General features: G+C 41.0%; 7 protein-coding genes across 9 annotated transcripts; 2 read left to right on the forward strand and 5 right to left on the reverse strand.

The window, feature by feature from the left end:
* Positions 1-2741: 2741 nt before the first annotated feature.
* adam28 (ADAM metallopeptidase domain 28) lies at positions 2742-20059 on the forward strand. Its single transcript, XM_084552393.1, has 22 exons — positions 2742-2839; positions 4540-4628; positions 4748-4824; positions 5211-5289; positions 5396-5472; positions 6322-6505; positions 6697-6759; positions 6994-7065; positions 7262-7431; positions 8193-8274; positions 8913-9046; positions 10262-10439; positions 12404-12493; positions 13621-13816; positions 13916-14021; positions 14151-14307; positions 14393-14473; positions 15367-15460; positions 15547-15652; positions 15752-15833; positions 15921-16016; positions 16560-20059. The coding sequence occupies exons 1-22, from the start codon at positions 2782-2784 to the stop codon at positions 16590-16592; spliced, it is 2304 nt and encodes a 767-aa protein (XP_084408519.1). The 5' UTR covers positions 2742-2781; the 3' UTR covers positions 16593-20059.
* Positions 20060-21512: 1453 nt separating this feature from the next.
* Positions 21513-52541, reverse strand: ppp3cca (protein phosphatase 3, catalytic subunit, gamma isozyme, a). Of its 2 annotated transcripts, XM_084552208.1 has the most exons (14): positions 50701-52541; positions 45892-46089; positions 44751-44875; positions 37056-37167; positions 34422-34567; positions 34027-34166; positions 32229-32306; positions 32053-32147; positions 31828-31953; positions 31169-31246; positions 29869-29953; positions 28847-28944; positions 26623-26649; positions 21513-25094 (listed from the first exon to the last, which is right to left on the reverse strand). In XM_084552208.1, exons 1-14 carry the CDS (start codon positions 50759-50761, stop codon positions 24934-24936), a joined length of 1530 nt encoding a protein of 509 aa, XP_084408334.1. In that variant the 5' UTR covers positions 50762-52541; the 3' UTR covers positions 21513-24933. The 2 variants fall into 2 exon arrangements, with proteins under 2 accessions (XP_084408334.1, XP_084408335.1); XM_084552209.1 differs by lacking the exon at positions 26623-26649.
* A 491-nt stretch (positions 52542-53032) lies between these two features.
* vps37ba (VPS37B subunit of ESCRT-I a) lies at positions 53033-69749 on the reverse strand. The gene is made up of 4 exons (XM_084550665.1): positions 69489-69749; positions 62891-63062; positions 57906-57988; positions 53033-56055 (listed from the first exon to the last, which is right to left on the reverse strand). Exons 1-4 carry the CDS (start codon positions 69591-69593, stop codon positions 55570-55572), a joined length of 846 nt encoding a protein of 281 aa, XP_084406791.1. The 5' UTR covers positions 69594-69749; the 3' UTR covers positions 53033-55569.
* Positions 69750-70096: 347 nt separating this feature from the next.
* On the reverse strand, positions 70097-80104 carry abcb9 (ATP-binding cassette, sub-family B (MDR/TAP), member 9). The gene is made up of 11 exons (XM_084550852.1): positions 78600-80104; positions 77294-77408; positions 74497-74627; positions 74195-74400; positions 73259-73456; positions 73016-73144; positions 72741-72929; positions 72372-72545; positions 71823-71982; positions 71298-71434; positions 70097-71150 (listed from the first exon to the last, which is right to left on the reverse strand). The coding sequence occupies exons 1-11, from the start codon at positions 79285-79287 to the stop codon at positions 70824-70826; spliced, it is 2454 nt and encodes an 817-aa protein (XP_084406978.1). The 5' UTR covers positions 79288-80104; the 3' UTR covers positions 70097-70823.
* Positions 80105-82100: 1996 nt separating this feature from the next.
* Positions 82101-86652, reverse strand: LOC311493641 (gypsy retrotransposon integrase-like protein 1). Of its 2 annotated transcripts, none has more exons than XM_084552376.1 (8): positions 86323-86652; positions 85600-85793; positions 85402-85513; positions 85196-85310; positions 85003-85057; positions 84681-84938; positions 84504-84602; positions 82101-82799 (listed from the first exon to the last, which is right to left on the reverse strand). In XM_084552376.1, the coding sequence occupies exons 1-8, from the start codon at positions 86489-86491 to the stop codon at positions 82542-82544; spliced, it is 1260 nt and encodes a 419-aa protein (XP_084408502.1). In that variant the 5' UTR covers positions 86492-86652; the 3' UTR covers positions 82101-82541. The 2 variants fall into 2 exon arrangements, with proteins under 2 accessions (XP_084408502.1, XP_084408501.1); XM_084552375.1 differs by having other exon boundaries at positions 82104-82799; positions 85172-85310.
* Positions 86653-88128: 1476 nt separating this feature from the next.
* On the forward strand, positions 88129-93498 carry ogfod2 (2-oxoglutarate and iron-dependent oxygenase domain containing 2). The gene is made up of 7 exons (XM_084551416.1): positions 88129-88345; positions 88442-88498; positions 89696-89806; positions 89899-89998; positions 91884-92008; positions 92440-92697; positions 92788-93498. The coding sequence occupies exons 1-7, from the start codon at positions 88211-88213 to the stop codon at positions 93052-93054; spliced, it is 1053 nt and encodes a 350-aa protein (XP_084407542.1). The 5' UTR covers positions 88129-88210; the 3' UTR covers positions 93055-93498.
* Positions 93499-94107: 609 nt separating this feature from the next.
* Positions 94108-120558, reverse strand: slc4a5a (solute carrier family 4 member 5a; the record flags this gene model as incomplete). Its single annotated transcript, XM_084551596.1, has 25 exons — positions 119933-120558; positions 118894-119106; positions 117249-117378; positions 116277-116437; positions 113340-113492; positions 112681-112803; positions 111874-111929; positions 110304-110461; positions 110119-110206; positions 108277-108431; positions 107835-107963; positions 106746-106920; positions 104603-104736; positions 103562-103833; positions 101974-102035; positions 101447-101638; positions 100865-100978; positions 100238-100399; positions 99848-100026; positions 99610-99682; positions 99150-99218; positions 98476-98649; positions 97833-98006; positions 97673-97731; positions 94108-94273 (listed from the first exon to the last, which is right to left on the reverse strand). The coding sequence occupies exons 1-25, from the start codon at positions 119988-119990 to the stop codon at positions 94108-94110; spliced, it is 3429 nt and encodes a 1142-aa protein (XP_084407722.1). The 5' UTR covers positions 119991-120558.
* Between the last annotated feature and the right edge of the window lie 10119 nt (positions 120559-130677).

A 130677-nucleotide genomic window follows, 5' to 3' on the forward strand; every position in this document is an offset into this window, starting at 1 on the left:
CTCTGCCGAGTGAGATATAAGATGTTTGAATGGTGCCGTTTATTGATTATATATCAATCAAATGTGGTAGGACTCAACTGAGCCGGTCAAATAGATGCCTAGACGTCTATTGAACCGGCCACCAAAGAAGACTCAAAAATCATGAATCTAGACGGTCTAGATTCATGATTCTTGAGTCTTCTTTCATGGCCAAATCTTTTTTCCACTGCTAGTAACTATGGAGGCTAGCTATGTTAACTAAAGCTAGCACTAACATTTTGCAACTTTTGTTTCAATGGCATAGGAAATAACTACAATGGCATTTCAGAAAAGACTAGCATACTCTGAGACACAGCATGGCTTTAGCCCCCCAAACATCAGGCACACCCGTGTCAATAGTTAAAACTAACATACATGAGTCACGCCTAATAACCCAAGCAGCTCATGCTCATTATTAACATTCGGGCAACATTTATCTGTAACTCAGCGTGAATAAAGGTTCTGCGCACTAGCTAACTTTGTTTCTACCTGTCAAACCATTATTCAAAACATTACAACTTGTTTCAATCCAACTCTCTCTCAAAAACAACTATTCTCATTTACGTTTAAGATTATGTATGAAAATCGAGTTGTGTAACATGTGCCAACAAGTTGCTTCTAGAATCGACTATATTAAGGAAGTTGAGAGATTTCTGAGATGCTGGTTTCGGAGTGGAAGTTATAGTGTCTGTTTTCATTTAGCACACTTTCACATCAGTTCATCCTGATCTGACATTTAGATCAGACAGAAACCATCAAACATAATATCCTGTATGCTTTATGTAGTGTGGATGCCTATGTTTTTTTTTTTTTTACTATCTCATTATAGTTTCAATACTGCATGCTTGATTGCTTTTGTTTATTTTTTTGTTCCAGTAAATCATTTAAGCTCAGACGCGTCATGGACAGGTGGATTCATCAAGCGTGACACTGCTCTGTGCTGTTACAGAACATACAGCACGCTGGTAGAATCGGTCTACCTGTCAATGGTGAGCAAAAGGACAGATCGATTGAAAGTATGTTGTCGTACCACAGTCAATTGAACTACAGCTTCATAAAAAAGTTCACATTTTCAAAGAGGTCCAAGTAATCCAGCACCCAATGGCTGCTTCAGTATACAACTGTCTTGCCATAAAATACTCACAGGTCATTTTAATATGATCAGTAGTTGCATGATCTATTCTACATGCAGATGCATCTACACAAAGTCCCCACAGGGAGGAGGCTGGGGGTGGCTGTATAGGTCAAGAGATCATTAGTCTCTAACTTGAGTTTTAAGCCAAACCCTCATCTCGACCCAAACCTAACCGAGTTGCCAGGGAGGAAATGGTTAAATGGTTTGAATTTAATGGATGAGGACCACTGACCTACAGTGCATGCACAGATGTTGAAGGACTTGTTCTAATACACATATGTATATGAATGTTGTTTTAGTACAGGAGCATTCATTAAAGGGGAACTGCCGACTGTAGCGGGTGCGCGGCCCGCTCAGAGACGACATCATCCAGGTCAGAAGACATCATCCGGGGTCTGTGGGTCAATCTACAGACCCCGGATGATGATAACACGTAGCACTAGCGTATCATAACAAAATGTTGGCGAAATAAACGAGTTTCGAGGCAGATAATGCCTTATTTAGAAGCTCCATCTCGGTGTCCTGAGCACTTCCCGCTACATGGATATACGCTGATCTAATTATCTCCTGAACAAGTGCAAATGAAATAAAAGTGATACTGGTGAGTAAACGATGGTATTTTATGCTAGAAATAAGGTCCAGGTTGTAAAAAAACATTAGTTCCCCTTTAAGAACCTGTATCAGTGGAATATTTTATTTGTTGCTAGTTGTGTTACCTCACATCCTCTGTAAACTGTGTTTTGCAGAATAAATGTTAATCATAAAATTGCAAAAGCACATGTCATGACCTACATGAATCAGATTGCTTTGTTTGCTGACTCCTGTGAGCTGTCACTGCTGATGGTGCAGGTCTTACCACAAGACTAAGTCTCAAGGAGTGTAAAGAATAAGACAGAGCTTGCTTTGGCTTATCACTTAAACAACTGTTGTCTTATGCCAAAAATATAGTAAGCGAAACTGACAGATTGTATCAGACAAGGTTGCTTTAACTCCACTATGCTCCACCTACTGAGCCACAGACACTGTCCCTGTGTGTCCCTGTGACGAGGGAGCATGCACATTGGTCTTATTGTCTTCAGGCTCTTTGTGAATGCACTCCAAGCATGTGTTAGGTGGGTGCAGACAGAGGGGCAGGGAAAGAAGAATCTAAGCTGCTGCACATGGATCACACTGTTAATGTCTATATTTGGCAAATATTGTGAGTCTTTATGACGTGGTGACGGTAGTGTGACAAGTGATGAGAGCGGAAATTACCATATGTCTCAAGTGTCCTTACTTACACAAGACACACAATGAGTCAAACTGCAGACTTGTTGTTTAAAAAGAAAAAAGAGGAAGCAGGTAAGCGATCTAAAACTACTAGTAGAAAATGGTCGAATCTGTTGCTGTTAAATCCTGACACGTTTTTGCTGCTTCTGCATTTCTTCCTGCATTCCTTTGGAGAAGCAGGGGCGTGTTTGGGCCACGTTGGGAGCGTGGTTTCTCATTGAGGAAGAAGCTGTAACAGGTCCAGGAGGGCCAGAGAAGGAGGGGCCTCGCAAGAACCCAACACAGCGTGCAGGTAGTCAGCATAAAGCCTGATCGGCGCACTGATCTGCTCTATTACAGTGACTGTCTGCACCTGGACAATGATACGGACACTCCTATTGTGGTTCTTCATCCTAAATGCCTCGTTCAAGCCCTCAGGTAAGTCACTGGATACTCCTACCTCCACCACAGTGGTTAATTAATAACTAAAGCCTAGCTTTATCCTATCCTATTTACGCAAAGCACTTTGAATTGTAGGGTTCTGTTCCTGAGAATCAAGTACTGTTTTCAGATATGACCAAGCATGAAATAAGTTGTTGTAAAAAAAGTGAAGTTCGTTTTTTTTTTTACAAGACTTAAAGGCAAATGCAGCTTCAGAGTTTAATTTCATTTCCTTAAAGTCACTGGACCTCATTTGCCCGTCCAACATAGCAAGGATTGCTCAAGCTCAGTGAGTGTGTGCCATTATTAAGATTTAATAATGTATCATAAAAACAAAACAAGCCGAAATTGCTTTAAACACTGGAAACTGTCAGAGCTACACTTTGGATCACAACAAAGCCACCACCCTCTCAGGTGTCACTGCAGTATACGGTCGGCAGGTAGCCGTGACTCAGAAGAACTTAGTCACTTCCTCTCAAGCCACTTACGTTGACCGGGAATTACTGTCTTTTATCAGCAGTTTCTTTACTGTGGTGAGACAACATCCGGTCAAGTTGAGACAAAAGATGCCATGGAACAAATTTCGAAAGGACCCAGAAACGGTTGATACCGCAGAGACAGTTTCGGGACAATGTCAAATAAAACTACCGAGAACTAATGAAATGTCAATAGACCACAAAAAAACTGAAGTAGGATTTATTAGGGAAAATATGAGATAGCTGGGTTTCTCTTGTTTTATGTTAAGGACAGTGTATCAGGAGTGAAACATTGAAATAATTGATATAATAACTGTACAGGTTGTTATACAGCAACAATTGTACACTCATCTGTCCTGATCATCCCTGTTATCTGGTGGAAAGTGTGATATCCTTTTCATGTTGTGTAAAGTATCCAGTCTGTGAAGCTGGACTCTTTTTCCTAGCCGTAGATTGAGTTTTAAGTTTGCAAAGCACTGGGGATGTAATGGATGTAATGTATGTCATTGTTTTTCCGTCTCTGGAATGAAGACCTGGGTGAGCCAGGGGCTAGAGCAGAGTTTCTCAATTTAAGGGTTGTTTTTATGCTCCAGTGATTGTACGAATTAAAGATATAAGATATTAGGTAAGGAGTGTTGGGACAAGTCAAGCAAGCCGAGTCCTCCTGTTTCCAGTGAAAGCTGGATTGATGCTTCTCGTGCTTGTTGGACGCTGGCGTCCTTTATATTAGAACTGAAAAGATGTCGGATTATCCTATCAGCAGGGTTGATGTGTTTCAGCCTCCTCTGAATAGGTTTATATCCCGACAGATGCACAATTCCGCCTTAAATCCGAGTACATTTACGGAAACACAAAGCAATTGCTTTAACAAAGGCATTTGAAGGCAATCATAAATGTCTACTGGGAACTTAATTGTCTCATTTGACATTTTCTAAGTCAAATGATATCAGTTACATCTCTTTGTGCTCCGTACAAAGAGATGTAACTTACTGTTTTTCAGGCGCCCATAGTGACACAGCCTATGGTTACGTTTACCTCCCAATGACCTCGAGTTGCAGCAGTATTGAGTGATACACTTCTGCCAAGGGATTCATCTTTTTAATTGTTATTTAGCGCAACTACACACCTATAGCCTTAACTTCTTTTGGGATACACTATAACTTAAGAAAAGCATATTCCTTGTTATTAAAAAAAGTGATATAATGTCTGTTATCTCCACAGAAAGTCACGGTCCTGAGTTTGAGGAAGCCAAGGACTATGAGGTGGTTCGACCTATCAGAATTCACGCTGTCAGAAAAAGACATGCAGAGGTACATTTTATTCTGTTTCAAATTTAATGAGAGCTGTACTGAGAACTAAATACTCTGTACACCACTGTATCAGAGCTACACTGGGCTGCAATCTAAATTTCCCTTGTGTTTTTCCACAGCACGTCAGACCACAGACTATTAAGTACGCAATGACCGTGGGAGGAAAAGACATTGAAATGCAACTAGAAAAAAATAAGTAGGTCACTTCCTTAGGCATGCCTCCATGAACTATCAGGGACAAACAATTACATACTTAAGATAAAACAATGTGATTTCAAGATTTCAAGCTTCTAAAATAATGATCCATTTTGACTATAAACAGTTAATCAGTTAGAGACTAAAGTGTTAAACTGTAGCTGATTAACTTTATCTTGAGTAATGAGACAAGAAAGGTCTGCAAATAATAATAAGTCTAGTCAATGTTTAATACTTCCTGGTTCCACTTCTCTCTTCAACAAAATTTGCGGTGTTCCTTTTCCAGAGTACAGAATGCATCACATATATGTCAAATAAATGCTGTGTTTTCTGGAAAATCAGCAGGGTAAAACCGATCCATTTATTTTTATATCTCTCAACCACCAGCGAATTACTCACCAGTGACTACACCGAGACATACTATCAAGACGACGGCACTGAAGTCACCACAACGCCGACAGACATTGTAAGTGTCTGCCGGCCAGTTTCAGTTCCACACTGAAAAAATGAATGAGCAGATTAAAAGATTTTGTTATTTTAAAACCCGGTCGTCAACTGTATCTCTTTGCCAGGATCACTGCTACTATCAGGGGAGGATTGTGAACGACAGCCAATCATCTGTCAGTATCAGCACTTGCGATGGACTCAGGTGAGCGCTCAGACTGTTACAGAAACTGTTATTAAATCATCCAAAATCATGCCACTTCCATAACGTGAGCATCTCATTTACATTTCAAGCAGAATAGATGGAGATAAGCTCACGCTGGCTTCACTTGTTGGCTCAATCCGCAGAAATAAAAGCAGAACCAGTTTTCACTTCGTATTAAAGATTAAGTTAATCACTGGGGAATTGGAGTATTTAACATGTGCTTAAAGCTGGATTAATAGATTTATTTGGCCATATGGAGCGGCAAAAACAAGCTGTAAATGCGACTTGTACATAACGCATCACTGATTGCTTTTGTGGGCCAGTTTCAGTTCCTATATAAAGTTCCTTCACAGTAAAAAACTTATTAAAACCTACTCAACAATAGCTTTTTCTGTCTCTACCCAGCTGGCCTTAGGCAGATGGGTCCCTCCATATGAGCTGGGTTCTGTCAAGGTTTCTTCCTGTTAAAAGGGAGTTTTGCCACCGTTGCCTTCAGGCTTGCTCTGGGGGTTTCAGGCCGGGTTTCAGACCAGATGTTGTAAAGCGTCTTGAGACAATTTGTATTGTTATTGACGCTAAATAAAATTGAATTGAATTACAGAGGTGGCAAATGCAAGTCCAAAATTCACTCTCCTTTTTGCTCTGTTTTGGTTTCCACCACTTTCTAAAGAAAATGTTTTTCTCTTTAGATACAAATTGCACTCAGTTTATTGTTGAAAAACAGAGTGTAGAGCTGAGAGGGCTTCAAGGTTACCTAGTTAACTTTGCAGACATTGAAATTTCATACATCCCGTACTAACACATCATATTGTTTGAGAAACTAAACAATCTGTCGTGAACTTTAATTAGGGGTTACTTCAGAACGTCTGCCCAGAGGTACCTGATCGAGCCTCTGTCTGGTGACGATGAGGGGGACCACGCAGTGACTACTTTCGATTCCAAGAACTCAACACCTGCAGTGTGTGGCGTCACCAACACCAGTTGGAGTGACGACTTCGAACCCCCAACAGGCCGCAGCCGCTCCAGATCAGGGGTAATAAGCCACAACACCATACATTTTTACACTTTACTTCTCATCAGAGATCTGTGGTTAGCTGTGGTTTTAAATAAAGAAAAAATAGATGTCAATGCAAATGCATCATTCAGTCGGGTAAGATCATGCTCTGCGTAGAAAACTTCAAGAATACATGAAAAATGCCTTCACTTGCTTTATTTCTTTTCCAGGTTGTACCTATTGTCCAGCAGCAGAAATACATTGAGCTCTTCCTAGTTGCTGATAACCGTGCGGTAAGAACTGCATTTTCTGGCAAAGTTTGTGTACTTTTTTTTCCAGTAACAGACATGACCAGTCTTGCCTTTGTGAAGCTGTGAATATGTCAGCTATGTGTGCAAGCGGAAACAGATACAAACATATTTGGACTTTTTGACCGTTCTTAGTCAGCGTCAGGTGTTGTTTCTGATGAATTCACTGTTGAGGAACAGGATGTGATCTGGCTCTAACATGATGACATGGTGTTTCAGTATGTGAAGATGAAAAGAGACCGGACTAAGCTGAGAAACAGGATATTTGAAATTGTCAACTTTGTCAACCTGGTGAGTCAGAGCTTTTAAGGGTTTTGGGCAAATTCCACAACACAAATGACACATAGTTAATTTTGGATGGCTAGCAGTTGTGACATGTCTAGTCTGTTTGATTCTGACATATATTGTACTGTCTGTATGCAGCATTAGCCCTAGAAGTCTAGAGATTGTCTGACACATTTGTTTTGTTTTTTTTGATCTCCTGCAGGCGTACAAACCCCTGAAGACCTTCATTGCTCTGGTGGGGCTGGAGATCTGGTCAAGCAACGACTTGATATCTGTGACCCCGCCTGCGGGCGCCAACCTGAATGCGTTCATGAACTGGAGGAACTCTGAGCTGATAAAGAAGAAGAAACACGACAACGCTCATCTCATCAGGTCTGAATCACCTCCATTAAGTAGAACCCAGTCCCAAATGATGTACCACGGTTCTGATAATTAAGCAAAAATGTCTTTTATATTTAGTGAACAGCTTGCAGGACATTGCATGGAGAAACATTTCTTTTTAGACTTTTGTTGCATGCTTAACAACACGCTCTTTCCGATGTTGCTCTTGTGATGAACAGGTTGTACGACATGGCCGTTTCACAACTTTAACCACTGTTACACATCAGATCTTAATGTACTGGAGATTAAAGATTTCCACATATTGCTGGTGTAACGTGTAGTTGCATGTTGGACCTTGGCCAGTTCCACTGTTAGATCAGATGTCACAAAATCTGCTTGGTTGTTCACATCTCACAATACAGGAAAGCACAGAGAAGCCTGGGTGATGAAAAACAAGGAAAGAAACCATTTCGGTTACCAAGACGCACTAACAACCTTTAAACAATGCCCTGTATCACTACAACAATTAGGGAAAGTTTGTGTGTGTGTGTGAATGTGTGAGTGTGCCTTGATAAGCTGAACAAACATGGACATGGTGGTTATGTTTCCATTGCAATGGTTTCAGTTGAGCCACTGTGAAACTCGTCATTGCTTTTATAACCACATCATGTCACATCATTTCAAGTTTCTGGTAAATGCTGAGAAGTTTTTTGTTTGTTTCAAATGGATAATAGATGGTATTGGTATCTGGGCAACAGAATGGCTGAACGAATGGACATCGTTGATATGATCTGTCTTATCTTGTTTTTCAGCGGTATTGACTTTGAAGGAGCAACCGTGGGCCTTGCCTTCATTGGGACTCTCTGCTCCGGTCACTCTGTCGGGGTAGTACAGGTGAGCTGATCCAGAGAGACAGGAAGACTTGTTATCTCCGTTATTTTGGTATCATTGAAAATCTTGTGCATCATACTATACCGTAATATCTATTGTTAGCCTAGTGGCCGAGCTCTAAGAATGGTCAGTCAGTTGGTCTCCCACATTGATATTTATAATGACCACAGATGAATCTCAATATGGACTGCAATACATTTTGGTCTGTTCAATGTGCCCAGAGGCTAATTGTAATGATGATCCAGAAAGGTTTCAAACCTGAGCATTTGTGGTTCTCATAGGATGTATCCTTGTGACTCAAGCAATCCCCTAACTTTTAAAAGACTGGAGACTCATTGTTATCAGGATCAGTTGTCAGTGTTAATGCAACCTGTTCAGGCTGCTAGCATGGCTGTAGACTCCAAGTCCTGTTATGTTATGTGGCAACAGAGAGACAAGATCTCAATAAAATGCAAAAACTAAAGCAGATCTGTATCTGTAGTCAGAGTATTTGACTTTCATTATGTAGAAACAAAAACACCAGCCTCAAAGCAGACTGAGGAGCAAATACTGTTATCATGTTTTCTTTGAACAGATCTAAAATGGTGATTATCATCACTGCGTTTCCACTCATAGAACTGGTGTTTTGTCACCTCTTATAGGATCACAATGACCGCGCCATTGCTGTGGGAGCGACCCTGGCTCATGAGATGGGCCATAACCTGGGCATGGACCACGACGACTCCAGCGCCTGTGTTTGTTCCGGGGATAGCTGCATAATGGCTGCAGCCCTTAGGTAAGAAAAGAGGTTTTGAGGTTTTATAGCCTCAGTCAAAACGTGTGTCAGTGAAAGGTCAGGCACTGATTGTGTCAGTTAAATACTGCTTTATTTAAGAAGTGTGTAAAGTATTATCAGACATTTTACAGAACTTAACTAGACATTGTTTGGTCATGTTGATTTGTCAGTACACCGGCCTATTCATTAAATGTGGGGTTTCCCCACTGCAGCCACAATAGACCAGAATGCAAAGTAGCTTTTCCAGTTCAACAATCTTATTATTTTTCTCCCTGATCCTGTGCTATCAGATACAGTCTGACAAATATCCTCAGTCATTGTCAGCTGGGTCTAAGGACTGCTTCAAAATGAAAGAAATAATAAAAATCTGTCAGCTTGCCAGGTCTTTGTAGCCTGCATCATCTCAGCTGTAGGCTAAAGCCCTCTGGCTAACTACTAGCATAATACGCCAGAATCTGATCTGCTGGCAGTTAGGTTGCACTGGGGGTAGTGTATCCAAAATCTTTGGAATAATCTTTTACTGTGACATGTCACAGAAAATGAAAATTCTTTGCCTGACACATGAGCCAAAAGGTTTCCAGTTTGCTTCCGTGTTGTTTAACCTTGCAGGCTGCACACATGCAGCTTAGCAGGCCTCACCTTTAGGAATGAAACCTGCTTTGTTAAGTTTGACACATATTACACATAAATATTAAATTCAGAAGAAGAAGGCAATCTTGTTTGTAGCTGGGTGCGTCCTGCCAACCGTTGGCAGCTAACCGTCTCTTTGTAAAAGCTGGTCTATCAGTTAAATGTCATTTAGAATTTAAAAAAAAAAAAAAAACATGCACATTCAGGAAAAGTTTGATTCATATCAGTGTTTAGTGATATGTTGTGTTGGAGTTATCAACTCATCCCTGTCATTACCTCTTGTCATGTTTGTGCAATACTTGGTGCAACTCCTATTGGTTTCCATTGTTTTTATTCATGATAATCATGAATGTCATTATGCATATTCAGCCTCCTTACCACCTCAGCCCTAACCAACTATTGGTTAGCTACTTCAACCTTTTTGTATCTTGCGCTGTTGTTGGTCCCTGTGTCCATCATCACCACCTATCTTATCTTATGTTATCTTTAAAGTAAAAAGTAAAGTCAAAGAAAGCATCATTGCATTAAAAACTTTATTTGTCTAGGTGTGGTACCAAGAATGTTAATTGTGTTGTTCTTTCTCAGTTGGAACGTCCCTCGCACCTTCAGCAGCTGCAGCAGCAGCAACTATGAAAAATACCTGACAAACCGCAACCCTAGCTGCCTGCTGGACAAACCAGACTATAGGACTTTAGAGGCCCCTGCAGTCTGTGGCAACGGTTTTAAGGAGGAAGGAGAGCAATGTGACTGCGGTACTGTGGAGGTAAATACACTTTGAACCAGAATTCACTGCTTTTCACTCTCCAGCTACTTTTTCATCATCCAGGTTGGTGAGGTGTTTTCTTCTGACAAACTTTTCCTAGTCTCATTTACCAGTAAATGCTGTTGCCTCGGCACAGCACACAATACATTACATTAAACGATGAGACTACTGTCTGTAGTGTGCCTGTGCATGCTCAGGTCTGCCTCCAAGCCACTACTTTCTGAGGCCAAGCCCTAACTTGGCTAGAGGGATTATGAGAACAAAGCTGTCCAACATGCATCAACACATCTTTGTTCTAAGAAAAGTAATCTCTGGAAATATGAACTGGAATGAAATGTTACCAATGTGTATTGTTTTCTAAGGCTTTCATTCGGTAGACCTAGGGTAACTGCTCAGTGCGTAGTGTTATAGGGTACAGCAGGAAAAAAGTTCTCTTGGAGTCACTGTGTGTTGTATGCCAAATACTTTTTATCATTTTAAAAAGTTGTACCTCTGTGTGCTGTTGTACAAGTTTAAAGACAGTTGCTGTTGCAGCTTCAGTTAACCTGAAGTAAGTATTTAAAACAAACGTGCACACGATGCAAACCTGTTTTTTTAGGTTATGTTTTTGAAAGCATGTGTAGACTGCTGATGATAACATAACTTTGTACATTTTCAGGACATAACAGATAAACAGCATGGAGTTGTCATTTAGAAGAACGTTCCAAACATGTTCAAACCTGTTTCAGGCATTCAGCAAACTCGTGCCCCCTTTTCCCCAAACAAGCTGCTCTGGCATCCCGCAAGCGCGTGTTGTTGGCGGCCGACCATAAATAGGGATTGAGATTTTTGTAAAAAATGTGACATAGATAACAGGAGAAGCTTGTATTTTGTGTATTTCTACGGGCTTTTTGTTGCAATATCACTTGATGTTATCAACACTCTCTCTTATAATAATATATAATAATAATATCAATCAAGTATTAAGGACGTTTTAATGGAAATGTAAACAAGTAATAGCTCTCAGAGACTTCTGCCTTGTCTAGACAGTGTACATTTGCTTTAATAAAGAGATTAGTTGACAGTTAAGAAAGTGACAGGAAACAAGAGAGGGGGGTGGGGTGGAGGTGGTGGGAGGAGGAGGTTCATACACTGCCTGGCCAAAAAAAAGTCACCCATCACTCTGGAACAGGCTACATCTGGACTCATCAGACCACATGGCCTTCTTCCATTGTTCCAGAGTCCAATCTTTATCCTCTCTAGCAAATTGAAACCTTTTTTTCCAGTTAGCCTCACTGGTTAGTGGTTTTCTTAAGGCTACACAGCTGTTCAGTCCCAATCTCTTGAGTTCCCTTCTCATTGTACGTGTGAAAATGCACTTACTTTCACTATTAAACATAGCCCTGAGTTCTACTGTGGTTTTTCTTCCATTTGATTTCACCAAATGTTTAAGTGATTGCCAACACGATCAATCAGAATTTTTTTCCAACCACATTTCTCCCTCAAAGACAATAGTTCCTCACTATCCTTCCAGTTCTTAATAATGCGTTGGACAGTTCTTAACCCAATTTCAGTAGTTTCTTCAATCTCCTTAGATGTTTTCTCTGCTTGATGCATGCCAATGATTTGACCCTTCTCAAACAGACTAACATCTTTTCCACGACCACAGGATGTGTCTTTAGACATGGTTGTTTAAGAAATGAGAAGCTACTCATTGCATCAGTTGGGGTTAAATAACTTGTTGCCAGCTGAAAGATATTCAGGCAGTGTACGTGTAGGCTGTGACACTGTGGTTTGCGGTACATCCACTAGATGCCCACAGCCTACAGTTTTTCATGTAGAAAGTTAAAAAAAGACTAAGCTGAAACTAAACCTTAATACACAGGAAGGAGGGGGGCGGGACAGAAGGAAGTGTAACCCAACATAAAAGACATAGTGTCTTTTGTGAGCCTGTCTGAATCCTGCTTTATGTTTTGTCTTCACAGGAATGCACCAACCCATGTTGCAATGCCACCACCTGCACCCTGACCAAGGATTCACAGTGCGCTGATGGAGAGTGCTGTGAGAAGTGCAAGGTCAGTCCATGTGGGGCAGTCATTGGTCCAGTTGTTTCCTCAGACAGTGCCCTCTAGTGGGCCTTTGGGACAATACAAACATAGGAGGTGTTACTGTCACGTTTCACGTTACGTTCCTCCTCCTCTTTGGTTTTTGTTGATTCATCGTAATGTTTGAGGGTTGCCGTGCAGAAACATCATCACAGATAGCCATGGTTATTCAATAAGTAGAAACTGTTAACAACTTTTTAGATGTTTCAGTTTCAAAGTATGGTAAAACATGTGTCCTAAATGTATCAGCAGATAGGTAAGGTCTGGATTTTTCACTGAGAAAAAGGAGTAGATATAATTTTTATCATTTTTAACTAATTATTTTTTGTGTGTGAGAGAAAAACATTATTATATGAAGCAAAGTCTTTGTGTATACAGTATATTTCAAAGCATAAGTGAGGGGGCCATGAAACTAAATGTTTTTTCATTATAATATTATCAGTCCTTTACCAAAGGACATACTTAATAAAGTATGTAACTTATGACCAGCTGATAATCACCATGAAGCCACTATACAATGTTATTAGGATAAATATGGAGTATGGAGTGGAAACAAAACAATGTGAAATGGTGTCACTCATTAACCAGCATTAGCGCCTGCTCTCAGGTTACAGTTTATTAGTCTCTACAGTTTTTTTTTTTTTTTTTTTTTATAATCCTGTTTACATGGCAGACATTTTGATTTGTCACAGTAGGGACAGGTCACACACAGTTAGTGAGCAGCTAACAGTTAATACTGCTTCATCAGGTTGAGAGAAATGCAGCTCCAAATGTTTGACAACACTTCCAATCCTTTATGTAATTAGAATGTAATACGTATGTGCAATGTAGAATTAATGCATCAATAATTAAAAGTATATATATTATATTAGTTCAGTGTGTAAGCGCCATTATCTTGTAGTAGCGTTTCACAGTAGAGCTAGTTTTAACTACTTTACGTTAAAGTAGGGCAGATCACAACTACGACAGGTTCATACACCAAGGCTATTTCATGGTTGTGTCTGTACAGCACCAGTATTTGTTAAACATCGTTTTGAATACATGAGAGATGTAATCCATGATAGAACTTTTAATCAGACGGAACATACCCCACACAGATCGCGCCTCGCTCCATGGAGTGTCGCAGGAAGCAAGATGACTGCGATCTGGCGGAGTACTGCGACGGGAAGAACCCCACCTGTCCTGAGGACGTGTTCGCTGTGAACGGGCTCCCATGTGACGGGGGCCTGGGGTACTGCTACAACGGCCAGTGTCCACAGAGGGCCGACCAGTGTGTCAAGATGTATGGATATGGTACGCATCCTGTCCAGCGTGGGCTAAATGATATGTCGCTGTCTCAGAGACATTCAGCATCAGTGGTTGTATTCTCATGTAACCTCTCTTTGCCAACAGGTGCTATAGAGGCCGATGAGTCCTGCTATAACCAGAACACCAGAGGAGTCTACTATGGCTTCTGCAGACGTCCCTCGAAAGATCAGTTCATCCCCTGTCAGCGACAGTGAGTCTGAGCAGAATGTGCATTTAGATAGTTACACTGCAATTCATTCTTTTCTTCAGTACTCATCTTAGTTGAATGTGGGTTTAAAAGTGACAGCAAACACAATCAAATGCTGTGTTTCCTTTGCAGAGACAAGCTCTGTGGGAAGCTCTTTTGCCACAACGGCAAAGACAACCCAAACTACGGCCAAATGGTCAGAGTGGGAAACTGTAAGGCGTCTTTCTTTCAAGACTACACCAAAGACTATGGCCAGGTGGACACAGGGACCAAATGTGGAGATGAAAAAGTAATAGACCCTTTTTAAACTTTTTGTTTGTTTGTTTGAGCATGTATGAAAGTGAGTCATGACTGTGTCTCTTGTCTTTTTCAAGGTGTGCAGTCAGAATCAGTGCATGGACCTTGAGACGGCTTACAGAAACGTGAACTGCTCTGCGAAATGCCCGGGCCATGGGGTAAGTGACACAAGCTCTTATCCTAAAATGTTTGGTTGAAGCGGAGCTCTTTTTCGATGGGACTGCAACTCAGGATTTTTTTCATTGGAAACTGATAATTATTTGAATTATTTAATTATTTAAGTTTGAACAACGAAAGGGGCGGAACAGTGGCGAGGTGGTTAGCACTGATGCCTCACAGCAAGAAGGTCACCGGTTCGAATCCATAGGCTGGCTGGCCTTTCTGTGTGGTTTGCATGTTCTCCCTGTGTCTGCGTGGGTTCTCTCCGGGTACTCCGGCTTCCTTCCACCGTCCAAAGAAATGCTCATTAGGTTCATTGGTGATTCTAAATTGGCCGTAGGTGTGCATGTGAGTGTGAATGGTTGTCTGTCTTTCTGTGTTAGCCCTGCGATGGACTGGCGACCTGTCCAGGGTGTACCCCTGCCTCTCGCCCGATGACAGCTGGGATAGGCTCCAGCAGACCCCCGCGACCCTTAACAGGAATAACCGGGTATAGAAAATGAATGAATGAATGAATGAACAATGAAACATTTACTTTTGCATGAAGTGATTTTTTTTTAAAAAGCAGAATGTGTACGTAGATGTCAGCACTTAATGTTTTAGCATTAAGTATAGCATCATATTTTATGAGCACTTCATGTGATTTGTTTTCAAAATGAACTGAATCACATCTGAACTAAAATCACAAAACAAAGGTATTTCCCTCGGAAATGAGTAGAAGAACTCGAATAAATCCACTTGGTTAGATGGTTACTGAAGAAATGAATGTAGGGCTGAGTGTTTGATCTGTCTACTAAATGTTGCAGGTCTGGTAAATCTTTTTTTGCAAAGTAATGAATTTGACGTGTTAACCAAACACCCTGACAACATCCCATCCCCTTTGTGCTCTCAGGTGTGCAATCACAGAAGTGAGTGTCAGTGTGAGCCAGGCTGGGTGCCTCCCAACTGTGATTCAATGGATGAGTCGTTCAGTTCCCTTTCTACTGGTAAGGTCATCTACAAACGTTGAATTTAAACACGCCATTGTGCTGGTGCTCCATCAGCTAAACTGATTTCTATTTAATTTCTGCAGGAGCACGCATTGCCATCGCGCTGATTGTTACACTAGTGGTCGCAGGTGCTGTGTCCATTGCATTAGCCATTTTCTTTAAAAAGCGACAAGGCACCTTGTTGCCAACGTAAGTAACCCAGTTGTGCGTCTTGGTGCGAATCTGTTGTTGTAAAATCACCTTTACAAGTGTTGGGTGCCAGAAACTTAAATCTTTTTTTTGTTACAGTGTGCACACACACAGGAAGCAGCCAGATATGCGCACTGTCCCTGAGAGGCCAGCGCCTAGTCTACCCGTGCCAGTCAGACAGGTAATGTGCTGCGGGGCATTTTGTAGAGTCGGAATGTGTCTTCCAAACATTCAACGCATTTCCTGACAAACCTATCTGAAATTTTAGGCTGGAATGCCAAAGCCCAAAGGACGTCCACCTCCACCACCTCCTGCAGGCAACAGACCAAAACCTTCAACGCAGAACTACACTGCTGCACGTCAGGTAACTGTTTCTAGAAATCTTCATGTGCAAAGAACCACTGCATGTCATTCAAACTGTGAGCCGTAGTGTGAAAACAGCTGCTAAATGCAAACTGCAGCTATATGCTGCTACACAAATGATATGTTTCGTATTTCTCTTTCTCTGGTGAAAGCTTTGATTCGATTAGATGATAGGAAACCACTTGCAACTGACCAGTAAAATCCATTTTTCAGACACCAAACTGAAAACTGAAAACTATGTCCTTTTTCTGATGCAGTTTGCTCTAAATGAGATAATGTGCGTGTTTGGCTGAGACTGTTCAAATGATCAGACATGTGAACTCTAATTTTGTTCACCTACCTGCCTCTTTCCTTCTTCTTCTGTTGCCTCCTGAATCACACATTCTGGGACATGGACATAAATTAGTTAATAGTTACTAAAACACACCTTGGAGTTGATGATAAACCTTTTTAACACACTCATTTCACCCAAAGCTAGTAATATACTGTAGATTTGTGCAGCCTGAAGGTTTGTGAATTAATCCATTTTTTTTTTGTCCACCAGGCTCTGAGGCCAGTACCTCCACCGAAGGTCTGATGTCTGACACAGTGCCAACTATTAATAAACCTTGGGAGACTCGCCCTTATTCACGGCTCTCAGCGAGAGGCTACTGGTGATCCAGAGAACAGAGATGGAATTATTTATGAATGGTGTCCTGTCACCACTTCGCTCTGCGGTTTTTGCTTTTACTGGCCTATAGCCTGCAAGTGGGACACGCTGGGCTCTTTTATTTTAATTGTTGCAGTGCGCTGAGGACTTCAGCACAGGGACTCATGTTTTATGATGCACTTTTTGTACAATGAGGTTAGTGCAGCTCGAAACTGCTCTGGCCTTGAATGTGAGCCATAGTTTTTTTTATGTCACAGAATTTGCCTTTGTGGGTATGAGAGAATTTAATCTGCATAATACACTGCGTGGTCGCCACCTGGATTTAACTAAGCAAATAGGTATGAGCCTCCTACTGGATAATTACTGCATGGGTCATTATCAAACAACCGTGTCTAAAGACACATCCCGTGGTCGTGGAAAAGATGTTTATCTGTTTGAGAAAGGTCACATCATTGGGTCAAAAACTGTCCAACGCATTATTAAAAACTGGAATTATAGTGGGGAACTATCCCATCAGGGTAAGAAGAGAGGCAGATGAAGTGATGCACCCATCATGCCAAGTGTCTACTGTACAAGCCTGCGGGGGCAGTGCTATTATCTGGGGTTGCTGCAGTTGCTCAGGTCTAGGTTCAGCAACATTATGTGCCCAAAGAATGAGGTCAGCTGACTACCTGAATATACTGAATGACCAGGTTATTCCATCAATGGATTTTTTTCTTCCCTGATGGCACGGACATATTCCAAGATGACAATGGCAGGATTCATTGGGCTCAAATTGTGAAAGAGGCAGTGTATTTTATGTTATTTTTTTGGCACTTTTATCCTGAACCCTAAAATATTCTCATGAAACTGTGATGAGATGACAAAAAGGCAGGATAGTTCACACTCAAATGTTCTGTAACACCACACGTCAGCTTTTTTTTTGTTAAATCTCAAGGCTTCTTTGAAAATACTATTAGCAAATATCCCTATTTTGCAGCAACTACAGCTGTGGTTCGGTAGTAGAGTAGCGCGGGTTGTCCAAGAACCAGAGGGTTGGCAGTTTGATCCCCGGTACGTGGACCACACACCTCGAGGAAGACACTGGACCCAAAGCTACCCCCAGTGTTTGTAATGGCTAGATTTGTCATTGTGATGACTGTAAAGCACTTTGAGTACCAACAGATGGAAAAGCACTATAGAAGCACTTATTCGCTTTTAGATAAATGTACATTTAGGTCTAGCAGTTTCCGCTCACAGTTCATTATGAGTAACGAATAGGATACCTTCTCCGCTGCGTTTATATAAATATAAATGCTGCATGGTCATGATCATTTTCAAGATCGTCAATGAGGCTGAGGCTTTGAGATTTAACCAAAACTTCTGACAGTCACACCTCATTACTGTAGCTGAGCTACACCACAGAGCAGCCATACTGTTGCTTGTCAATTGAGTTCACTATGTGAACATACGCATAATGTAAAAAAAAAAAAAAAAAAAAAAACTATATGTCTGTGAAGATTAAGAACAACTAGAAAATTCCCGCAGGAAATTTTGAGAGTGCCGAGTGGGCTGTTGCCGGGGTTCTGTATTGAAAAAGCACACCTCAAATAGTAATTTTTAACATGTATATTTACACACATGAGCCACTAATGTTAGCAATTAGCATGTCTTTACATGCAGTCAAGCATTAGCCGCTAATGTTAGCAATTAGCATGTCTTTACTACCACGAGCGGCTAGCACGCTAGCTACTCATGGCAGTAAAGCATTAACCACAAATGTTAGCAATTAGCATGATGCGCTAGCCACTAATTTTAGCATTGGTTTAGTGTGGTATAGCTTCACAATACCCTCAAATAGTAATTTTTAACATGTATATTTACACACATGAGCCACTAATTCTAGCATTAGCCACAAATGTTAGCAATTAGCATGTCTTTACATGCAGTCAACCATTAGCCGCTAATGTTAGCAATTAGCATGTCTTTACTACCACGAGCGGCTAGCACGCTAGCTACTCATGGCAGTAAAGCATTAACCCCAAACGTTAGCAATTAGCATGATGCGCTAGCCACTAATTTTAGCATTGGCTTAGTGTGGTATAGCTTCACAATACCCTCAAATAGTAATTTTTAACATGTATATTTACACACATGAGCCACTAATTCTAGCATTAGCCGCTAATGTTAGCAATTAGCATGTCTTTACATGCAGTCAAGCATTAGCCGCTAATGTTAGCAATTAGCATGTCTTTACTACCACGAGCGGCTAGCACGCTAGCTACTCATGGCAGTAAAGCATTAGCCACTAATGTTAGCAATTAGCATGTCTTTACTCCCATGAGCAGCAGCTATAACAAAAAGCACAACTCAAATAGTCATTTAAGGCCTGGTTCCTACTGATTGGATGGGTGTGAGTTTGATGTCATGCATGTTGGAGGGTACAACAAACCAAACAGGATGAGGAGGATGCAGTAGGCCTGGCTGAGAGAGAGAGACACTGAGAAGGGTCGTCCTTTATGCCCTTCTACAAACTGAAGGGCAGGTACAGGCAGCAGACCCCTCCCAGCTCCACCTGAAAGCCAGCATCAAATAAGGAAGAGAGTGGGAGGGATCGTCACACCCCCACCTTTAAGAGGGGCGTCCTCACTAGGATCCCCAGACAAAGAACGAGCAAATCGTAATAATTGATCGTTAATCATAATAATTTTAACAATAAAACTCATTACTCCTACCTGAGCAATAGTTTAACAGTTTATGGCACAGTCTTACAGTTAGAAAAACGTCAATATTAAACTTAACACATCCAGGCTGTAACAAGGAATCAGCGATGAAGTGAAGACCTTCAAATTGTCCTGTTAGTCCAGCTCCTTGTCTCATGTTGGACGTCACTGCAGTCTGTCTGGATCAGCTGGAGGAAAACTATAGGCAGACAAATAGACATGTCAAATAATGTTATGTAACATACTGAATATAACTCTTATGAGTGTTCAACAGCTCATTATTTATTTAATTAAAAATATCATATTATATTAAATTACTCCAATTATTTATATATACTGTCATTAATGTTGTTACAAGCCATAAACGTTTCCTACTTTATGTGGTGGAATAATATATTTTTCAGTTTGACACAGTTTTAGCGGCTAACCCCACTAGCCTCCGCGTTAGCTCGCGGCTAACTCCCGCGGCTAACTCGCGGTTAAGTCCCGCGGGTCCGCAGTTAAATCCCGGTTAGCTCGCGGTTAAGTCCCGGTTAGCTCGCGGTTAAATCCCGGTTAGCTTGCGGTTAGCTCGAGGCTAGCTCGCGGTTAGCTCGAGGCTAACTCCGCGGTTTAGTCCGCGGCGGTTAGCTAGCTGCTAGCTCCGCTAGCTCGCTAACATACATGAGCTATGCTGGAAGGCTAGCCTAAGGCTAAAACATTGGGCGGCTAGTAGTTAACTTCTATTAACAGTTCAGCTATGTTGGGCACAAACACTTAACATATAAATAATTCTAGAAACTCACTTACCTAATAAAGTGATAGCACCAACAGAGGAGGGAGAGAGAGAGAGAGGGAAGGAGGGAGAGGGAGAGGGAGAGAGGGGGGGGGGGGTCATGGAGTGTTCTGTCTCCCCATTGTAACAGTCTGAGAGTCCCTAATGTTTTGTCAGTCTGTGTCTGTAATGCTATAGTGGGAGGGGAGGTGGGGGGGTTGGAGTGGGGGGGTCATAGTGTCAGGTTCTGGCTCCCTACTATAGTCCTGTAATGGGTTTAGGGGGTCATAATGTTTTGGCAGTCTGTGTCTGTAATGCTTAAATGGAGTGGAGGGGGGGGGTCATAGTGTCAGATTCTGGCTCCCTACTATAGTCCTGTAATGGGTTGAGGGGTCATAATGTTTTGGCAGTCTGTGTCTGTAATGCTATAGTGGGAGGGGGGGTGGGGGGGTTGGAGTGGGGGGGTCATAATGTCAGGTTCTGGCCCCCTACAGTACTGCAGTAATGGTTTGGGGGGTTTTAATGTTTTGGCAGATCCTGTTATCCACTCAGAGCTCTTTTCCCGCCACTCGGGTCTGGTTGTCATGGCTACCAGGGTCAACTGCTCCTGTCAGAATGTCAGTTGGAAGACGGGGAGAGAGAGAGAAAATGCTGAAAAAACGCCTCGAACAGGAAGGACTTGTGGCCAAACCGTATTTCCAATCATTGAACCGACTTAACTTTGGGCATCTTGAGGCTTTCCTGAACGTCTACATATGCAATTTGTGGGTAAAATGAAGAAATGTGACCTATAAAGAGCGATTCAAAGAAAGGTTACGTCTGCTTTCCTCCAGAAATTTCCCTGCCTTTTTAACATGGCAGCCTATGGAGCTGTGGATGGGTGTTGCTGGCGCATCTTTGTGTCTGACGCCAAAACTATAAGACTTACAGCTTTAGCAGACGAATTTGAGTGAGAAGACAAATTTTCCTACGTTTCTATGTATAAATTATGTCTGTCGTGTGAAATTTGTGGCCACGGGAGCAGTTTCTGTACAGTTTTTTGACTAATTTTCTTCTCTCCTCCTCACTCTAGCTGATGATGTCATCCACTCTAGCACAAACATTCCGCGCAATACACACCCATTATAAACCCTGAAATTTGAGTAAAAACCTACACAACTCTGAGGCTTCATAGTTTAAAAACGGTAAAAGTTGTCGATAAGTGAAGTGAATCTCTGAAGAGAAGGCAAGAGTACCTACGTTTTAAAGTTCAAATGAAGTCTCTCGGTTAAAGTATGCCAGAGCAGTTCATTGTTGAAAATGTCTGTTGATTTATTTTTTTTTTCGGGCTTCTCCATTCATTTCAATGGGAAATTTATCGCGGTTTTTCGCGAATAAATTCGCGAAAAACTCACGAATCCCTTATAAAAGTAATAGCACGGGATTCGGGATCAAAACACACGTTTTGATATATCATGTGTTGGGGTCCTCTCGCTGGTTCGGGCCGCATTAATCGGCGAAAAAGGGCGGAAAATGAATAATAAGTAAAAAAAATAAAACTGCAAAGAAACACGCAGAAGATCAATAGTGGCCTCGTGCCTATGGCACGAGGCCACTCCTCCCATAGCTTGCTATGGGAGGAGTGGCCTCGTGTCATAGGCACTCGGCACTAATAATAATAGAAAAAACTCACAACGCAGTCTTAACATCTGTCCCAAAAAGTTGGACCCCTGTTCACACATTGACAGTTCCCTCAGAACTAGAGATGCCACTTGGAAGATGCTGGAGAAACAAGTCCAGTCGCCTTGTTTTAGCTTTGTTTTTGGGTTTAAAAAAAAAAAAAAAAAGATGTCAACATCCAGATTTCAGGTCCTGCTCTGAGTGAGGATATGATGCAAACAAAAACCTCGTAAATATTGTGAGGACACCGAGAGGGTTCAGATTACTGTAACTGTTACAAATGAACACATTACTGAAAAACTAAACAGTGTGTTTCGGTCTTGTGCTCATGAGGATGACTGTGGAGGCCTTTGAATGAAGTATGGCTCTTGTGCTTTAACAGCTTGCCCTGGTGCGATATATCAGCCCCTGACTTTCCAAGCGATGAGGGTTGAGGCTGAATGAGTGTTTTTTTGTTTTTGTTTTTTATAGAAATGCTTGTTGTAAATGAATGAGATAAAATAATTTGTGATTTCTTTTTGTACAAATAAATAAAAATAAATGAAATATTCTATACTTTCATGCATTTTTATTTTTTGACTCTGTGGCGGCCAGCAGAACAAACTAAACAAGTCTGACATACAGTACTGTGTAAAATCTATGGAAATCTATGTAAAATTCGGAAGCCTTAAATAGACACAGTCAAGGTGAGTCAAATAAAACACTGTGTTTGAATTTTATTTATTTATTTTCTCCAAGTGTTACATCTACATAAAAGATTTCATGGCCTCGCATGACAAATACGGTACAGCTCTTTCAACCCCCTTTTTTCTTTTTTTTTTTACACCTATTATATGATTTTCAAAAGAACCACATGTTTACATTCTGTGAGATATGTATAGGACCTAACAGGAGGTCAGTATACCGTGTGGCTCACCAAATAAAGCCTTACTCTTAAAACAAATGTCAACATCACAGATATGAATGTAAACCAAAATACCTTAGGAAGCTCTCCCAGAAGCCTACTGAACGGCAAACAACAATGTGATTGAAACTTTGAGGTTGTTACAGAAATTTCATCTTTAGTCTTGTGTAATGTAAAGTCTCGTGGCTCCGTTCACCATCCACGCACACACACATTTTGACATGTGTGGCTAAGGTGGCATGGCACATGTGAGCAACTGCATCAATAAAAAAATAATAATTCAATAAAAGGGGCAAATATTAAAGCTAACTTCCTCCTTCTTTGTTGAGAAGGACAGCACAATTACAGTCAGGTGTGTCAGGTGTGAAGCACCAGTTATCAGTTTTCAATTTCCTAGAAAAAGCACGCCTTAAAGGGTTGGGAGTGGCCGTGGAGAAGAGAGGTGGCGCTCGGACCAGAAGAGAGCTGGATTGCTGAATACGTCAGAGCAGGAAGGGGAAAAGCATATACTGCATGCACCAGCTATTTCAGGGGTGGGGGTGGAGGTGGGGTGTTAATGGTCCCCCATCTTGGTGCGAAAACGAGTTGTAAAAATAATATACTGTATCTGTGAGTCAGCCATGCTTGAGATGATTACAGTACTGTTAGGCCTTGACAGACAGCTGTTAGTGAGGCGGTGGTACCTATTATAGCACCATCCCTGCAGAGGGGGAATGACTCAATCCATTGTGTCTGGGTGCAGCAACATCACCGTGCTCTGTTCCTTCACTTAAAGTCAAATGTTTCCCTTATTCCAAATGATTTTCACAAAAAAAAATGTGCATACTGTGTAATCAACAGTAGGTGGAGACACTGATACAGCTTTAGAAACAAATGAAAACCCCAAAAGTACACCCAGTGTGTTTTTTTTTTTGTTTTTTTTTGTTTTTTGTTTGTAGTGTTTTGCAATGAAACAACAAATCAAACTGCCATAATTCTGTTAATACACTGAAATTTCCTAAGCAGTAATGAACACCAGTCTGTTTTGAGGACTGTATGGCCAGCAGTTCCACTGCTTTGGTAGCCAACCTCAGCAACCTCAGTCCAATAACCCGAGAGAGAGCGTCCTTTTTGCATCAGTTGGTGTCTCGTGCTGTTATCTTCACACTAAACCCCGGGCGAGGTCGGCTTAACCGGAGCTTCAAAAGAAGGAGTGCCTCCAACCAGGATGTGGGAGTGAGTACCGACGGGTCTGTTTGCAGTGACAGAATAAGACATGATGTATACCTCCCCCTTTTTTTTCCTCTTTTGGTTCAGAGGAGTGAGAGCATCCTAGCTGCCAACAAGTGAACACAAGTCGTAACCAGCACGGCACAGCCAGCAACAACAACTATCATTGCACACAAAGAGTTAATCCTTCACTTTAACCGTGTCATTCACAAATTATGATACAGGAAATAGGTTCTCTGGAACAAAATACTGAGCAAAAATCCATTCAGCATCTTTGGGGATTCGTCTGAAATGTATAAATAAGACTATAAGTCTTCAATAAATTTCTGCTGAAAATGTTAATATATGGTCATTAACATTTATCTAACAGACGTGACTTCACTGTTCTCATTTCAGCCTCTCAATACATATATAAGTATACACTGCACTGTATGGAAAAGCTCAAGTGCATAAAGAAGTCCTCCATGATCAAAACGAGGCTGTTGAGGCTACAGTATTTGTACTTTTCCCTTATCAAACACCAGGAGAACAACAATTAAAAAATGAACTTAAAGTGACTAAAACTCTTGGATAACAAGGGCTTCATCTATCTGTACCAACTCAAATTTATAAAATACTCTTCTTTTAAATCACTTTGACATGTATAAGTTCAGTGAACATTTCAACAACTGTAAATGTCTTCAATCAATGATTTTTGCTATTACACAATATATCTAATATATTTAATCTTTAATAAATAGTTTTTTTCCCCCAGATAGTCACATCTTTTTTTTTTTTGTTTTCTTTTTTTTCTGGATAATGTTTTCTCAGCACTGCGGCCTCCTTTTGTTTTTATCCACTGATGTGTCTGCTTCTGTTCTCAGCCCAAATGTGGGCGAGCAGAAGATGGACAGGCAGTTTTTCAGCGGAGGAGACAGACAGAGACAGAGAGACGGGGTGATACAGAGTGAGAGAGAGTGAGAGAGAGTGAGAGAGAGGTTGGGGGCTATGAGTCAGGTGGTGTGGGTTGTGTGAAGATGGAAGACGGGATGTGTCTGTTGCCTATCCATCAGTGCCGTTTTTGTTGGGGGTGTTGGTGTTGATCGTGGTGCCGTCTGGCTGCTGGCCATCTTTGCGTGGTGGCATCCTCTCGTTTATCCTGTCCAGGCCACGCGCCTCCTCGAAGTTGCGGATCTTCCTTGTGGGGGAGAAGCCTTGAATGGCTAAAGGCGGAACAGACAAGAAAAAAAACGATAAGAAGCTGGAAACAAGAATCTGCTGTAAGCCTTATTGTTTAGCTTTTTATTTTCAGCCCCAGACAAACTGGATTCCTTGTGGAACTTCCTTTAACAAACACGAAACACATTATCGGTGTAGCACAGTACGGATGAGCAGTGAATACAACACATGCACAGGTAAACAATGACTCCTAGTGTTCAAACACCAGTGGGACAAGCTACTACAATAAAACACCTCACACTTTGTAAACTTACGGTGACATCCCGAAACAGCCAGGGAAACCAGACAGAAAACGTGTGCAAATGAAAAGCAAACTTGTAAGGGATTGTCCAGACATACTTTTCAGTCACAGAAATTCAAAAACTTGTGAATGTTCTACAGGTGGATTATTTAGAATCAAGACTTTCAAGGTTACTCTTGCACAACCAGATATCTGTGATGACAAAGCATTGTTTTCATTTAAAAGCTTTAAGTCAGTGATTCATAACCAGGGCTTAAGTAAATATATTTAAAATATTTGCTAAATAGTCAGTAAAACCTAATGCTTAAGTAATTGTTAAAAAAGAATAAGTAAAAGTTAAATGTTGAAATTATTAATTAAACTACTAGTTAAATATTAAAAGTATTAGCTAAAACTAAGCTTGAAAATGTAAAACAGTTACCTAAAAGTAATGGTTAAGATGTTGAAACTTAGCTAAAAGTAACATCAGTTAAAATCCATTGAAAGCAACACATTTGGAACATGAATTGTGGTATTGTGGGGAGTATTTAAATTGATCTGGATGTGGGATACATCTATCTGCAGGGTCATACTGTCAAATTGTTTTTAATAAACTATGTATTGTTAATGGCTGATGCCTGTCAAACCACTGACCATCACTATCAGCTGGCAGACCGTGTAGCAACAGCCAAAGGGTGTAACAGGATTTGTTTCTGAAAATATCCCCTGCAGGGATCTCCCTGGTCTTATCTCAGCCAGGTCTTAGCAGGCTTTTCTCTGTGTAGGGAGCCACCATTGGCAAGAACAGCTGATGTAACCACAGCCACGGGCAAGCCGGGACTTAAACCCAGTCTACATGTTTACACAACCCTGGATATCTTTTTCTACAGTGACAAGTCTGAGTTGACCAACGCTGTTAGAAATAATTCAATTTAAAAGTGCTTTGAATGCATTTCAGAAGACAATCTCCTAACTGTTAAAATAGAAGCAGTAACTATTGGTGTCACACTAGTTTTCTTCTTATGCAAGCTTCTTATCAATCCATGCTCTGTTCATCTTTTCATTTGATTTCCTGTCTGCCCTGTAAATGTAATCTTATAATGCCAGACTCAGTGTGATCAACAGACACTGATAATGCAAGAGCAACCAGGAACAGGGTCATCAGTGATATAAGAACAGCGGGCACACAAAAAACAATAAAAGTACACATCTGAAGAGTTGGGCTGCGTTCAAAGGGTGAATAACATACACAAACACAGACATGAGATGTGGGCCACACAGCCAATGCGTACCTTGTGCTTTGGCTGCTTCAATGGTAGCTATGTTAGTCGGAGTTGAGGAAGGGGGGAAAAAAAGGTAGTCATCAGAGGCAGCCAGAGACAGCAAATGCAACAGAGAAATCAAACTGTAAAGCCCAGCGTGATAAACAGGAGAAACACCCATGGTACAGTCATACGGAGGCATAATTCACAGCATCTGAAAAACGTCCTCAAAACACATTAGTGAGTGGGTGGGAAGGTCAGAATGAAGAGGCCTGCTGCAGATTTAAGATGGTGTTGGTGTTAAAGGGTCATGAGGACTTAGGTGTGGAGAGCTGAGGGGGGATTTGGCTGAGCACTAAGAGTCTAAGACTGGGGCGAGATGCTCATCAATGACCAGGTAGGGCCAAACACATCTATATAGACCAGCTTTTGCTGTACAAATGCAGATATTTATTCTTCTTATTCTTTGGTTAAGTTCATTTTAAGTTACATCATTTTAGTACATCATAAGTTACTACATAACGACATAAATGACAATATTGTATCCAAATTTTATCCAAAATTGTTGTCAAGAGTTACCAAATGACTACTTTTGAGAGAACAAAAGTGAGCGCTGTATAACGCCATCAAAAAGAAGAAGAGGCGAGTGACACTTAGGGTAATGTAGTTTCTGTGCCAGTACAGGAGCAGGAGCAGACTGCTTGTGGGAACGCACCGTACCACGTTAAAGCTCCTGCTACGTCAGAGGATAGAACTGAGGAGTGGTGGTGTTGTGTACCCAACAGTACCAGCTGATCTGATCTCATGAAAGATAGTTGTTGTTTTTTTATAGAGAAATGCCAATAAGCTGCAGCCAACTATTTCCCCTCTTTATTCATTACTATTTCAGGTGCATAACATATCGTTATTGGTGAGAGCTGGTGACACATTTATGTAGTGAGTCTTTGTATCCTAAAAAGGTTAGTTTACAGTCTGTGTGCCTGGATGCAGAAGGAATGGACGAAACTACACAATCACGTGCCCCCCCTTTATTTGAACAGGCCAGGCTGATCTGAAAGCTGCGGCTGGGGGAGCGGACATGGACAGTGACATTCTCTGAAAGGTCACAACATGTGGTTTCTCCTTCGATTGCTCCGCAACTTCTATAAGCCTCCAGTGTGGCAAAGCGTGGCTCCCAGCATGTCCTCTGGCTGGCAAGACCTTTAGATCAGAGGGTCAGTAGCCACTTGCAGGTGACAGGCTGACCTGCCCGGCCAGCCAGCACACAGCTCAGCCCAAAAACTTTACGCAGCATGGGAGGGGGGGGCTTGAGTCAAATTCTAGCCAGTGCTCCCTGCGGTGGGCTTACTGTCATTGATCTAGAACCCTTCAAAGTGACTAGCAGGACAGGAAGGCTATGGAAGTTGCAATAGAAAGCCTGGTTGCACCCTCAGCAATGAGCACATAATAATCACTTGCAACAGTGACAGGTAAAAGTAATCCTTGGATGCTTCTTTGTATTTAGATGCTTTTTAAGTATGAGTATAGCATACCCACTCTAACCATGCTGCCTCATCAACATCAGTTAAATACCTGCCACATGCGTCTCTGTGTACTGTGTAATGGCAGATCAACACATGCACAAGCTGCGGCTGAGCTGCATGGGAATAATGTGATGAAATTTTAATCAAGTCTCTTTTGTTCATTTACTGAAAGACTGTCATTATCTAACACATTTATTTTCAAAGATTTACTGTAACTCACTCCTCATGTGCTACAGCTCTGAGGACAAAATGTTCCTTTGCTGCCTAAAACACCCCACCCACTGACAGGCGCTATGATACGGAGTTAAGTTATTTACTTGAGTAGAGATTATAACCACTTGGTCATAATGTTACAGCTGATCTGTGTATATCATGCCCTTATATTTGCTCTGCAAACATTTTTTGGCGTGGCCATACTCAGTTCTTATCAGAATATGAGTCTGGCTACATGTCATTTGGATTTCAAAAATTCTGTGGGCGGAGGAAGTTGGGCTGACTTCCAGGCTGCAACTGTATGACATTTCATCATTTTATAATGCAGGAAAAATGTTACTAATTTTGTCACTGTACTACATTTACCTAGTAGTGGTGAATTTTTAAAGGATTAACACATAACATCACCTCCATGAAGGAAAAATAGATTTTGCTTAGAACAAATGCAGTGTTGTGTTAAATGGCAGCTAGCAATAGGTAATCAAAGAGCAGGGATATTGAGTATAAAACACACTCACCAGTCTGTAATGTCTGCTTTCCTCCTGACAACACTCCCATTGGAAGAGTTCCAGTTGGGGTCAGGCCTTTGAGTGTTAACACACTCTCACTTTCCTCCCTAGTCCACAGACAAAACAAAGGCACACAGGGTACACACACTGATTACATTTCAGTAAGCAGGGCGGCAGACACCGGGTGGTTACAAGGCGGTTCTGTAACCAAGAGGTCATGTGTTCGATCATGGCTGGATATTTAACCTGTGCCCACTCACTCACGGCTTGATGAGACTGTCAGCTCTAAATGCCTCCAGCCCAACTGCTAGCATGTGTCCTGGTTCCGTAAGTGGGTCACTGTCAATATGTGTCAATTTTAGCATCTGAAGCAACATTTTTAAGGATTTGTTACCACTGTTTTTGTTGCCAGCACACTTTTATTTATTCATTTTTCTGCCCCTATTTTTGATAGTTTTGCCCTCTACCGAGTTAAAAGAAACTGCAGATAACAATTGGAGTGACGACTTGAAGCGTACATCACCTTATTTTCTATTCTGTAGGGAACAGTTGACATATAAGAAAGAAAAAATATCCAAATAGCCAAATCGTGTGTGTTCTCATTTTTTAAAAACTGGATTGTTTGTAGTATCACTGATCCATATGCACTGGTCTGAAAGACAGGCTGCCCACTTGCAGCACTGTGACACGCTAGCAGCAGCAGCAGCATAAATCTGGAATAATGTCTAATGTCATTATACAGTCTAGGTGGATTGTGACTCATCTGGTGCCAGCTCATTAATCCTAGCACGCCAACATTGTGTTTTCAAACACCATTTCATTGTACACTCAACTGACTGCATTCATTTCGCCAGCTCTTGCACATCTTACTTCCCCTGCAGTGACCTGCATTTTATTTCTGGCCCCCTCCACTCACTCTGCACAGAGCTCATTGAAATCCATACATACATGTACAGTGTTTTCCAGTTGGTGTATTACCATGAGAAAGGAAGAAGAGCATCAAAGGGATAGTGTTAATGACAGGATCTGACCTGAGAACTGAGAAGACTCGAGCCATTTTCCCCACAGCACGAATCTTGTTGCGGATTACCTCCTTACGCATCGCTGAGGTGCCACCTGGGAAAAATGCCAGATTGTGAGGTTAAGACACAGTCTACTGCTGTTTCTATCCTGCTACAGAGTTTCTTTGCACCTAATATGAAACAAATATTAAAGACTTGCGGGAAGAAGGAAGGAGGTGATGACACATCTGAGAGGTGAACTAGTGTTTAAGGGTGTACCAGAGCACAGTGTCTGAACTCCCTCATCAACACCAGACCATGTGTGACACAAGTTGAATCATGATGAGGTAGTACACATGGATCACCTGCCAGCTTTCTGTGTCAATTAGATGTGTGCCAGGAATCATTTATAATTCATCCAATTTAAAAAGCAAGTTGATAATGTGATTCATAGAAGCCTACAAATAGCTGTGCACAGACGATTAATATTTTAGCTATTTAATTTTTAGATGAAAACAACTAATAATTCATCTTTAGTTATTATATAAAATTTTGAACAGCAGAGCTATTACTTATTAGTAAGTACTTTATTATTAAATTTTCACACTTAAATCTGTGTGGATGGATGATACTGTATAAAGAACATCTTTTTGACCATCACACCAGGACACTGCACAGAACCCTGTGCATTAATTTTAACTACTTGATTCTGCAAGCTTTGTAGAAGCAAAATGTTAAATTAAAAAAAAAAAAGTAGATTCTCCAGTTGTAGTTGACTGGTGAGGAGTTTAGGTTTGTTATTAGGAATGACTGCGTTATTACAGATCCCAGTCATACGGGTTTCAGGTAGACATCACCCACAGATGTTCCAAATAAAAACCTAAACTCCCACCAGTCATTTAGAACTAAAGAAGCTATGATGGTGAAAGTCTTCAAGAAAATTTCAAGTCTCTGTGTTTTTGAATGTGACAATACATCTCTGTAGTACAGTAGGTACTGCTCACAAAGGCTTTCCTTGTACAGTCATTATCATACAGTCTATGAAAACATGCAAAAAAAACATAAACACAGATGTTTTTGATAAGATAGTTTATGTTAAAATAGATTCATTTATTCTACGTAGTATTTCATATTAATTATACTGGTGCTCCAAAAGCACTTACAGGCAGAATATTGAACAAACTAAATGCATCATGCAGTCTGATTCCTGTATTAGCTGGCTCTTCATTTGTGACGTCAGGTTAACATCAGCCAGTAATGAATACCATCTAACTAAAACAAAACAGCGCCGGGTTCTTCAAGCACTATATCCTTTCTGTTTCTAAGTTACCTTCATATAGGTCGTCTCCCTCTGACATGAGCTCGTCGTCAGAGCAAATGTTCAGTACATTCACCAGCATCTCCGTCACTGTAGAGGAAACATTAAAACTGGTGACAAACCTTAAAATGTGATTCGGTGGAAACAGACTTTCCCTGAAGAATTGTCTAAAAGGGACACATTTATGTAATTTATAATTTTTTATTCTTTTTTTTTAATTCCCTGAGTTCAACAGGCACATAATGTAAAAAATAGCCTTTAGTTGGGAAGAGGGGAAATGTCACATGGGCATAAAGACACAAATAAATATTTTGCTTTATCATTTCAGTTTCTAGCTTTTTAGCTACTGGACTGTTTTTCAGATAGCACTTGAGATTTACATATGGGAGATTCTAAAGAGCACAAAGACAGACAACCTTTTGTAATTTAATATTTCTTTGTGTCATGTGTTCTTCTCTGTAGGTCTTTGTTAAAATGCTGCCACCCGTGTCCTGAACGAACAATGAAGAAATATAATTTACCATAATGGCGCAGTTTCTATTCTACGATTTAATAGAGGAAAAAAAAGGATTCTAGACTGGTTCTACGAAGTAAATGAATTATAGGTAACACAATACATGGTTTATTTTTGGCATCCCATCCACATTTTCCAAATTAAACAACAAACATACCTTTCTCTCCAACAAAAGGCAAAGACCACGTGAAGACATCCATAAAGTTGGGCAACCAGTAGGGGTGGGGGGAGCAGTTGAACTGTCGGATGTTCATCACGTTGTTCTCATATTTTAATACAGCAGCTAGGGTTGACAGAGGGAAAGAGATGAATGGACTAATTCAAGATTCAAGATACAAGAAAAATATGACAGCAACAGGAGTGAGTAATAAAAGACAGAAACCTTTGTTGTTGTAGACGTCTAGGTAATTTGGAGCTGAAAAGATTGTGATTAATGAAGGGAAGCCTGTGGTCTGGCTTTTTCTGTACATCCGATACCTGCACAGCCACAAATAAAAAGTCTCATTAAACATATTGTATATTATAATATCCTAGGAATTCATTTATATGACTACTCACCCTGCATCCTGTGCTTCATGGGCTCTTATTACTGACAGCAAGTTATTATTTACCAAAAAGTCACAGACAGCTGAGTAACTGCAAAGAGACAGAGGAGGAGAGAGAAACAGACAGAGGCCAGACGAGTTAAACTATTGATTGGAGGTCAAAGCTTATACCATTAAAAGGAACAGTATGAGGCCACTTGAGACCATTTAACAACTGATCATTGTTGCCCTAAGGAAATGCTTTCATATTTATTTTCAGCATGCCATGCCCTTTGGCCTGTTGAGCTAGGGATTAACAGATGCTGAATATCCAGAAGAAAGACTCTGGTATTTATGGGCTCTGCTAGCATCTCTAAGGCTTAGAACTACAGCCAGAGGAGAAGCAGACCACCTCAGCTGCTTCAATCAGGAAAGCTCAAGATATAAATTAACATCATGATAAGCTTAACGGTGTGGATGGAAATTTAACACTTTCATGAATTTTAGGGTTAGGGTTTAGTTGATATTTATTTGTGAACAGACAGTCCCAGTTGCTAACCTCCAGCTGGTGTAAAGTATGGATTTACTAAATGTGGTCTTAATATGTAAATCACATGCAGAGGAGGATCTGTGGCCCTGTACAATGAAACTGCATCAGCACTGAAGCACCACAAGCTGTAACATGCTAACATCAAGGAGGACAAATGTCATGTTGAAATTGTGTCTAGATGGTTTATAAATGCAGGACAATGCTCGGATTCATTTATATACTGTATTTAAGAGTTGTTTGTATTCGCAAAGATCTAAGTATACACTGATCAGGGATATCACTATGACCTAATATTGTGTAGGTCTCCCTTGTGCCTCCAAAACAGTTGTGACTTATCAGAGAATGGACAGGGGTCTTCTGAGGGTGTCCTGTGGTGTCTGGTAACAGAATGTTGTTAGTGGGGGCCTTTGGGTCCTCTGGGTTGAGGGGAGGGGCCTCTGTGGATCATCCCACAGATACTTGATCAGTTTGGGATCCAGTGAATCTGGAGGCCAGGTCGACACCTTGTGCTGTTTTTCATGTTTTTTAAGTTGTTCCTAAACCTGTGTCTGGCTGCATCCTGCTGGGGATGGCTGCTACCATCACGGAGTGTCATTGCTATGGGGTGGGGGTACCTGGTCTGGTGTAGGCGAGTGGTGCATGTCTAAGTAACATCCACATGAATACCAGGTCCAAAAGTTTTCCAGCAGAACACTGAATTGTCACAAGAAGGTCAGTGTTATTTACTTCTCCTATCAGTGGTTTTAATGTTGATCAGTGTAAGTTCTGTAAGGTTGTGATGTGAGCTAAATGCTCACTGATGTTAAGCAGGTATAGTGTTTACCGTGTTCTCCAATTTACTTTAACATGTGACACAAGCTAACGTTTACCACAAGAACTAAGTGAAGCTAGGTCTAATGGGAATGCCATTCATTTTCAAGATATATGGTCATCAAACATCCTGAAACCTGATTTTGTGATTTTGCTGCTTTTATCTGTTAACCTGTTTTGAGCCATTTTTGAAAGTGCCTCAATAATGTTTGACCTACAAAACAGTGAAGCTACTTCATCTGACCTGTGTGGTGCACCCTATTTTCTATCGGATGATAACCTGTCATTATTGTTGTATTTGTTGGAGATTGGTCTCCAAAGAGTAGTACACAGAAAGACTGAATCATTTTTTTTTTTGTATTTTAATTAAGTGCAGTATTTGTATCTGTTCTGAGAGTTTGGTAAAAGTAGCAGTATTACTGTAGAGTTAAGCTGCGACAGGAAAGATAAAGGCGGCAGTTTTATACAATACCTGAAAAAGTAAGAGCAGCCTCTGACGGAGTTATGATTGAAGTGTTCAGATGTCTTTTCACTGCCGTAGTCCTCACCAGGGTCAGCCCAAATCAGGTCACACATTGGCCCGAATGCTGGAGGCTCTTTAAACCTGTCTAACTGTTGAGCACAAAATAAAACACACTTCAGAGTCCCTGTATGGTTTATACTGACTTTTTACATACACGAAGCCACTGTGACAGAAGACATTTAATTTAGTAGAAAATGTAGTCTAATATCAATATAACTTACAGTTCATTGTAGTACAAAAATAAAGAAGGACATTTATAGATTTTCAGCTGAGAGTATTTAAAAGATGATGCTATAACAGGAGTATTTTGCCACAGTTTAATGTGTGAATGGTGGATTACTTACTTTCCTTATGTCATCTAGACAGTTGATTTCTGGTGAGAGCCCACCATGTACACACAAGAACTGCTGGTTGAGCAGGGCGGCGAGGGGCAGGCAGTCAAAGGCCTCCATACAGGCGTCATACACCCGCTCAGAGTATTTAATTTTACCTGTAGCAAATTCACAAAGACAAAATACAGTTCAGTTTTGGAGCTCATCTCACAAAAGAACAATTTACAATTCTGGGCAGAAATGTCAAAAAACAAACAAACAGATGTGGTTATTATCAAAGGGGTATCAACAAAGGCTTGTCGGGGATTTTATGGGAAACTAGAACAGCCTATCTGCCAGCAGCAGGACTGATTACTATTTACAGGCAGTATCTGCAGCGCCACTTGCAGAACACTGCAGGTCAGATTAGGTCAGGAGGAAGTCAGCTTCCTTATAGGGAACCAGGACAGTACATTGGGAGTGCTGCATTCAGGTCATATCAAAGTGTGTAGTTTTGGGCTCTCCACTTGAAATGAATATGTATTTATAATTTAGCCTGTGAAGTAAATTTTAAAACTTTTAAAATTGAGACAATTTATTATAAAACTAATTCTGTCTAATCCTTCTTACGTGCAAAAATAAAACAAGCGACACATTCACTCTGAAGTGAGAGGACCGGGATATCACATTTAGGGAGGGATCTTATATAGTATTATATATTGTTTTATAATTAGCTGTCAATTATTTATCACATTTTGAGATTTGTTAATTTGCAGCAAATACAATATATAGTCAATCACAGCGATCTTACTTATCTTCAGACTAGGAGAATATTAGCCTCCCTAGAAATCTGGTTATTGTCTTTTCTGAAACTGGAGAAAACCACATCATAAAGATTTTATACATAATGGCCATTTCATGTCTCTTGTATTGTCTTTTCTAGCTGCCTGTTGTATATTAACATTAAATAAAATAAAAAATTATCAAAGCACAAACTTGATACAACTTGGATTTTTGCCAGATGCAGTTAAATCTTTGACTTTTTATATAGATGGAATGATGGATGAAAGTGAATCAATGGCCCTCAGTTCAGTTTTGCTACTAAGCTGTGCAGGAACTACAGACACCTGTTTCTGAAATACACCACACCCTTCTGTGTGTAATATCTACCAACAGCTCAGTTTAATATGAAAATACTATATTTAGAACTAAGATTACCAACGCCTGCAGGCAAGAAAAAGATGGAGAGGCCATTTGTAAATGAAATTCAAGTTTTTTAATGTCTTCCTTAGCTTCTAAGGATTTTTTAGAATGTTGAACTTCAGTTTCTTCATGTCCAGACCAGCAATGACAACTTAAACTAAAACATTTACAGTGTGAGGACACTGGAGTTTAAGGATTTAGTTAGGCCTAAAATCATGTTACATAACCTGTACTCAGACAAGTCAAGGTCAGGAGGACAGTTACAATCACAGTTGTAATCATTTGCAATTACAATATCTGATCTCTCGACCAAATACATAATAATGGAATAAACGTGACCAGTGTTGCTCGGTGTTTCACATTCAATCAATGAACTCTGCCCTCACTAAATGTGATTTTGCTGCGGTATAGAAAAACAGGTGCCAGACAGAAGTCACTGCAATGTAGAGGGTAGTTGCCTCTAAAGCAGCCCCATATACTCACACTAAAGTGTGTTGTGCATCAGTTATAATCCATCCAAATAGTGATTATTTTCCACATTTAGTTTACACACATGTGCTATTTTTTTCTTTAAAAAAAATTATTTATGCTTAAATTTGTAAGTCTTTCACTCTGCCTCCAACAACCAACACTAACAGGTGGTACAGTGTGTATGTGTGTAGATGAGGTGGTATGTGGGTGGGTGTGAGAAGAGATGTAGTGAGTGAAATCTATTTGCAGCTGGCAAGACTGTCTTTGCAGACTGCCAAAGTGTCTTTGTTTCTCAGTTTGCATACTAATACCCCTACACCTGCTTTAACGCACATGCAAGCACACACACTCAGGTACACATACACACAAACACAGACTCACACACGCAGCTGTCACATATTGAAATCTGTGCGTGTGTTTGCCTGTCTGAAAAACATCAACAGCATGCCTGGCTGCTCTCCATGCTCCAGCAGTTCATCGTCTGCATCATGAAAAGGAAAAGTCTTCATCTCCTCTGTGGAGACTGTAATGTTGATGAACTGCTTCATCTTGTGACAGGAGTTTCCAACTCCACACACACACTCTGTCATAAACACATCTTTCTTGTGGAAGCTGTTTATTACAGAGAATCAGTTGTTAAAGTTGCCTGCATTTCTCAGAAGTTTTTTGGCTTCCTCCCTGCCTCTGGGATGCGAAATTAAATGTAATTTATATTTATTTATATAAAACCGATTTGATGATGTACAGAAACCAGTGCAAGCACAAAAGACAATGGTGGCAAGTCACAGGAAAAAAACAAACAAACAAACAAAAAAAAACATGTCTGTCAAGACAATCATACACTTGCACTGTGAGCACCATATGTTACTATTACACCCAGGCCTCGTCCGAACTCTGAAACCTGAGTGATACGGACCATTCCTAAGTACTACAGACAGTGGTGGGAGCACATTAGATTGGCCTTCATATGGCTGAGAGAGGCCCTGCACTTACATTCTTGTTTGAAGGTGAAGTACTCTGTGAGATGCCGGCACTCGTGGTTCCCACGCAGAAGGAAAAGTGTGGTGGGGTGGTTGATCTTGAGCGACCAGAGGTAGAGAACACACTGGGAGGGGAGACAGTGAAAGAGAGATAAAGGCAGCTCATATTAGCAATATCAAAAAAGGTAATTTGTCATACAACTAATCATCTTAAGTAAATAGGCACACATTCACAACATCATCTCAGCAAATGAAAGGTTAATTAAAGTCACATTTTGCAGGTTAGGTTAAAATAGATTTCAAGTGGCTTACTCCAACACGCTGCTACATTTGTCTCTCTGTCAGTCTGACAGCATCCTTTATCAAGTTAGATTTACTGTCGGTTAAGCTTCGTATTGCAAAAACAATTACAGGAGATTTTAATAAATGTAACTACATAAATCCCTGCCATGGCAGTCCATTCAAACAGTACCATCAGGAGCCATAAACTAGGGCTGCAATGCACATTCCAACCTATGGCAGCTCCTGATGCCAGGTATGCTGGAAAATATCAGAAAAAGTCTGAATCTGGATGTCAAAGGTGTGAGAATTCTTTAAACAGAGACCTACTAAGTCGCATGCGTAGTAGAAATGAAACTGCCCCACCACCCCAGATCAAACGCTAAGCACAAGCATCTAACAACTAACAACTTCCGCCAACTTTCCAACCTCAAAATGTCAAGAAAGCAGCGTCAGTATTTGGAGTATTTGAGCGAGTTTTGTCTGATTCTTGGTTAGTGCTGAGTGCCAGGGAGTTATTCAGACAAGACCTAAACAAAGACTCCCTGGAAGACGTCAACAGCTGCTATGGCAACGTGTTCCAGTGCATTTGAAAGTTGAAGGCAGCTTGTTCCTGAGCATGTAGACCTATAAATTAAACTAGATTTCTGTTCACGTAACCCTCAATGCTAATTATTGGAAGAATACAGTAAACAACATCTTTCATAATTAGGTCCATATGAACAAATCTGAACTTTTGTGATGAATAGTATTATAAGGTAAAATATAAGTTTTAAAAGGGTATTTTTAGATATTGTGTTAAAATATGATAAAATATTTGAAGTGTTGAGGTTTAATGGCAGAAGTCATGGTTATTATTTATTGGTATGTTAAACAAATGAAAATAATCGATAAACCAGTAAAAATAATCAAGATCTTAACTAATTTAAAAAACAAATCAATAGCTTAATGGATTAACAAAGAAGTTGTCTGTGCACATGTACACAAAAGTACAGCATGCCAAAGAACAATATGTCTTTCCTTCAGCAACTCATCTCATATTCGAAGCAAAAGGATGCCTTTCTCAGCTCAAATTAGAATCTCTTAAAAAACATATGAAAAGCAGATGAGCATTTACAATCCAAATGAACTTGCTCTTCAGTGCTCAGACAAGGCACTGTTCAGTGGCTGCTACTTGCCGCTCTCAGCCCACTTATGTCACATATACCAACCATGGCCTGCTATTATGTCTCTAGAACAAGGTGCCAAGGTAACCAGAGCCAGCAGGTGTGTATTCACGTAACTGACAATGTTAAAAAAAATCAAATCAAATCAAAAAAAAAAACGAAGTGGGGGAGCCACGACTACCTTGCCTTATGCACTTTCATTATTGAGAGACATATCAAACTGTGATGTGTAGGTAAATGTGTTGAGGGGGCTGTCGGTGTGACTTGATCTCTTATGTGCGGAGGCGGAGAAGGGGACATGGCTTGTAGTGGCTGGAAGCTGACATGGGTTTTAATGAGAGCCCTCTGCACTCTTTCAGCCAGCCGCTGTGAGTTCGAGCCTGAAGTGGGGGAGGAAGACAAAGGAGACGGCACAATCTTTGTGTGGCAGACATGAGCACTGGCTACTTTCACCGCAAAACCCTGACATGCACGCACATAGATAGATGAACGCACACTCCGGGATGTGCTGTGTCTGGTGCGTGTAAGGGCGGGGCTGGGGCAAGGGGAGTTTGTCCACAAACACACTATGTTGGATCAAAGAGAATTCAAAGAGTAGATAAAGAAGATCACACAGGAAAAAAAACAGATTGCTCACATGCACTGGATTTAGACTTAGGCAAATTGCTGCCCTGCAATGGTAATTCACCACTTCAAGAGGCTACAGTGACTCTTTATGTTACCTAGGTAACCACATCCTGATATCCATTTTCCTATATCTGTCTTATGTGTTACTGTAGTGAGCTCAGTGGCCTTTAAAATGAAGAGATTTTTCAGCCCTGCTAGCGAGGGCAAACTGCTACACTATCTAGACTTCTGTGTTGCTTAGTGGCGACTTCACATCAGCAAAATAGACAACGCTTGATATGTAGAATGAATGACACATTTCATATATGTTTCCACTGCTGATGTTGCTTGGCTACAGTCATTGCTTCAGCCTGAGTGTCTTCATCATTCTAATAGTTATTTTCATCATTGACCATAATCTGACAGTCATGGACTGACAGTCCATTAACTCATTTTAATCTACAAAGTGATGACAAAAGCCTAGCACTAACCCTCCGAGCTCAAGATGCCCAAAATGCAAGCATCAGTCCAACAGCCAAAGAAATGTACCTTACTATGCAAGTAATTAGATGGTTGCATATGATTTTCCGGCTGATACACTAATCGAAAAGGTTTCGCATCCACACCCAACAAAACAACGTAGTGAGTGTGAAAGTGTTAAGTGCTGGGGCTCAAATACATTTAACTATTTTTCATGTGGCGCTGCCATCAGCTACTTTATTTTGACTGGCAGCCTTTCAGAAGTCAATTTTCTGAAGACAAAACTGGAAACACAATTCAACATCTGAGTTCTTCAGTGGACACAAATCCTCATACACCCCCGTCATTACCTATGCCGTTTCAGTCTCCTCTTTTCATCTCTGACATTTAACCCACCTCTATGCACCACCCAGTGACCATCAAAAGGCCCCATATTGTGGTCAAAATGTTAGCATATCGCCTTGTTGACCTTGTGAAGAAATATCTTTGTGTGTCCCTATCACATAAAAGAGTACTCAGCACATTTAGCATTGCACTCTTCTAACAACGTGTAAGTTTACATGGACACCAATGTTGTGTTAATACTCTACAACAGTCAGTGTTGTTTTTTCAAAATATGAATCGAGTTTTAACACTCATTTCTTTCTACCTCCAGATTTCTCTAATTAAACCACATAGTGTACATACCCAGTTGCAAAACTAGTCTCTGTTGTATGAAGAGAAAGTCTGAATTGTAAAATCAGTGATGATCCCCTTTAAACGATCAGTTCTTGACTACACTGTGGTGTACACTAAGCCCTCAGGCTCCACAATGAGTGTTAAAATCGGATAAACTCATTTGGAGCGCTTAGAGGAACAATTTGCAAAGAGTTCTGTATTGTACTTTCATGTGCGACAAGATTCACACTACACCCACAAGGTACCCTCAATTTATTTTTTGAACAAATCCAGTTCAAGACCCTTTCATTGCCATCTGGTGCAATTTCTGCTTATTTGTCTCAGCGCTGATACAGTTATCTAACAAAACATTTCTATGTCTGTATCTTTCATTTTGATTAGACACTTTTAACGATGTGTGTCTTTGTTTAGCACATTTAACAGCGATACGCGACTGTAAAAACTCTTTTTCACATAACTGTCAGAAATCGAAACCAGGAATCTCAGTAACACAACCGCAGTCCATTTTGCGCAGTCACACTCCAGCTCTCTGTTCAAATCCTCTGTCTTATTTATAACTGTTCCAATAAGCATGTATGAACTGTGCCCTTTGGATGTGCCACTGAAATAGAATTTCAGACAGCAAAACCTATTTGGTCAACGAGTGCAACAGTTATTCAAGTATTTCAAGCAGCACTGCAGTAGAGCTTATATTTTCATAGTCATTCTCTCCATAGGCGACCATCGTAACCATTTTAAGAAACAACTATCCAGTCTGTTTTCATTATATCAGCTTCTTTTAATTGGAGTTGCAGCCAGTCTTACTTCACTACTCTAAGAGCAGTGCCAGGAGCAAACAACACACTGACAAGAGGTCAGTTTACATTTTGTTCAGTTTTTACGACGGTTTAACCTGAAGCTAATAAACTGCTTAACACTAGAAGTCCCAGAGAGCAGCCATTTGGCTTTTCTACCTATAAAACCCAGAGGGCAGCCGATCGGCTGGAAGGCTTTTAGCTAATATCCTAAATCACCTGTGAACCCTCCTTTTGTTATGAAAACGAGGCAATCACTGGGGCACCACAGGAGGGGACATGCTGAGCCACTTCAAGGAAACTTGTGGGGAGGGGAGGGGGAGTGGGCCCAGAGAGCTTATGGGGGACGGGGTAAGCACACAGAGCAGTGTTCACTTCTAACCTGGCAACACCTTGGCTGCGTTCAGACTGCCAGCCAAAATCCGATTTTTAGCCCATTCAGATTTGAATCGGATCTCGATTTTGAAGTCTGAACAGTGACAGATCACATGAAATCCGATTTTTGCCAAACGGTTGCAAACCACATCCAGAGGTAGTTTCATATCGCATTCGTATCGGATATGGACAGATGCGTCTCAGTCTAAACAGCTCCCAACACTCAGATGGGTTTTGACTGTCCGTGACGTCACTTACGCGACGCCAGGCCAGAACCAATGCGCCAGACCGCGTGCCTATTTCCGTTGTGGAGGAGCCACGTTACGGCCACGGACAGTGATATTACAGCTATCACAATGGAGGAGGACTTTGAAAACAATTCGCCTTGGACAGAGGAAGAAACTGCATGCCTTATAAATCTTTACACTGACGTGACGTACATCCATCGTGTTGTTTGTTGTTGTTTTGCTTGTCGCTGTCGCAATTATATGACGTCTGACAAATACACGTGCTGAATGACGCTTCCGCTCGTTGCGACAGCGACCTATCAGACCGGTGAAGAATGTGGCCCAGTCTGAACAGAACCATATCCGATTTGGACACTTGCTAAAGGCAGTGTGAACAGTCAGCCCTAAAAATCGGATATGAGAAGGAATCAGATTTGAATCAGATCCGTCTGCAGTCTGAACGCAGCCATAGTTAGCAGCCCGGACAGAGCAAATGAGTTCACAGCCCTCAGGTGTGCCTCCCTCCCCCACACACTCTGGCCTCCAAACCCCCAGCAATCCTGCTCCTCTCCGATTCTCCCCTCCCCCATTTTATGTCAAGGTGTTTTGTCTTTGGGATGAACCAGTTTCTGTCTCAAGGGCTGCGTTCAGACTGCAGACGGATCTGATTCAAATCTGATTCCTTCTCATATCCGATTTTTAGGGCTGACTGTTCACACTGCCTTTAGCAAGTGTCCAAATCGGATATGGTTCTGTTCAGACTGGGCCACATTCTTCACCGGTCTGATAGGTTGCTGTAGCAACGAGCGGAAGCGTCATTCAGCACGTGTATTTGTCAGACGTCATATAATTGCGACAGCGACAAGCAAAACAACAACAAACAACACGATGGATGTACGTCACGTCAGTGTAAAGATTTATAAGGCATGCAGTTTCTTCCTCTGTCCAAGGCGAATTGTTTTCAAAGTCCTCCTCCATTGTGATGGCTGTAATATCACTGTCCGTGGCCGTAACGTGGCTCCTCCACAACGGAAATAGGCACGCAGTCTGGCGCATTGATTCTGGCCTGGCGTCGCGTAAGTGACGTCACGGACAGTCAAAACCCATCTGAGTGTTGGGAGCTGTTCAGACTGAGACGCATCTGTCCATATCCGATACGAATGCGATATGAAACTACCTCTGGATGTGGTTTGCAACTGTTTGGCAAAAATCGGATTTCATGTGATCTGTCACTGTTCAGACTTCAAAATCGAGATCCGATTCAAATCTGAATGGGCTAAAAATCGGATTTTGGCTGGCAGTCTGAACGCAGCCTAACTGTCTGTCTTTCACCAGTTTCACCAGGTGGCAGCCTGGGCAGAACAAATGAGCTGAATCAAAATGTAATATATGTAGAAGGATGTAGAAGTTATCAGGACCCTACAACACTGGGCTTCCAACATCCCCACCAGACACAGGAAAAGTAAAAGAACAGAACCACATCAAAAAAGCACTCAAAATCTGTGGTTATCCCAACTGGGCCTTTGTGATATTTACACATATTTACAAATAATAATAAAAAAAATGCATTATCAGGATACAGTGTTAGAGAGTGGAAGTGAGTGAGACTTAGACTTAGAGACTTAGTTATGAGGCTGATGGAACCATTCCTGGACAAGGGCAGAAATGTTACCACGGACAATTTCTTTACATCGCTGGTGGAGCTTGCTAGAGAGTTGGCTCACTCTCATGTGGGTGCAAAGCAGGCACAAAAGGAACAATTGCTTCGGCAACAACCATGCCACTGTGCGATGTATTGACTGCTACAAATACACGTGGCAAATGCAGAAAGGAGATGGCTTGGCAGTGCCAGCATTGTGCGTGATTATTGAAATGTACTCACCTCACTCACTGTTACTTACTGTTTATTTTTCCCTACTACAGTTTTACTACAGCTTATTTTATTCCCACTCAAAGGAAGTTCACCGTTCATTATTTAATGTTCACCATTTTATTATTCAATCACTTTTTCTATAACTATTTGCAAACCACTGCTGTTGTTTGTCTGCAAACTGCTCTGTGTGCTTGCTGCTGCGGAAAACTCAAATTTCCCTGAGGGAGTCACCCCAAAGGGATCAATAAAGTTTTAAGTCTAAGTTCTAAGTCTAAGTCTCACTCACTTCCACTCTCTAACACTGTATCCTGATAATGCATTTTTTTTATTTATTATTATTTGTAAATATGTGTAAATATCACGAAGGCCCAGTTGGGATAACAACAGATTTTGAGTGCTTTTTTGATGTGGTTCTGTTCTTTTACTTTTCCTATGTGTCTAGTGGGGATGTTGGAAGCCCAGTGTTGTAGGGTCCTGATAACTTCTACATCCTTCTACATATATTACATTTTGATTCAGCTCATTTGTTCTGCCCAGGCTGCCACCTGGTGAAACTGGTGAAAGACAGACAGTCAGTTAGCAGCCCGGACAGAGCAAATGAGTTCACAGCCCTCAGGTGTGCCTCCCTCCCCCACACACTCTGGCCTCCAAACCCCCAGCAATCCTGCTCCTCTCCGATTCTCCCCTCCCCCATTTTATGTCAAGGTGTTTTGTCTTTGGGATGAACCAGTTTCTGTCTCAAGGTGTTGCCAGGTTAGAAGTGAACAGCCACCCTCTCCCCCATAAACTCTCTGGGCCCACTCCCCCTCCCCTCCCCACAAGTTTCCTTGAAGTGGCTCAGCATGTCCCCTCCTGTGGTGCCCCAGTGATTGCCTGGTTTACATAGCAAAAGGAGGGTTCACAGGTGATTAGGATATTAGCTAAAAGCCTTCCAGCCGATCGGCTGCCCTCTGGGTTTTATAGGTAGAGCAAAAAATGCTGGGACTTCTAGTGTTAAGATAAAGACAGCTTTGTTACACGGCAGCGCTGACGTGCTGTAACAAGCGACTGAAACGTATCACACTGTTCACTGTCCAATACTGACACATAGATACGTTTATTATTTTGTAACAGTCCAGTTACTCAAATCACAATTTTAACACAGATACACTTCAGGGTAAATAATGTTAACTCCTACCTTCATATTCAATTCTTTATTAATTATTAAACTGTAATAACACAACCACTTACCTCAATGCTGAAGTATCCCCGATCTACGTAGTCACCGAGGAAGAGATACCGCGTGTTACTGGGTGATCCCCCGACTTCAAACAACTTCATAAGGTCAAAGAACTGTCCATGGACATCACCACATACTGCAAAAGGACAAACAGACTGCTCTTAATTGCTCATACATGTGTAAGAACAACAGTTTTTCATTTTTTATCCTGGACATGAGGTGTGTCGCACATTATTTATTCCCAAAATCAGACACGCTAAAAAGGAAGCCAGTATGTATTGAAATGTATTGATGAATGAATTCATTTTAATCCTGGTAAATATTTTGATATTTTTGCAGCTTTACTCAGATCATACGTGCTGTAACTCCTAGATTCAGATTCATTCTACAACTGGACCTAAGGCTAGTCAACAATTATCACCCTCAAATTATCTCATTAAAATAGCAACTGTGAGAACAAATTATACTGCTCCACCAATCAACCCTATAACCAAGCAAAGACATGTTGTCACACTGGCTCTCCTCAGAGTTTAGCCTTTAGGTAAGTTGTATCTGAAAAAAAAAAAACAAGAAATGGAGGATCATGTCTTCTTGAGAGCTGGCTGCTCTGGATTTTGGTGTCTTGGACTGAAGAAAAGCACAAGTCAGCTAACAAGGAGCAGATATTGTTCAAAAAGAGTGAAAATGCAACAGCTGCCAATCAAACAGAAGCAGCACTGCAATGACATAATGCCAGAGTAGGTTTCTGTGTTTAGTCTTTATTTACACTAGTTTCTATGACGTCTTGATATGACTAATCTATTCTTCATCCAACTCCTTTGCACTACTTAGAAGCGTTGAATGGAAGAATGGAGCTGATCCTCTATTAATGCATCCTGCACAAGAGATCTCTCACAGTATGTCTAAACTTATGTTTCAAATGTCAAAGACCAGGGTCAGCTATAGAAAAGCAGTGCTAATACTTAAAGGGATGTGGTATCTAGGTTAAGGATACTGAACAGGTGGGTGGGCAGTATTATAGGGGGTGTCTACCCTAGAGCCCCAGTTGAAGGATAGTCTCCCTGCTTCGCTATGTTACCCTTGAAACGCAGACCTGAGAATAACAGCATGTCCAGACCTGGCCTTTATATGATCTAGTGGGTGTCAGCCTACCTGTTATAGGTGCCTCCACTTCCAGCATGCACTTCTCTTGACGGAGGATGTTAGCCCCATCGTTGATGATCCTGAGAGCGGCGTCCTCTTCCACCCTGCCCTCCTTGACGAGGTGATTGCGGAGCAGCTCAGCATTGGGTTTGCCATCTTCAAAAAGCTCTTTTATATTCAGTTTATGTTGAGGAGGGTATGGCACAGCTAGAAAAAAAGCACAATCATTTCTTAGAATAAACGGGTCACATGAGAGGTTGAGATGCATGCCACTAATACCTGATTCCTGTAGTCATAACATAGTCAAATCTGAACAGACAGGAGTTGTTTTCCACATGCTACAGTACATTCAGTGTTATTTCCTTTTACTGATATCATTATCTCTCACGAATAAACATCTATTACAAATCTACTTACAAATCATACAATGAAGATAGTTCTTATAGCTTTGGCAGATGCAAGAGAACTGTTGCTAAAAACTAAACAGATACAGCCTACAAACAGAGCGCAAATAGAGAATGCTACTAACCACAGTAACTGTCTCCCTGGCAACACAATACTTCCTGTTTGGATCCACCAATAACTGCCAAAACATGGGAATTTTGAAAGTAAGAGGGCTAGGAATTCCAGCATATCTCTGACATTCCCACTCTGACTGTTTATTGGATATTTGTGTTGGAAACCAGGGCTTCTTGTTACCATTTAGAGGTTCTGCTGGCATGCCAATCAGCTTCTTCTGAGGGCTTGTTTAAACTGAAAATGTCAACATATTCAAGAGAGAGACGAAGTGCCTCTCTGAAGAAAAGCTGTCCAGTAATATATAAGGAGAAATCACCCTGAGAAAGGACCGTGAAGCAGGAGAAATGTTCTGCAATCATGAGAGGTGATATTTGCACTGACTGAGCCAAGATGAAGTTACTGGCACAAGAGGAGGGACGCACGCATACACCTACATGATAATGCCATGTGAGACAAGACAGACAGCAAGAAGCCCCACACCTCACTTGACTCTCCCTCTTTCAGTAAGCTGCTCCACACCACCTACACAATCCTTTTAACGTCATCACAAAAGGTCAGTGTATTTGAGGCTGACACCTGAGAGGGCCATGATAAAAACAAAGGGAAGCGCACAACAAGTAAAACAGCAAAAATTATATCACTAAATCCAGCATTACGGTGGCCATGCAGTTAAGAGATCGGTTTGCTATTTTTAAATAACATGAACATTAAAGCAAGACAACTCCTTTCTACTTAAAAAATAAACAGCTCCTTTTAATACAAATGTGTGATATTTAATCAGAAAATCAATATTCAGTCAATTTATGGGACCTCAATTCAGCGAGTTCTATCAAGTGTTGATGCAATGTTGTGTAACTACTAGTCTTATTTGTCCACTGTGCAGATTAGCGCTCTGTCAGCAGTTCATAAACTCTGGGAGCAGATAGTTTCAGACTAATCTGCACTTGTTCAAAACAATAGTAGAGTGGGATCCAAGCCCTCTCACTCACAGGGCCTGTGAGGTAAAAGGATTACAGTAGGAATGCCTAATAACAAGCCAGGCACACACTAAAAGGAATTATGCCACCAATTAAATATGGTGTAAAGCTAGTCTGTAACACCATCTGTAAGCCACACAGAGTAATTGCATACAAAGTTGCAAGCACAATATGAGTGTTATAAACAAATGGCTTTCTACAGCTTTAAGCGTGAGCATGAACCACAGAAAACCTGACCACACTTGCCACAGAGAACATTTGTACTGATTATGTTATCATGTATTCCTGATATCACCCGACTCCAACTGCAGCTCACTGCACCAACTGCACAGGATACCCTGTGACATCAAACAGGACATAAATGCCAATATCAGCTTGTGGAGATCAGCCGCACTTGAGCGATAAAGCGGTGAGAGTGGCAATGAACAAGAGAAACAGAGAGGAGAGGGAGCGAGAGAGGCATTCTGAGGACGTTGTCACACCCACACTGAGCAAAACAAAGTGCAATATGAAGAAAGCATTAATGAGTTGTTAGTGTGGGTGCTTCACTAATCAGTAATGCGGCGCCCAAGCCCAGAGGAAGCTAGATGCATTTGTCACTCAGGTTGCTGAGAAACCCATTACAGTTTACAAGCTGATCCACTTTTGTTTTATAGTTTCAAGGAAATAGCATTTTCTTTGGTGGAATAAAGTAAAGACTGTGAATTAGCGACTGTAAGCGTTGTTTGACACCGAGCAAGAACCACAAGTAAGTGACCTGCAGTTAAAAAAAGCTGAAGCACAGCTCAAACTTGACTAGCCTGTGCTGAGGACAAGCTGTCATGCGTTGACCAGTGTGGTATAAATAAACAGTAAGTGCTCCCAGGCCTTTGAGGCACGGCCGCGAAGAGAGCTGTAAGCTGAGGTACGAGCTTTAAGAACAGATTAGGTAAAGCCTCTATTAGCAAGGGCTTCCAGATTCAGGGGCTGTTTACTTAAAAGCCTTGTCACACTGAAGGAAGACTCCTGTACGAACAAAGCAGGCTCTGTTAAAAAAAACATGAAGACACAGAATAGGGTCCATTGTGAACATGAGATAACCAGACCGTGAAACATTTCAGGCACTAGCCGGTCTGACCAAATTTACCTGGAGGTTGGCAGTAATTACCCACGATGGACAATAGTAACTGGTCTCAAAGTCAATGCCACGGAATTGAACACTCCGTCCAACTCAACAAGACTGAGCCCTCTGCCCTCCAATAAAAATATAATAATATAATAATAACAATTATAATACATTCTGGGTTGATTTGGCTGTTCAATCAAGGCAGGGCCAGTCTGTTCAAACACAGATACCAATGAATCTGGCCGCCAGTAAACCGCATCACTCCGTTCAAACAGACTGCAATGTGTGGTGAACAAAAAGACGGCGGTGCAGACAAAAGTAAAGTGAGCCATTCATTTTTCCAGCACATTTAACAGTGAAGAAAAATGTTTTGTTAAAAATAATAAGCTAATAATACAATAATAAACTGCCACCGCCCTGAGACTGGCTTCTTATTAGAGACTGCCTGGCCTAATTAGCATTAATGTTTGATGAACTCTTCAAAACCACAGACACACAGCGGGCCACTGCTGCACTGCATCAACACCCACTGTCTGGCATGACAACAAACGACTCAAGAAACAAAGACACGACTATCTACCATCCTGCCCAGCGAGGATAATGTTTTGGACAGTGATATGAGCCAGCGTCTAGAATATGTTCGCTATTGTTTCAAAATCAACACAATAGAGGGGGATTGAATTACAAAGATGCGGCTGGGTAGAGATGAATGGAGCGGACGGTGGCTGGATGAATCGCGAAGTCCACTTCAGATTGCTCTAATTATCAGTGAATGTATTACCCTCGCAAGCTAAATAGCCAGGCCCAGGGTTTATTCGCCATCTCTATCAGTCAATCACGTGGGGTGGTTAGTAGCATACATTCGCTTCTGGCCTCTTTTTGATTTTGTTTCGGGCACACAGGGTCAGATTTAACACTCTGCAACGACCCTGTCTAACCATATCCAACATGGCATGAATCTTCGAGCAAGCATGTGTTCAAAAACCAACTGTAGTCAAGCCAAGTCTAGTCTTCAGAAGGGACATGTGTCATCACACACTGATTAGTCCACAGTTGATTATTCACACATGCAGCCTGGGGCCAAAACATCAGATTTAATGACGAAATGATAGAGCTACAAGGTGGAAGGCAACGCTCAGCAGTGAATAAGCTTAACTGCTGACTTACACAACCAGAGAAGCATTAGTCTTAGGTAGTTCACCAGTTAAGCCCCCTTGCAGACACCAGTTAGATAGAAAACCTAAACTCATACTGATAATATGCAACTTTTACTCCCAAAAGCATGTTTTGCTGGTGTTAAAATTTGACATTTTAACACCAGTGGCAGAAATGCCAGTTTGGGCTAAGCTGCCATTACTCCTGTCTACATTTCTTTCTCTCATCTTGCCTATTCTCTCTCTCTCTCTCTCTCCACTGTGTGGCTGGCCATGTTGGGAACATCACTGGGGAGATTCTTTCCACAATTAACTCACTCTCTCCCCACTGGCTCACACTTGAGCATTCCAGTCCTCTGGCAGGACACTCTCCCAGCGCTCTTGCAGACAGACGAGGATGTGGGCTGCGTTGGCATTAAGTAGTAGCACTGATGGAGGCGGCGGCGGCGGCGGTTTGCAAGAGCAAGGGTGGGGTGGGGTTGGGTTCTCTCTCTCGGGAGCTACCTCAGACTCAGCTGTGACCTAAGCCGTCTCAGGGAGACACAACAAATGGTGACCTGGCTTGTGCGATGAACCACAGCAACCTCAGTGCGAAGGAATCCATATTGTGAAGGTCTGCTGGTAACCTGAGCAGACCCTGGGTATTCCCCTGAGTGAAAAGGGACCTCATGACTTTAGATTTCATTTGTCCTAAATATCAAGGAGACAGAATAGGATGACTTCTTGGCTTTGATTTCTGCAATGCGATGGTTTATTACTACACACAAACACCAGTGGACATCTATGAGAGATAATACCTCTTACAAATCACCAATAAAAAAGTAAAGATGTCCTGATTCATGCACATATCTGATATCTGAGCATCCCATATTGCTGCTGTAGAAAAATATCATTACTATACATGCAACTAATAATGCATTTTGCCATAGACTGATAAGCCATTTTTGTAAGGGGGTGTTTAAAGAAAGTTTCTCCAAAAGCTACAGGTGGTTTTCAATCCATGCATTAGCTACCAGTCAATTTATTTAAGATGCAGTGCTGATATTTTCTAACATTGACTCACCTTTTATCAGCCGTTCCGTTGTGGACTGTTTCTCCTGTTTGTCTTTATCCTTTCCGGACATCTTCGCTTCGTCTGGAGGCTAATTTCGGAGTTCAAATCTTAACAGTGCACTTATCAGCCCAGCTAGCCCGAAGATAAGCTAGCACACAAGTCTGGCCGTCACCTCCGTCTTGACTTTCGGCAGGGGTCAGAGGCACCACTTTTTGGGCTGGCTCTTTCCAACAAAACAGTAGCGAGCGAAGGAGGTCCAGCTCTTGCGGTTTGACTAGCTAATAACGGAGCTAGCTTGCAGCAACATTAATGCTAGCGAGTATTTAAAGCACAGCAGTAATTCTGTCACAATAATAGAAACGTAAAAAAAAATAAAATAAAATAAAATAAAAACAAGGAACCTTTTACTGTGCTGTCAAGTAAAGTAAATAATACCTGGATATTACCCAGAAGCAGGTTGACGTTATCCGCTAATCCGATTTAGTTACTCTTTTTCAGCTAGTTAGCCAGCTAACATTTTAACGTATTGGCAAGTCGGCGGAGAGGCAAAGAAAGCAACGGAAGACAGGCGTTTCATCTTCAACGTGCAGGTCGTTTATTGTCGGAAAAAAAAGAGGTTCAGCAGCGCGTCAGATAGCGTTTATTTAGTATGCATACACCGCAAGTCCTCCCAAAATGCAGACAGCGTCTTGACAGTGTATCCTCCTCCTCGGATTAAACTCTAATCTGACAGTGAGTGAGGGGCAGCGGCGGATTTCCTACAACATGGTGGAGCCGATGTGACGTGACTATGGAAACGTAACACGTGGGTCACGGGTGCATTCAATAACACAAACCTTCCTTCGAGAAGTTTGTTTTGCTGTTGCGCTCATATGACAACTCACGAAAGTGAAACGTGGCGCCTCTAAATATGACTGCTACCGCAGCGCTATAGAGAAAATATCCGCTTCTGAAGCAGGTGTTGAGATAATATTGCCGATAACTGTCTGTCTACTGTCATTGTGCTATTTTCCTAGATGTATTTGAATGTTTCATGTTTCTCTCCAACTCAGTTGATCGAAAATAATTGGCAAACACAAATTGAGTTTAAATGACTGATTAGATTAGAATGAGAAGGGTGAAATGTAATCAATTACAGTAAATGACTCTGATTGTAAATGACTGACTAACAACAAAAATATGTGGCAAGCCCTTTTGAAAAAACAGACCCATTTGAGGTGGGTGTGTCATGGAAGCAGCTGTCCTCTACATACACAGTACATGGTCTCCCCCTTCTTTTTTTTATAATAGCTTATTAAAGTAATGGGGAAGGCGCACACCCTTTAATATTTGTTGTATACTGTAAGTTGTTGCACTTATTGTAGCATTAACCGTGAAGATTTGCCATTGTAAAAAAAAAAAAAAAAAACGTTGTCATCCACCTTTTAAATAGCACATGCATACAAAACATAGACTTCCCATGATAGCTTTCACTGGTGTACCTAATGAACTGGCAACTGGGTGTAAATCATATCATAGAAGACAACATAAAGTGACCGGCATATTGTAAATCATATCTAAAATATATCTCTTAACATCACATCATGGCTGTAAAAAAGAATAACTAAATCTGTGTCAGCAAAGACACCAAATTAATCAGATACTTCAGTGCTTTGCACTATTTTCAGTTTGTAATGTATGTACCATTAAGTACATAAATGAAAACAAATGCATTAAGTCCTGCACTAAATCTTAGCTTCAGGGAGGTTATGATATTCAGCAATTCTATAAAATATCTGAGAGAGCCATTGATTGAACTGATGAACTGTTTTCATCTTGGAGGCCGTAGTTTGCAGTACAATTGAATTGTATTTTGTTGAACCAGCACATTTATGTTATTTTAACAACTCTATTTTAGTCAGTGGATTAAGCTACATACACTTTTGTGTTTAATTCAATCCGGATTAACAGCAACACAAACTACATCCGCCAAAATGATCAATCAGTTTGAATAATGTCCTTTCTGATGCCATTTCAACTTAAATTGAACAGTCTTAAAGGGGGATTTAGTGCGGGACTGTTATATTAGAATGCATTTGTTTTCACTAGTGTATCTAATGAACTGGTACATATGTGTAAATCATATTATAACAGAAAACCAGTAACATAAAGTGACTGACATAAAATCTATTCCCCCACCTCCAAGCACTAGAAAAAATGGCATTCATTAAAAGCATGTAGCACTAGAGGGCAGTCTTGTTTCATTTTCAAAAAATATATGGCTCAATGCAAAAAGTGAACAGACGGAAGAAGCATAAGACGACTGATGTGTATCATAACAAAGTCCCCGGATGAAAATGGATACAAAAAAAAAATTAGATTTATTGAAATTGAAAATAGCATTAAATTCCACTTAAACATTCATTATAAGTAAATACCTACAACATTACACTGAAAATATCACCAACCACATATAAAACCATGGATGCAGAGGATCAGTTCAAATATAATAAGCAGCTCAATAGCTAAAAAAAATAAAAGTAGTAAAGAGGAATCGTCGACTGAACACAAAGAGCAAAGGCCATGCACAAAGAGTTATCCACTATTAATTGTTAGAAATGCTGGTTCATCAAAATCGTGATGCCTTAGCTTCTGTTGTTTTTTTTCCTGGAGCTTTGCCAGCTGACATGGATGTTTTGTTCATTTCTTCACCTTGAGGTGAAGTATTATCACAGAGATATGACACCAACCATTTCAGAGCCCTGTTAATTTTCTGATTTTAAAAAAGAGCAACAACATCACATGCAAAAATGTGTGAATTCACCCCAGGCAATGAAAGAGAAGTACAAGCACCACTAGACGTACAGCCCGGGGGTGTCTCCCTCGTCTCTCTGGCACATGGTAAGTATTGGCTTTCTGTCAGGCTGACAGACAGATGCAACCAAATGCTAGGTCTTTTTTTTTTTTTTTTATCTCCAGAGTTGGAGTGGGGGCTCTAACATCTACAGCTGAGCATAGAAAAACATGGAGTATTCAGCAGGACGTGATCAACGTCACTTCAAGTGTAGGCACTCGTGGCTCTTCAACAGTGCACATCGACAGCAGACGGAAGGAAAAAGGTAAAGTTTTAAATCGCACCAGAAAAAGCCAGGTTGACCTTGCAATTTCCTCTTGAGGTCTTCTGGCCTGCATGTTTCCAAAACATAGACTGTATATAAAAGACGGACGTGGCCACCAGGTCTGAAAAGTGAGGTCAGCGTGATAGACGCCATCTTGGCTCTAAAAAAGCTGTAGCTCAAATAAACTTCAAATTCAAAAACATCATTCTCTCATAAAATATTAAGTCAATACATTGTTCCCTTGAGTTATTTTGATGGCATTAGGTAAGCTCAATGCTTGTGATCAGTGTCTTGGTCATCTATTTCTAAATACTACAGAGAGAGGTACATTTGGGAACATGCCTGATTTGACTGACATGTCTGGTGACTGACATCAGTGATTAACAAGCCATCCTGGTCCTCAGTTATATACACCCTCGCTCCTTTCCAGGTCCTCCCTCTTGTTCAAATATGATCACTTCTGGTCCCCACGAAAACCATGATGGCGACGGCCAAATGCCAAACTCCAGCCTTCAAAACAGTAGCCCACTAATGTGTAGCGTCACTGTGGCTACATCCTTCTTTTATATGCAGTCTTATGTTAAAATAGTGTTTCAGCTCAATATCACAGACAGATATGTTGGGAACAATGGTAGATAACCCTAATAAATGTTTCACATACATTTAAAAAAAAAAAAAAAAACTTGCAAAAAACGCAGACTGGTGTGGGAAGTCTTTGGTGCTCAGTGTGACGGAAAACTGAACGGAACTATACAGAATGTATGAGATCCAAGGAACTGTTGGCATAATTTCCAATCCCAGCAGAGGGTGTTAAAAACAATGGACACACAGGAGTGTTGGATCAGAACAGGAGCCCACAGAAAACAAAACACGTCTGAAGTGTACTGTATGGCTATACATATATCCTTCATTTTGAGAGAGGCTCCACAGGCCTACTCATCTGTCACAACAGTTCAGCTGCTAATCCTCTCCTTCAACTCCCTTTTGCCTTCTGCCCTGACATCCTGGACCAGGCAGGTCTGGACCCTCCATCCACATATTGAAGAAGAAACACCCAAAGCCCTCCTTTACACATGTTAATCAGTCTATCCTGGCTATTATTAACATAAATCCATTAGTACTATATCATAAGATGAAATTCAAATATTCCTATGTACCTTGTGAATTTTCATGTAAAAAAAAAAATCACAGCATAGATGCAGTTTGTGCCTGAATATCTTATGGGAAACGTTATTTTGATCAAAACTGCACAGTAATTAGGGTCTCTCCTTGCTTGCATATACATTACCATAAATTAGTATGCTGCAGATGGACATAACCAATCAAACCCTTTTTTATGACTTTAGTGTTCCATAAAAGTTTAAGGAACATGTGGCTGAGGGCACTGGAGACAGAAAGTGCTGATAAATGACAAGTCCCAGCTCAGCGACCCACACACTGATACTTGTTTCACCACAACCTGCAGCGAGCGGCCTCTTCAGTTAAAGGGACTCCGGCTAAGTGAGAGTCAAGGCCGATCTAGTCACGGTTTGCTTTTTTTTTCTGTTTTGGTGGGAGTGTTGGCGGGAGTGAGAAGTGAACGCGAATCCACAGAGGTTATTGGAGATCTGCTTCAGCTGAACGTGACCAGACCAGTCGGTGCAGGTCTGCCTTCTTGTGCCGTGATTGGTCGTAATCCAAGAAGGCAGACGACGTAGGAAAAAAAAAAGTTCTCAGAGGAGTTCCAGTAGTGAAAAGTCCTCGATACATACCGCATCCTCTGAGTGACAACTTCCTTTATTTACTGCATGATGAAGCCAGGCTGCGGGGCCATACGAGGTGGGGGCCTCTGAGGCAAAGCAGGAGGGTACTGAGAGAGGTAGTGATTGGGGTAGCCAGAGGAGACGTTGGGGAAGGGCTGCCCTGTTCTGGGAGGAATTGGTGGGTATGGTGATGGTGTATAGAAGACAGAAGGCTGTGGGGCAGCAGTTGGAGCTGGATTTAGAACAGGGGCTGCCTGGGAAGGAGGAGGCGGTGGTTTCCTCCTGGGCTGGGCGACAGGGGAAGAGCTGCTGCCGGCCTCAGTGCGGAGGGAGGCCGCTGCTGACACATCCTGAGATCGGGAAGTGGGGACCGATGCCTGGGGAAGCCGCTGGCCGTTCATCACCATCTCCTGCAGCTTCTCGATCTTCACCCGTCTCAAGTGGGCCAGCTTTCTCTTGTTCTGGTAGGCGTCAATGAAGGAGTCCAGCGTCATGTCACCATCCAGGAAAGAATCTGCCATATTCTGACGACAGAAGAAAAGAGAATTGGGACAGCTTTAGAGAGAGAACAGAGAAGTCCTTTCTGACTGATTCCACGCAGAGTTAAGAGCCAATATGAGTCACGGAGATGGAAATAGCACCGATGGAGAATCACAAAGATACAAAGCCAGTCGCTCAGAAAATGCTGTTGAATACACCATCTTAAAAATTAATCTGCACTTACTCATTTACATTATAATGTCAAAAATCATGACAAATGCCAAGTGACCAAATCTATTCAAGCGGTTTACAATGAATCATTTTAGCATTGGAGAAGTATTATTATGTCCATAACTGTCAAAGTAACTTAACAGCCTGCCCTTTGTGGGGCTGAACTCATAAAAGTGACAGAGACTGAGAGCTCATTTATCACTGCAAGTATAGGACAAGATGTGGGCTAAATGCGGGTGTAAGAACTGTACATACATACAAGACGTTTGAAGGAACAATGATAAATCTGATCTATTCTACATCTGTCTACCACAAACAGGTTCATTTATAAACAGCCATACATTAAAAGCACCACAAGAATGGTAGCACTTAAGAAAGAGGAAGATAAAAATAGAGTTGGCCTGTGGAAAACATTCCCACCAAAAACAAAAGCAAAGAGTTAAGGGAAAGTAAGGCTGGGTTTTTAATATATACAATTTCCTGCATCTTCTTGTTAAAACTCCCACTGCAGTCTCACAAGACTTGTTTTACAGGAGTAGTCTCCAAAGACCATGCAAAGAAATTAGCCACCGTGTGAGGTAGATCCAAAACACAAAGGAAGCTCCAAATCTTCAACACCATGAGGCCTGAAAGCTGACTTGTGGAAGGAATTTGGATTTTTAAAAGAGCGAGTAGAGCTGGACTAAAGACATGATGCGTACCTCTAGTTGGTAAGATGTGGTAAAATATTGTGGAAATACCACAACTCTTTAAAGCCATTCTTTATTGAAATATCTGTCTAAGCAAGGTTGCTACTCCTATGTAAGTTAATCATTAATGTTTAAACATTCTGCTATATGTCATTGCCATCGTTGATATTGTTCTTATGGACTTTGACAACCTGAGTGTTATTGTGCAAGCCAGTTTTTCAAGCTTGTTAATAAGTGGTTACTTGAATCCTGGTGCCACCTCATCTAATCAAGGCACACCCACCCAACCAACCATGTGATGTAAAACATCTGTCATATATCAGAACAGGCCACCTTCTGATGTTCAGATGCTGAAGTGCTCATTGTAGGAGCTTTCAGCAGTTGATAGGGATATGCATGAGCACCCTAAAAGGTTTGCAGATACACAGACACATACAAAACAAACTGTGATGTTGTGTGTTCTGCCATGTTTTTATCAGAACCAGCATTAACGTAAGCTTAGCTACAGTAGCTCGTCTCCTGGATCGGACCACACCTGCCAGCCTTTTTTGTGCTTGTAGCATCAACTCTGAGGACAAAATGTTCACTGGCTGCCTGTTACGTCCCGCACACCGGTCGGTGTCGTAATAACCAGTGTAAATCACTTGACCAGCCATTATGACCAAACAGTCATAATGTTATGGATGATCGGTGTATGTATTATATACACACACTACTACATAAATACATATCTATACATAGACGTGTGTACCTATCAATCATATGTTCCGTGGGTTATTTGCAGACACGGGATACTTGTGGTCATTTCAGTCAGGAAAGAAAAACAGACTCTTCAGCCCAAGCCCTGCATTGCCTGCCTCACAAATATGCCTCTATAGGAGAGGATACTGGAAACTGGAAAAGCAGGTATATGAATTACTGGCTTGGGATACTGTACATGAAGTCATCCATGGAGAGAACTACAGAATGCTTACCTCTGTCTCCTCTTCTATTTTGGCTCCCTCCGCCTGGAGCAATGCCAGCAAAGTATCCAGGGATGTGTTTCCTGACTTGTGATCTGTTAAATAACAAGACAACAACAAAAATGTTATTATTCTGCTTGGGCTGGGAAGAAAAGACAAGAATAGTTCAGCATTTAAGCACTCAGACCTTAAGGCTCTTTTAGGGACATAGACGCCGTAACATACGCACATAGCCAGTGTCGGTACGAGCCACTTACACTTTGGCTCGCTCTGTAAAAACACCACCCAAATGCTAGTCGGGGCTGTGTCTTTTTTGTTTCTACTTCCTGCTTCACTATCAACAGTGGTGACTGAAACCTTGGCCAAAATTTTTCCAAAGACTAGTCATACAAATCTTTGTATCTCCGAACCTCCTCAGTTAACATTTCCTCAGTGTGTTCCATCTTTATTGATCCAAAACAATCAATTTAAAAATTGCGGAGATGGAGAAGCAGCCGGAAATACTAAAGCAGAAAGCACGGCATTAGGGTCTGCGTTATTGCCATAGCTTCTGCGTCTTAATGCAGAAGTCTAACCTGCCTATTATCCATGTTTCACAGCAGGACTGGCAGCATATCTAGAACTGTGTGCTAAGTATTTAGTATGTAGACAAAGCTAATAAATACACATAACGCAATGTTACACATTAAACAGCTTCACAACTTAAAACTGACCATAAGTCTCTTTTCATTTCCTGGTATAACTTACAATTCAAAGCTTGTTCCTAGAGATATACAAACATTTAGTTTTTAAAGACATAACTGTAATAAAGCTCATTCACACAAAACATGGCGTTAGTGTTGCAACTTTCACTGTGACAAAATGCCCCTTGTCTGTGAACCACAACACAGATGCATCCTGGATATAGTGTGACCCATGTCAGAATTAACCTTAAAAAATAAATGTGTTATATATAATAATGAGAGTGTTACACAAAGCCAAAGCAGGACATGAGAAATCTGCCACTCATTGTCCTGAGACTCACGCAGCCAAGCAGCCATAACGCCGCTCTGTTTGCTGTGAATTTGCAAAGCCCAACTGAGTCAACTGAAACTGCCTTGGTGTCTCTAAGGAGGAACACAGTTTTGTTTGTGTTCCCAGGAGAGGCTGAAAGTCAACACCAGCTGGAGCTGGGACTGCATACACGGTGGCACCCTGACAATGAGTCCAATGACACAGCACCAAGTTACCGATCTCCACTATAGCTTTGTAAACCAACCAATGCTCCACCAAGACTAGACACAATATAGTGGATCTCTAATTACAGGAGAGACTGCAGTCTAACCTGATATGCTGCTCTGGGCTTTCTGACATGGCAACCAAATGAACAAAGACATAAAAGGATTCATTCATGCACTCAATATTGACGCAAATCAGTGCTTTACAACTGGAGCACCAACATTTCTGCAATCAAACATTCCTTGTTTATGTTGAACATCTTAAGATCTGTAAGAGGACGTGAATATGAACCAGATTTCAGTTACTACATATGCCAACCTATTGATGGTGCTAGAGGAAAAGCCAAGTTTTCACCATCTCTCCAGCGCAGCCTGGCTGCCTCGTTAAAATATTGGCAGCGAAAAAAAAAAACTTTAAAGGACAAACCGTTAACACCGATTAATGCATTTGTCACACAGCATACGTCACATAGTCTTGGTTGTAAGACTACCCAGTTGCATGCAGAGGATTTTTTCCCCCTCTGTATCAGTTAAGACCCGCCCCATAATGAAATCAAAATGGTGTTTCCAGACTCAGAATTGTACAGCCACACCAGGCTTACTATTCAAATACATCAAATATTGTAAAGATACACAAAAAGTCAAGTTCAGCTACCTGACTAACTTCTGTCTGTACAAAAGTGAGCCAAATCCCATCTAAAAGCTGTAGTGTGTCCATGCTGTCACGTATGAATTTCAAACCAGTTCCCCAGTTAAATGAGGGTTGACAAGGGCAAATAGGTGATGATAACTAAGTGTACACAAGCCAAAAGGAAACATGAAGGAAAGAATAACAAGGGGTTTGGGCTGACAAAAGCTAAACTACCTTCTCCTCTGCCCTCCAAAAAGTCTGGTCTAGCGTTCCCTGCAGCACAACCCAAGGTATTTTCCCAGCTATCTGAACATGTGTTTCCTCCCACACAACAGCAACACGTACTCATGAGCCCACCAAGTAAGTATTTCAAAACCACAGGAACAGTTTCATACAGTTGTGTCATGCTAGTGTATCACCTCTCGATGTGGCAGATTACGTTCATTAGTAGGTGAAGATGGAAAATTAGTAAACCTTTGCATTTTTATCTGTATGGATCAAATTTTGCTGAATGGCAAATGGTAAATGATCTCTAAGACGAGTGGAAAGTGTGACAGGTAGTTGAGGCATTATTCAGACACACCTTATAAGTAACCTTGACAAGGCTACTTACAACGATGTCACACACACTGGGAAAGAAAGAGCTAGCACCATTTCCTGTAATGTAATAACAGTAAGGCCCGAAAGTGAATATATATATAGCTGAACTATAAACAGTTTCATTGTTAATACTGAAATGCACCAACACAAAATGTCTGGTTTGCAATAAGGCAAACTTTAAAGTACTAGCTACATAACTAAATGTTTTAACCACATATTAACAAGCTTCAAAGTCCATAAGAACAAGATCAGCAATGACATATACAAGACATATAGCAGAATGTTTAAACATTAATGATTAACTTTACATAGAAGTAGCAACTTCGCTTAGCGTGCAAAGCTAAACAATGAGTGGCCAGATATCTTGACACCATAGGTCCCAAAAACCTGTTAAATTAGTGGGCTCCAATCGCTTACTGTCTCAGCCCCTCTCCCTTAACAAGACGGGCTCTCAGGCATATCAGCAGCAGTCCTTTCACACAAAGCTGTGATTCTCTGGCTGAGTGGAGAGCACAGAGAACACAGTCTGGGCCTGGAGATCATGAGATGGCCATTTAGTTAACAAATCCACGTTGACCATTGCTGCAAATCCGAGGGAGGGGGAGTTTTTTTGGACCGCCTCACCGCCTTTCTCTCTTTCTCCCACCCTTCCAACTTCCCTGCCTGCTTGTCCCATCATCCACCACTCCCTCCCACCCACTGTAGCTGTTATACACCAGCTTGCCTGGCAGCACAATGGGCCACTGAGGCACAGGGGGCTGCCGTTCTCAGAGGCCCTTGCCGTTTGGGCCAACTGGACAGTAAAGGCTAATGTAGAGGCCACACGTTTCTGGGTGAAAAAGGATGAGAAGTGGTGTAACTGTATTCAAATGACAACACAATAAGATACTGTACACTGTATCTCTCATCTGGGTCAAATGGGTACGTTTCTCTCTGTGAATTGCTGTCCTTCCCCAGCTGCTCTTCAGCAAATCCACAACTAGGACGTCTAGTGCATGGGAGGCAGGGGGCGGGGGTAACTGGGTAACCTACATTTGACAAAAGCCATTACTTGCCGACAACAAACAAGACCACAGAGCCACAAATCCGCGCATCAGTTTGTTGACGGTGAAATGCTGAGCACTGAGACCGGGTCTGAACGCTGCTTGAGATAGTAAAGATTGTCATTACTACTTTGACACCAAAAATGAGACGACAACAAGCAAAATATGTCTAAACGCTTCATAACTACTTTGCCAAGCACAAACAATGCAGACTCTGAAATCTCACAATCTCTTTCAGAGTGTGCATGCCTCGCAGGGAAGAAGGCAAAGTCAAACTTTTATCAGTGTAGCAGAGCTGAATTGCTGGCATGCTATTTTGAGAGCGCTGCTTGGCAACCATTGCGTCAACACAGTCATAAGTATCGTCACTCCGTCATCGCCACACACTAGGAAGTGATGTGAAGGTGTATCAGTGGGATATTGAGGATATTGCAGCCGCATAAGCTTTTAAAGATCCTGCAGGAAGTTGCTCAACCTGAACAGAGTTTAATTACAGTAACAGTATCATGGAAAACAGGGCTTCTTGTAAAAGGGCTGTTACGGCTTCCGAACGGTAATAATGACGGAACTGGTCAAACAGGTTCATTCAGTGTGTGTTCTCGCAGAAAGAATAAACAAAGAGAAAGAATGCATTAAAGTCAGTACGAGTACACTGTGTGTTTTGACCTGTGTGGAGCTAAGTTGACTAAATGTAATAACAAGATTTGTACATACACAAAGTGGTCTAAGTCTAACTTAAATAAAATAAAATAATTCGAACCTACTAGTGAAGCATGGATCAGCAAGGATCTGAACCCACATGCATGTACAAATTATTATTATTATTATTATGCGATTATACGCACAGAAATACTGATGAGTTAGTTAATATTTATATACATGGTTATTTATGTACATGTGACAGTGTATTATAATAATAATTACGTTTAAAAGCACGGATGTGCTTGGTAATATAGTAAATATAGCCACTAGACAGTTCACTAGAATATATTCTAATGTGCTGATAAAGCTATATATAGTTTAATTTTGGAGACTGTAGTTTGTAGTACTATTTTATTATTATTTCGACAAACACCTGTTTAGTCAGAGGACTAGGGTAAGTAACAGAAACACTTTTGTGATTAATTCAATCCAGTTTAACTGCACCACAAACTACTTGCTTCAAAATGATCATCCAGTTGAATTAACACCTTTCCTACGCTGTTTCGGCCTAAATTGAACATTATAAGAGTCATGAAGAGGGATTTAGTGCAGGACTGCTATATTAGAATGCATCCGTTTTCACTAGTGCATCTAATGAACCGGCAAGTGAGTGTTGCACCTGCTCTGTTTGAAGCTATTACGACGTGCATTTATTCAAGTATCAGTCCTCAATGACCTCATGGATGAGAAAGTGTTCAAATTTCATGAAGGCTGAGTTACATTAAAAATTCAAGAGTCTGAGATAAACTGATCAATAAAAAATGTCTCCGCCTTGCGATAGTGACCACACTGCTGCTGCTGTACCTAGGGAGGACTTGCGAAGCTGATAGGACTCAAAGCTCTCCTGAAGGCTGCTGTAGCGCTTGGTGAGCTGCTCTTTCTTGTGGTCCAGCTTGGGCTGCAGGGTGAGGTTCTGCTCAGCCAGGGTTCGGTTGTTGACCAGTGTCTTTTCCTTGCTCTGCTGGACCTCCTGCATCTACAAAAGGAAACAAAAACACATCTGTAAATCCTGGCATGATTTTTTTTTTTTTTTAATGAATGGCAGGCTCCTGAGTGGCCTGCTGCATTTTTCCAGTGACTGTCAATGCCGGCATGGTCGCTAATGTTAGCTTTCTTGCCTCCGTGTTACCTGTAGACTCTATAATCTAACATCTAAGAAATTAAAATAATAATAATGAAGTGACTGTAGTGGTTATAAAATATGAATCATTCCACCCAAACTGTTTTCACACAACTCCCACGGAGCTTTTCACATACTTTGAGAAAAATCCTGCTCGCAAATGTGTCATAAAACGGTTCAAATTCTGCACATTTTCTGTGTGACAACAACACTTCATGTCCCGCCATGACAAAAGAGTTGTAAAACAAAAAGGTTAAAACATACAATGCAGTATAAAGACAATTTATACCGCAACTTACACCAAAATCTAATCGGTTATCCATTTTCATATAGAGAGCAGTTTTGTAAAGGCCAGTTCTTGGCTTCTGCTTCCATGTGTGCGAACTCATGCAGACTTCATGCAGAGAAACCAGATTTCAGACCATTTTGATTATCCTTCAATTCAGTGGTTGTGTCAGTTTTATGTAGACAGGTAATTACTGTGTTATTGTAAAGTTCACTGCTCCGGCAAACAAAAGGCGCCTGCAGATGTTCCTGAAAGGCTGGATAGCACTTTGTGCTTTTTAGCTACAAGATGTTAATAGAAAAGTATAGCAACTAGTTGCAAATTGAGTTGTTACACTCTGTAAGTGATTATTTCTGTGGTGTGCCAATGTCTGTGGAATAGCCGGGAGCATTGACTGTATATACCAGGCCTGGAGCAGTAGTGTGTTGCCTTACCACCCTAAGTACAGTGGGCAGACATACAGTCTTTTAATGATGAATTATGAAGGATACCGATTAGGGGTGCACCAAATATTTGGCCACCGAAAAGTTTCGGCCGACACAGGATGCTGTGATGACGCAAGCAACAACGGCAGCCAGCACGGGCATGTCTGCCGTGTGGACGTATTTCAATATATTAAGTATTATATAAATATTATATAAAGACCCACTGATAGCGATTTGCAAAACGTGTAATGCTGAAATTTCAAGAGGCGTGCATCTGCGGGTTTAATTTATCACCTGAAATCCAAACATTCAAGCAAGGAAGTTTCCCGGTGATGGTCCCAGGCAAAAGGGCAGGGGTGCCCAATACGTCGATCGTGATCGACCGGTAGATCGCGAAGGCAGTGCGAGTAGGTAGAAGCAGTGCGAGTAGGTAGAAGCAGTGCGAGTAGGTAGAAGCAGTGCGAGTAGAATTTTCATTTCGGTGCATCCCTAATACCGATGAATCTCCGAAGAATCTCTGCACAGACTGTCCTCAATCTGACAACCCACCTCTGATAATACATGAATGATAAGTTGGAACGACAGGACAGTTTTCTGTTTACAGCTGTGCGCTTCCTGTTCTGGCAAATCAAAATGTCTACGATTGTGCAGGTCTACACAGCTACACACAAACAGCATAGATACATGCTGGCCAACAATAAACTAGAAGAGAATGCAAAACTAATTTCAACCACACCACTGCCTATAACATTATGACTACCTGTCTAATTGTGCTGGTCTGAAGGTGTGCTGTGGTATCTGGCACCAATAGGTTAGCAGCAGATACTTTAAGTCCTGCAGTTTGTGAGGTGGGGCCTCCATGGATCTTGTGATGTTTTTTCATCCCTATTCCACAGATCCTCGATTGGATTGAGAACTTGGGAAATTTGGAGGAAGTGAATATCTTAAACTCACTGCTGTGTTCGTCAAACCACTGCTGAGTCATTTTCTTTGTGGCAGGGCGTGTTATCCTGCTGAAAAAGGCCACTGTCATCAGGGAATACCGTTTCCATGAAACGGTGTACATGCTGACAACAATGCTTTTGTTTGTGGTAGTTTTATATCATTTTTGGCCATCTGTTGGCCCATAAAATAAATTACTCAGAGTTTGCTGTTCGCAATTAACGACGCTGACAGAGACTATTCCAAGTGTTCATACAAAGTAGAAAAAACACATTTACGTATTTAGGTATCAAAGTCCCTCGCTCGATGAGATGGCTATATGATCATAATTTAATTAAACTCTTACTCGAGCAAACGAAGCAGGAATTCAGAAGATGGTCAGTGCTACCAAATTCACAGACAGGCTGCATCAAAATGACAGTTTTACCCAAATCCCTCTATCTTTACCAAACAATCCCTACATTTATACAAAAGACAGCTTTCGTACTACTGGATAGGAAATTTATTCATTTATTTGGAACAACTCAAATCAGAGGATGGAGAAATTATATTTGGAAGACCTTAAAGAGGCAGGGGGGCTGGGCTATTTTATGTATTACTGCAAATATTGGTATGGGTATTTAAATATGAGAATAGGGAGGGTACAGATTGGGCGCAGAGGGAACTCCTATCTAACCCCTTGAAACCGATATCCTGGAGAAGAACTAAAAATGCGAGGGGGGAGGATCCGGGTGTCAAGCTCTCAGAAGAGGCCTGGCAAGACAGTTTAACCCGTATACATACCTCTTCACTGTGCGTGAGACATGGTTTAAGCCAGTTTAAAGTGCTCTGTAGTCTTCAGTACTCAGGGGAAAAGCTGGCTAAAATCCTTCACGTTACACATCCTGGTTATCAAAGATGTATACAGTCATGGCCGTCCACGTGATGCAAAAGAAAACATGATACATCAGACCAGTCCTTCTGAGAGGTACTGATCGCTGAAGACCGGGAACACTCCACAAGAGTGCTTCTTTTGCTTCTAACATCCACTTTGAGGACAAAATCTTTAATTACTGCCTCTCATACAGTACACCTCCCACTGACAGGTGCCATGATAACAAGATAATCAATGTTATTCACTTCACCTGTCATAATGTAATGGCTGATTAGTGTATGTTGGCAAACAATGACCTAAAAGAGGATAAAGATAAACGACAAACAACTATTTATACGTTTTCAAGCATATCACTGCCTATACTGTTACAAAGTAGTTTGGTCCATTCACACTTAAACTTGCACTTCCATAAAGTTGGTGGTCTAACAAGACCAGACAAAAAAAACAATTGAAGCAGCAGAGACTGAGCCATCCTGACTTTTAATTTGCAGTATGCTGCAGCACTGCTTGATCCTACATTTCCAAACCTCAGTGCTTCATAAATGACATAAACTGACATAACACTGACAGACATCATTATGTCCTGTTCTCAAACACAAGAACATCTCTCCAGAACTGCATCTACAGGATGAGAAGAAATCCTCATAAAGAGTAAACTAAACCTTGAATAAAAAAATAAAAAAAATTGGGGGGAACCACTTTAAAGCACATGCCAACTGAAACAAAAACAAGTGGGAAGACCATTATGCCACAGTGCAAAGAGTAGAGGATTAAATAAAGAAAAACTCTCCTGCTACTTCTCAAATGACTCATTTCACACATCCAGCCAACATGCTGAACGACCACGACTGGGCGAGAAGACGCAGGAAAACTAAATATATACTACAGCGTTGGTCATGATTGTGGAATAGCTTCTAAAAGAGACTGCTGTTACGCGGTCGGACTGAATGGGACAAACAACATTTCATGCGGGACAAGCCGCTAAATGTTTCTATTACCACTACACTTAGCACCATCACATCCTGAGGAGAATGGCCTCATTTCTGTAAGCGCCAATTCACTCTTTCATTGCGGCTCCGCTGAAGAAGCAGACCTTTAAATAGCACGTATAACTGCAGGCTTGTTTTGTCAAGCTGAACACATAATTGAACATGTTTGCTATGGGAAAAGTTCTACTGTAAATGATGATATAATGACAGGCAATGTAGGTTCAGAGCTTGCCGTGATGCACCACAAACCTTGATTTTGGAGAGCTGGTGTAAGGAACCACAATTAGTAACAGGTCGCTGCAACGAGCCATTCGCAAACACCTTGATCAACACGCTTTGCATCAGTGAATCTTATGCTCGATAGCGGTTATGTTTCCTCCTTGACTTCCTTTTGTGTAACCCCAGCCACAGCCATAGCAAAGTGTTTTTTGCAGAAGCAGAGTTGTTACACATGTGTGAAAAAAGAATAATGAAGTCTGAAGGAAAAAACAACAACATAAATAAAACAACTTTTAAACTTTAAAATATCAATTGCCAGAAATATAGTACTAGTCGAGTTGATGTCATTAGGGAACGACGCAAAACAGCCTTGATCAAACCACTTCCTGGATTAGTGAGGGGCTCATAAGGATAAAAAGCCAATCTTAAAATGAACTTCAGAATGTACAGTGTATTTGAAAGCTGAAATGAGACGAGGCATTACGCAGTGATATTAGGAAACTGGGTCATCCATCATATGTTAATGGCTTTGAAGGTAACGGATAAAGAGAGAATGAAGCTCTGCAGTTTTAAATATACAGTGTAACTCGGTGCCACAAGCCACAAGCAGCCTGCTGTGCTGTACATACAGTATTAGTCTCTGACACACAGGTACGGTACATGTGAGGTCGAGTCATGTCAAAAACAGGATACACTGAATCTAAACAAATTCCCGACAGCCCTATTTGCATTATTCAAAGGGCGATACATGAGCTGCAGTCGGTGTATGCTTTGCAAAATGAGACGATTACTGCCTAAAGCAAAAGACCTGAGGGGACGGTTTATGTCCATATACTACAGCTGTAAACTTCTCAGCACTCTCCGGTTTCGGGACAACCTCATGACACCCATTGCTTTTGTTCCCGGGCGGTGAACTGTAAAAACAGACAGTTCCACTTTTGGCTCGGGCATGTCTTGGCTGACTCCCTTCCATCTCTGCCCATAATCTTATGACTAACTTGAGTCAATAACTGCAGTGTCATTGCAGCAAACAAGTTCCTCCCTCTGTGTAACCTATGGGACGAGGAGAACAACGCCGTGGAAACAATCAGACAGGGTGTGGATCAAAAACAGAAGTGACAACATAAAAGGCCGCCTGGCAGCACAGCATTCGTCCAAATGGCCGACAATAATACCACCCTGTTCTTCTTTCCTTTAAAAGCTGAAATGGGATCTGACGTGCTTAAGTTGACATAAAGTCGCTTTATACTGTAGTTTTTGTGAACAGAGGCTTTTTTATCATGCTTTAGTAGGGTCCTCCTTCTGACGGAGAGCGTCCTGAATTTAGACCACAAGCAGAAAGCCACAGCACCGTGACAACAGACAAGAAAAACTCCTGTGTCCCATGTTTAATGTTTGTAATTACTGATCACGTCAAAGCTGTAAGGGGACGTGTGAAGTGTTTCCTCAGGAATGGTGAGAAAATTGTTCCAACAGCAGGGATCTGGTAGGGCTCATCAGGAGGACAGGAGGACATCAGGGCAGATTAAAGCCCACACTGGGATTGATTCTTTAGGAAGGAGCAGCAATAATAGCAGCAGCAGCAGCAGCAGCAAGGGAAATAATCAAAACCACAAATCCTGCATAAAATGCTAATCTGGTAGCTCTCGATATGCCAAATATCTGTCTGTGGTAAAACCTTTTCATGGACTATTACTAGTAATCGCCCTGTGAATGGAAAAAGTGAGGCTTATCAGCCGCTTATCATGACACACTAATAATGTAGAGCAAGGCAGGTACACATTAATTTGGAATTGCTGACTTCTTATGCTACTGGGGCAAGATCAAGGAAATAGATATGAGCCAAATGGTCTGTGTGGACAAGTGTCAGTTAATGTTACTTTGCGAACTGGGTCACATACATGCTTCATGGAGCACAAATTAAGACATATTTTGAATGTTATAATCATAATTATAAATGTACTACTTAACGCTTCTGACCTGATGAACAGACCGTTTTTATGAAAAGGATAAGGGTCTTGAATATTGTTTTCCTCGGTGTCTGAGTACCGACCTTAAATTGACGCATTTGTGAGTAGACTTTGGTGTGACGACCTTTCTCTAACAGAGAGTAGAAGCTAGGCCAACTGCTTAAATAACATATTTTTCTCAAGATAGACTCAATATCCGTGTAACTATTTAAAGACAATCGTGTTGAAACATATTACTGAACACAGACGAGGTTTTGTTGTCTGGAGACGAAGAGGTTTTTGGAGAAACACTGTCGTTAACTGGGAATGTTTCGAGAGGTAAAACTTGAGACAATGCTCGCCCCTGTTCCGTTCCAAGGTTACCGATCACTAACGCTAGTTTTTGGTTTCGGGGCGTTAAATTTCGGTTGATAGCACATATTTCTGTTAAAATCCCACCCGGGATTCGAAGCAACCATTTCCGCAACTGAACCGAGAATGCATTGGGAAAGCATAACAAAGGCTTGAGAGAGAAAAAAGCCCCAGTGACCGAGAAAAAGGGAGTCAGTAGCTAACACTACAAAAGAGCTTAACATACCTCATCCATCTCCTGTATCATTTTGGTGAGTTTCTCGTCGTCCTCCAGAAATTCGTTGAGCTGGGTCATCGTATAAGCACCAAACTTGCTGGAAAAGGCAGACATTTTTAGCTCTTGTTGTGTTTCTCCTCGCCTGTGGTCACTCTTCTCGCCTCTCAGATTGTGACAGCTGACTGAGCTTCCCTTACAGGAAGTAGAGAGGATACAGGCCCCGTGCTGCCTTCATGGGCATGTCGGAAATGCTGCAATCACCAGTGAGCATAATGAATTGCGCAATAGTCAAAACTTTGCACTTTCTAATATTAATTGTAATAATAATAATCACAATTGTTTTTTTATTAGTGGTAGTAGTAAAATATTTAAATTTAAAAATCTAAAAGTAATATGTCATACAACTGTAAATGTTATTTTATTAATCATTTATGATAATGTGAATAACAAACTAAATGGAGAACACATGCAATCGGAGAAGTTCTCACAGCAGCTTCTGTATTTGAATTGATTGATAATGACACCAACAGCAGATATCAGCAATGACATTGTAAATGGGGCACAAGCTTGATGCCTGTGTTGTGCCTAATAAAATATCACAACCGTTAAATGTCACAACACACTGTAAAATATCCATCCAAAGTCCAAGGTCCAAGTCTTCAGATTTCTTGCCTTATGCGTCCAATTCAGTTGACACAGTATCACTGTGGAAACACAGAGTCTGCCATTTTAGAAACAAATCTGTTTTTAAAATATTTTAAAATATATGTTTTTAAAGTATTTACTACAGAGGGCCTTTGTCACTTTGCCATGATTTAAATGGGTTTTTACTAGAAGACATTGAATGCAGCATTATGACATTAACTCAATTTGTCTGTATCCCTAAAGGAATACAGACAATTGTTTATTGCATAAATCTTTCATTTGCAGTGCTTAATACAGTCACATAATGAATCTGTACTATCATTATTTGATTTATAGTGTTAACCATTCCACACACAAATGCTGCTTTTCCTTTGTAGTCACTAAAAACATGTTCACTTTAAAACAATAAAACCAATTAAAAAAAAACACCAAGCATTTAAACGCCTGCCCAAGTGAAGACACCATATAAACTAACTCAACCCTGAGGAAGACTTCAATAATTTATCTGGCTGGAGTGAGATTATGAGGTCATAAACAAATACAAACACAATCTTCAACAGTTTATCAGCAGCATACTGTCAATGCCTAAAGCTAACACATTAGCTGGTGGCCTTCTGGCCATTCATTCAAGTTTTTAAAATGTCCTGATACATTCCACTCTGATTTTATAATCCCATTTCCACACGCTATAAGTCATTATCAGTAGCGCACATTCAACTCAGACTCGCTGGCGCTGCTGCTGCTACTGCTGCTATGTTTCCTCCGCTGCCGTCCTCCATCGGACTTCCATCCGAGGTTTTCGGATGGGTTGAGGACCTCCGCTCCGGTCTCGATGCCCAGTACCTGCCTCTGCACCAGCTTGCAGTAGAGCCCACCACTGGCCATCAGCTGACTGTGAGACCCCTGTTCGGCCACGCAGCCCTTGTCGATCACTATGATGTTGTCTGCCTTCTCTACCGTGCTGAGCCGATGGGCGATCACTAACACCGTGTGCTCCTGCATGATGTTGTTCAGAGCCTGCTGAACCTGCAGTGGAAATGGCAGATTCACAGGGCAGTTACTCAGATAAATCAATAGCTCTAAACATAATTCTTTTATTCCCACATTACAGGATTGCCTTATGTTTAACAGCTACTTTACACCAGCTTTCAGTAACTCTTGCAGCGTACTTACAATGTGTTCACTTTCTGCATCCAGAGCGCTGGTCGCCTCGTCCAGGATAAGAACACGGGGCTTGCGGATGAGAGCTCTTGCGATGGCCACCCTTTGTTTTTGGCCTCCTGATAACTGTGTGCCCTTCTCTCCAACACCTCAGAGAGAAACAAGTAATTAATTTGCAGAACTGCATTACACAGATGATAAAATGCTCATTTTCCTTTTTAATAACAAAATGTATGGACATTATTAACTATATAATGTAGAGAGATGACACAAATATTGCACATCAGAATCAGTAGGACAGGGCTGATCAGAAATTTGTCAAATGAATTGCTAACTTCTTTTCTTGCCTCTATTAGAGACCTCACAGTTAGTTCAATACAAAAATGTAAATCTTTCAAATGATTCATTATTTAAATGATTCTCTGCAGGGATCTTGGCATCATGTGCGTCCTGCTCCTGAAGTGCTAGCTTACCGAGCATTTCCACAAATACCATGCATAAATAGCCGGCCTAGCAATGAACAGATTTAATATTTACTTGTGTTGTAGCCTTCAGTGAGCGAGGTGATGAAATCGTGAGCGTTAGCTTTGATGGCAGCCTGCACCACAGCCTCTGTGGGGACGTCAGTTAGGCCATAGACGATGTTCTCCTTCACAGTCCGGGCAAACAGCACAGGCTCTTGACCCACAAGGGCCACCTGCACACATTACAAAGTAACAAACAGAAGCATTTATGAGTGAAAGGCAACAAAGAACAATGATTTCTTTCTACGAGACAGAGTTGTATTCGTATCCAAAGCCTGACATATCATATTCCTTTATGCCACAAAGCTCCATTGTGTCCATGCTCCATCAGTGAGGCACATTGTGGCAGAGGCCTACATTATTACATTAACATTATTTCAACTTTCATACTTCAGTAAAACTCATTACAGCACCACAAACACAGATATTTTAGGAAATTGTTTCCTAAATATCTTCAACAGGAACTGATAGCTTAGACGGGCAAACACATGGTTATTTGGCAACAAGACAAGTGGAGTTTAGCAGGTCGTCATGCAGAACTCTACAGTACACGTCGACTGACCTTGGAGTGGAGGTAGTCATGCTGGAAGGAGTAGACAGGCTTTCCATCCAGCAGCACTTGGCCTTGCTGAGGAAGGTAGAAATTTTCGAGCAGACTCACACAGGAGCTCTTTCCGCTGCCCGAAGGTCCCACCAGGGCGGTCACCTCTCCGGGCCGCAGGGTAAATGACACTCCCTGCAAAAGGAAAACATTCGGAAGGTGATTTTCCACAAAGGTAAAAACAGACTAGCTACTGATAGGCTACGCATCTTTAGAGAATTCTGTTACTAGTATCTGATATTATTTGCACAGAAGTTGTTTATCTGTGAGTGTGGTCATTATTGGGTTCAAATGTAACACAGGGTGGGAGCAAGAACACTTCATACAAACCTTAAGAATCTCAGTATCAGGGCGGGTTGGGTAGGCAAATGAAATGTCTTTAAACTCAACCAGACCGGTGCATGTTTCTGGAGCCTCTGTGCCTTCAGGTGGGTGATTGGGTTTTCTGTCCAGATACTCGAAAACCTTCTCAGCAGCTCCAACTCCCTGCATGAGGCCGGTGTATACCGATGCAATGCTCTGAAAAATGAAAAAGGCAGCGACTTACTGCGCTGTTTGTTTTCATACAAAGATATTTTAGTAGAAAACAACAGCAGATGCAGCACCTCAAGACATTCTCCCAGCTCAAGCATGTATATGAAGAAGGATATCAAGGAACCGCTGCTCATCTGACCGGAAATCACAAGGTGGCCCCCGTAGTAGAGGATAGCAACCTCCAGAGCAAGCTCCGAGATCTGAAAGACACACACAAAGTCTACTGATGCCTGCATACAGATATCAATGAATACATAGTGCTGATGAAACTTAAGCATTAAGACTTATTTCAAGAGGCAACTGCTGGTACCTACAGAACTGGACCACACATAGCAAGCGTAGGCCAAGGCTTGTTTTTTGTTGAGCTGGAACATGACCAGGAGCTTGGCGTAGTAGGATTCGGCCTCCCCGCGCTCGTTGGCAAAGCTGCGTACTGTCCTCATGGATGAGATGGTTTCCTCTGCCACTTTATTGGCCTCTGCAAGGGTTGTTTGGACCTCTTTGGCTAGTTTCTGGAATAAATAGAAAAAAAAAAATAGATGCTCCTTTATATGTTTTCCATTTAAATCATTACTTTAATGTAGACTTCCAATTTAGCTACAATCAGAATCTCATGCTATGATCAAATAAGGATTAGAAAAATGCATCCATAAGCTGCAATAATTGTTCTGGACATTTTGAGCTCAACAAAAGGAAACAGAAAAATTAAAGCCTGAGCAGCAACAAGCATGCTTCAGGCTTGACGAGGCCGAGCAAATTCAATTCAGCTAGCAGAATACTGAGAATAATTACTTTTGTTCAATCTACTCACTGTTTGCACAGAGAAGAACAGTCCTCTCAGCAGCTTTTTCCAAACACCGACGCAAATACAACTTGGTAACCAATGTGTAACCATGCATTAAAAACGCTGGTATTTGCACACACTTAATCAGTTTCAGTGCTAACCAAGTCTACAGGTCTTCTAAGTTTTTCAATGTGATTGGACCTCCACACTGCTATATTGTGGCTAATCTAGTAATATAGGAAATTGGGATAAAGGGTAGGAGCCCTCTGATTGGTGGTCAGCAGACCAATCAGAAGGCCAACAAAGAGTCAGTTACAATACTACCTTAAACTGATTTTTCTTTGGAAGCATTTGTACATCTTTGCCAGTTATTTGTAAATTAATACTAAGTTTCATATTCCTAGCGCGTTCCAGCTCACAGCAATTTAATAATAATAAAGATGCGCAAATAAGAAAACTACTTTGCCTTGTAATATTCTCCATAAAGATTAGAGACGAGGGCAATGAAAGGGAATCCCATGATGGTCACCAGCGTGAGCTTCCAGGACATCCCAAACATGAAGATGAAGAAGCCAACACCCTTGACGATGCTCCGCAGGAAGATGTTGATGTTCTGGGAGATGAGGTCGCTCACCTGGGTGGTGTCAGCTGACAGGCGCGAAAGGATGTCACCTGCAGGGCGACACAGGCGTGTGCTAACATTAGAAGAATGTGAGATGGAGAGGAGGAATCAGTGGCTGAGTGTATTAGTGAGTGCTCCCACTTAACCAGTGTGGTTTTCATCAAAAAAGGCAATTTCCTGCCTCATCAGAGTTCTGAAGAGGTGGTTCCTGAGCCTAAGGTTTAATCTTGCAAATATCAGGGTGAAGACTCCTCCCCTCACTCCCATTGCAAGTGAACTGAGGAGACAAAAAAAGGCTGCAGTGAGGTCATTCACTCTGGCGTTTTCACAGTTATTTATTTATTTATTTATAACCTTTATTTAACCAGATAAAAAACCCATTGAGATCAAGACCTCTTTCACAAGGGTGACCTGGCCAAGAAAGGCAGCAGCACACGTCATGGTAATCAGGACAGACAAACAACAATAACAAACAACCAGTAAAAGATGAAACATGAAAATATATAAAATTTAAGATGCGAGAAATAAAGTGCAGAGGTTGTAGGTACAGTAAAAGTTAAGAACATAGGCACTGTTCGAACGATTTCCATTGAAGTTTTTTTAAAATAGAGCGGAAAGCTTCCAGTGAAACAAGTTCTGACATTTTCAGTTCAGATTGGAGGGCATTCCAAGCAGAGGGGGCAGAGAAGCTGAATGCTTTTTTACCCATTTCAGTTCGAACACGAGGAACAGTAAGATGCAGAATGTCATTCGATCTCAGGGCATAACGGCTTTTAGTTCTCTGAAGAAAAGTGCATAAATACATGGGAACCAAGCCAAGAAGAGCCTTATAAACTAAAGTCAACCAGTGTGTATAGCGTCTTATGTCCAGGGAAGGCATGCCAGCTTTTGCATACAGTTCACAGTGGTGGGTGAGGCGGCTACAACCAGTGATAAACCTCAGAGCACAGTGATAGACAGGAGTCAAGGACTGAAGGCAGCTGGTTGAAGCTGACATATACACAAGATCTCCATAATCAAGCACAGGCAAGAAAGTAGCTGACATCAGAAACTTCCGAGCTCTAAGGGAAAAACATGATTTGTTTCTGTAATAGAAACCAAGCTTCACCCGTAATTTGGAGATCAAATTTTTAACATGCAACTTGAATGAAAGCTCCTCATCAATAATGAGTCCCAGGTACTTATAGCTGGTAACCAGCTCTAGAGTTTCACCCCGGACAGTTCTGATTTTGGGGGTATTCTCCAAGGGAACAGATGACATTGAGAAAATCATTAGTTTGGATTTATCAGCATTTAAAACCAGCTTCAATTTCTCCAAACAAATCTGCACTTCATCAAAGGCGGACTGCAAAAATTCAAATGCCTGAGCAATCGAGTGTGAGCAGCAGTAAATTACAGTGTCATCTGCATAAAGATGGTATGAGGCATTTGACATGTTTGCACAGAGATCATTTATTTAAATTGTGAACAGAATGGGTCCTAAGACTGAGCCTTGAGGTACACCTTTTGTGACCTCAAGAAAGGTGGAGCTAACTCCAGCCATCCGAACACATTGTGTTCTATTTGCCAAATAATCAGCAAACCAAGAGGCAGCTTGTTTGGAGATGCCATTCTTGAAGAGAGTTTCCAACAGAATATTGTGATCCACAGTATCAAATGCCTTAGACAGGTCAATGAACAGAGCCACACAAAACTTTTTTGAGTCCAATGCCTCAAACACATCGTTAAGGACTTTTAGAGCAGCAGTAGCAGTGCTGTGCTTCTTCCTAAACCCTGACTGAAGGGGATTTAGAATGTTCCTCAGTTCCAAGAAGTCCTTCAGTTGATCACAGATCAATTTTTCAAATACTTTGGCTAAAATACATAATTTTGAAATAGGCCTGTAATTGTTAACAAGTGAGGGTTCACCACCTTTTAGCAGTGGGAGGACAAAAGCAGATTTCCAAACTTTAGGAAGTTTGTTTGTACTGAGACTTAGATTAAAAATACTCGTTAGAGGCTCAGCAATTAAGTCAGCAGCCAGCTTTAGAAAAAATGGATCCAAACTATCTGGACCAGCTGATTTTTTGGAGTCCAAATTTTTTAGCGCACTATGGACCTCAGAAATAGACACAGGTTCAAAATGAAAAGAACAATCAACAGGGAGACAGCTTTCAACAGAAGGTTCATCAGTTAAAATGGTGCTTTTAGAATCACTGTTAAAAAAATCAAACAAGTGCCCTGCTGAGATAAAATGTTCATTAAAATAATTTAACATGGCACATTTATCGGTCAGGTTTCCAGTGTCTTTGACCAAAAAGTTCGGCAGTTCATTAGAGGGCATAGCACCAGAAACAGATCTCACAACGTTCCAAAATTTCCTGGGATCATTTAAATTTTTGGTGGTTTCAGATAAATAAAATTCTGATTTAGCCCTCTTAATTAAGGAGGTACATTTGTTGCGGAGTTGACGAAAATTGAGCCAATCAGCCTCCAGTTTTGTTTTTCGTGCTCTGGCCCATGCAAGATCTCTTTCTTTGAGGAGGTTTCCAATTTCAGTGGAAAACCATTGATTGTTTCGCCCCTTTATCCTAAACTTACGTAAGGGAGCATGTTTATTGATTAACTTTAAAAATTCAGAATGAAAGAAATTATGCACATGTGACACACGACACCCTCACAACTAGTCAAGCAGCTTTGACATATGTCACTAAACCGGCACTCTGCCTTTCCTGACTTCATGTACTGTCCTACCCAATGTGACAAAAATGATAGTTACCAGGACAATAACTCAAATATTAGGAACACTAACATAAATAATATTTCATATATTTTGTATTGGTCTGTAATTGTAGGGACCCTGTTCTAAGGATCACAGTGAAGGTGCAGCACGGTACATCCAACCAGTCCAGCCACCCTTAAACGCTGACTCGCCCCGGCAGAAGACAAACTGTAGGCACTCACCTGGCGAAGGCCAGAGCTGTCAATATAATCACAGGTTTAGCAAAGTACTCCATGCTCTGGTGAACCACAATGCTGTCTATGGCTTTCCCATAGTAGAAGGGAATGAAGGCTTCACCTGCAGGAGAAGAGAGAGAGACCATGATTCAATACTAGGTCTGGAAGACGTTTGTTTTCAAATGAATTCAGAAGAATTTGTGAGTTGTGACAACTAACCAACTAACAGTTTCTAAACCAGTAAAAGAGTTTAGTCATAGTCTTGTTTCGAGGGTTTTGGAATTTAGTCCACCGTTCAAAGAGCACTGTTTGAAGCAGTATTCACCAGCTTATCTTTAAGACCTTTTTAATGCCACAGTGGATGATTTTTAGTACCGTTTATTTATGGTCAAACTGGCTGAAGAAGGAAGAAGGACGGCAAACAATAAGCCCTTACGTTACTTGATAATGTAGGCATATGAATTACTGACATTTATGTTAAAATGAAAGTAATCAATTTACGTCATCTGCAGGCAGGTACAGATTAGTGAACGAGAACTCCTGACTAGAGTCCGTATATACAGTTAATAAGGTCATGGTCCTGTTCAGACCTGATATTAAAGTAGCGATCAGATCAGAAGGGGCCAGTACAGGTGGGAGCAAACTCGAGACGCACTGAAGCCACACAAGTGATAAGATCAACGTCCTGGCTACGTTGACGGACCTCGACTGACGTCCTCTTACGCAAGTGTATTTCTGACTCATTCATTTGGAAAAACAAACAAACAAAAAAATCACCAGACAATGCTGAAGTGTTGTATAATCATTAGCAGAGGGAGCATTTCAATATATTTTGTCCTTGTAGCTGTTAACTACAGTAGAGTTCAGTTAAAAGCCTACAATATAATAAAAACTAAAACAAATCAAAACTGGGACAAAACCACCACAAAGACACACACAGTACGTATATTATATACTACTATGATGTAGGGACCTAGGGACCTCAGATAAGTGAAAAAGGGCACCCATTCCAGGGCGCTCTTTTTCCAGGAGCAAAATTACGTGGTATGAACCAATGTTTCGCGGCCTTCTGAAAAACCCTGCATGATATACAAGGTTAATATATAACTTGAACTGCACCTATAAATGCCTTTGATACAGTACTACAGTTGCCTCTACTTAGCAGCTTTTGTTAATATATAAAAGTGTTGTATAATCTGGCATGAGTCACATAAGCATGTAGTCTGTACGCAAACACATTTACCACAGAAAGACAAGCTATGGTAACACTTTGCCCTTAAGTGTAAACAGTGTGACTGGGTTAAGGACTCACACACTGCATAGATGAGGAGGAAGAGCATAGCTACAGAAAGCTGTCCACTGTCCTTTTTGCAATACGTCAGCAGGCGTCCAAGTGTAGCCCCAGAGCTGCTCTTCTTCTCCTTCTCCTTCTCCTTCCTCCCGTCCTCTTCCTTCTTCCTCTCGCATCCCACCGCATCCCGCTCCTCCTCACCACCTGCCTGCACCAGGCTCTCCGTGTCCTCAGAGCCCCTTCCTCCTCCACTACTGCTGCTGCTGCTAAGACTACTCACCGCGTGGGACTGCTTCCCCATCTGCCTCCAAAGCAGCGCGACGCCCAGAGAGGAGGCACAAGTCCAACATATCAGGCTCAGGAACCACGACTGCTGGATCAGAGGCTCCAGCTCTGACAGCATGAGCAGCTTGGCTAAAGCGTAGGTGATGATGATCAGGCAGATGAGGATGACGAGGGTGGTTAATTTTGCAACCCTCGGCGGGCCATCCACTTTGTTCCATGTCACCCCTATGGAGGCTCCAAGGAGGAGGCAGGCTCGGAGCAGCACAGTGCCCCAGAGGTCCAAGGAGGACACGAGGATGTTAAAGTCCAGAGCATCATCTGTGAATATGGCCAAGTGTGCTCCATGTGTGTACAGGACAGTGGTGATTGTAACATCCAGTAGTATGAATAACACAGTGCAGCTCACAGCTACTTTGAGGCCCATGCCCGAGTAAAGTTATAGGAATCACCAGTATTTAACTCTGGCTTTTCAAAACAAAATTAAAAGTTGTTAACCAGGAAATGTATTCTAAGCTTACATTCACATTCATAACAGAAAATAAATAATTCAATAATACCCTATGGTTTTTAAGAACAGATTAATATTTTACTCGTTAATATTACTTTTATATTTTAAGCAATGCACTTCCGGTCATACGCTGCCCGGTCTTCTAGCTACTATAAACTAGTTCTGTAATAACAATGAAAATACAAGCTGTCAGTACGCCATTAAAGAATTTCGCATAAGGTTGCAACACCAGTCTAACACTTCCCCACTACACCGTTAGCTGGCTGTGATAATCAGCTAGTAGCATGTGCAGAGCTGTGTTGGGACAGGTTAACAAATGTTTCTATGTTTCTATGTTTGTTCGGTCTTTTTACAGCCCCGCCGAATGTCCACAGGGGTATTAACTAACTTACTGTACCGTCTCTTTGTTTGTAACGAAATGCACAATCGACAATGAGACAACGTCCATGCCTCCCACTAAGTCAACTAAGTTAGGTATGTAAGAAATATTAACCTAGACACCGGTATCGAAGATCGTCTCTGACATGGAAGATACACACTCGGCATCAATTTAATTATGGTAAAGGAATCCCACACAAAACACGATCGGTGACCGTTTCGATTCTCAGATAATGGTGCAGAGTGATATGTTACGTTATTTTCCATTTCTCTGGCGCATTACTGTTGTTGCGGAAGTGACCGCAGCGTGCATCCTCCCAGCAGTACCGTAGTGAGTGTTCAAGAGCAGTGGGTTCAAAAGTATCTTAATAGTGTTTAAAAGAATACTAGTAAGATAAAACAGTCTAAGTCACAATCACATTTTCTCTCGAGAGTGTTTGTCATGAATTCATAATTTGTTACTACAAATAACATTTTAAGTTTATACAAGAGTATATTAATATTCGTTGTCCTATAATAGTAAACGCACCCTAAAAGTTACATTACCCAAAGGAAATTCTTGTTTGTGTGTGTGAATATTCTCAGTCATAACTAAAATTAAAACTAAAACTAAGACGACGGGAGTTGTTTGAGTTTTCTCGGGGCTGTTTCATCATCATCCAAGTGAATTCTTAAGTTCTAAATGATTGGTAGTGAATTTAAGTTTTTATTAGGAACATCTTTTGAGGGGTGCATCCCTGCAACTCAGTGGGGTTTGTTAATAATCCAGTTCTCACCTGGAGTTAGAGGAATTTAACCTTCTGTTTTTCTCAGTTAATGAACAGGAATCTCAGGTGGTGTCCTGTTTTTCACAGTTAAGGTACTCTTAACATCTGTCCCCAGACGTTTCACTCACACTTACACCTAGAGATTGGAGGGTCTGGTTGTAAATGGGTCACTGGGTCAATACCAGTGAAGGGAATAACGGCGTTACGAACGGCGTTATTTTTTTCAGTAACGAGTAATGTAACTAAGTACTATTTCCTCCGTTACAACGCCGTTACCGTTACCGACAGTTAAATGTGGTGCGTTACTTGCGCTGTCAGCCAGCCACAAGAGCTGCAAAGGTGTTTTTTTCCCCCCCTCTGCGTGGGGTGTTGGGGGGGGGGGGGGGGTGTTTGCATACAAATGCGCGCATAGCAGTATCACACAAGCCATCAGAGATAGCCTGCAGCAATGGAGAGTTCGGAGCATTCAGAGGTAAAGTTGCCGTTTTCAAGGTGGAAGTATAGGCACTATACTAGGTGAAAGGCAAGAACGTACACGTGAAGTGTACATTACGCTCAGAAAAAAAATCTTATTCTTAGACATATTTGAACATATTCTTTTTTTTTCTTTTTTTTAAAGTAACGCAATAGTTACTTTCCCTGGTAACTAGTTACTTTTATAGTGGAGTAATTCAGTTAATAACTCAGTTACTTTTTGGGAGAAGTAACAAATAACTATAACTAATTACTTTTTAAAAGTGGCATGCCCAACTGGTCAATACTAATTGAGAGAAAAACAGCAGGCCAATCTTCACATATTTCTCTAATTGCTGGCAAGCACGGGGTCAATAACAGCCTCTAGCTATGTGAGTTTCTGGTGGGCACCACTCACATACATTCCTAATAATAAAAACTAAACTCCCCACCAGTCATTTGCCATTAAAGAAGCTACTTGGATAAAATGTCTTCAAGAAAACTCAGCAAGTCCAGTTCCCTTCTTTTAGCATTGTTTTTGGATATATGTGTAGGATGTATAAAGAATATTTATCTGCAAACTATTAACACCCACCTCCTTCTAAAATGGAATGCAATAATGTTATATATTGACACTTAAATGACTGTGAAATATGAAAGTGGCTCTCAGTAGGGACAAACTTGCAGAGAATTTACTCTCAATTCTGCAGTCACTGTTTGTACAAAGAGCACATTTAATGTCAGTTCTCAGAAACCACAGCTTTCTTGTTTTGTTCCGACTCCTTCTGCTCTCAATGGCATGGCAACAGCAGGCAGCTGTTTTTAGTCAAAGAATTAATGAATAAAATCTCAGTAAAAGACTCTTGGTCAGACAAGCTATTAAGTGTAGATAGTGATGTGCCACGTGTTAGTTTAGTGCTTAATTCAACTCTGGGAGTTTCGGTCTCTGGGTTGTGTAAAGTGTCTTGAGACTATTTATTACTGTTACTATACAATTAAAACAAAATCGACTGACTTACAGGCATTTCATTTTTGGAGGGTATAAGTTTGTTATACACAGGAACAGACTAATATTCAAAATAGCTACAGTCTCTGCCACAATTTAGTTGAGTTTCAGCATTCATTCAAGATTTGTCCACAAATATAAAATAACACCAGGTATTACGTAGATTAAATTAATAAAGGACACAGAAGAGTGTCCTGATTTGTATCCATTTATTTAAACAAAATATATATATTTTCCCATCATAATAAACCACACAAAGTCCATACAAATGAAACAATACTTTTATTCTCAAGTATTGTAGCTTAAAAATCGATTGTATGACAAAGTGAAAACAATAAGTTAACATTCATTTCATGGGAAACAACTCTTTCTGTGGGGAAACGGGGGAAAAGAGCTCAGCAACATCTGGGCCAGGGGTTACTAAAGTGTCTTTGACCAGTTCAATCAGCCCACACCGCCTTCAGCTGGTGTATGTATTAAAACACTATTGCGCGCATTTCACCAACACCTAGATTTCAATTTTCTTCTCTGTCATCCTCTGGTCCTCTGAACCTAAGATGTCCTCTTCAGTGGACGTCCGATTCAGCCAAGTGATAGCCTAAGTCCGCCTTTATGTCCTCTGAGCTGCTTTGTTCAGTGGCCAGCACCGTCTCAACAGGAAAAGACAAATACAAACTCTCTTTCACTTTTTTAGAAGACGGCGAGTCGCCTGCAACAAATAGGGGATCTGAGATTTTAAAGGTCATGGGCAGCATGCTGTGTGTCCTGCGTTTAGCGTTCTTCTTCTTCTCCTGTTTGTAGGCTGCGTTCATATTGGCTATCACCTGGAAGCAAAACACACACGTAACAAGAGATGTAAAGACAAGACAAAACAAATGTATAAAACAGTTTTGATAAATGTATAACAGAAAAGCATGTATGTGTGTTAAAGCTAGATATATGGTTGAGCGTTACTTCTAAATGCGGGTACAGCGTAGCCTCACATGTACCTCACCCAAAACGTGACTACACATTGTGGTGATGCAGACCATAAATGCATTTCCTCTCAGAACAAGCATGGACTATTTCCTCTGATTCCACCTCTTACACACCATCACACATCTTCACTCTCTTGTGTTCTGCAGTGATTTCAGGAGAAGGGGTGAAGAAGTCCCTGTCTGCTTCTGTGTGTGTTTGCATATTTGCTTTTTCAACCAGCGATCCAATCTACTTCACCCTCAGTGGGTGCATCACCGGGGACCTGAGGAAGCGCAGTGTCGGGTGTGAAGTCATTTGGATGAGAGGTCTTCATGCTGTTGCTATAAATTGTTTTCTGTTACACTTTCTCAACATATTTTCACTGACGTCCTCAGCGGGCCTTTGTCATCAGGGGGCAGTGACTGCACGTTCACAACTGCTTTCAATTACGTTTTCGGTGGGCCTTCACAGCCCACGGCTCACTGACTGACACACTTTCAATCTTTCGCTGGTTGCATGGATGAGTGGTTCCCGTAAAAACTGCAAGCCACAGTCAGATATGTTTTGAACGGGCGCTGCGGGTCAATAAGGTAATTAACGTATATGTCCGCATCTGCAGCTTGTTCAGCTGATAAGTGGACAAAAAAAACTATTAAGGTGACTTTAAAGATCCTGGCATTTAAGTATGGATCATCTTCAAGATGCCAAATAATCTAACACCTCTTTCTGCCTTTTTATCATTTCAAAAATACTTTTCTTTCTGTAATCAATAAGATTTGACTTGTTTTCAGTAAATAATTGAAAGACAAATCACTGGTGTCACTTCAGTTTAAGTGGACCAAATCAACATTCATCACTCTTAAACCGTTAAATTCAGAATGAAGCCTAAAGGCTATGGTTGTTTTCACCACAGGATCACTTTATAGGAGAAATGATCATACCACCTCTGTCAGTGTATATAAGGGCATGTGACAAGTGATCTCAAAGATGTTCATTTAAGTAAACATCTGTTATGCCACTGTGTATTGACAAATTAGTTAGATCAGTGGTGGCTGAGCCTGATGAAGTATTTTTTATATTTACATTATTATGAACTGGGTGTATCTGGCAACATTCCAGGATATAAATGCTCAAATGTCATCAAATGACAAGGGGTCCAGATGTTGCTGTTAAAGCTAAAACCAAATATTTCCTAACCAATATAAAAGCATTTAACTGGTGAAAAGTGATTTTTATTATGATCAACAGACAGAGTGAGCTGTCAGATGAAGAACTGCAGGCAACAGGATGCATAATATCAACCTCCTGGTTGCTCACACCATAATGGAAGTTATTGCCTTACTCCTTTATTAAAGCAAACAATAATTAGATTTTGCTGCCCTTAGAATTGTATTACCTGTAGTACTACACCACCAGGTGTCTCCAAAACAACCAGAAGTGAAATGTTTAAGACTGTCACTTTAAACATGAAGATGTGAGGACCACCATTCCTGAAGTCTGTGTGCATTAAAAGATTTAAGCTCCAACGCCAGTATCTCTTTTGATCTGGAAAATAAAATCATGTGACTCACCAGCTGCTTAACAGAGTTCTGCTGCTCCTGCATTATGTTCATATAAGTCGAGGCCTTCTCCTGCTCTGGCTCGTCACAGTTCAGTAGGCTCAGCGTTGTCTGGAAGAAAATAAATCACATTTAATAAGCAGAAAACAAACAACGCAGTGAGAAACGACTTATTTCCTGTGGTCTCACTTCGTTTGGTAAATTGGCTACCCTGTTGAACATGAGAGAGTAAGGGGTGAACTTGGTCGTGGGGTTGGTGGAGGTCCTGAACAGTAACAGCACTGGGTCCAGAAAGTCATCCCATTCGGTCTGCTTCTCGGTTACCATCTGCACTATGGCTTCCTTCAGCAGAGGGCTCGTGCAGTCGTGGAGCGGGTTGGTTTGAGGCTGGCCCAGAGGAGAAACCTTCTGCAAGATGCTCCACCTTTCGCACAGCAGCTTTGTCACCTAGAAAACACCCTCATCAGAAATGACATCTCAATTGTGAATAAATTTGTCCCTGTTGTCTCACCTCGTCACAGAAGTCTGCATTCTGTGTGCACACTATTGTTTTAGGAGCACCAAACCTGATGAATGAAGAGCAATGGTTAGACTAAACATAGTGACCCATAATTAAAACCACTGGACCATTAACAGAGGATCATGAACATTAATACATACATACAGTGGAGTATTTATACCTGTATATGCATTTAGAGATGCACCTTGCAACTGACAGAGCATCTGTCTTCTGCACCGGAAAAGCTTCTGGCCACTTAGTGAAGTAATCGATGACAACAATCACACTTTTGTTGCCTTGCTCTGTCTCTGGGAAAGGCCCTGAAGAAGAGAAGAGAAACATGACAGATGTGTGGAAAAAAATGATCCCGTAGAAATGATATCATTTGATGAAAAGAACCAAAGCCAATACCTATAATGTCAATCCCAACAATATCCCAAGGAGCGTCCACTTTTATGGGTCGCACAGTCCTTGCCAGGTTTTTACTCCTCTCAGTGTGCTGGCATGTCTCACATACTTTAATCTGAAAAAGTTGTCACAAAGGTTATTATTATCACGTCCCACTGACACTAACACGGCACCATGCATGTCATAATGTACAGTACGGACCCAGTCCACCACGTCCTTGATGATCCCCAGCCAGTAGTATTTGCTCTGGATCCTGTGGACGGTTTTCTTTTGGCCCAGGTGATGGCCGATGTCGTCGAAGTGACAGTCGAGAAAAATCTGCCTCTTCCTCTCTGCCTCAATCACCACCTCCCTCTTCTCTTCTTTCTTGGGTCCCACATAGTACAGCTTTCCCTCTTTAACACAGACATGAATGAAGTGAATGTGTTTTATTGCAAGCAGAGGACTACTATAGACTGCAGACAAATCCTACCATACTGCATTCAAAAACGTACACATTTAATGTCGTATTATTGGCTAGGAAAGGGAGAAACCAAAGTTTACCATAACTTTTGACTTCCTGCAAGCAGTTGAAGTCCATTCTTCAATTCGGCATATATACTCTTTACCAAACAAAACCCACTCAATCCTATTCCCATAACCCCTTTCCACCAAACTAAATTAGCAAGCATCAAAGGTTTACAAAAGGTTTTGACATAAGGCTAGCTGTATTGAACTACTTTTAAATAATCCGAACTTTCTACAGGCTCCTTATGTTTCTTTTGAAATGATACTGTGTGCCCGGCACCATATAAAGTTTCTTATAAGTAAGTTTACTTTAAATTTGCAGCTTTTGTGACCGGAAGTTGGTGATGCCGACAGATGGCTACAGGAGAAGAGCACTACTATACAGTCTGTTTTCAACTATTAAATTTACCCACTTACCGTCAATGATAAATTTCTGTGCGTATCTTTTGAGGTTCTTTTTTCGTAAAGGATTCATCGTCTGAGGAAAACATCCTTTAGCCACAAACGTATAAATGTCACCGAGTTTGTTGGAGCTGGACTCAACCACCTCCTCCTCGGCCACCTGCAACGACTCCACGCTTAACATTTCAGACTCTACTACTAGTTATCAAAGCGGACTGTAAACCTAGTTAAACATATTCAGCAGCAGTGCTAGCTACTGCTAACAAAATCATTGACTGTATATACAGCAACATCTCTCTGATCTCAACTGTTACAGAGTGGGCCCGCCTCCTTTTCTTCTTCTACGTTTACGGGGTCAGTATTCTTTTTTTCTATTAGTGCCCCCTTCTGGGCACAAATGGTACTTGTTTTTATTAACAGTTTAGAATAGAATAGAATAGAATAGAATAGAATAGAATAGAATGTAGATGTACAACGAAATGAAAGGCGACCTGAGGTCCCCCTTACGTGCATTAGAAGTATTGGAATAAAAATAAATTTAAAAAAGTAAAGGAAATGTATATATATATAAAAATAATAGTACTGCAAACCACAGCATCCAAATGAAGTTTAATCCATAGCTCTCTGTTATTTCAAACAAATGCTGATTACCATAACCTTCAAGAAACTAATATTTAATCCAGGACTGTTGTATTAGAATACACGTGTGTTTACTAGTGTACCTAATGAAATGGAAAGGGAGTCTACGTTCTCAGTGTAAGTGACAGTAACTTAGATTAAGGATGTCCCTCTAACTATGAGTGGCAGCTGAGCTGTAACTTTCAGTGCGAAACCTGGAGGAGGAGGATTTGTGTCTGCATGAGGACACAGCATCTAGAGTTGTAGAAATGTATTATAGCGGAGGAGCATCGCAGCGAGAAAATTACCATTGATCATTGATCATTAAGGAAGATTGTGATATTGTGTTATTGTTTTCTTTGCAGATAGAAATTACACAACTTGGCCAGATGGGGGAGGTATAAGCTAATTTAACAAAAGCTGCTAAGTCACTATGACGGTAGAAAAGAAGAACATAATATTTTTAAGGAAAATGAAATTATTGAATATTAGAAACGTAAGTTTTCTGGGACACATTCAAGACAAAGAACACAGTTTTCCTGTTGAACAACTTTCTTGGTGCATAAACCAATTTCCCTCTGTCGTACAGCACAGGGAAACAGATTCTAACAGTAAATACACTATGGCTATAGCCATCAGAATGTGTTCCCCTTGTTTTAAAGTACAAAATTCGACGGGGGAACAGATTCTGACAGTGAAGATACTGGCATTCAAACGTGTTCTATTAAATACTATCAGTGACAAGGCATGTGAAAAAATGAAATTCCTAGATTATACAGTCACATCACATTTATGTAAATAAATCTATAATTACCCCTAAATCAAAGTTTAAGAATTATATCTGCAGTGTACTGTAAAATTAGTTTTAAAATATCTCCACAGATCATCAACAGCAACACTGGAACATGATAGATTTGATTATTACAGTCACTGATTGTGCTAACATAACTCAAATTATTCAGTGTGCCATACTGCCAACCATACTCCACAAACGTCTTTGACAGTTTTGGGCTTCGTGGCTCTGCTTACAACCTTCGTGGTTCTAGCATAGTCTATGGATAATTTATTCAGTCTATGATGGAGCATGTAATACAATCAAAACATTTCGTAGGCGCGCTTTGTTCCGAACCACTTCTGAACGTCGGGGGCGGGGCCAGGGGAGGTCCTGACTCAAAACCGGAAGTAACCGTTTGTTTTGGAATATCGTAGTACATATGGCAGTCTCAGTCTGCTGTTATGTTTTTCTGTGTGTTTTAGTCAAGTAAGTCCATTTTCACGGTCAGTAATGTCAAACGAGGGGAACGGGAAGCCTCAGTTTTATATCTGTAGCTGCTTCATGACTGACAATATTTTCCTGGAGGACTATAAACTCCATGTTCGCTTTGTTTCTGAGCAGCAGTTCAGACTGGACTACCAGGCAGTGAGTTGGATGTCAGTTAGATATTAAAAGCACAGAATGATATTGGGGGTTTGTAAACTGACAAGCGTGTGTTGTTTGTATATTATTGCTGCGCAGCTGCTAAAGAGGCTTGGTTGTGCCACGGAGCAACAGTATGAAGATGTGCTCAACAAGGTAAGAAAGTGTTTTGAACAGGACACAGTCAGGTAAAAAGTGTGGCATTTGCATTGGTAAATTGTTGTCTTGAATCCACCACATGTTCCAGTTCAATAGGTTTTCCCTAAACCTGCAAAAACAAAACAAATCAGTCAAAGATATAGGAACATTAGGGAAGAGGTCAAACCAACAGTTTGGTTCAACATAACAATGCCTGAACTCCCAGAGGAGACAACAGACACAACAACTCAATTTACAACATCCAGCAAAGTAAGGAACACTCTACAAGAGGTAGATCGTATCACGGTCCAAGACAAGATTAGACTTTGCCAAAAAAATAAAAAATAATAATAAAGCCAGAGTAGATATGGAACAGCGTTCTCTGGGCAGATGAAAGAAGAAGAAGATTAATTTGTACCATCAGAATGAAAGGAAGTGGAAAGGTTCATGATCTGAAACAACCAATGTTATTTGTAAAATACTGTGGAAGCGGTGTGATATATGAACATGCAGGGTTTCAAATGGCTCTGGGACAATGTGCTGTTTCCAGATGATGTGACTAAAGACCAAATTCAGTCAAAATGAAGCAATCTTGATTGAAAAGTGTTTCACGGTACAGATGACAACGACCCCAAACATACTGTGAAAGCAAGCCAGGAGCCTTTGAAGGTAAAGTAATAGAACGTTTTGAAATGGCGAGGCCATTCACCTGATCTCAACTTGATGGAGCAGCATTTCAATTGCTGAAGACAAAACTGAAGGTTGAAAGAACCACAGTCAAGCGACAAATGAGGAAAGCTGCAGTAAATGCCTGGAAAACAAATCCCAGTGGTGATCTTTGGTGATCTCCATGGATTCCAGTCATTACATTTGCTTAAAAAAAACCCCCATCAAGCTTAAAATATGAAGCGGCGTCTTTATTTTATAATTATTGTCCTCAAGAGATCACTGACGGGTTGCTTTAATCGGTATGTATCTAACACATCCATGCCAAAATTGTTCATATCATTGGTTTATGTTAAATATTACTGTTGGCCGATGTGTTACACACTGTCTTGTTTGAAAGTTGCATGAAGACTACTGAACTTTTTTTTCTCTGTTTTGATCCATTTCATTGATCAAACTATTCTAGAATTAACTGAGTTGTGATCATGTGATTACTGACTTGAAATGTCTGCTTTTAATTCCCTACTTAACTGTAACTGAACTGTTTAGATTTACCTGGAAGTGGACAGACGAAGACGTCTGGATGTGGCATCTGCCGAGAGAGCTGCTGCTATAAAAGACAAGTACCAGCCTCTCCATCCTCAGGTCTACCACCTGCAGGTAGTTACTGCATCAGCCACAGCTAAGAGCGTCATTAATAATGTGTCATTAACACCCTGCTGAGACACATCTGCACTCAAACTCCCCCTCAGGAGTCCTACCTTGCGTCGAAGTTCAAGCACATTGTTGAATACTGTCGAAGTGACAACGCCAGTGAAGATGGTCTCTTAGACTTGTTGGAAGAAGAGGCAGGTAATCTGGAAACTCCTGTCAGTTTTTCAATTTTGAATGAGTAGCTTTCTAAGAATACAAAGAAACACCCCCACTTTTGGTCTTTTTAAATCCGGTTGCCAAAACCTGTGCAAAAGAGTCAGCTAAAGTCTTCCTTAAAACACAAACTGCTGTGTTTATGCTAAATTAAAATGCAAAATCTTCTCATGCATGCACACCTCTGGCCTGGTATGTGTAAAACCACTAAGAAACAGACCTAAAAGCCTTCTGTAGAAAGATCTTTAGCACAGACTGCAGGGATTTCTGATCTCCGGCTGTAAAGGAAGACAAATGTAAGGAGTACTGTTAAGCCCACCCACTATTTGCCGCATCAGTCCGTCAATAGTGAGCATCCGACAATGTTGTGTCGTGACTTCATGCACACTTTGTCATGATTAAGACTACTTGCCATACAGTAGAACGCTTCACTATATTGAAACTCTGCTGAGACCAAGTCACTGGGGAGCATGCTGAATGTGGAGCTCCTTTTTGCAGACATATAGACAACTTTTGCATGTTTACTTTGACACTGAAGAACACTTAGTAGTGTTGCTTCAAACTGGAGGGACCTCATTCTGAGTGAACAGTGAATATTTTATTTAATACTGTGCCCCAAAAGAGAGGGGGAGAGGCTGTGCTTAGTTTATGAAGATCTAGACACTGGTGCTGGTGATGAGAAGAAAGGAATGCTAGAGGGGTGAAAGTGGTGGCGAGTCACAGCATTTGAAAGCTGAAATGATAAATGACAGCAGCAGAGGACAAAAAGGAAGAAGAAGATAGTCTTTGTGATTGAACTTGAGTGTGAATGACACTGAATCTAAAAATGTGTGTGTGAGTCTATTTGGCACTGAAGGAGTTTTTACTGAGGCAGTGTGTTCACACTACTGCTAAAGTGCAAGTGTGATTGTCAGTGGAATTCAAGGATATGAAGCTATGAATTAACGTCCACCCTGAAGGATGAGCTACAAATCAAAGCTGAGCTGGCTTTAAGGTTTTTTCAGCGCTCTCGCGGTGAAGCATCAACCAATTATGTGTGTCTGCCAAGATCATTTTAAAGACCAGGATGACATCGCCTATCAGTCAATATTTCAACAGCGAGTTGGCTACAATGTTGGGGGCCACTCTTGGCCTATGATAATTTTGTGGTTTGTGCCTTGAACACAGCATAAAGAATTCAAGTAACTTCATTATGTTTAATACGGCCTCTTGGCCTCATGTGACGTCTCTACTTCCTCTGTAGTGTATTGAAGTTCATCTTCTGGACTTCATAAGAAACACCTAAGGACAGAGACTGGAAAGGGTGATGGAGGAATATTGGTGCTAAAATGGAGGAACGATTAGCTTGACGTAATCAGACCCAATTCTTTATATGAGTAGGAGTCCAGTAACGTGCCACTTGGATTTTTGTCTATGTTGTGTGTTTCAACTGATACAGAGAATACTGGATAGTCTTACACCCAATTACACAGTTCCTACAACCAATCAGAGCCATTTTGTTGTGAACAAACTCCAAGACGCTCAGATGACAAGTATGACTAAGTCGCTGTTACTCTCCTGTCCATCACGACCTAAAGCCCTCCCAAACAATTGTGGGGGCGTTGTCAGTTCACAACAGAGTGACCCCAGACTGACTTTACACAACAGAAATGTGTGGGAGGTGTAAGGGCTAGCTTCCAGGCTAAGGAAGGACAGGAATCTATAAGGTTTGTCTTAAATATGAGAAACACCAGAACTGTCAGTACTGTGATATTGTAATTGTTACGCCGTTTCCACCGTATTCTCATTTGTTTATGTTGATTACTATGGTATCACAGTTATATCATGGTACACAAGGCATCCTTCATTTATTCTCCTTTCTCTATTGAAGCTCCAAGGGTTTATCGCTTCCCCGTATTTGAGAAAAGCTTCTGTGAGGAGCTGGTGGAGGAGCTGGAGCATTTTGAGCAGTCCTCTGCCCCCAAAGGAAGGCCCAACACCATGAACCACTACGGGGTAATGGATCCATTTCTGCTGGATGGAACCTCCTAAATCACCATTTAATGACTGCTCAGTCTTACATTTTTCATCTTTATTGTGTCATGACCTTGCGGGGATTGACTTACTGTGGTCATGCTGCTCTTGTAATGTGGTGGAAGATGATATTTGAGAGGGGTATTCCAGGCAGCCGCATGCAATTATTTTCTAGGAATGTCTGGATAAGACACGGGTCATTTCACTGTAAACTTCAGAGAGTATACTGCATGCTTTTAACCATGAAAGAGCCCCTCAGCCAGACCCTTTAATAAGGACTGTTTAAAAGTCATGAAGAGCTTAGATTAAATATGTGCAGTAATGAGAAGGCTGGGGAGTGAACCTCAAGGCCTACATCATTTAGAAACTGTTAATGTTATTCATGGCATTCTTCTCATTTTCTCTCTTCCCAGATTCTCCTCAATGAGCTGGGCTTCGACGAGGGCTTCTTCACACCTCTCCGTGAGCAGTACTTGCGCCCGCTGACCTCTCTCCTGTACCCTGACTGTGGGGGGCGCTGTCTGGACAGCCACAAGGCCTTTGTCGTCAAGTATGACATGAATGAGGACCTGGATTTGAGCTATCACTACGACAACGCAGAGGTCACCCTTAATGTTTCTCTTGGCAAGGACTTCACTGAGGGCAACCTTTATTTTGGTGACATGAGACAGGTGATACCTTACTATAATGCTCTTACTCCTGCTACTGTACAAAATTACTAAATCAGGTGTGACGGTCGTGTTTTGTCTTACCTCCTTCAGGTGCCGCTGAGTGAGACAGAGTGTTCGGAGGTTGAGCACCGGGCCACCGAAGGCCTCCTTCACCGGGGCCAGCAGATGCACGGGGCCCTGCCCATCTCCTCCGGCCAGCGCTGGAACCTCATCATCTGGATGAGGGCCTCACAGGAACGCAACAAACTGTGCCCCATGTGCAACAGGAGGCCCTCACTGGTGGAAGGAGAGGGCTTCGCCGACGGGTTCACCAAACAACCCGAAGCATTGCCGAACATTTCGTGCGTGCTGACGTGACGTGTTCAGCTGCTTTTATGACAGTAGGAAAGCATTAAACTGAATTAATGATAATGATGCCTTTTGGTCATATTCCAAATTGGAATGGTTAATATTTGGTTCTTGTACTATGAATATAATAATCATTTAGGGTTCCATGTAGGAGCCAGACGCTGCAGTACATCATCTTAGTATTGTCTTTGCACATAAATCCATTTCTAATATTAAACTTTTATGCTACACATCTGAGGAAAGAAATCACTCGGTCACATTTTGGAATAATGGAAGTTTAATTACACAAATCCTGTCAGTTCTTGTTATGTATGAAGTATCACAGTCAGTGTCAACTATGTTCCTCGTACAGACAATTTTAGTAAAAACCCAAATGTGAACCTGTCGGCTACATCTTACAAATTAAAAGATGCTTTTCAGAACATTGGGGCCTTTTGGTTGTTTCTTTTTGTTCCTGCTAATGTGCCACTATGTTGAACTGAGGGGGAAACAGGGAGAAGGAGAGCTGGTTCTGTGGGATCAGATGCACTCTATAGCATATTCAAACACACACCAAAACACAAATGTGCAAAAGCTACCATACGACAAAAAGCATGGATTTGTACAGGGGGGCTTTACAACCTCATAACTAATAGTCGTGGTTACTAAAACAGTGCTTTCTGCCTTAGGATCAACTCTGTACACACAAGCAATAAGCTAGGGCATTATACATACTTAGTGTAATTACAATGACTACACATTGTCAATGTATAGCTTATAATAAAGATACATTTTCACAACAATTACCCCATACAGATAAATATTTCTTTTTTGTAAGGATCCTTTACATCATACAAGAAAATAAATAAATTCCTTTTTAATATACAGTTCAGAGCAAACCTGGTAAAAAGCAGATGCTTTTAAAACTTCTCCAAACACAGTGACTGCATCAGTCCCATGTCAGTCAGTATGCAGTGAGTTTATGCCAGCTTGTACTGTTTGTGGGTCAGCACTGGCTGCACTCAGTAGTCTGCCCACACCTGGTCGTGCGTTGTTCTGTCAACAAGACATGGTGTCTCAGCTTTATAACGTAGTCTCGCTGCTCATGTCCCGCGGCCGGTGGTGGTCGATGTCTGAGTCGTAGTCCGACTCCATCTCGATCTTGACCTGGGGCACGGGGCAGGCCATCCCTCGGCCCATAGGCATAGCCGGAGACGACGGGCAGGAGATCTTCAAGTGGAGGGTGATGCTGAGGAAGGGCAAGCTCCAGTTACCATACACACCCACAGCCAAAGACACAGAGGGGCTACAGGTGAAGGCAGAGGACTCTCACCCATGAGGCATCACGACTCCAGCCAAAAACTACAGCAGCTCATGTCAATGAAGAGCAAGAAAACAACTCTAGTTGTTGTTTGTAGCCACAATGTCTTACAGTTAAGACTAGAGGTGGGGACAGGGAATTAGTTGTGGCCAACAGGGTTGTCTAATTTTGTCTAATTTACTAATCTTTTCTGAAGCAGTCCCATTTTCACTGCTTTGATTCAACAACAAGTTTTTATAATCTAGAAACTGCAATGGAAGGAAATTCAATCTCAGTATGGTATATTTGGACTTTTTGGACGTTTTAATAGATTAGTCCTTCACATTCTTATACATACTTTTTGATTTATTTATGTGAGCGCACAATGTAAAATGATTTGTTTAACAAATGATTGAATGCAGAACTGTTTGTCAACTTTTAGCATAGGTACATCAATAAAAGACATAAGTCACACTATCAATTCCAAACCATGCCTCTTTCAAAGCAATGCAGACATGATGGGAAAGTTTCAGAATCAGAGTCTCCCACAAAGGACAAATAACACAAAGTTACACAAAGTACTGAAAATGAGCAAAGGCTGCACTTTCAATGCAAAATAATTGCACTGAAACCGCTGTGGCTCCAGGTGAGGGGAGTTCAGAGAGCAGAGAGCTGGGGTCAGACTACATTTCACATGCAGGTGTGACTGATGTGTTAAACAGATTCAGCACATGGAGGAAAAAGAAACAACCAAAACGATGTTTGCTGCATATGGATCATTATACAGCCGTAGATGAAGTGGTCTACAATACATCATCTGTATGCTCTAGGTACACACCAAAATAAAAGAGACCACACACAATTTTCTATATTTAAATTCCCTCATGCTTTGCCAAATATTCAGATAATAACCCTAATCACTGGCTTTGAGACACAGAGCATCATCACCCTTCACCTCACAGTCAGTGCCTTCCAGAATGCTTCGGTACTAATAACACACATCACTGAATCATAATCTGCTGCGCTGTGCAAAGGGCAGCGCCGTGCACACACTGTGAGACAGCAAGCGCATGACACAGGAACAGCAGCAGCAGGATTACTCAGTTAATCACATTACAATGATCTGCATTGCCTTAAAGTGCATGGAGAGGAGACTGAGGCCATGTATGACAGCGACGGAGAACTGGACTACGAGGACAGTGGTACATTTAAATAATCTGAGTGCATGTGTTACCAAATAAAAGTCTATAAATTGCATTTATTCAGAAGGTGAAGGAATTAAAAGGAATAATAGAGATGTAATGAATATATTCATCTGGAAATACACAACACAACAGAGCTAATACTCTAGTATAATACAATGTGGTGTAACACTAAGACACACAAGCTTTTATGGGCTGTTTTCATATTACTGAATCTATGGCAGAATTTGTCAGGTGTCAGAGAAGTCAGTGTTTACTATAATTTTGATAAACCATGCAACAATGTATTGTGTTGTCCTCACTTTTGAAGGGTCAGTTCACCCGTATTACTACAATATATATATATCTCCTATAGTGGTATTTATCCTTGCTGGATTTTATTGTACTGTTAGTTCCATTTATTTACAGTATGTTCACAGATTGAATTTAATTTGGGTGCTCAGAGCATAAATCACATTAGCAGTAAAAAAAACATACCAATCTCAAATAGCTTTTCTGGAGAATCCACAGACCTCATTGTGAAACATTTTCACTGGGAGTGGTTGCCATCCAAGACACAGACCCAGTGAGCACCGATTGCTCAGAATAATAAAGATAGATGCTGTTTCTGGAATAAAACTGGTGATACTAATTTGAATACTTTTTTCCGTCGCTGACAGAATGACAAATAAGATCCCACTCTGCTGGAAGCAGAAAACTGACATCTGAAAAGCTGCAGGAGAAAAGTGAACTGGAAGCTAGTTCATGCCGTCGTTCTGAGACTGCTGCCACAATGACATGACATACTCATCAGGGTCCAACACACATTGATTAGCCACAACATAACGACCATCATATTGTGTAGGTCGCCCTTTAGCCTCCAAAATAGTTCAGACTCATTGGGGAGAGGACGCGGGCCTTCTGAGGGCGTCCTGTGGTGACTGGTAGCATGTAGCTGCTACAAGAGATGCTGCCAAGAATGGGCTTGATCCAGCGCATCCTGCAGATACTCGTTCAGTTTTGGATCTGACGAGGCTGGGTGAAAACCTTGGGATATTTGTATCTTATTTCTGAACTGTTACCCAAGCAGTTTTTGCGGTGTGGCAGGTCGCATCGTCCTGCTGCGGATGGCTGCTGCCATCAAGGAGTGTTGGTGCTAGGGTGGTTTAGGTTGGTGATGGGTGTCTAAGTAACATGAGTGAATGTGAACATGAATGCCAGGACCAAAGGTTTCTAAGCGGGACATTGCATTGTAACGAGATGATCAATTAATTTCATCTGCCATTGGTTTTAATGTTGTGACTGACAAATGTATATCTAAATCATCTTTTTAATCACCATAGTGTACTTGAGCCATCAATGTTCTGCTCATTTTTAATTGTCATGCCTGCTGCCAGACCTGAAGGCTCTAAGGAGGAAGTTATTATCACTGCTCTCCACTCCTTGGGGCTTATTTCCTTGTGGGAATTGAAGAAGTCAGGGTCATGTCTCTACACATATCCTATATTTAGTGCCAGTGGAGGAGAGATAATTCAGATCTTTCACTTCAGTTTCAGTGCAACAGTGTAATATAGTCTGTTCCGCATTTTGCTTGCGTGGAAGTAGTAATGGTTCAGCAGCAAAGTGCTCCTTATTACACAGTTCAGTATAATAAAGCCATCGATGCGTTCATGTGTAAAGTAATGTTACAGCTGATAAAGGTGGGGCTAAATTGAATTTTTGTTATATAGAGCAGTTTAATCTGGAATAAAGCACAAGGATTTATTCTTTATAGTAATAATCTGAGTCTGCAAAGTAATAACCAGCTACAGAAGTCAAACAAATGTAGTGGAATACTTAAAAACTGTGTAACTGAAAACTAACTAGACTATACTCCGTTTGACCAAAACTGCTGGTTTATTGAGATCAAACACACACAACTATGTCAAAGGCAAAGTATCACTAGAAGCAAGAGGGGTGGGGGCTGTTAGTTTCAGTAATTTTTGTGAACTGACCCTTTAATTTGTCTACCTTTCCTGTATATTTTTACACTGCCATATGCTCATGCTCGTTCTGTTACAGTGCTCTGTGTGCAGCAGCAGACTGGCAGTACGCTCCCCACTGAGACTGCTCAACGTCAGGATAGGCGAGATCTTTGTAGGGGATGTGCAGTTTGAGAACACAGTACCTGCGATCCAAGTCTGACTCTGAGCTGGGTGAGTGGTTGGAGTAGCCGTGGTATTTGTCCTGCAAGCAAACACACAGACACAGCACAGGCACAGATCATCAGACACTCATGTCATGATCCATCGTTCCTGCAGGGGGCAGCAGAAGCTCTTGTTTCTCACCTCCTCCTCACTGTCGTCAGTTTTGGTCTTCTTCTTGTCCTTGTCCTTCCCCTTCTTCTTGTCGTCGTCCTTCTTCTTCTTCTCTTTCTCGGGAAGCAGGTCGTCCAGCCAGGCCAAATCGTGCTGGGAGAAGATCATGTCCAGCATCTTCCGGATCACCATTAGACCCAGGATCTGGAGTTGGACACAGAGATGCAGTGACACACAGGCCTTGCGTGAACTCTCATTAACATTCTTCTCAAGCCATGCGCTGAATATGATTTAGTCAGATGGCATTTGTAGATGACATTAACATGAATCACTGCTGGTATACACATGAGATCAACCTGCTTCCTCTCTTAATATTTACCCTCTTTACAACTGGCATTCAACCTCTATCGTTTTTCCTTACATTCAGTAAGAATAACAATCTGTTGGATTGTAAATATATATCTTGTTAGGTCTGTGCTTTTCATATTTTCTCTATGTGAATTGGACGTGCATATGCAGTCCTTTAACATGGTCACAGCCCCATGAAACCTTTTTTATGCCTTTTTTCCCTTGCCAAAATATACAAACATAATGTGCATTAGAACCTCTCTCCTCCACTCATGATACAATGACTCATTAAAGGCTTTAAATGTGAGTGTTTTATCACATATACCATAACAGGGAATACGATGGCCAAGAAGGTTGATTTGAGGGTCCAGAGCACTGCGAGACACATGATCTGGATCAGGGTGAACAGGTGTACCCTCCTCAGAGGAACATGACGGAGGTAGGAGAAGTCGGGCTGGTGCTTGGATGGCATCATGTACAACTTGATCCGGTCCCAGAACTGTGGAGGATAACGAGACGGGGGTGCAGAGGGGAGAGAAGAGCACAAGGTCTGAGCGGCAAAGGTTAATTACATGTGGACCTGTGATATGAATGACTAATCCCAAATTATTTAGTGGATATCTGTATGCGTCACGGCTCTGCTTCCCTGCACAATGTGCTGGAGCGAAGTTACTGAGAAGCACCTGCTCTCTCACAGAGCCCCGAGCTACAGGTTTCTAAATGCATCTGTAGAACTGATATCCAAAAGGCGGTCATTACAATGTGCAATTTAGTTGCATATAGCGAATCCTCCAAGTGCTTTGCATGTGATTATTTTTGTTGTCCCTGTAGTCTGTATGGATGCTGTAGATCACGTCTGCCTGCCAACGTGTTTGTTTTATTGGAAGCATTAAATAAGCCACTTCCGTCGGCTGTCAGAAAAGCAATAAGTAAGATGCTCTGCAACAATAACTCAATTTATGATGATAAATATCATCAACAGCCGCCACAAAACATTACCTGGATTCCACTGAGTGAGGCTACACCCATGTAGAGGAAGACGCCGTACAGCACAGGCATGGGGATGAACTAGAAGCAACAGTAAGGACAGACAACATGTAAGATACTACATATAGTTCAGACAGATGATAACATAGTAAAGTGTTAACAATTCTAGACTACTAACACTATTGGCAGTATGGAAGTTTTAATCTATCTCATTTGATATTGAACAATTTGTGCTTCAGTGGTGTTGTGGTAGAAAATAATTGATGATCAATTTTGATCACTAATAGAAGAGATCGCATTAAAATGCTCGAGTTTCAGTTCTGTCAGTCATTGTCAGGTAGTGAGTTACTTAGATAAGGAAGATTTTGCCCAACTTACAACACAAGCAACAGTAAACAGCACACCTAACGAAGCCAGATAGTGATCAAGCTGCACAAAAAAACGTGTGATTCAGCCAACGTATAACTCATACCTTAAGTATTGGAGCGAGGAAGATGGAGACTCCAGTGAGAACAAACACCAAAATGCCTGTCATTCTTTGTTCTCTGTATATTTGACATTAATGAAATATACACAAGAGAGTGTCAAGTCAATTTCACAAGGCTTTTCTCTACAAAGGACTAAGCAAAATCTACTGTGACATTGCCAGTGGCAGCATGAAGGAATTATTTCTTAAGTTACAATTTCACTTTAATTCACTGTGGACCAACCTGACCCCGAGGAACTGTGGCTGTTCTCCCGGAGCGCTGGATTCACTCTCCATCTTCAGGGAGTCGATGTGGGCGATGGAGATGACGGTGGCGGCCACGTACCATGGCAGGCCCAAGAAGGAGCAGACGGCCATCAGGACCCCCACCCAGAACAGATCCAGGTGGTAGCCACAGCCTTTCTGCAGGGGAAACCGGACACAGACAGTTTTTTTTTTTAAAACAATAATCATTGTTTTTGCACTTTTCTTATTGTTTCTCTAGTTTTGATGCTTATCTCTTAATTAAATAAATTGACGATTTGATTAAAGTAACTGCAATACATCAGTATCATCCATAAAGAAATATAATTTTATTTTATGGTAAGCAATGCTTAAGAGTCAGCACACATACCTTAAGTTTGTTCTCCTTGCGGTTAACAATGACAGCGCTGATCTGCTGGTCCATGAAGATGAGGATCGTGACAAGCAGGGCAGGGACAAAGCTGGCCACATACACCCACCAGGGGTTCTTACCAAAAGGCATCACCAGCCAGCCGCGATCCGGCCGAGTTGGCTGGTGGGACATGAGAGGCCACTTTATTTCCACAAAATCTTTGTCCACAGGGGACGTTGCAGACAGAATAGGATTATTTTAATTTAGTATAACATAACAGTTTGAAGGTTTGGAAAATCTATTTATTGCTGTCTTGTGGAGAGTTAGATGAGAGGATTGGTGACACTCATATTGCATCAATAAAGTTTCAACAGATTTGTGGCTTTATGGGGTTGGAGTGAGTGGGTGTTCGTCTCTTTCTTGGCCAGAAAGGGTGACCCCCCCCGCTCGACCTATAAAGCAGGTTAGCTGTTTACACCTTTTTCCACCTAAATAGGCCAACTGCTGGAACCAATGGATAGATATGAAGGTGGTATTGATCCTCTCATGTAAATCTTAGCAAGCAACTCAACATGTACTTTCACTGTTGGACTATTCATTTATACCAAAGATGAACCTGGGTGGGAAACTAGACACAGAATTTACCTTAAATTCTGTTGGGACAATTAGCTTGGGAGTTTTAAGTCCTATCAACATGTCAAGCCCAACAAACGTCATGATGGACATGAAGATCGAGAAGTCGCTGATGAGTTTCCTCAGCTGTTGTCAGAGGGAGAGAGAGAGAGAGGAATAAAGCAGTCCAAATGAGGAAAAATAAACATTTCCATGCACAACTGAAAGCAGAGATAACGTCTGACAGCAAGCAACTCGTAATACTGAAAAAGCTGAGCCGTGCCAGGCTTCGATAATCCTCATGTCTGGAACAAACGGACATCACTCCTTTGTCTAAAGGAGCAGCAGGTTAGGGGAAAGGCAAATAGACAGATGTGTTGGCTGAGGTGATTCCACAGGTCAACGATCAACTATAGGTCAGTGTGCTGCTAATAAAAGGTATATTATTTAGCAAAAGTGATAACGAGTTTTAATTATTATGTACATTTGCATTTAAATCAATAATTAAAGGTTTCCTGTGGTGTTTTTGGCCACTAGTGGCGCTATGGAGTAAAGTAAATAGATAGATAGATAGATAGATAGATAGATAGACAGATAGATAGATAGTTCTGACACCTTGGTGGGGAAGTAGCGGCTGAACTTGAACTTCTTGAGAGAGACGGTCATGGAGTAGGTGCCGAAGAAGAGGATGAAGGACATGAGGGCCAGATCCGGGACGTACTTGCAGGACTTTCCCACCAGAGAGCCCCCATACGTCAGACACTCCTTCTTGCTCAACTGGCTCCAGTCCAGAGCTGTCACATTCAACTGGGATAGTGGTGGCAGTGTTGGGGAGACAGGAAAGGATGAAGAAGAGTGAAGTGTTTTGACAAAGACATGGACAGAGCGAAATTTTTCAGTTATAATCCACGGAGGAGAGTGAGAGGTTGATGGGATAGACGGTGAGACACAAACAAAGGAGAGAAAGTGACTTCTTTGTCAGACAGAGCTGATACCTGGCTTAGGTGTAAACAAACCATTTTGCTATTTTGTTGTTATATTCTATTCTGTTGTCATTTGGTTTCATTTGTTGTTTTTTTTTGCAACATTCAACTTACAATACAATGCACCAAAATGAAAATTGAATGAAAAGAAGCACTTACCCCAGAGACACTAGAGCTGTTATCTGGCATTGGAACTAAACCATTGAAGACCATTGCAGCCACTGTTTATAGGGGAGAAGCAGTCAGGGACGGGGGTTAGTGAGACAGAGACAAAGGGTGAAAACGAGAAGAAAAGGGAAAGAAAAAAAAAACACAAAACATGATGAGAATTCAGCTGCTGGACAGTGCCGAGAGCACTCCAAGGCCCATGCAGACAAATAAAGAGGTACTCACTTGCAAGAGACGACAGCCAAATTGTTTGTGCATGGTGAAAGCAAACAAGAGGCACATCAGTTACAGAAATCAATGCCTACTGAAATTACTGCAAATCACTGCCATTTTCAAAAATAGTAAAGAGATTAGAGAGCATCTGGGAGCTTACAATGATGGAATCTATTAAATTTGAATTTCATTAAACCCTTCAATCCCATGGAGAATTCTCATCAGAGACCAACTGATACAGTTCACAGATATAAGATACTGGGGAGTACAACTGACTATAAATGAACTGTGACCAAGATATGCACCTAAGCTTTGTAGTAATATATAGAGAAAACATATCTATTTATCTGTCCCACCTAATCAATATGGATACTGGGATGTTACATGTATTTCTTTTACTAGTGTTTTCCAAGAGTGTTTTATTTAATTTTTTTTTATTATGTGCAACTGAGCCACTGTGACCAAGCAATTCCCCTTGTAGATCAATAAAGTCTATCTATGTCTAAGTCTAAGTAGCACCTGCTTTTTCCCAGCAACCACTAATTAGACCCCCAATAAAATAAAATATATAGTTAATAAAATATTAAGAGGCATTGTTTGGAAGATAAAAGATGTCTCTTAATACTATGTTATAAAAGTGAATGAACATTTTTCACCAAAAAAAAACAAAAACAACAAATGAATACCAAAGAAAAATATCCAGCATTCTTACATTCTTGTGTGGGACAATTATCTTTAAGGATGAAGCAGTGTTCATGTATTATTAGCACATAAAATAAATCAGATGGGCTTTTATGCTGATACTTGGCAGTCGTTAATTAACTGAAAACTTTTAAGATTTAGAATTTTAAATCAATATTAAAGTTCAACTGAAACAAAACAAACTGTTAATGCTAAGAGTCCAAGATAACCTGCTCCATAAGGACAGTGTGGGTGTCGTTTGATTGATTGCCAGTGGCCTGGATATACAAGCAGCCAGCCCTACAGCTGTCAACTCATTCAGATTGTTACTGAGTCCTGATTGGTGTGCTGAGGTATTTGCAGAGGTTTCCAACAGAGAAGCAACCACTTAAAACCTTTTAGAATATGTTGCCTTGCCTTTTTATTTATTTATTACTCTGACACACCAGTAGGACCAGTGCCAAGAAATCAGTCCATTAACACAAGGCATGTTTTGGAAAATGGTTGGCAGCAACAGATCTGTGAGCTGAAATTGATTTAGATAAACTGGACACAGGTGGGTGCTCTCTCTACTACAATCAGCCATCGATGTCAGCCTAATGAGGCCCAAAAGAGTCACTTGTAGCCACGAAGCCTCCTTGTCAATAACCCCCCTCTATCTCCCTGAGCCAAGGGGTGAACTCACTCGGATCTGGGGCCAGGCACTCGCACTTGTAGGCGGTGACGTAGTCGGGCTTGAAGTCGGTGTTGATGGGGTAATATTTGAATGAGCCCACCATCTTCTTGATGGCGTCGGAGATGAAGATGAAGGAGATGAGGCTGGAGAAGCCCTCCTCAGTGAAGCGTGTCATGTATTTGATGATGTAACTGGCATCCGTAGCCACGAGGATAAAACACTGCAAGCAGGAATGCATGCCGATCCACAAACGCAGCTCCATGTAGTCTATGTTGTTGTTCCTTTGGAAGTGAGAGGTTAGAGAAGCATGGAGAATGAATTGATAAATAGAATGCATGCATGCAAAACAGTATTCTATGGTGTACGTCTGCACATACAGTATATAATCTGAATTGATAAAGTAAAACACATAATGTACATGTACATAAAGTACAATTATCATGGAAACAAAGACTTCAACTTCACATTAGTCTGAATTTTAGAATAGCTATTTAGTATTATTAGTAGCCCAGCAGGGAGCATACACGCATGTTGTTGCTCTGCTGAAAGGGAGATTAGTTTTTGAGAAGGGTAACAATTAACTTCAGAAAATCTTAGATGAAAAACACTGTCTGTAATAGAACCAAAAGATCATCAAATTAACTACTGTATTAACTATACAAATTAAAAGTAGTAAATAATAAAATACATGCATACAAATGGCACATGGAAAACCTGGCTACCAATCAGAGGGCGTTAGGAGTAGTTCCCAAAATCCTTACAAGAACAGAATAGCAAGAGCAACATGTCTGCAAATGTAAAAATATATATATATGATTTACATAGGCACACGGCGAAGGCATCTCTTCAGTTACCATTAATGTCTACAGATTCTACAGAGATTTCATTGCAAATCATAAACATAATAAGGCAATGTGAGAAATATGTTCATTTGTTTTCTCCATATAGCAATAATCGTCTGACTTTAAACAGAATCTTTACACTCCATAGTATTCCCAGTAAAGCGTTTAGGTCTACTAGAGGATCAGTAATCTCTCTAATGATGCTCACTTGCTGAATTCAAACAGGAGCTTTTCAAAGATGAGGATGGGTCCCGTGGAGCTGAGGATGATGAGGGGCTGACCGCTGAATAGACAGAAGACAGAGCCAGCCAAGGCTGTACCGAGGAAACTCTCCATCACTCCCTGTTGGAAAAAGAGGGGAGGGGTGGCAGAGAAAGAGCTGAGGAATTAAATTCTCATACAAAGTTGGGACAGAAAACTGTTGTGTTGTGTCATTATGTAGATTACATGTATGCGTGTGTGTGTTTCTGGGTGGTGGTGAGGAGGAGGGAGTGGCTGCAGAGTTTCACTGCACTAGACATGAGACAAAAGGTCATGATGTTGTATTTCAGCCTGACAGGGAGGGGCGTGCGTGACTGGCAAAGCACTTATCTGAAATGATTCCTGTGTGGAGCCTGTGTGTGTTTGTGTGTCTGAGTTGCTGTAAAGGTATTGATGCACAAACAGAGAAAGGCAGACTGATCTGATGTAAAATCACAAGGAATTAAAATACTCTGACATGACAGTGATGACCCTGCGGCATCAGTGTTTTATGTCTAAGCAGTAAAATTTAATTAACGATGGTATCTCGTAGTTGTCCTCACACACAAAGGAGACTGACATGCTGAAGTACATTATCTGATTCTGGACAAACTAAATTAAATAGAGGAAATAATGTCACCTGTATGACAAACTAGCTGTGTACAGCTGAAGACCTACAATTTATCATAACTAACTTGATAAATATGACACACAAATTACACTTGAGCTTCCTGGGATGACACCCGTTGATTTTAATCTAGTGTTGCTACTTGCCTGTGTTTATATTTGGGTCACTATGAAAGACTTTCCAGCCATGGACGTCACTCGGCTTCTACAAAATGCTTTGACACTGGACCCATCAATGCGCAGTGGTGGGCTGTCAGGGCCAGAACAGCCTTCTCTGCTGGCTAAACTTTATCAAAATAACTGACACACTTTTTAATATTTTCCCATTGATCTTAATAATATTCTCAATAGCTTATTCTTTTCATTTTGTGGCTTGGCTTGTACTTATACAGGCTATGGTCTCTCCACTGTGTTTCTGGCAGTGTAACTTTGCATTGGTGTTTTTATCCAGTCATATTTCAGCCATCATGTGTTGCTGGATTCCAAGAAATCTGCCTGGGCCTTCACAATTAAAACTGCAGGCGGCTGAAGCTTGAAACACATTGTAATGATGCGAAAGTTCATATTCTTAGGCCTTCTCTGTGGACTACAGTAGCATCAGCGTTTTCACGTCCTCTGATTGGAGGGTCAGAGAGCTGCTCCGTTTAAGCCAGGCAAGCGGTTCATGTTCATCTGTTGTGAGCATAGGCATCCTATGGTTGCGAACTGCACAAGCAAATTTTCCCTGTTAACGTTTTGATAGCTATTCTTTGAACCCACGATCACGGAAAGAGGAGATGTTATAGATTTGGTTGCAGATCTTCTTAGAAAGTCATTTTCACGGCGGACTTTGAAGGAAAAGCTGGATATTTTGAGGAGCTAGCTAGCCTTAGCCAGCCGAGGAAAGGGTGTGTACGCCACCTTCAGGTCAGCAACTATGCTGACCTTGGCTTACAGTCTCTGAGCAGAACACTAAATTGTTCTGGTGAGTAAAATGAATTGTATTTACATATTTTATGTATATTTTTGTCATTTTATTGGGTTGACATTGATGCTTCTGCCAGATTGGATTGGATTTGATGTATGTGGTGCTGGTGTGCAGAAAAAGCAAGAGTTTTTTGCTTTAGTAATGGCATTCATCTCGCTATATGAGATACCCATCTACGATGCAACATCCTGTTTTATTGCGTATTTATATGTTGATGGTTTCTATAGCAGTGGCATCATAACGATCATATTAAGAGGTGTTTTGAATAAGGTTGAAGGACACTGAAGGCCTAGGTGGAAAATGCACAGCCTGCCACTGTCAATGTGCCGTGTACTCCCATATTATGTTGTAAAGTGAGTAGTACACTTGCATTGCCAGTCATCGCTGGGGTTTGTTATACTACAAAATGTCCTGTACTTCACTTTTAAACCTGCTGATCATGTTAATAACCCGAGTTTACATGAAGTAGAATAAACAGACCCGTTTCCTGTTTCCTGAGACTGGAACTCTGTGTTACCTGGTAGTTGTCGGTAGCGTCTCCCAGGAGGCCGCCAAAGGTGATGGCGTTGGTGATGCAACCCAAATAGATGAAGAGCACAGCGGAGATGGACTGAATGTGGAAGCCCTCATAGATGTCACTAGGCAGCCATGGCAATTTCCGTTTTATGTCAAGGTACAGGCCTCCACAGAAGCTATTGCACACGGACACACACAGTGGTTAGGATTCTTCACACACTCCACTCCTCAACAAGACAGAAATGACTTCCTCTCAAGCAGGAGATTACACAGTATTTCAATCCATCATTTCCCGTGAGTGGATGGGATATTAACACAATGATTTAAAGTGATATCTAGACATGTGCTGTAGGCAGGAGAGGGCAGTGATTGTCATTTTCAGATCTATTTTCTTTGAAAAGAATAAAATTTCAATTTTCTCCCTGAAAAAGGTCACTAAGAGTGGGGTTTAATCTTTAAAATGTAAAAGCATTGTCCTTTTTTTGAATTCCTTCCTGAAATAGTCCCCTGAAAAAAGGCGTTTAACTTTTTGTCGTGTCGAGTTTCTTTTTTCTTCGAAACCAATGAGCACAGTCATTATACTTGAACATCTGGACACTCACTCACATTTTTCTTTTCTATTTTCTATATCTGCAAAAACCTATTTCTGTATTGTGCATGAAACCCACACTTTCAAGATAGATTTTATTGCTAACTCAGTTCACACTGTACTAACCAAACTTTGGGAAAACATCACTGCTTTTGACCAAGATAAAACCTAATTTTCAACACTGTATTAAAGTGTGTTTTCTGCTCTAAAACAAAATAAGAGGTGGGACATTGGATTTGCTTGCATCTGTTGTTTTAGGCTCAGCAGAATCTGGCTGCCCAACACTGCCCATTTGACTGGAGATTAATCTTTGTATCTGCAGCTAAAGTGCTCATTAGGGAGTGTCTCCATCTTTGGGGGAGTTCAATGTGTACCTTAATTATTTGCCTACTTTGCCAAGTTTTGATTAATTCATATTCAGATTTCTTTTCCAAATGCCAGTGTCTGCTGGCGTTTGCTCCAAATCTCCGAGCTATTTGCCATGTGGCCTGGACAACCTACCGCCCAGTGAATGCCAGCTCCTCTCCAAGCTCATGCTGAACTGGCATCTCCTCGTCCTCTTCCAGACCTCCTCCTCCTCCAGCTGTACCGTTCATCTGTCCCAGCTCGTTTAAAGAAAACACAGACTTCCTGCAAAAAAAAACATACATACGCCACTGATGTGAGTAGATACGAGCTGCATAGTTTCATTCATTGCTTTTTATTAAAGGCCTACACCATGATGTTGTACATGCTGTTTCCACCGCTGTAATCTTTGGCTGCTACTCAACAGACAGACATGATTGAACCCTGCATTGAGCTCTAATCTTGTTTAGCTTGAAGTCATATCTTTGCCGAAACAAGCTGGTGAAGATTTACAATTGTTGATGGCGTGTTGGTCATTGTGCTACAACAACTTTTTCAGCTTCATGGGCATTACTGAGGCGGTTAGTGAAACTCCAACCTTTTGTCAGCCGAGGTGACTTTCTTAGGTGGTTCAATCCGGATTTTGGGATCCCATTCTCCAGGTGGAAGCACAATCACTTCATCTAGAAACTCATCTATGCCTGCGATGAGGTCCTCCCGATCTCTGGCCTTGTAGGCAACATCACTGAAGAGCTGGGAGGAGGCGAGAGAGATAAGGGAGGGGATTTCACTTTTTCACTTGGCTTATACTCTGGTGATATTGATCAGTGTGTACGGCTCTAATACCTGGAATTTGGACATCCTCTTTGATGGCCTCTGGAGTCTTACTGAGCATAAATTGTGGAAGGTAAATCAATACCTAGCCCTAGTGGGTTTACATTCAAAAGCACCTGCAGGTCAGCAACTAATCATTCCCTTGGAACACAGTGAGTCAAGTGCACAGGGGCATTATATAGAAAACAAAGCAAAGGCCTTATTCTAATTGGCAATGACTCAGGCAATGGTCCAATTTTCGTTTTATTAATGGTCTCTGCATGCTGCAAAGACAACAAGTTACTCTGGGACTCTAAACCAAAACAAAGCATAAACTAAAAAACCAGAGTGATTCTTTCAAATTTAAAGCAGCAGGTATCTGCAGTCTGAGGAAGACAGAAATATAGTAGATACAGAGAGTAGTGCACGGTACATTTATTGATTCCGTCTTTCCTACTACACTCAGAATGGATTTTGGTCTGAAGAGAAGTCACTGAGTGTATAAATGTATTTTCTACTATGCTGCCAAGCTTCCAGATTCCCTCATTTCAGTCCTCCTTATGACTGTGCGCACGTTGTAGGCCACATTGTAGCAATGACCCTACTGTGGCTCGATAATAATGGTTTATATGTTTAAGTTACAATGATAATGCTGATAAATAAAATCCAGAATGTAAAATCTAAGTTTAAACGATTGAAATAGCCAGTGTTCTGCAGTTGAGGAGCTCAAGCAACAAAAGCAAAGTTATCTTGAAAAGTGAAAACAGAATGTTAAACCACTATAAATATCCTGCCTGAGCATCTTGGGTAAAAATCAATCAAACATAGGCAGGCACATTACCATTAAAAGCTTTAAGAATAAGCAGTAAAATCTTAAAATTAAGAAACTGGAAATCCAAGTGTAATTTGATGCATATAGAGAACAGGAGGGAACCCAAAATAGACCCCAGTGACGTGTTTAATGTAGAAGTGCAAAATACCTGTCAAGAGAGAGCAGTTAACTAAATGTTTGAGGTTAAAAATAGACTTAAGCTGTGCATTATATTATGAAAATATTCTACATCATAGCGCCCACTTACACCTATTTAGGCCTAGCTGTCATATAACCAGGAAGATTAAACCACTATTAAGATGCCAGATTATAAGTCAGTATTTATATGATTATAACTGTCAACTGTGGCTGAGATAACATGGTATTTTTGAGCCTGAACTTACCCAAGGTTCTCTTTAAACAAGGCACTATTATTTATTTACTGCTTGCATGTGATTTGTGCTTGGGGATATAGGAATCAATAACAACTAAGACTACATTCAGGAGAGAAAATCATGCCAATATCATTAGCAAACCATGGGCCGACTCATTATCTCAGTTGAAGCGCTGCTCCTAACTGATGCACAACAATCAGGATCACTTCCAGGCATCATTATAACGCAATACTGGGTATCCAAGACAACTGGAAAGCTAGAGCACATGTCACACAGCCGTACATCTTTCATTTTCAGCTACACATTGTGGTTTTTACAAGAGATGTTCCCCATAGGTTCCCTGAAATAATGTGAGGATGTGTAGTCTAATCATGAAGACATGGCATAGAAGCATTTTTAACACACAATGGTAAACACTCACGTCATCCACCATTAGGGTCGCTATGGCTCGGCCGATCTCATTATAGGACTTGGCCTTTCCTTGGGGTCCCAAGAGAATAAACAGGAATCTGTACAGTGGTGAAACAAATGTGGGGTATGCATGGGTGGCACATTTCTGTTGTAGAGACATAGTAATGAGGCGTAAGGTTCTGGATATCATTCTACCTGGTGGGAACAGGGACCTCTGTCAGACCTCCTAGTGTTGTAGCTTGGGCCAGACGGACAAAAGCCACAAAGGGTTTGTTGAGGAAATCTACTTCGCCCACTAAGACGTTGGATGCCTCTGCGTCTCTGGGGATCTTCTTCATGAATTTGTTTTTAAGCTAAAGGAGATGGAGGGAAAAGGAGACAACAGGGTGAGACATTCTCTTTTAGAAAATAAATCTGGTCTATTTAGAAAGGCATTTGCAATAAAAACAAAAGGGAATTAAACTTGTCACCTTAGGCTCTCGAGATTTGTTATTTGCATTTTTTGACATTTTATGGAAAAAAAATCACGTTAACTGACGCAGCCCTGCATGTGTTTATTCCATTAGTTTTTGCTCCTGCTGTGACTGCCTCTCCCTACAGGAATTATTAACGATCCGTCCTCTCATCATTTGTCACTAACAGGATCTCTAAACCTGGCAGATTAGTCTGGGAGGGCATCGTTAAATCGGCGGAATTTTGCAAGATAAATACCCTGTGCTGTTTCACAAACATAAAACCTCAAGGAACAGCATCCAAACAAAACTCGACTGACAAAGCTGTGAGTGAAAGAGGGACGGCAAGCCAGCCTGACCTGTTCGATTCCATGTAAAGGTGTGGCAGGAAATTGGACAGTAGCACAATAGCACTCAATAATGGAGAGCCTTGTCAATAACCCATAGCCCGAATCTGTGGCAGCATGTGAGGGCAAAGCACGCGGACTGGACAGTGAGATCTATGCTTTTCTCCCAGTGCCAGCCCAATATTGACACATGACAGCGCAGCACACAAAAGCACAAATACACACAGTAACAAACTATCACTTGTCCATTGTCACATGTGACCCACTGTAGGTCTGCAAATACAATTTGAACATCCAGCCAACCACTCATAACTAGGGCACTTGGAAATGGACATCCAGTACTCGTCCTCACAGCTGCACTAACAAATAAAGTTCACATCACACACCCTCAAACAAATTCTCATTCATTTATGTTGATACATCAGCCCTTCCAGTGAATGACACATAATCCTGACCTGTCTGTTTCAAAGCCCAGGAGCCCAATACAAGAAACAACAGCACGCCCTCACCACGGTCCAAGCATGTATCACTGGATTTAAGCCACGCTTCTGCATTGGCTCCATTAATGAATGAGTTATGTGTCTGCACGCTTCTTCTATCACTTGCTGTCACCTTCACTACCAGCCGCAATGAAAGATTGACAACACTTATGACGGAGGCTCTCACCACTCTGGAGAAACATCAGTTCAACACAATGCAGCGCCTTGCTGAGATGTGAGATAGGTAATCTCTCCAATAATGGAAAGCAACAATGTGGAAAATGAGCCTACACTCCAGAGACTGTTCACATGCACATTAACAGTTTGTTAATATAAAAGATAATTACATAAATTGGGGCAGTCTGAATGATAAAACTAAAGCACAAGAATAAAATGTAATGAAATGCTTTTCATAAAAAAATAAAAATAAAAAGATAAAAAGGAGCTACTATGTACTATCTGCTGTAAAGTCTAAACTAAAACTCACCTGGTCTGTGCTGGGTGTATCTGCTATATCATTCATACTCCTGCTCTGAGCATGACCTGGAAGGTAAAACAATTACAACACCTTAGATACTTGTGACCTTTTCAGTTCAGACACTTGCTATCTAAATAGCACATTCAGTGACCAATTTATTAGGGACAACTGCGCGGTCTAACCTGAATGCAGTGTTCTGTACTGTCTTCTTTATGAAAATTATACAGTTTAAATGACATTTTAGGGTCATAGTTAGTGGTGGAGTTGTGCTGGACTCCAGTTGGGCATTTTTATCAGAATATGAGGCTGGTAACACACCGTTTGGATTTAATTTTAGGGTGTGTTTCAACAGACCTACAGAGAAATAAATACTACTGCACAATTAAGGATTAATACTTCCAGACAGAAACTTGAATATTTTGATTTTGATCAAAATAGCAAAAAAGTGAAACTGATCCTTCAAATGCAAGTTGGTTTTCTGAAAATCGCATAGACTATCAGAGACAACAGTTTAATCACATTGATTTGTTGAGATGGAAATCTCGCCCTGCTGAATGTTTTTTCATGATTTTTTAAATTCTAATTTTGCCAGAAAGGAAAGGATATCTGATCTGATCCAATATCTGAATCACAGAACTATCAAATCCAGGAGTCACTGTCTAATAAAGGTGCTGGGCATTAATTGAAGTCTAGATGATTTTAGCATTGCTTTAGAGGCTTATACATTAATGACTTGTGAAAATAGTCCAAAAGTTAAGGATTTAGTATGTAGTAAGATACATATGCCTTCGGACAAAACTAAACCTTGATACTCACGCAGGCGGCCATAGTTGGCAGACTGCTGTTTCATTCTGAGGTCCTCTGTAGATCGGTTAAAGTTGGGAACGGGCCCCACACTCGGCCCCGGACCTGGTCCACCTCGGGGCCCTACATTCCGAGCTGACAAGAGGAGGGGAGCAGAAACAGGCACAAACAGCAACGGAGTGGTTAGAGGTGATGCTTTATGATTTATTGAGCAGTCTGTGGGCTGCACTGATGAGATGTGGAAATGTTACTGTGGTAATTAACTCATCAAACATTAATACATCCCCTGTGGAGGATGTGAGGCTTGTTGACTGCAGGACGGTGCTCATTCATTTAGTGTGTTAAATATATGCATAGTGAATTTCTCAGAGGCAACAAATTATATAAGGGACTAGAATGGAGCAATCATTGATAAAGGAAAGAAATTGCTATATATCAGAGACGCACTATGTGATTTCAAGTGATGGCATGTCACCATACGTGCTATCAAACAATATCTGTAATATAATGAATCATGGAAATAATTTAAAGCAAAGGAAAATAACATGGTAGGCAGTAATGTGATAATTATTTTGTCAGAGCTTAATGTTATCTGACATCCCAGATGGAATAATGGTGTTGCCTTGCATTATTCAGACAGAGCTAGATGACAAGTAGGTAGGAAAACTCACTGGTAGAGGAGCTGGACTTGCCCATGTCGGCTAGCGAGCGGTGGATTGGCTTCTTGGTCTGGTGTCGGTGTTTCCTCAGCAGGACAAAACTGATCTTCTCTCTGAGATCAGGAGATATCATGCCTTCCTCTATCTGTCTCTCAATTATGTCATCTGGAATAAGACACATTCACATTTCACATTACAAAATTTGACAGTTTGACATGTTTTGTCCCCAGTTGGAAGCATTCCTGCATTGTTACACTGTAGATTGTTTGTGTGTTGTACATTACAATCTTTGTTGTATTCATTCATTCATTCATCTTGTGTACCCGCTTATTCCTGTTAAGGGTCGCGGGGGGGTCTTTGTTGTATGTATAAAGACATTTGCTGTATAATGTGAGTGGAGCACATATCTACATTCTGTTATACTATCAGATTACAATTCAAAATGCAGGATGTGCATTTGAGATTGACACCCAATAAAGTCAGTTATGAGCAGTTTAGAGATATTCCACACATCCATCTACATTTAAATAGACCAATAACATCCTGTAAGAGATTGAATAATAAATCCTGCACGTGAACAAGTCTCTAAGCTGTTAAAACTGTGTAAAATATCAATAACCATCAATCATTATTGAACAATTATAAACAAGGTTTAAACATAATTTGCATAATCAAAATCCTTCTGATCATTTGATCAAATTCACTTTAAAACAGAGGAAACAACTTAATAAAATATATTAACTGTATTCTCTCATTTAGAGATTTTTCTTAAAGAGCAGTAGAAAGGACTGATAGAGAGCTTGGTCAAATACTGTAAAGACAGTCACCTATCAGAGGAACAGGAGGCCCCCTGTGGGAAATACTGCCAAACACATGGTTTGTGAGTTTACAGTGACCTTTGACCACCAAACTGCAATCAGTCTTTGAGTCGGAGTGAATGTGTGTTCCAGATGTAATACAGTTACCCCAAGGCATTCTAGTTGTATGTGTCCTTAACGAGTATTGGACGGAAATGGTTTCACAGTGACTTTGACCTTTCACTTTTGACTACAATCCTTGAGTCAAAATGGATGTGGCAGATTTTATAAAAACAAATCCCTCAAGGTATCCCAGACACATTGCTTTCATAAAAATAAGAAATAAGAACGTATAATGTGAAAACAAAATGCTTGTAGTCTTGGATGTGAATGACATCCAAGGCGAAACACTGTCATTGCAGTCATTGATTCTTTTGCAAATAATTGTTTTATTGAATTATTGACATCACACTAACGCAGCTTTGGTTTTGACGTTTTGTAACTGGTATGGGGAAGGTGATAAATGTCAATATGATGCACTCCTAATGGAGTAAAATTAATACGTGGAGGATACATAGGAGTCTACTATGACACAATAGCTACACTGTCTTACTAACATCACTGGCTAATTAATCAGCTAATCAGCTAAGCAGACAGCTAACTATTAGCTAGTTATGTCTTTAACTGTGGTTGTGTTTACCTTGATCCTGAGTAAACGCCACATGAATGGCGCCCCCTTGTAGAATTAATTACTTCATAAATGGAAATATTTTATTCACAGTTGGCCAGACATGTTTGTTGATGTTCTCAGAAATGACGGAAGTGAGTGGTAATTTGGCTTGCCAACCGTCCCTTGAAAAACGGAATTGTCCGGTATTTAGAAAAGTACGCGTCCTGTATTGACCTGAAACGGGGCGCACTTTGTCCCGTACTACCGTGAGAATCAACAATAGTGTGTAAAATGTCAATGGAATTAATGAATAACAGGGCGCTTTATATGAATATTTACTGTAAAATTATTCCCAGGCCTTCTCCTGCTCTGTGACCAATGAGCTGACGAGGTACTGTTGCTTGCGAAGAAGATACCGGAAGACAACAAAACAATAACTTTTCCTCACACTTTCTGTTTGCACTTTTCTTATTACACTATTACTTGAGGAATGTTCTGCTTTCTATTGTTTTATATTAATGTATACCGTTTTAAGTTAAGCAGGACAGGTTCCTGTTCAAGAAAGATATTTATTTTATTCTGTTAATTGTGAAAATAACAATTAACAGGCCCTGCCAATATTATTGGCCCTATCTGCCGGCCCTGCCAATGAGGTGTCCCTTATTTATTTTTCAGGGAGTTGGCAACCCTAGTGGTAAAGGTAAGTAATTTATTTGCATAGCGGTTAGTTTTATAATGTCTATGAGTAAACACTGATATTTTCCAATGCCTTAGCCTTTTCTTTTGTGACTTTCTTTTGTGTTTCCTGCATTAAGTTAGCTGGCCATTAGCTTGCTAGCGGTTAGCTTCCATGGCCTGCAGCCACAGTCCTCTTACACCTTACGGTCGGCATCGCCACTTGAACGCAAAACTTCCCATGCCGTAACCACAAATGTGGGAGTATGCAGATTATGTTAATGCTAGCTGATATGGGACGAGCTAGATTCAGAAGCAAGCATCTCTAGTAGGTTAAATCACTCCAACCACTAAAGTGTCATGAGAATTAAAGAAAAGATCTCTTCAAAAATTTGTACTGTGAGAGTTCTTTTTGGACAGTTCTGTCGCTTTATATAGAGCAAGTTCTATAGTTTCTATATTTTATTTTATTTTATTTTATGCGTAACAACACCAAAGCAAATTCCTTGTATGTACAAACATGCTTGGCAATAAAGTCTTTTCTGATTTCTGATTTCTGATTCTGATTTACATGTTTGTGCTCAGGAAGTAGCACATGCTACAGAGTCACAGCTGCAGATAATAAATTTAATTGAATCTGTTCATTGCTCCAGCTGGGCTAAATAAAACCTATTATCACCTGTGAGAGGAACAGGTCTATCACTGCTACTTTTATCATATTGAAAGGTGGGGTTTTGTAGCGAGGTGAACGTCTTCTTAATTAAGAAGAACAAAGAAACAAGTAATGAAAGAACTTTTTTATCTCACCAACTATTTGAGGCAGTGAGTAGCCATCCAGATCCAGCAGCACCGTCCCTGTCTGGAGACACGTCCTGAGCTCAAAAAGACTGTGCAGGGACAGCGTGGACACGTGGGGTTTACTCCACCGCTCTCCTCCTTCCTCCACCTTCTCCTCGAACTTCACCCACCTGAAGGCAGCAACACGTACAGGGAAAGAACAGGTGAGAAATATACCATTTTGTTTGAGCTTTCCAACTGTGCCGGTGGTGCTCATTGCTCAATATCAAAGGTTTTGATGGTGTTTTTACTAATTATTATTTCCATTATGATCTGAGGTTCAGTTGAGGGTGCAGTCAAGGATTGTCAGGTCATTGTATACCTGACTGTATGAGAACACTGTTTTTTGAGTTGTCTTTGGTCCTTCAAATTGCAAACTTCCAAAGAGTCTCCCCTGAAAGCATCAAATTTTCCATACTGTACGACCCATTGAGAGTCTGAATACATTTTGGATGAGATATTAGCCATGCATTCGGAAAATTGTGCTTCATTTCATTTCTGCATTCAAAGTTTTTCACTGACATTCAAACAAGAAAAACCACAAGTTGAACTAATGACTTTAACACTGGGTCCAATGCACGTAATCACGTCAGTAATTCTTTCCTCTCAGCCAACCCAATTCTAGGAAATACAATACGCCTGTATTTAATGAGTCAAAATGTCAGCCATGAAAGAGTTCTGTGCCTAATAATAATCCTTGCAGACAGGTTCTCGTTGAGTCACGTCATTATCTAAAGAATAGTTGGCTTGACAGTTTGAAACTGTGTGTGTTTGACTAGGGTGAACAATTTGTCCAGTGGATATGTTCAAGATTTCTGCCTTGAATAAAAGTGAAAGCAAAGTGACGTAATTCCAGAGCAATTTAAATTTTGAGCGTTGGAAGCGTGACTGTGCCTGAATTTGTGTGCAAGTGTCTGTGTGTGTTTGAGAGCAGTCATCTACCTGGCAGATTCCTTCCACTCCAGCTCATCCCCTTCTTGCTGTAAAGTGTCCATCTCAGTGAAGAGCGTCGGTGTGGGCATGTCATCATCTTCATTCAGGATGTAACGTAGCCGCTCTGCCGCCGGAGACACTTCATGGAATAAGAGAATGTTTTTGATGTTTTACAATCATTGGTATTTTTAGAGTGGTAGAGTGTGATTGCATGGCTTTTATGTCACACAATGTGTGCCTCTTGTGCTGTAGGAAAGATTACTGTTCATACCAATGCAGGGCATTTCTGAGTGTAGAAAGTGAGTTTTTGATAGCACTTAAACTACACACTGTAATTTACAGTTTAAATTGGCAACAATATTTACCTAAATGTACGTACAGTGAGAAAAAAAAACAAGATTATGCAGAACAGAGGAGTAACAACTTGCCATTTTATAGGAAGGAAGAAATAAATAGCAACTTACTTTAAAGTATATACAGTGTCGCTTCCTCAGTAAAGAGCCGATTCAGTTATTTCAGATATTTTAACAGTATCTGATTCAGAAATTACTCTGCTGCATACTGTACTCATTCTGTGTATTTCCTCTGGTGCACCACTAGTATTGATTGCAGTATTGAAGCCTATATCCAGATCACACAGTGCTATCTGATTACTGTTAGTCAATCATGAGCCTACTGTATTTAAAATCCATATCATAGCTGTACTATTTGCATGGATATTGAACTCAACCCCATATTTAGGAAAGATGTTGCAGGGTAATGAGCTGGGAACAGACCATAGGGCTGCTAACATATAGACTGCACAAGTAACGAGTCCTTTAATACACAAGTGATCAATGACATTGATGCCCCTTATTGACAGCTGTTAACAATACATTTTACTTACATAAAATGTGGTGTGCAAATGTGAAATATGCCATGCTAAAACAAAGGAAACATTTTATCAACAAAATCTAACATTTGATAATTGATGTAGAGTTTAGTTGTAGATATCAATTCCTTCCAAACCCGTGAAGGGAAGAATATAGCCCTCTTCATTGTTACTCTCTAAGTTGTGTACGTTCCCATCACTGGGTGCCATTTTCGCTTGTTGTTGTCTTGTACATAATTGTTCCTACTGTTAGGGAGAAATACCATAAGGAGCCAATATTGAAACTTGCACGCTCCAAAAGACAAATGTGTGCATACTGTGCTGGCAGGACTTTGCTGCCTTGCCACTTGATTGCACCACATGCAACAAGTACTATGTTTTGTTCCACACCTCATCTTTGCTTTGGGTTTTATGTTAAACTGTGTTTCCTAAAGCCCAAGATGAGATGACCTGGGTAATTTCTCTAATTTGGAAAATGTCCCCCAGAAACACAGAAAACATTATTCAACTGTTTTCACAGACTAATCAGGATGAGTACACCACCCTTGACATGTAAAATTAGTGGAGAGCCCCTTTATAACACTACTATGAAACCAAGATGACGTGGATAATTAAAAAATCTCATGAGCTCAAACACAGTTTTAATATTTAGTCTCTCCAAAGCATCCTGATAGAGGCTGGTGACTGGCTGGCAGTGCAGCTGATCATTGCAACAGGACATAGTTTGAGACAGTCTCTCATGATATTTAATTCCGTCTTAGGACCCTCTCACCAATGACTTACCTGTGCGATTGATGTCTTGGAGACTTTGCTCGGTTGAATCCATAAGTCCTTCCTCAATGTCTATGTCTCTGTAGCGGTCGTGCTCTTGGTGCCTCTGGTGGCTGTAGCGTCTGTCCCTGTCCATGTCGCTGGCCTCTCGACTGGAACGTCTTCGCCTGCGTTTGCGTCGATATCCTCGAGGTACCGGGACACCAATATAGATGGACTGATGGTCTGTGGACATTTATGTACATTTTCTTGATGGTTAGGTGAATATGTACTGCAGATGTCATGCTGTACATGATTGCACTCATTTAAATGCAGAACTGTAAGTATGGAAAAAGAACTATCTTGAGAACAAGCTTTAACAAGACCAATAGCTGTTAACACTAGCAGATTACCTGATGAGATTTTTAATCAATCCCTTTATTTTAGAGAAGGGTTTTCATGAATGTTACAGCACTTTAACAGACTCTGAATAAGTTATGTTTCACATATCATATCTGCTCATTAACAACAGCCTTCTGTGCTGGTACAGCGATGTGTGAAAGCAAATCAAGTCTACACAAAACCTCTCAGTCCCATAGCTTTGCTTCTATAATCCCTGTTTTGCAGCCAAAATTTAGCAGATGTGAGGTTGATCATATGCTTGCAATTAAGGTGCTGTAAAACTAATTGCACACAACTCCGAGAGGAATAACGAAACAACAGGGAGGCGCAGACCAATATTGGTTTGGAAAAAGAACAGCGCCTGCTGACCTGCTGCTTAGTCGAAGGCACACAAACATGCATATGCTCCCCAGTGCCACAGAACACACACAAACATTGGTATTGTGATCTTCACTGTTCATTTGCAAGCCCATTAACAACAGTCACCCACACAAATTCTCAGAAGGATAAAAAACAAAGAGACAAAACAGAAATTATAAATGAGTGTGATCAATCAACATTGTCATGGTAATATTTATACTGACTTAATTTCCTGTTGCCATTAGCAGAGGGCCAAACTTTAATACATCTGCCACAGATATGAATGACACACATGTGCACACACACGTACCCTCCTCGTCCTCGTAGCGAAGGTGAGAGACACCCATGCCTCGTTCTCCATGGTCCATCCTGGAAAAGAAGAAATACAATTCTAGTCATAGTTAAATGACTCTTCAGGTATGTGGAGATAAACTGTGTGTGTTGTGTTATTGCTATTTATGTGTTTATGCAGCACAATGAAGCAAAGTGTAATGTGCACGTGGCAATGTGGGCTTTTACCCGTGCTGTGCCTTGTTATTTGTAATTGTACATTTATTAGTGCTGTCATTTCTGTATACTTCTGTGTGCATGTGTGTGTGAGGCATTGTTCTATATTTAGAATATAAGCCTCCAGCGGTAGCGGCACCACCACCAGCAGCTCTGCTCTTGTTCACTGACCTGCATGTTGGGTTGCAGTTCAGATCAATGGGAAAAATAATTAAAAGGATGGTCAAGTCGAAATGTGTATAATTAAAACAAACGTGAGGCTAACTTATGGCACGTGGCAAGGATTGACATAGTGAATGCCACCAGTAAAGTTTAAGGCCACCATGATCCTGCTGGTGGGGGGTATTATTTAAAGTTCTATGGTGGCAATTTACATGCAATTGAAAATCTGATTTGACTAAATGCCTATGAGAAGTAATTAAGATATTACAAGATGATATTTTGTCTTTGTCCAACTTGTCCATAAATAGTTAGAAAATGTGACCCAAATATGTAGACTTCAACACAGTCTATATGTATAAATTTCATTTTTTAGATCAACTGATATTATGTTGGATCAAAACAAATACGGTCAAGTTTGGAGCAGTAACCTAAAATATTTAAAACAACATCAATCAATATATTTTTTGCCGCGGGGTAGAACTCAAACTAACAGTCACTGACACATCGTGCTTCTAAGTCCATTATTCAGTCTTACATTTGTCTGTTTTGGCAGTTTGCACGTAACATTTTTTGCATATCTGCTGCTGCTGGTACAGAAACCAGTCTGGTGAGGGAAGTGAGGCTGAACTAAGCGTACTAGCCCAACTCCAGTCTTTTTCATAGTTGACATTTTGCGTTGTCTCTGCAGGAAAAGCACAGGTGTAATTAATATTAATGATGGCTCAGTTCCATTAAATTAAGTCCACGCTCCGGATCAGTCACTCGTAAGTGTTCCTGCTTCCTTCTCAAGTTATGCTACTTGTTTGTTGCAGAACGCTAGTGTTATTAATGTGAATAATTATATTACTGTGCTTACATTGTTCAAATGTCTTTGTTAAATGTCACCATTATTTAAGTATGCTTCGTTTCAGACGTTAAATAATAATAATCGCATTTAAACTGCAAAGTGCCTCAGACAGCATTGCAGAGAAGAACACACAATAAATGCAAAGTGAAAGAAATAAAATCCAAGTGAAAAGAAAGAAAAGTACAACACTCAATAGCTAGATAAACAATAGGTATACAACATAATTATATATGGGCAAACTTAAAGCTGCACCCATCAATATTTTATCATAACAATAGGTGAGATTATTGTGCACATATGTAATTATATGATATAATATGTATGTAATATGAAGGTGTCATCATATTATATTGATGAACCCACACAGAAAAATTACCTGTGGCTTTGCTCAGCGTGATGGAGCTTTAAAGATTCCTAAGCTCATTATTTATTTTTTACAACCCACAACATTACTGACTTGGTTCTTTGTCATTACATCAGAGCATTGCCAGGTGACAGAAACAGATGCTATTACAAAAAATAAAGTAATAAAGTAACTAGCTTCTCGTCAGGAGATATTTTGTCAGGAGCTGGTGGAGACTAAAACAGAGTTAAAAAAAAATGTATGAACTTTTAAATTAGCGTTCATCAAGGGACCAGACACACAGCTCTTCATGAATGCTGATGCTGCTTCAGCCAACAAAATATTAGTTTAGGTGATAAGATTTCAGTGTTTAGTTCTCAGCTTGTTACACAGCTTCCGGCTGCAAATTAAGAGTCAACAACAACAGCAGCAGAATTAAGAAAGCCATGAAGAGGACTAGCTATGGAAATTGGCATCATGTAAGCAAACCATGGTCAATCTCAGCCTGTCACTGAACTAGAATGACCTTACAGCACCCAAACATGTGCCAGTACAGAACAAATACCCACATACAATGAACATCTTGTGCTGATATAAAATGGATTTTGGATTCAAGACTAAACCCTCATGGTTAAAAATGTGTCCACTGTTTACTGATTGAATTAACAGTGTATTAGTTTCTACTACTGTTTCCTCTCTTTTGAAATTCCAAGGCAGCTCATTAGCAGTAAATTTGAAAAGATACTATTTGAGATCTCTTTTTTTTTTTTCAGGGTAATTAAGTTTTGTATGAGCTGCAACTGTTTTGTTATATATTCAACACAGTTTTTTCTATTATTTCAAAGCTTGTGTAGTTTATACATCCTGTATGTTGAAGCTATTTTTCTTATGACTTGACTCTTTGTGGATACCTCATTTTGGCATTCCACTCTTGGAATACATCCACCCCAGAGGGATGAGTGTTGTAAAGTAGCTGGTAGAGGGTGGATTTAGCCCAGCTCACAGCCCGCATGAGCTGCTGGTCTGAATGTTTGTACCGCTGGCTTCCTGCCTCTGTAATTAGTGCTGTCACATCAGTGTCCTTCACACCCAGTGGGCAGCAGGAGCGTGAGGTGCGGGCGGCCCCCCTCACAAGCTGATCGATGGGCTCGCCCTGCCTCCAAACACCCTGCGCCGCATGATAGAGACATAACACACACTTGTGCATAGACGTGTGCGAGGGATAGTGTGCTCATGTGCCATCACGCAAATGTGTGCAAGTCTCTGTAGGAAAAATATGGATATAGTGCACAGAAACGGGTCATTCTATCGAGCCTTTAACATGCTCTACCATAAAAATTTCAACCTCATTTCAAAACCATCAAATACACAGTTTCACTATATCTGAGTGAGCATCCAATTTAGCATTGACTTCAAATGCACAGAGCCTGAATATAGTCATCAATCGCATACATTAACACACACATACACAGCAGTACTCAAAGTTTGAAGTCTTGCGCAGATAATTAAAACTTTAATTTCTGATCCATGTGTAGATATTAAACCGTGTGTGTGTGCATTTGTGCATGTGTGTGGGGATAAAGTGAGCGGCGACAAGTGTTATTAGGATGAGTGGTGCTCATTAGAACTTCATTGAAGTTAAAGAAACTACATCTCATCAGCCTCTCAGAAAGTTGTTCAAAGCCTGGTTATGAAAGTTCATCTTGCCCGTAGAAGAAAATGGTGTCATATGAAAACAGTTTGCTTTGCTATAGCGAAAAAAAGTAGGGAACCAAACTCCAAAACAAAGTTATGCCTTACACTTGATCCACATATTTTCAATTTGTGAAAAACTAACCATCTACCATCTCTGAATTAATATGCTGATCAGATGAAATGTCTTAAACAAAGGGAGCGAAATCGATGGTGTAAAGGGAAGAAGGCAAAAAAGACCATCAGATCAGACAGTAAGACAATAATAAGACGGCTTACCTCGATCACTTGTCAGCTGGAATGAAAGAAAGGAGAAAAGGCCTTTGCTGCTCGTAGGGTTGCATCAATGAAAACATGCCAGTGGATCTCCAACAAACTACTGAATGCTACAAACTCAGCAAAGAGGAAAGCTCCTTTCTATTTGTCACTCTCTTTGTATCTCTCTCTCTCTCTCTCTCTGTCATGACTGGGTCAATAATGGGCGAAGTTGAACCCAGCAGAGGCAGGAAGTTGTTTCAGAATATGGTTAACACCAGGCACTGATAGGAAATCTCTCAACATACTGCACCAACGGGTCAATATGAGTAGCATTGTGGAAAAAGTGATAGGTAGTAAGGGGATGGCGCTCACGAATATTCATGCTGAGAGCTAAAATGGATTTAGAGGTGGAGGCAAATGCAGTTGCGCATCTTATCTGGGCAAGTTTAGACAGTGCATGTATCTGGCAATATCAGATTTTTAACATAAAATCTGCAAAAGCTCGTAGTGACATTACTGAACTGTAACTTTTTACTGGATTCGGAAACACCTACAGTATAAAGTGTGCATGTTTGATGCTAACTGACCTGTTGGAATTGTATTCTTATCAGTTCAAGGCCTGTGGAATAGTTCTCCATTGTGCCTCATCAGCGAATAGACATGGGCCTTCTAAGGGTGTAATGTGGTGTCTGGCAACAGAATGTTGTTAGTGGGGGACCTTTGGGTCCTATGGGTTGAGGGGAGGGGCCTCTGTGGATCATCCCACAGATACTTGATCAGTTTGGGATCTAGTGAATTTGGAGGCCAGGTCAACACCTTGTGCTGTTCTTCATGATTTTTGAGTTGCTCCTAAACTGTTTTTGTGTGTGTGCCTGTGTCAGGCTGCATCCTGCTGGGGATGGCTGCTGCCATCAAGGAGTGTCATTGCTATAGGGTGGGGGTGCCTGGTCTGGTCTAGGTGGGTGCTACATGTCTAAGTTACATCCACACGAATGCCAGGTCTAAGAACACTGGATTGTCACAAGATGGTCAATGTTATTTACTTCTCCTGTCAGTGGTTTTAATGTTGTGGCTGATTGGTGTATTTGTCAATGTGGTGCTAAATTACAATTTATTCTGAAGGGGACATGATTATATAAACCAAATTACAATACAGTCAGTGTGGGTGGGTGCCACAAGTGGGACAGTCAGGGATCACCACATTCAACAGGCTCCATCCTTCAGGGAACATTAATGTCTGTACCAATTTTCACGGAAATTGAACTGACGGTCCATCTGGGTCAAGGTGGTGGACAGACAGACTGACATTGTTCTCCTCAGTGCCTGGCAGTTTGGTTCTATTTCTGTCTGCAACCACATTTCTGCTCATCTTTCTCTCCCCTTATTTCTAGGCTGACAGCACAGTCGCAATTATACATGCTGTATTATACTTTTATTCAATAAAAAAAGAATTTCCAGAGGATTTAAAATAGCTGTGGCCTTCTGGGAGCCACGATGTCTGATGGTTACTGTTCATAATAATCACAATAGCTATGGAATATAAATAAAGAAAATAACCCAGTTCCTGTATCCGCTGATCACGGATAACTTTATTTCTCAAATTATCTCAGACAATCTCGGGTTAACCAGTAGACTTAATTCTTGTTTTCATTTTCATGTCTCAACATCTTAGCAGATAAAATCAAATCTGCGTGGCTTGATACAATGGTATGGTACAATGGTGTGAATATTCTTTGTTGTCATTTGAATGTAGTGAATTTTGATGTTGTTAGCTGCTGTAAGAGCATCATCCTTCCTGATATTCCTCACCACTGAGCAGATTGAAGCTGATGTCCTGCATTTATGTCGCATTAACTCATCACAGCGAACCTGAAGGGTTCTCCAAAACACCCAGGCACAGGCACCCAGAAAATAGTAATAGTTCTAATAAATCAACACCAAACAGATTGGAATAACTCCAACATTTTACAGCTCTTGGTTAATATATTTTAAATAAGATCTAAAATATGTACTTTATATCACTGTGGAAATGAGCTTTCCAGCTCCAACATTAAATGATTTCTCCAGGGAAGATTTAACTGTCTCTCCTAACTCATCCACACAGTGTCCTTAATGACTGTTAAATGGGAAGCCATTCATCAACCAAAGATCCTCTCCTTCCCTATGTCTATTAAGAATTTAAAGTAGTGGATATATTGTTTTTCCTTATTTAGCACATACAGCACATCTGCTTTGCTGGCATGCCTATGGAAATATTGGTTAATGCTATAGAAGATAAACAGTAAAAGCAATGGATCCTTTAACATAATCATATGTAGGCTGCTTGTTCCTACTCTGATACGACTCGTAGTGGATAAGGAGATTTTTGTTGCAACTTGAGAGATTGTCAGTCATCCAGGTCATATCATATCCAAAATAAAAATAAAACAAAGTTAAGTGGACTTGTCGAGTTTTCTTGAAGATATCTTACCACTCATCCAAATGCCTTCTTCAGCTCAAAATGACTGATGGGAAGTTGTGTGAGTTTCAAATGTGCACCACCCACAAATGTTCCTATAAAAACCTAAACTTTCCACCAATCATTTGGAACTGAAGAATCCACTTGGCTGAGAAGTGAACCATCTTCACGAAAACTCAACAAGTCAAGCTGTCTTTGTTTTAGCTTTCTTTTTAATGTGGCAGTGCAAAAAAAAATGGTCTAGCTGAGGGATCCTCCTAGTGGCACTGCCAGGGAGTGACTCCTCATTGGCTACTTCTGGCACTCAGTGTGGCATTCAGTGTGACACACAGTGATGCTTCGAAGGCATTCAGTGTGGCACACAGTGTCATCCCTGTGACCCTCTGTGAATACTTGTGACTACTTGTAATGACTTACCGGATGTGGCTGTCACTCTGTCGACAGAGACTATCAATCTCTTAGCTGTTGAGAGTCTTGTTGCCAAGAAGGGCAGGGCCAAAGGTCTTGTTTTGTTTGCACAACAGCTTTATGTTGGACACTGAGCAACTTTTGTTCAAACTCATTTTTATTACTAAAGTGACCGTAGGGTCACTGTGTGCCACCAGAAGCCACTGAGTAGTCAGTCTGTGACTATGCCACTAGGAGGATCCTGGTGTCAGAATGTCAACACAGCCACATCCACCTCAACCTCCTCCTTATATGGACTTTTATAACAACTGCACAGGATAGAAGATAAGGAAAGAAAAAAAAAAAAACAATATAATATGAGCTCAGTGAAAGAAACCACTAGAGGACACTTTCCCTTAAAAAGGCATGTGGTTTTGGAACCTGTGCTTCAGCAAGTAATGTGCTGTGTCAAAGCAGTAAAATAAAACTAAGGCTCATAAACAAACGGCTTCTGCAAACAACCCATGAGTCATTTTTTATGGAGGACAATCTCTATAAAAGTCTACGTAGCTATTCTATGAAATCCATCATAAAATAATAAAAAGCCACGATGTTGTGTTTCGTTTTTTACTCAGAGTAAATCCTAAAATCATAGCCATGCTGTTACATGCTGATGCTTTATACATATTTATATGGTCATCTTTAACTCAGAGCAACAAGTCACAGTCTTCAAGCTGTGTTGTCAATTGCTTCTGGGAGAAAAATAAATGGCTGGACTGGACGTAGGCGAGACACAATCAGGGAAAATAGCCACACTTGAAAAGTAAATTGCTAGTCTTCATCACAAAATAAGTGATGAAATCTGCAGAGGAGGATAGATGATTTTCAACAGAGTGAGTAAGCCAGGACCACTTTAAGCTTCCACGATGATGAATGACAGCATCTGTCCTTGTCCCTAAAAACTCTTGACAATGGATCGATGATAATAACCCCCGCCTCTCCTCATATTGTACAAACTCAGAGAGCGTCTAGAAGACTAGAGATAAGCTATTAAATGTAGTCTGCTAAAACCTAATGGAGCGGGACTGCAGATATGAAGACGCGCGGTTCATAAAGAGCACTAAATCTATAAAAAATTTAAGTAGGAGGATGAGACACAGGATACATATGATGAGATTCCACCCTGTTATCACCCAGCAGAAGAAATCTGTCGCCTTGAGAAGCTTATGGTATCAAATCTGTCCTTTTACCCCACAGCGTATGAAGCGTTTAGTGTGAAATTGACTGCAGATTGGTTGGTCAAGTTTCCTCTGTAACTGAAGCCAGATATGTGGGTAATTGAATCAAGGGTTCACACAGGCATGGACTGCCTATCGTCGGGTTAAGGGTTAGAGTGACAGTTGCCTTCCAGACATGTCAGAAACTTGCACCGATCAGGCATAACATTATGACCACTTGCTTAATATTGTGTAGGTCTCCCTTGGGCCTTTGGGTCCAATGGGTTGGGGGGTTGGGGGGTGTCTAGTGAATTTGGAGGCCAGGTCAACACCTTGTGCTGTTCTTCATGTTTCTTTTGAGTTGTTCCTAAACTGTTTTTGTGTGTGTGTCTGTGTCAGGCTGCATCCTGCTGGGGATGGCTGCTGCCATCAAGGAGTGTCATTGCTATGGGGTGGGGGTACCTGGTCTGGTCTTTTGGGTGCTACATGTCTAAGTTACATCCACATGAATGCCAGGTCCAAAAGCTTCCCAGCAGAACATTGGATTGTCACAAGATGGTCAATGTTATTGACTTCTCTTCTTTTAATGTTATGGCTGAAAGGTGTAGCCTAAAAATGAGCGGCATTAATATTTCCGTTATAAAAGAAAATAGCAGCAAGACACACTCATGGGGAAGGTTATCATCTAACAAAACCCCTAATGAGTGTCACATTTACGGGCCTTTGTGGATTTACTGTGTTTGTTCCCTCAGTCTGACCTCTAGTAGCCAGTAAGAGGCACTGCACTGTTTATAGGTCAGGTAGCTAGGTATATTTATTAAAAGTATTGTGGGTATATTTTTTTCTCTTTACTGGATTGATCAGTAGAGAGAAAGATGGAGCCATGGGTGAGACGGAGGAAGTGACAAGCAGGAAATGGTGCAGGCTGCATTCCAACCGATGACACTGCATTGAAAACTGTAGCCTCAGTCTGCAGAGCGCCCGCTACTTTTATGTCATGTTATACTTCTGCTGCACCATATTTCACGCATACATATTGTTCTTTTTACCACACATTTAGCCATAAGCTGCAGGTTAAGTGTTGACATAGAAGTTATTCACTGTTGTAGATTAATCAACTCATCAGTATGATACGCAGTTAAAATGAACAGCAATACTGAAATGCTTCACACACTGTGAACATGTACTTTTGCTTGGCTAATAATACTTATGTGGCATTACTTAAGAAAGATTTAACATTGCTCTAGTGGTATTATTAATTACTAAAGGATCTGTCCACCTCTTTATCTGCTTGAGGCCGCTTCCCAGGGGATATTATGAAACCACTCATTTTTGCTTCACATTTAAAGGTTATTACCGATATTTCAGTTATCTCGGGTGCCCACATTTACGCTGAACACTTGCCTGTTGTAAACATTCCTCCTATGTGCCCACAACCCAGAATAAAGTCATCGGAGGATCTTCATTAAACGCTCCATCGCTGTGTGCTTCAAGCCAAGCAACACACTGAGGCAGAAACTTGTTCACCCAGAAGACAAGAACACCTAGGAAGACAACAGAGCAATTTAGTTTATGCAGTGAGGAATGCACAGACCTGTAATTTGGGGAAACTTCAACGCAGGAGAGTCAGCTCTTCAGGTCAGGATCATAGGCCGAATATAGAGATGGACAAACTCTCTGTGACATCACCCTTTGGATTCTGAAAATAGGTCAGGACCATGTACATCTGAAGAACGAGGGGCACTCTTATGTGGACAACATCTTCCACATTAGCCAGAGAAGACAGATTGTTTAAAAGAGGAGTACAGGAAGCCGTCTATGTCAAACTGGAAAGCCCCTCACTGAACAGGGGACGGGGACTGAAGCATCATTTATCACCCGCAGTCTGAACATCTGTCTCCATTATGTTGTTTCTTCTCAAATCATTGAGTCACATTAATTATCATTGGAGTTTCAGTAATTGTGAAAAAGGAAAAACAAGCCACCATCCAGGTTAATCTGAATAATAACATCCTCTAATTGTAGGTGAGTATTGGGTCATTAACAGACTCTACTAATGTGAGTTAGCAAAGTTTGCACCACCAACAACAAATGTTCTAACTAAAACCCCAACTCCACACCAGTCATTTAGAACTTGGATGAGTGCTAAAAAGTCCAGTCACTTTTGTTTTTGCTTTGTCTTTTAGACAAACTATGGCTTGGATGACTGAGAATATACACATGGGGGTTAAAGGTTTTTGGTTAATTAACAACTGCCAAGCCCATCTGAAGTATTTTATTTGAATATTATTCGAATCCATGGGCCGACTGGGCCTTTCTTGGTGGAGTTTCTCTCCGGGTATTCCGGCTTCCTCCCACCATCCAAAGACATGCTGGTTAGGTTAATTGGTGATTCTAAATTGGCTGTAGGTGCGAGTGTGAATGGTTGTCTGTCTCTCTGTGTTAGCCCTGTGATAGACTGGCGACCTGTCCAGGGTGTACCCCGCCTCTCGTCCGATGACAGCTGGGATAGGCTCCAGCAGACCCCGCGACCCTTAACAGGAACAAGCGGGTACAGAAGATGAATGAATGACTGAATGAAAAACTGACACTTTGAATAAATACTCCTACTTTTAACATTTGCGTATATTTTATTGATATTTCTTGGTATATTGGGTATTACTGTTGGATATTAAGTCAAACTGTTGCTAAAATCTGCAATAAGACATGTTTTGGGTTCCTTGGGGGCAGCAGAGAACAGATGTGAACACAGATGTTTTTTATATCTGTGTACAAGTCTCAGAGCGGCATTAGCATTCATTCAGAGTCATCTTTTGTCCACCTCAAAAAAACAATCACATAGGACTCCTAAACAAGCTTAAGAACAGGCAGGGAACTGCACTGCTCAGCAGGTTCATCATTACCACGACCCCCTTTCACTTCATTGTTTCTTTTTTACATAACCATTCGATGCATGTTATGTATAAGTTGAACAGGATTTAATTATCACGTACATACATCTTTTGTCCAATGAACTTTGCGTCACCTTGTCTATTACATTTAAAGCACACTTTCAACTTAATAGCACTAATACTGGGAATGATGATAATGGGAAATGATGTAATGATCCAAAACTAAATTATATAATTTGTAGTTCACCAGCTGCCTCCAGAACATGGTGTATGTTGTTGACAATATGTGGTGC

This window comes from Chelon labrosus (assembly GCF_963514085.1).
Source record: "Chelon labrosus genome assembly, chromosome: 9".
NCBI classification, from domain to species: Eukaryota; Metazoa; Chordata; class Actinopteri; order Mugiliformes; family Mugilidae; genus Chelon; species Chelon labrosus.

Bases quoted from the DNA above. Each gene is read 5' to 3' on its own strand.
- adam28 (XM_084552393.1), top strand. From the start codon at position 2,782: ATGATACGGACACTCCTATTGTGGTTCTTCATCCTAAATGCCTCGTTC. The intron at 6,760-6,993 runs GTAAGAACTGCA...ATGGTGTTTCAG, and splicing joins TAGTTGCTGATAACCGTGCG to TATGTGAAGATGAAAAGAGA. The intron at 9,047-10,261 runs GTAAGAAAAGAG...GTTCTTTCTCAG, and splicing joins ATAATGGCTGCAGCCCTTAG to TTGGAACGTCCCTCGCACCT.
- ppp3cca (XM_084552208.1), bottom strand. From the start codon at position 50,761: ATGTCCGGAAAGGATAAAGACAAACAGGAGAAACAGTCCACAACGGAA. The intron at 34,167-34,421 runs GTAAGTAATCCA...TGTGCTCAACAG, and splicing joins GTCTAGATGACATAAGGAAA to TTAGACAGGTTTAAAGAGCC. The intron at 32,148-32,228 runs GTGAGTAGTCAT...GTGGCTGTGCAG, and splicing joins CATGAAGCACAGGATGCAGG to GTATCGGATGTACAGAAAAA.
- vps37ba (XM_084550665.1), bottom strand. From the start codon at position 69,593: ATGTCTGCCTTTTCCAGCAAGTTTGGTGCTTATACGATGACCCAGCTC. The intron at 57,989-62,890 runs GTACAGCAGCAG...GTTATTTAACAG, and splicing joins GCTTCGCAAGTCCTCCCTAG to ATCACAAGTCAGGAAACACA. The intron at 56,056-57,905 runs GTAAGCATTCTG...TTCTGTCGTCAG, and splicing joins AAATAGAAGAGGAGACAGAG to AATATGGCAGATTCTTTCCT.
- abcb9 (XM_084550852.1), bottom strand. From the start codon at position 79,287: ATGGGCCTCAAAGTAGCTGTGAGCTGCACTGTGTTATTCATACTACTG. The intron at 77,409-78,599 runs GTGAGTCCTTAA...CTTCTCCTGCAG, and splicing joins CCTCCTCATCTATGCAGTGT to GTGAAGCCTTCATTCCCTTC. The intron at 71,435-71,822 runs GTAAATATTAAA...TTTCTCTCTGAG, and splicing joins CACTGAAGGCTACAACACAA to GTGTTGGAGAGAAGGGCACA.
- LOC311493641 (XM_084552375.1), bottom strand. From the start codon at position 86,491: ATGTTAAGCGTGGAGTCGTTGCAGGTGGCCGAGGAGGAGGTGGTTGAG. The intron at 85,514-85,599 runs GTCCGTACTGTA...CAACTTTTTCAG, and splicing joins TCAAGGACGTGGTGGACTGG to ATTAAAGTATGTGAGACATG. The intron at 84,603-84,680 runs GTGAGACCACAG...ATTTTCTTCCAG, and splicing joins TAGCCAATTTACCAAACGAA to ACAACGCTGAGCCTACTGAA.
- ogfod2 (XM_084551416.1), top strand. From the start codon at position 88,211: ATGTCAAACGAGGGGAACGGGAAGCCTCAGTTTTATATCTGTAGCTGC. The intron at 89,807-89,898 runs GTAGTTACTGCA...ACTCCCCCTCAG, and splicing joins CTCAGGTCTACCACCTGCAG to GAGTCCTACCTTGCGTCGAA. The intron at 92,698-92,787 runs GTGATACCTTAC...TACCTCCTTCAG, and splicing joins ATTTTGGTGACATGAGACAG to GTGCCGCTGAGTGAGACAGA.